The sequence below is a fragment of the Anolis sagrei genome, chromosome X (genome assembly GCF_037176765.1).
Source record: "Anolis sagrei isolate rAnoSag1 chromosome X, rAnoSag1.mat, whole genome shotgun sequence".
NCBI classification, from domain to species: Eukaryota; Metazoa; Chordata; class Lepidosauria; order Squamata; family Dactyloidae; genus Anolis; species Anolis sagrei.
In genome coordinates this window covers 55,937,098-56,081,276 of record NC_090034.1, presented here as the reverse complement: position 1 = coordinate 56,081,276, position 144,179 = coordinate 55,937,098, and the positions used below count along the sequence as shown (strand labels likewise).

The window sequence follows — 144,179 nt, the reverse complement described above, 5'->3', positions numbered from 1 at the left end:
GCATTTCATTTTATTATTTGCATTTCATTTTATTATTGATTAAAATGTGCTCTCTAGGAACCATCGGGATGTTCTTCCTAATGTTGAGGCGGAATTATTATTATTATTATTTATTAATATGTTTATTATTATGTCTATTATGTTTATTTTCTCTTTTTGGAATCCATTGCTCCTGGTTTGTTGTGTCCATTGTGTCCCTGGCGAGGTGGGACTGTGACACCTTCCAGCCAATCAGAGAGTGTTCACCGCTTCCGATGCAGATTTCTGCTCTCCAATGGCTGATGGGGGGGGGGGGGGGGGGCAAGCTGGTCCAGGAGACAAAGGTGTGCAAAGTACTTCTGGATGAATAACCTTCGTCCCACCGAGGGACAGAATAAAGAGGGGCCATCAAGTCCCATGTGTTTTATGGATTGTCTTTGGATTTCTGAGTGACCCAATCAATGTGAGTCTGGAGTCCATTGTGTTTCCAGAGGAGTATTGTCCAAAGTGATGGGATTAGCAATCCAGTTCTGATAGAGGGGAAATGTCATTGTGGATAACGGGGCATGACTTTCTCGTCATTGGGAACTGTCGTGCCAGGTGATTAGCGTATTTATGTGTCCAAGTAGCTGCACAAAGGACAGGTGGACCGAATCCTGGATTTCTGCTGTCCTCTGCACAGCTGGATTTATGGGGTCAGTAAAAATAGACGGCCCCGAGGATTATAAGTGATTGAATCCTTCATATGTAGATGGCGCCCAGGAAAACAGCAGGAGTTTCCTGGGTCATGAGGTGCTGACAAAAGGCTACTGAAAGGTCTTGATTAGTGGCATACTTCTCCAAAAGGATTTTATATTGAGATATAAAACATAACACATTAAGCATACACACATGAGTACCAAGGGGAACCCTGCGAGTGGGTTTCTAGTTGCGTGTGCACGGGCGATACACCTCCCCCCGCCAGCCCAAGAAAAACCACTCACACAAGGGTGTGTGGGATAAACAATGGCCACAACTCATTTATTGATAACAGGAACAAGGGTTGGCAGCCATGCATGGGTCCTGGATCAGGATCAGGCAGTCCACTGCTGTCCAATACTGCGAGACACACCGGGGTGCCGCCGGCACAATATCGGGCCCAACGAAACTCGGCACCCCTGAGACCACCAGGTGTTCCCCCTTATCGCTAAGGGGGGATACCAAACCAGATCCAGGGCCCATGCCCACGCCAACCAGAGTTGTGACGAAAAGAATGAACAACAGCAAGAACAGGTAACTGTGACAACTAACAAAACAAGCTAACCGTGAACAATTCCTTGAAAAGCATGCAGGGTGGGTGGGTGGGTGGATCAGCTGTTGCAGGCCCAGAGACTGGAGGTGGGCCCGGGGCAGCCTTAAGTAGGCTGCCCATGAGGGAGGAGAGGCCGGCTATCGCCTCTCCTGCCTGGAGGCGTGGCCGGTCACTGATAGGGCCACCTTCTGGAGAGCGGGAAACCTTCCTGCCAGGCGAGGGGGGCTTCTGGGAGGAAGAAGCCCCCCTCAGGCCAAATGGCGGCAGGGAACACCCCTCACCGCAACCTCCACGGCCCGGTAAGTCAGGCCATGCCATATACCCACAGGGAAAGGAATGTGGGGGTTGATAAATGTAAATAAACACAGTTTCTGAAGCAAGGTATACCCTGCAGTATAATAAAGTGTCACTCGGGCTTGTGTAACAAGTGACAGCATTGTTACTTCCATTCAAAAGATCAAACAGAGCAACAATATATAAGGCAGTCTCTCTGAATTCACACAGAGAACAGAGGGAATAAACAGTCCTTTTAAACAGTCTTTAAAATATGCTTCATGCCTTAGAAATTATCAGGCTTCAGAGTTGGGAGCCATTTCCTTCCTGGCTGTTTCCAGTCAGCGCTCTCTTCACTCTGCAAGGTGAAAGTGGCAGTTAAAACCATTTGTTTCAGTAGCAAGCCAGAGAGAGTAGCCAATCAGAACTCTGGCTCCCGGCATGCTCAGTCAATCAGCTGCCGACACATGTCTTTCCAGTCAAACCCATTACACCATGGTGCCTTTTTACAAATTGCCACAGGGAAGACACACACAAGGGATCCTTGGATACCGAGGGGAACCCTGCGGGTTGGTGTCTGGATATCCACGGGGAAGTTTGGAGTTGATATGGCGTTATTGGGGTAAAGGAGAGGTAAATACAGGGGAAAATGGGACAGAGAGCCCAACTCTGAGGGCCGGGGAGGGCTATGTGGGCCGTGAAGTCCATGTAGCACATGTGGCCACTGGGGCCGGCTACGGAAGGTGAAAGAAGGGAAAGACTCAAGAGTTAAAAGGGATACAAAGAAGCTGATAAAGAGGATAACGCACTAATGTGCATGTTTGTTTAGGGCAGTGTTTCTCAACCTTCCTCATGTCCTGACCCCTTAATACAGTTCCTCATGTTGTGGTGACCCCCAACCATAACATTATATATTTTTTGCTACTTAATAACTGTAATTTTGCTACTGTTATGAATGCTTCTTGGCAGGGGGTTGGACTGGATGGCCCATGAGGTCTCTTCCAACTCTATGATTCTATGATCTAATATGCAAGATGCATTTTCGTTCACTGGACCAAATTTGGCACAAATACCCAATGTGCCCAAACTTGAATACTGGTGGGTTTGGGGTGCATTGGTTTTGTCATTTGGGAGTTGTAGTTGCTGGGATTTATAGTTCACCTACAATCAAAGAGCATTCTGAACTCCATCAACAATGGAATTGAAACAAACTTGGCACACAGAACTCCCATGACCAACAGAAAATACTGGAAGTGTTTGGTGGGCATTGACTTTGTACTTGGGAGTTGTGGTTCACCTACATCCAGAGACCATTGTGGACTCAAACAATGATCGATCTGGACCAAACCCGACACGAACACCCAAATGTGAACACTGGTGGAGTTTGGGGAAAATAGACCCTTGACATTTTATTTATTTATCTACAGCATTTTTTATCTACAGCATTTTATTTATTTATCTACAGGGGGACACGACTCAGAGCGGCTAACAAAGGCAGCAATTCGATGCCACAAATCAGTAACACAGTAGAAAACCATAAATACATACAGAGTTAAAACAGTAGCAATTAATTATAACCAAATTATCATAACAGCCATTAAAACAATACTCAGTCCACAAACTCATTGACAGAACAATAAAACCGTATCCTCATATATATGCCAATCCATTTCCAGTCAAAGTGCTGCTTTATGTTTATTGTCCGAAAGCTTGGTCCCAAAACCAAGATTTTAATTTCTTCCTGAAAACCAGGAGGGATGGGGTTGATTGTATCTCGTTTGGAAGCGCATTCCACAGGCAGGGGGCTACAGCCGAGAAGGCCCTGTCTCTCGTCCCCGCAAGCCGCGTTTGCAATGTTGTTGGGAGTGAGAGCAGGGCCTCCTCAGATGATCTTAAGTTACAAGGTGGGACGTAGAGGCAGATGCATTCAGACAAGTAAGCTGGGCCAGAACCGTATAGAGCTTTATAGGTCAAAACCAACACTTTGAATTGTGCTCGGAAGTGGACAGTGGGAGTTGTAGTTGCTGGGATTTATATTTCACCTACAATTAAAGAGCATTCTGCATCCGACCAACGATAGAATTGGGCCAAAGTTTCCTCACAGAACCCTCATGTCTTTAAAGTACTTGCTGGCGCAAGCCTCCCTCCAGCCTTGCGTGCTCCCCCTCACTTGCACATGCACACCACACTGAGCACGCCTGCTCTCCCCTCACCCCTTGGAGTCTCAGAAACAGCTCTCCCCTTGGCTGAGAGGGCGGACAATCACAGCAGAAGAGGGCTTTTGGCGGGAGGATTCGCCATCTGTTTCCAAAAAGGAAGGACTGTGCAGGAGCTTCAACTTCATTTCTTCCTATTGAGTGTTTGCATATATTCTAAGGTTCCATGCATTTGCAAAAGGTTACTTCCCTTGGTTTGCAGTCATAGGGCTAGCCACCTGTCTATCATTGTTAAGTTTTGGTTCCGCCCCTTTTTCCAGGGCTCTGGGAGGGAAAGGGAACCATTTTTAGTTCAGTCTTATAGTGGAAAACTTAGGTACAGGACGTGGATCAGCTCCACCTGTAGCATCCGGGGGAAACAGCTCCACATCTTTCGTGGAAAAGATCCAAAAGAACTCCAGCTGGAGAATCTACAAAGCCTTGGCTGGTAGGTCTACTCGGGTGCTGTTGTTGTTCATTCATTCAGTCGTCTCCGACTCTTCGTGACCTCATGGACCAGCCCACGCCAGAGCTCCCTGTCGGCCGTCACCACCCCCAGCTCCTTCAAGGTCAGTCCAGTCACTTCAAGGATGCCATACTCGGGTAACCAGAAGCAATTGGAGTAGAGCCCAAACCAGCAAGCATAGAAAGTAGATTGCCTGGGAGGGGTTAAAAAGTGTTTTCCTTGTACCAGTTTTCCCTTAAATCTATAGAGTACTAGCTGTGCCCTGCCACGCGTTGCTGTGGCTTTTAGTAAGAGTTTTGAAGTCTGTGCCTGGCCTCTCTTCCTTCCTTCACTCTCCCTCTTTCTCTCTCTCACACTCCTTCCTTTCCCCTCTTTCTCTCTCTCTCTCTCTCTCTCTCTGGCATCCCTCCGTCCTCCCCCTTCTTTATGGTTGTGTGTAAACTTGAGTATCTTCTGTTGGTCATGGGAGTTCAGTGTGGCATGTTTGCCCCAATTCTGTCGTTGGTGGGGTTCAGGATGCTCTTTGAGTCTTGGTAAACTCTGAATCCCAGTGACTACAACTCCCAAATGTCAAGGTCTATTTCCCTCAAACTCCATCTGTGTGGATATTAGGGCGTATTGAATGCTTTGGTCCGGATCCATCATTGTTGTCTTCCAAGTCGCCCCCTCCCTTCTCCCCACCCCTTCCCTCCCTGAGTCACTCCTTCCCTCCTCCCCCCCCTCCGGAAAGACACGCCCCCTCCCTTCGCCCCACCCCTTTCCTTCCAGGAGTCAATCAGGGAGGGAAGGGGTGGGGCGAAGGGAGGGGGCGTGTCTTTCCGGAGGGGGGGGAGGAGGGAAGGAGTGACTCAGGGAGGGAAGGGGTGGGGAGAAGGGAGGGGGCAAATTTGAAGACACGCCTCCTCCCTTCGCCCCACCCCTTTCCTCCGTGACTCACTCCTTCCCTCCTCCCTCCCTCTCCGGTTAGACACGCCCCCTCCCTTCACCCCACCCCTTTGTGTGTGCCACGCGGGGGGGGGTGAGGGGCGGCGCGTGCGCGCGTGGCAGGGAGTTTGCACCGCGCACGTGTGTGTGTGCCGCGCGGGGGGAGGGGGGGAGGGGCCGTGCGTGCGCGCGTGCCGGGGAGTTTGCGCCAGTGCGCATGTTCAGTTGTTTTGCGGTGTTTTTGTCGTTGTTGTGGTGTTTTTTTTTTAATTTGGAGTACATTAGTTTGTACCGAGTGGGTTGTCCTAGGGGCATGGCAATTCTGGTTCAGTTTCGTTGGGGGGTTGTGGAGTTATACGGCTCCGTACGACGCCCCTTACAGATTTATATTATAGATGTATATTTGATTTTTTTTTTACCAGATCTGTTCCCACTCGTTGAATTTTATGGGCCCACCGATGTTTTTAGCCCATTTAATCATACATTCTTTTACAGCTTCAGTCTCTGTCGCCCATTCGAATAGTTTATTATATAAGAAAGTTATGTTCTTCTTGTCTTTTTGTAATAACTTCTCCCATAAGTCATCTTTCGTTTGGAAGACTAATACCTCATCGATTTTAAAGTATTCTTTTAACTGAAAGTATTGTAGCCAAGTGAAAGATTTAGTTTCCTTGGCTATCTCCTCTTTCGGCTTCAGGAGTATTTTACCATCTTTCTTTATTGTCATGTCTTTATATGTTGGCCATCTCGTCCACCCTAGCAATCTTCTTTGTCCCGCCTCGAACGGGGAAAACCAGAGCGGTGTTTTTTGATAAAATCTGTCTCTGTACTTCTCCCATATCTTTAGTAACGACCCTCTGATAATGTGCAGGTACAACTGCACCAGGAGCTCCAATTTTGTTTGCTTTGCATTTAATGTTTCTTATAGTCCTAAGTTTCAGGGACTCTGCATATAGGTGGCTTCTTTTGGCTGCAATCATAGGGCTAGCCACCTGTCGACTATAGTTAGGCTCCCTGGTCCCGCCCCCTTTGGGTTTTTGGAGGGAATAGGAGCCTTTTTGGGTTCAGTCCACACAGAGAAGCTTTCCATGCAGGACATAATACCAAGAGCTCCTGTAGAAAGCTTCATCTTCTACGGCTTGGCCGGGGAAATATAAAGCCTACAGCCTGACCGGGGTTGTACAGCCTTACAGCTCCTTTGCTGAAGGACTTCATTCAGCCATCACGGAAACCTGAGTTCTTTCCCCCTGGAAGTCTACAAAGCTCTGCTTGGTAAGGGTCTCTCGCGGAAGCCAGAAGCAGTTGGTACCGGGTGTAGGGGCTCCATGCCAACAGAGGCAAAGACAGACTGCCCAGATTAGAAGTTAAGGATTTCCCCATTTGTTAAAATAAAGTTGTGAAGATAGTGCCTGTTCCCTGTGGACAAGAGTGAAAGAGCCAATAGACTGTTAAGAAAGCCTTAAAGTACCTGTTTGTTTTCATTAATAAAGAACTTTGTTGAACCTTTAAGCAATCTAAAGACTCTATTTGGGGATATCCAAGGGCCTTTAATCTGAGGCAGCCCTGGCATCCCGTTGGTCACACAGAATTTGTGTCCTGCCTACAGTCTGATGCACAGGCTCAGCGTGTGACAGCACAGATAAAGTGATTATTGAAAAAATTCTCCTTCTTTGTTTGGTTACGCCACAGGTAAGCGTGCCATCCTACCCTTAGGTCGAAGCCCTCCAGGGTCAGCACATTTTCTCTCCTCAATGAAATCCAGTATTTTACCCAACTCAGCCCACACGCATCATAATATAATCTTATATCTGGTAGGCCAAAACCATCTCTCTGCCTTACATCTGTCAGGTTTCTATGATTAATTCAAGGCCTTTTCCCTTTCCAAATAAATTTCCAAATCTCTTTATCCCATTCTTTAAATAACACTGTTCAACGGAGAAAAAGTTGCGGGCCTGAAAATAGTTGTTCTTTTATGATTTTGGGGTGCTGAAAACGAAAATGACATTTAAAAATGTATATTGGCTCTAGTTTTTATGATATAAGCAATCACATGATCACGTATGGTTGAAAAAATGCATGTTGCGACTTACACTATGGAAGATTCTAGAATATTCTAGAAAGTTTGATGACGCAGTATTAGTGCCGTGTGCAAAAGCCAGAAAGCCGTATATAAGGCCAGACTTTTGAACGGTGAGGGTCAGTCAGTTGAAGACTGAGACAGTATCGTTAAACATCGTTTTACATTGTTCTTTTTACTGTAGTTATGCCTCGCACGTGTGTAAATAAAGCACTATGGAAAAAAGATATCAAGGCAAATGGACTCCGTCAATGCTGTCAGACTATTGCTGGAGCATTGTAAGAGACAATCCTTTCCCGAAACTGAGAAAAACTGAAAATTTGTAGAACAGTGTAACTTCTTGTTCCGTATTATAGAGAGACCTTGGAAGAGGAATAAGAATCTTGGTAAAATGTTCATCTTTATAGTAGCTATTCTTCCTAGCAGGGAAAGTTTTAGGTTGTTTCATGTTTTAAGATCTTTTTTTATTTCTTTCCAGGTTGTTTCGTAGTTATTCTTTAAGAGTAGTGAGTTTTTGGCAGTTAGTTGAATCCCTAGATATTTAATTCTTGTTGAGATTTGCATACCTGAAATCTCTTTTAGTCTTTCTTGGTTGTCTTTGGAGATATTTTTTGTCAGTATCTTGGTTTTTTGTTTGTTTATCTTAAAGCCTGCAAGGTTTCCATATTCTTCTATTTTTTCTATCCAGCTGGTAATATTCTCTCTCGGTTCCTGAATTATACAAATCAGGTCATCAGCGAATGCTCTGAATTTGTATATTTGCTTACCTATTTTTGGCGCAGATAGTTTTTTGTCATCTCTTATACTTTTCAGTAGGATGTGTAATTGGTTAAATGGACGAACCCAGAGGGTGCTCACCAATGCTTCCTCTTCATCCTGGAAAGAAGTGACGAGCGGAGTGCCACAAGCAGGGTTCCGTCCTGGGCCCGGTCCTGTTCAACATCTTGATTAATGACTTAGATGAAGGGCTAGAAGGCATGATCATCAAGTTTGCAGACGACACCAAATTGGGAGGGATAGCCAATACTCCAGAGGACAGGAGCAGGATTCAAAACGATCTTGACAGATTAGAGAGATGGGCCAAAACTAACAAAATGAAGTTCAACAGTAACAAATGCAAGATACTCCACTTTGGCAGGAAAAACGAAATGCAAAGATACAGAATGGGGGACGCCTGGCTCGAGAGCAGTACATGTGAAAAAGATCTTGGAGTCCTCGTGGACAACAAGTTAAACATGAGCCAACAATGTGATGTGGCGGCAAAAAAAGCCAATGGGATTTTGGCCTGCATCAATAGGAGCATAGTGTCTAGATCTAGGGAAGTAATGCTACCCCTCTATTCCGCTTTGGTTAGACCACACCTGGAATATTGTGTCCAATTCTGGGCACCGCAATTCAAGAGAGATATTGACAAGCTGGAATGTGTCCAGAGGAGAGCGACTAAAATGATAAAAGGTCTGGAGAACAAGCCCTATGAGGAGCGGCTTAAGGAGCTGGGCGTGTTTAGCCTGAGGAAGAGAAGGCTGAGAGGGGATATGATAGCCATGTATAAATATGTGAGAGGAAGCCACAGGGAGGAGGGAGCAAGCTTGTTTTCTGCTTCCTTGGAGACTAGGACGCGGAACAATGGCTTCAAACTACAAGAGAGGAGATTCCATCTGAACATGAGGAAGAACTTCCTGACTGTGAGAGCCGTTCAGCAGTGGAACTCTCTGCCCCGGAGTGTGGTGGAGACTCCTTCTTTGGAAGCTTTTAAACAGAGGCTGGATGGCCATCTGTCAGGGGTGATTTGAATGCAATATTCCTGCTTCTTGGCAGGGGGTTGGACTGGATGTCCCATGAGGTCTCTTCCAACTCTTTGATTCTATGATTCTATGATTTCCAGTGACAAGATGAATAAAAGTGGTGATAGGGGACAGCCTTGTCTTGTACCCCTTCCTATCGACAGTTGTTCTGATGATTGGCCATTTATCCATATAAACGCCTTTTGTTCACTATAACCCAGAGGGTGCTCAGCAACGGTAGTCCACGCTCTGGTTACATCCCGTTTAGACTACTGCAACGCTCTCTACGTGGGGTTGCCTTTGAAGACGGCTCGGAAGCTCCAATTAGTCCAACGGTCGGCAGCCATGATACTAACTGGAGCGGAGCGCAGGGAGCACACAACTCCTCTGCTGCACCAGCTCCACTGGCTGCCGATTTGCTACCGGGCTCAATTCAAAGTGCTGGCGTTGGCCTTTAAAGCCCTAAACGGTTCTGGCCCAACCTACCTATCCGAACGTATCTCGGCCTATCAGCCCACCAGGACCCTAAGATCTTCTGGGGAGGCCTTGCTCTCTATCCCGCCTGCTTCACAGGTGCGGCTGGCGGGGACGAGAGACAGGGCCTTTTCTGTGGTGGCCCCTCGGCTCTGGAACGCCCTTCCCATGGAGGTAAAATCAGCCTCCTCGCTGATGGTATTCCGAAGAAGACTAAAAACTTGGATGTTCAAGCAGGCATTTGGCTAATTCGGTGCAATGAATGTGTTGATTACGGATTGGTAATATGGATGATGCAATTGGACCACGATTTTAGTTAGGAGATGTATTGGATTGTGATTTCGTGTAATATTGTGTATTATGTTTTTTATGGTTTTAATTGTATACTGTGCACTGTATATTTTGTTGTAAACCGCGTTGAGTCGCCAATTAGGCTGAGAAACGGCGGTATACAAGGACAGTAAATAAATAAATAAATAAATAAATAAATAAATATAAATCGCCTCAATGGCGTTTATAAAACTGTATCCTAAGTCCAGCTCTCTGCACAATCCTTAGGCCTCTCACTCGAGACACCCCGGCTTCCCGCTGGGCACAAAGAGCACGTCCTGTTCAAAAGACAATTATTATAGGCCCAGCGCGTGACAGTACAGGGACAGGTGGAGAATTGTCAGCCTTCTCTGCCAAAGGGATTTTTAAGACCATCAGAAATATATGTTTTCTGGTGGTCTTTTGCAACCCCTCTGAAACCCTCTCACGACCCCACCAGGGGTCCCGACCGCCAGGTTGAGAAACACTGATCTAGGGGTTAGCTAACAATATAACAAATCAAATGGGGAAAGATTGGTTCAAAAAGCATCCCAGGTTCTAGTAGCTGCTGCTGGGCTCCTCCATACTCTAGGATGTCTGTTAAACCAATGAATGGAACTCCAGGCTCCCATCTGTGGAACTCTCCACTGTGGTACTGAGTTCACTTATTTAATATTTTGAACCTGGGGTCAGGTGTCGACAACACTGGCACCACTGACATAGAATGGCCATTGTACGGTCCAGGATTGCATTGGCTTTTTGGGCTACTGCACTGCACCATGGACTCATCGCCACGAGAGGGCCTCTGACGCTCAGAAACGATTTACAGAAAGAGCCTTCCTCTCCCAACTGCTTTGATCTATATCAGTGGTTCTCAACCATCCTAACACCATGACCCCTAAATATGCTTCCTCGTGTTGTGGTGACCCCCAACCATAAAATTATTTTGCTGCTCCTTTATAACTGTAATTTTGCTACTGTTACGAATCGAAATGTAAATATGTGATATGCAGGATGTGTTTTCATGGTTACAAATTCAACATAATTAAAGCATTGAGATTAATCAGAAAAAATATGTTTGGGGGAGTATGGAAAACAGATGATGGGATTTGCAGTACCTTCAACCGATTCAGCTCTGACTTCCACAGAGCACTGAGACCTCCACAGAGAACTCCCATGTCAAACAAAAATGGGAAGGGTTTGGGAGGAATTGACAGTGATTTGCGGGAGATGTAGTTCACCTACACCTGGAGAGCATTGTGAACCCAAACAACTATGGATCTGGACCAAACGTGGCACAAATACTCAATATGCCCAAATTTGAACACTGGTGGAGTTTGGGGGAAATAGACCCTGACATTTGGGAGTTGCAGTTGCTTGGATGTATAGTTCACCTGCCATCAAAGAGCATTCTGAACTTCACCAACAACTGCATTGAACTAAACTTGGCATACAGGATTCCCATGAACAACAGAAAATACTGGAGACATTTGGGGAAAATAGACCCTGACATTTGGGAGTTGCAGTTGCTTGGAAATTTAGTTCCCCTGCCATTAAAGAGCATTCTAAACTCTGACAAACATGGAATTGATCCAAACCTGGCATACAGAACTCCCATGACCAACATAAAATACTGGAGAAATTTGGGGAAAATATACATACCTTGACATTTGGGAGTTGCTGTTGCTTCGTGCATTCTGGAGTCTGGGCACAGATCTGGCAGGGAGGCTCATGCCCCCGGCAAGCCCATAAGGTGGTGAGAGCCGGGCACAGGAGGACCCCCCATGCTGCCTGGCCTTACATGGAGCCTCTTGCCTGGTTCACATCCCTGCCGGATGGCGCGAAGGGGCCCTCGCCTGCCCCGTGCCCCTGCCAGCCGGCGGGAGCACAAGGGAGGCCTTGCGCAAGGCAAGGGGGCAGGGCCAACCGAGGCGCCTTCGCAACCCCCAGAAAATGGCCCAGCGACCCCCCTGGGGGCCGCGACCCCCAGGTTGAGAACTGCTGACCTATATGGTCCTTTTGCTGGATGCAGTTTTCTACCTCCTTTACTGCTCCATTGGCTCCTTTGCCCTTTGGAATGACTGGGCCCCAGGTGTATTTCAACAGGGAGAAGTGTACTGTACGATACTTTGGCAACACAAATGAAATACAGATATAAAAGATGGTTTAGAAGTAGTCCAAATGAAAAGGATTTAGGAGTCTTTGTAGAACACAAGCGGAACATGAGCCAAGAGAGTGATGCAGCAGTGAAAAAGGCAAACACGATTCTAGGCTGCATCAATAGGAGGCCAGTGTCTAGACATATGTTTTAATATGTGTAGTATATAGAATATTTTAGATGATTATGTGTTTTTAGTGATGTTGTAATCCACCTTGAGCCATGAGGAGAAGTAAGTAAGAAATAAAATTATTATTGTTGTTGTTGTTGTTATTGTTGTTATTATTATTATTATTATTATTATTAGAACCTCAAAAGCATGGCTACCAAAGTAATACTAATAATAATGATGATCATAATAATTATTATTACTAGATTGATGGAAATCATAGTGCCACTCTCTTCTACCTGTCCGAGATTGTGTCTTCCTTGCATGGCCAAATGGGGTTGGACTGGATGTCCTTTGGGGTCCTTTTCATCTGGGGAAAGCATCCACTTAACTTCCATTAGAGGATTTATATATCCATAAGACACCTATAAGATCCCTGCTATTGATCCCCATGAGAATGTATGGCAAGTTGGAATTGAATTCTCTATTATATATATTTGGCCCTGAGCCCCTATGGGGAGAAAGGCAGGATAATAATATTTATTTATTTACTAGCTGTGCCCTGCCACGCGTTGCTGTGGCCTATAGTAAAACTTATCAAAGTTGAGGTAGATATCTGGACTATTATGAAAGAGAGGTACCTACCTATTCCTTCCCCCTTTTCCTCCCCCTTTCTCTCCTTTCTTCCTTCTCTACCTCTTTCTTTCTTTCCTTCTTTCACTACTTGGTTTCATCCTTCTCTCTTTCCTTCATTCCCTCCCCCTTTCTTCCTTTGCCTTTCTTCCCTCCCTGTTTGCTTCCTTCTTTCACTTTTTATTTCCTTTTATTTCACCACCATCATAACAATAACAATAATGCAATGCATTGCCTCTGGGACCTGACACCTCTCCCATTCCCCCTAAAAGGGTCTCATAGGAATAATAGCATCATAATAATAGAAATAACAACCTTTACCCGCCACGCGTTGCTGTGGCCAACCTTCCCTCTTTCTCTCCTTCTTTCCCTCCTTCCTTCCTTCCTTCCCTCCCATCTTTCCTTCTCCTCTTCCTTCTCTATCTCTTTCCATCCTTCCCCCCTTTTCTTTCTCTTCTGGTCTCTTTTCTTCCTTCTCTCTTTCCTTCTTTCCTTTCCTCCCTCTTTCTCTACATCTTCCCCCTTCCTTCACTCCCTCTTTCCTTCCTTCATTCCTTTTTTCCTTTCCTTCTCTCCTTCCTTCCTTCGCCCTTTTTCTTTCTCTTCTCGTCTCTTTTCTTCCTTCTCTCTTTCCTTCTTTCCTTCACTCCCTCTTTCTCTACATCTTCCCCCTTCCTTCACTCCCTCTTTCCTTCCTTCATTCCCTTTTTTCTTTCCTTCTCTCCTTCCTTCCTTCCCCCTTTTTCTTTCCCTCCCTCTGTCTCTCATTTCTTCCTTCTCTACCTCTTTCCTTCCTTCCCCCTTTTCTTTCTCTTCTGCTGTCTCTCTTTCCTTTCCTTCCATCTTTCCTTTTCTTTCCTTTTCTTCTTCCTTCTTTCTCTAACTTTCCTTCCTTCCCCTTTTTTGTTTACCTCCCTTTCTCTTTCTTCCTTCTTTCCTTCCTTCCCGTCTTTCCTGATGATGGAGCGTGGGGTTGTGTGTGTGTGTGTGATTAAGTTTCGTTGGGTTTTTTTGAGTTTTGTTGTTTTGCCGTTTTGTGAGTGTGTTGTTGTGTTGTTTTTCATTTTGAGTAGATATGTTTGTACCTTGCGGGTTGTGTTATGGGCATGGGAATTTTGGTTAAGTTTCGTTGGGGTTTTTTTGAGTTTTGTTGTTTTGCCGTTTTGTGAGTGTGTTGTTGTGTTGTTTTTCATTTTGAGTAGATATTTTTGTACCTTGTGGGTTGTGTTATGGGCATGGGAATTTTGGTTACGTTTCGCTGGGTTTTTTTTAGTTTTGTTGTTTTGCCGTTTTGTGAGTGTGTTGTTGTGTTGTTTTTCATTTTGAGTAGATATGTTTGTACCTTGTGGGTTGTGTTATGGGCATGGGAATTTTGGTTAAGTTTCGTTGGGGTTTTTTTGAGTTTTGTTGTTTTGCCGTTTTGTGAGTGTGTTGTTGTGTTGTTTTTCATTTTGAGTAGATATTTTTGTACCTTGTGGGATGTGTTATGGGCATGGGAATTTTGGTTAAGTTTCGTTGGATTTTTTTTTTGAGTTTTGTTGTTTTGCCGTTTTGTGAGTGTGTTGTTGTGTTGTTTTTCATTTTGAGTAGATATGTTTGTACCTTGTGGGTTGTGTTATGGGCATGGGAATTTTGGTTAAGTTTCGTTGGAGTTTTTTTTAGTTTTGTTGTTTTGCCATTTTGTGAGTGTGTTGTTGTGTTGTTTTTCATTTTGAGTAGATATGTTTGTACCTTGTGGGTTGTGTTATGGGCATGGCAATTTTGGTGCAGTTATGTTGGGGGGTTGTGGAGTTTTGCTGTCCCGTCGAACTCTCCTAACAAATTTATATATATAGATCGTGTCAGAAGTGAATTGAGAATACAGTTATAATGTATAGGAAAACCACAAACAAAGTTTAAAACTTGGCATTATACTAAATGTTCTTTGACCAGAAGCTGGTCACTTGGAGCTCCTCTGGTGTGGCTGTGAGAAGGTCCTCCATAGTGCATGTGTCAGGGCTCAGACTGCAATGCAGTAGATGATCTGTGGTTTGCTCTTCTCCACATTCGCATATCGCAGAGTCCACTTTGAAGCCCCATTTCTTAAGGTAGGCTCTGCATCCCGTGGTGCCGGCGCACAGTCTGTTCAGCACCTACCAAGTCGCCCAGCCTTCTGTGTGCCCAGGAGGGAGTTTCTTATCCAGTCACAGTCACTGATTGAGGCTCTGGATTTTAGCCTGCCACTTTTGGACTCTTGCTTGCTGAGGTGTTCCTGCACGTATCTCTGTAGATCTTAGGAAGCTGTTTCTTGATTCTGGCTGATATCCGAACAGAGAATGGGCCAGAGATGTCACTGCCTTGGTCCTTTCATTACAGGCTGCTACTTCCTGGCAGATTCAGGTGGTTCAATATAAGTTAAACAGTATAATTTCTCCAGAGGTGTTGGGCGTAGACATCCTGTGATAATGCTGTATGTCTCATTAAAAGTCACATCCACTGTTTTAACATGGTGAGGTGTGTTCCACACTGGGCATGCGTACTTAGTAGCAGAGTGGCAAAGTGCAAGGGCAAATGTCTTCACTGTGTCTGGTTGTGATCCCCAGGTTGCGGCAGTCAGCTTTTGTATGATATTATTTCTAGCACCCACGTTTTGCTTGAAAGTCAAGCAGTGCTTCTTGTAAGTCAGAGTTCCGGGTTCGGCCTCAGGTTGGGAGGACAATAGCTTTATAAACAAGCACCTTGGTATCCCTATGGATGTCCTGGTCCTCAAACACTCTGTGCTTCATTCGGAAAAATGCTGCAGTCGCAGAGCTCAGGCGGTGTTGTATTTCACTTTCCACTTAATCCTATCTGGATGGACAATATTTCTGCTTTAGACTCTTTGGACATTCAACACCAGAGCTGTTGCACCCATGGACTGGGGACTCACATTGCAATCATACCAACAATAAGACTCATGAGCCCTGATGGCCCCCTTTGTTTGTCCCTCTGCTGGGACCATATAATCCACGTATTGTATCTCAGCTTACTTTGGCAGATTACCACAGGCTGCCATCACTTCAGCTGACTTAATAAACTACCTTGGTGGCTTCTTCTTCAACTTTGGAACATCGGGCTTCTTTTTGCTCACCAGACACACAGACACAGGATGGCTGATCACCAGTACCGGTTGCCACTTATCGGACTCGGTATCTGCGCTTCAGGTTCCGGTATCCGCAGCTGTTTTAAATTGCTCTATCTCACAGGCTCTCCTTCTCTTTTCCAAATATTCAAGAATAAACGAAGAGATGGTTGTCAGAGGCAGAACATCCATTGCCTCCCTTCGCTTCTCCCTTTCAGTCTGAACAGATAAATAAGCATGAAACCAAGGCCTTCTGCAAAAGATGGAAGGACCAGCTTCCCGTAAGAGATGGAAGCGGCCTTCAAGCTCCATTTATCTTGATTAGCAGGAAGCTGGGGCTCCATTTTTCAAGCTGCACCGATCAATTGGAGAACAGACTAAAGGGGGGAGAACTCATCTGCAGGGCGGAATCGACCTCCAAATCCGCAAACACAAGGTTCAAAAAGACGTGCACTTCACTGGACTCCATAGGATGCCCAACCCCTCCAAAATAGACTGCTCAGTATGGTTTTAGGGGTCTTCTTCCCCTTAGGTGTCCTCATTCTTTCCCATAAGCCACAGCTCATTTACTATCCTATAAATAATAATAATAATAATAATAATAATAATAATAAGCCATTAGAACAAATGCTATCAAAGCCAGAATTGAAAAGTCGGCGACAGATCCCAAATGTAGACTGCAAGGAAGCTGACGAAAAAATAGATTACATCAGCTGCTGCAAGAAGATCGTGCAGACAGACTATAAGCAGAGGCATAACACCGTTGCTCAGAAGATTCATTGGAACTTGTGCCACAAATACCATCTGCCTGCGACAAAGAACTGGTGGGATCACAAGCTGGAAAAAGCTACAGAAAATGAACAAGTCAAACTACTCTGGGACTTCCGAATTCAGACAGACAGAGTTTTGGAGCACAAGACTCCTGAACTCATGATCGTGTCAAAAAACAAAGTATGGATTGTTGATGTTGCAATCACAGGTGACAGCAGGATTGAAGAGAAACAACTGGAAAAGCTGACACAATATGAGGATTTAAAGATCGAACTGCAAAGACTCTGGCACAAACCAGTAAAGGTGGTCCCAGTGGTGATCGGCACACTGGGTGCAGTGTCTAAAGACCTTGGCCTGCACTTAAACACAATCGGCGCTGACAAAATTACCATCTGCCAGCTGCAGAAGGCCACCTTACTGGGATCTGCACGCATTATTTGCCGATACATCTCACAGTCCTATACACTTGGGAAGTGTCCGACATGTGATCCAATACAACAGCCAGCAGAGTGATCTTGTCTGCTGTGGACTCATCTTGTTATGTTTCAGATGATGATAATAATAATAATAATAATAATAATATACTTTGTTTATATTCCACTCTATCTCCCCGAGGGGACTCAGAGAGGATTACAGAACACATATATGGCAAACATTCAATGCCGTTATGCAATTAACAACAAAGACAGACAGTACACAGACAGAGGTAAAGTCTTCCCCCTTTTCATAGTTGAACACAACACAACGCTGACTTCTAAAATGGAGTCTCAGTATGACTAGCCCCAAATCTGATCACATGGTCTGCAGTCCCTCCCACAACCCCAAACAACATAGAGTTAAGGAAAAACTGTGTACCAATATATACACATACAATATAGTAAGCACTCTGAATTATATACACAACAAATAACTAATATAGGAGGCTTGTAGAAGGTTGCTACTTACAACATGAAGTCCTTGAAGGTGGCCTCAAAATGAGCTTAGCACTATGGAATCCTCCTTGAGGTGACCTTAGAATAGATTCAGCCCCATAGAGAGCTTCTTGAGGCAACTTTGATATACATTTGGCTTCTTGGAGAGACCTCAGAATGGACTCAACAACTTGAGGAACTCCTTGGGAGTCATTCAGAATAGAGCTTCTTGGGGCAACCTCTATTTTCTATCTCTATGTCTCTGCCCGTTTCTCTACCTACCAATTATATAGGTCTATCAATCTCTGTGTCTATCCATCTATTTCAATGATAATCACAATCTCTCTCTCTATGGATCAAAACCCCTGTGCCGGCAGGACTGAAGACCGACAGGTCACAGGTTCGAATCCGGGGAGAGGCGGATGAGCTCCCTCTATCAGCTCCAGCTCCTCATGCAGGGACATGAGAGAAGCCTCCCACAAGGATGATAAAAACATCAAATCATCCAGGCGTCCCCTGGGCAATGTCCTTGCAGACGGCCAATTCTCTCACACCAGAAGCGACTTGATCCTGACACCTCGATCAATGTGTCCTCTATCTCTGGTTTTGACCTATAAAGCTCTATACGGTTCTGGTCCAGCTTACTTGTCCGAACGCATCTTCCTCTACGTCCCACCTCGTAACTTAAGATCATCCAGGGAGGCCCTGCTCTCACTCCCACCAACATTGCAAACGCAGCTGGTGGGGACGAGAGACAGGGCCTTCTTGGTGGTGGCCCTCCACTTTTGGAACGTGCTTCCAAACGAGATACAATCAACCCCATCCCTCCTGGCTTTCAGGAAGAAAGTAAAATCGCGGTTGTGGGACCAGGCTTTCGGTCAGCAGACATAAATCAGCACTTTAGTGGAAATGGACTGGAAGGGTGATTTACATGAGGATACGATTTTATTGGTAAGCCTTTTACACTGTTTAATTAATGGCTTATGTATTTGAGTGGTTTAATGGTTTTGTTCTAATGGTTATTGTATTTAATTGTTCATATGTAACGGCATCGAATTACTGCCACTGTAAGCTGTCCTGAGTCCCCCTTCGAGGGTAGAGAATTATTATTATTATTATTATTATTATTATTATTATTATTATTATCTGGGCACCACAATTCAAGAGAGATATTGACAAGCTGGAATGTGTCCAGAGGAGGGCGACTAAAATGATCAAGGGTCTGGAGAACAAGCCCTATGAGGAGCGGCTTAGGGAACTGGGCATGTTTAGCCTGAAGAAGAGAAGGCTGAGAGGAGATATGATAGCCATGTATAAATATGTGAGAGGAAGCCACAGGGAGGAGGGAGCAAGCTTGTTTTCTGCTTCCCTGGAGACTAGGACACGGAACAATGGCTTCAAACTACAAGAGAGGAGATTCCATCTGAACATTAGGAAGAACTTCCTGACTGTGAGAGCCGTTCAGCAGTGGAACTCTCTGCCCCGGAGTGTGGTGGAGGCTCCTTCTTTGGAAGCTTTTAAGCAGAGGCTGGATGGCCATTTGTCAGGGGTGATTTGAATGCAATATTCCTGCTTCTTGGCAAGGGGTTGGACTGGATGGCCCATGAGGTCTCTTCCAACTCTTTGATTCTATGATTCTATGATTCTCTTATTATTATTATTTCTATTATTATTATAATAATAAATCTCGTCTACCAATTATCTAGCTCCATCAGTCTTCTCTATCTATCTATCTATCTATCTATCTATCTCAATCAAAATAATCTCTCTCTCTGTGAATCACCTCTATCAATGTATCCTCTATCTATCTCTATCTCTGTCTTCCAGTTGTCTAGCTCCATCATAGAAGATAGAGCTAGGTAATCGGAAGACAGAGATAGAGATATATAGATAGATATAGGTCTATCTCAATCATAATCTCTCTATGAATCACCTCTATCGATATATCCTCTGTCTGTCTGTGTCTCTATCTCTTCCTACCAATTAGATCTATCCATCTCTGTTGTTTATCATCTTTCTATCTATCTAGCTAGCTCAAGCGTCATTATCATCTCTCTCTCTGAATCACCTCTATTGATGTATCATTCATCTGTCTCTGTCTCTATCTCTTCCTACCAGTTACTGTGCCGTCACACCCAAACGCCTTAAAGATGGAACTATGATGCCTTTTGTTTGAGCAGACCGCTGGAATCTTTCTTTAAAGGGCTTCAACTTTCTAAATAACCGAGTCCACTTTGAGTATTGAAGAACAAACAGAATATTTATTAACAAAGTCCTTGTAGACTTGGCTCAGCTTAATGAAGTTACAGACAGTCAATCGATGAAACCATATAGCTATTCTTTCTTTTCCTTTCTTCAAATGGTAGAAAATCCTGAGATTTTTACCCTAACCCTGAACCACTACCTATAGAAGGCGTAGGCCTTCCCTAGTCCAGCCCAGGGTTAGTTTAAAAATGAGGCAAATGGAGCTCAATAACTATCTTAAATTTTATCTATAACTCTAACTCAATTCTATCTCAAAAGTCTATGAACTCAGTTGCTTTTCTATAGCTCAATAAACCCCTCTATAGCTCAATAGCTCCCTAAGCCTGCCTATCTATCTATCTATCTATCTATCTATCTATCTATCTATAAGCCCAATTTACTTATATTTAGTTTATATATAGTTTATATATATGGCAGGGACTTAACAGAAGCTGAAGAGATCAAGAGAAGGTGGTGAGACTATCAGAAGATCTGTATAGGAAGGATAATAATATCAAGGATAGTTTTGATGGTGTGGTGAATGAATTAGAACCAGACATCCTGAGGAGTGAGGTTGAATGGGCCTTAAGAAGCATTGCTAACAACAAGGCAGCAGGAGACGATGGGATCCCAGCTGAACTGTTTAAAATCTTAAAAGATGATGCTGTCAAGGTGATGCATGCCATATACCAGCAAATATGGAGAACACAAGAATGGCCATCAGACTGGAAAAAATCAATTTATATCCCCATACCAAAAAAGGGAAATGCGAAAGACTGCTCAAACTTCCGTACAGTGGCCCTTATTTCTCATGCCAGTAAGGTAATGCTCAAGATCCTGCAAGGAAGACTCCAGCAATACATGGAGCAAGAGTTGCCAGATGTTCAGGCTGGGTTTAGAAAAGGCAGAGGAACGAGAGACCAGATTGCCAATATCCGCTGGATAATGGAGAAAGGCAGGGAGTTTCAGAAAAACATCTATTTTTGCTTCATTGACTATTCTAAAGCCTTTGACTGTGTGGATCATAATAAATTGTGGCAAGTTCTTGGGATGGGCATCCCAAGCCACCTTGTCTCTCTCCTGAGGAATCTGTACAAGGACCAAGTAGCCACAGTCAGAACTGACCACGGAACAACAGACTGGTTCAAGATTGGGAAAGGCGTACGGCAAGGCTGCATCCTCTCACCCAACCTTTTTAACTTGTATGCAGAACACATCATGCGATGTGCGGGGCTTGAGGAATGCAAAGCTGGGGTGAAAATTGCTGGAAGAAACATTAACAACCTCAGATATGCAGATGACACCACTCTGATGGCCGAAAGCGAGGAGGAACTGAGGAGCCTTCTAATCAAGGTGAAAGAAGAAAGCGCAAAAGCCGGGTTGCAGCTAAACGTCAAAAAAACCAAGATTATGGCAACAAGAATGTTTGACAACTGGAAAATAGAGGGAGAAAATGTGGAGGCCGTGACAGACTTTGTATTTCTAGGTGCAAAGATTACGGCAGATGCAGACTGTGGCCAGGAAATCAGAAGACGCTTACTTCTTGGGAGGAGAGCAATGTCCAGTCTTGATAAAATAGTAAAGAGTAGAGACATGATCCTATCCAATTCTAGTCGTCATTGTCCTTTATCTGACTGCCAGATTACCCAAAGGCCTGGACCCATATCCATGTTTTTAGTTTCCTTCTAAAAGAGAGGAGGGATGTTGATTACCTAATTTCCCTGGGAAGCGAATTCCACAGGCGAGGGGTGCCACCACCGAGAAGGCCCTGCTCCTCGTCCCCACCAATCTCACTTGTGATAGAGGTGGGGCCGAGAGCAGGGCCTCCCTAGAAGATCTTAAACTCCGAGGCGGGAGTTTAAGATCTTATATATATACATATAGTGATTATGTACAATTACTGTAATGAAATAGTAATGAAATTTCGTTATTCTCATTATAGTAATGAATTTTTCACTATCTATACTTTAAAAACAATTTAGAAATAAAATGCCAGTGCACCCCAGTTTTGGAATGATTTCTGAACCATTTTTTAAATGGATCACACATCCCTAGTAGTTTAGATGAGACACCAGAACTTGGAAACACAGAAGACCTTGTCAAACTACAGCTCGTAGGATCTCATAGCATCGGGCTGTGGCAGTTTAAGTGGTGTCAAGCTGCATTAATTCCACAGTGTAGATGCACCCGAAGGCATGACACCAAGTGTCCAGAGAAACCGAGGGAGCCACGAATTCTTTTGTGTTTCCCATCTGGGTTTTAGTTGTTCTCCTCCTCCAATCCCTCCCTTCTTCTTCTTCTTCTTCCGCAACCCCTGGAGCTAGATGTTGAGCAAGCTCCTAATGAAGTCTCCCCATTAATTACCACGATTAAGAATCCAATTAGCATTTTAGGACTGCTGGCAAGGCAAGCGGAGCCAGGAGATGGAGGTGGGAAGAGCGGAAAGCATCGGAGGGGGCTTCTGCGGGAAAAGGGTCCCCTCCATCACAACCACCATGACAGACCCGTCACTTTGCATTGCATTCATCCACCAAACACCAAATCCAGCTGACAGATTCTCAGTACGGAGGACTGGCTTGACAGGAATGTACAAAGAGAGCAAAGCGACCGTTTAATCACTGCTTGGGTGTCGAATGTCCTTTCTGTCTTTCTCTCGTTTTCCCTTTCTCATCTCTAGGCCAATTCCCCATCTCCAAAAGAACTTGCCAAGGGGCTGAGTCTAGGTCCCAAAGGAACTCCTCAAGAGGACTCTCCAAGGGGGCAGATCTATATTAAGGTTGCTCCAATAATAATAAAGGGAGGCCCCGGTGGCGCAGTGGGTTAAAGCACTGAGCTGCTAAGTTTGTTGACCAAAAGGTTGCAGGTTCGACTCCAGGGAGCGGCGTGAGCTTCCGCTGTCAGCCCTAGCTTCTGCCCACCTAGCAGTTCGAAAACATGCAAATGTGAGTAGATCAATAGGTACCGCTCCGGCGGGAAGGTAACGGCGCTCCATGCTGTCATGCTGGCCACATGACCTTGGAGGTGTCTATGGACAACGCTGGCTCTTCGGCTTAGAAATGTAGATGAGCACCACACCCCAGAGTCAGACATGACTGGACTTAATGTCAGGGGACAACCTTTACCTTTAATAATAATAATAACAACAACAACAACAACAACACTTTATTTGTACCCCGCTACCATCTCCCCAAGGGACTCGGTGCGGCTTACATGAGGCCGAGCCCAAATACAACAATACAAGCAATAAAACAACAATACAAATAATTAAAATAAAAAAAACATAGACAATAAAATATACAACATTATCAAAAGATAGCACACAATTAAAAACAGTGGGAAGGCCAGATGTAGAATTAAAATTGGAAGTGATGCTGGGACATAGACGGAAAGGAGATAGTGGTAATTGCAGAAGGGCATACGAGCAGACCTAAAGAAATGTAAAGTGCTTTGGAGGACAAAGTGCTATGGGATAAGTATTCCGGGAAGGCACACTGGAACAGCCACGTCTTCAAGCTCCTCCTGAAGTCTACCAGAGTTGGGGCCTGTCTGATGTCTTTAGGGAGTGAGTTCCAGAGTCGTGGGGCCACCACCAAAAAGGCCCTCTCTCTCATCCCCACCAATCGCGCCTGCGAGGCTGGTGGGATCGAGAGCAGGGCCTCTCCGGATGATCGAAGGGATCGTGTGGGTTCGTATATGGAGATGCGGTCCCGCAGGTAGGCAGGTCCCAAACCGTTCAGGGCTTTGTAGGTAAAAACCTGCACCTTGAATTGGGTCCGGTAAATGAATGGCAGGCAGTGGAGCTCCTTGAACAGGAGGGATGACAGCTCTCTAAGGGCCTGGATCAGGTTTGAGGCATCTCCAAGGAACCAAATAGATATTAAGATTACACCAAAGATATCTTCAAGGGGCTATTTATATATTTATCATGTCAGAAGCAAATTAAGTATACAGTTATAATGTTGAGCAAAACCACAAACAAAGTTAAAAACTTGGCCTTATACTACATTTTCTTTGATCAGAAGCTGGCCACTTGGAGTTTCTCTAGTGTCACTGTGAGAAAGTCCTCCATTGTGCATGTGACAGGGCTCAGAGTGCATTGTAGTTAGGGGTCTGTGCTTTGCTCTCCTCCACACTCGCATGGCGTGGACTCCACTTTCTGGCCCCATTTCTAAAAGTTGGCTCTGCATCTTGCGGTGCCAGAGCACAGTCTGTCCAGCACCTTCCAAGTCATCCAGACTTCTGTGTGCCGAGGAGGGATTTTCTCATCCAGTCTCAGCCACTGATTCTGGATTTTAACCTGCCACTTTTGGACTCTTACTTGGTGAGGTGTTCTTGCGAGTATCTTTTTAGGAGACAGTTTCTTGATTTAAGGTGTTGGCATGCTGCCTGATATCTGGACAGAGGATGGGCGAGAGATTTCAATGCCTTGGTCACTGCATTACAGGCCGCTACTTCCCGATGAATATCAGGTGGTGCAATATTGCCTAAACAGTATTATTTCTCCATTGGTGTAGGGTGTAGACATCCTGTGATAATGCAGCATGTCTCATTAAGAGCCACATCCACTGTTTTAATATGGTGAGATATATTCCACACTGGGCATGCGTACTCAGAAGGAGAGCAACAAAGCGCAAGGGCAGATGTCTTCACTGTGTCTGGTTGTGATCCCCAGTCTGTGTCAATCAGCTTTCTTGTGATATTATTTCTAGCACCCACTTTTTCTTGATAGTCAAGCAGTGCTTCTTGTAAGTCAGAGCATGGTCCAGAGTGACTCTCGGGTATTTGGGTGTCCTGCAATGCGCCAGTGGGATTCCTTCCCAGATCGTCCTCAAAGCTCGAGATGCTTGTTTGTTCTTAAGGTGAAAAGCACATGTCTGAATTTTGGATGGGTTAGGGATCAGCTGGTTTTCCCTGTAATAGGTAGTAAGGGCACCTAAAGCTTCAAAGAGCTTCTGCTCAACCATTTCAAACCTCCCTGCTTGAGTGATGATGACACGATCATCAGTATAGATGAAACTCTCTGGCCTTCTGGCAGTGGCTGATAATTTGTATAAACGTCAAACATTGATGGAGCAAGCGCGCTCCCTTGAGGCAGGCCATTCTTCTGTTTTCACCATCTGCTTCTCTGACCCTGAACTCAACAAAAAAGCTCCTGTTTTATAGTGGATTTCCTATGAAGCTGGGAAGGAGGTAGTCCTTTGTGATGCTATAAAGTTTTCTCAGGAGAAGGTGATGATTTCAAGTATCATAAGCTGCTGACAGGTCTATGAAGACAGCTCCAGGGAAATGTTGACAATCTGGAATGTTTGTCGGGGGTGCTTTGAATGCAAGTTTCCTGCTTCTTGACAGAATTGGGGTTCGACTGGATGGTCCACAAGGTCTCTTCCATATCTATGATTCTGTGATTCTATGAATAATGCATCATCCTCCAGCATCACCGAGATAAATTCCAACATTAGGGCTGGGCTGTTTCGTTTCGTTAATTCGTAATTCGTTAAAAATTCGTTATTTTTTTGTTAACGAAGCGATAACGAACCATTCTGGAGCAACTTAAAAACGAAACGAATATTTCAATTCGTTTCGGAAATGCTTCGTATTTCGTTATGTATTCGTTTAGTTATTGGTTTGAGGTCGTTTCGTTATTATTTCCGCATGTCTGGGGCAAGTTTTATAGTTGTTTTTTGTTTAATTAGTGAAAAAAATTTATAATATCACACCAACAGTCAACAACAGAGGGAGAGGGAAGCTTCAGAAGTTTTTTTAGCGTATTGCGCGATCGCGGCCGCCATTAACGAATCGATTCATTATTGTTTCGTTATTGTTTTGTAATTTTTTTACCATTTACGAAATTTCGTAAATATCGAACTTTTTTAAAGGAAAATTTCGGAATTCTTTTAAATATCGAAACGCAAAAACCCCCAAAAAACGAATCGATTTTAGAAACAAATTTTTCCGTTGTTACCCAGGCCTATCCAACATCTCCCAACTTGTAAGCAAATGTATGGAAAGCTTTTACTTCAAATCAAATTTCCATCAGGTCCCTATTTCCTCACTCCCAGCTCCTAGTTTTTAGACATAATGCATTAGGAGAGAAGGCGGTTGTGTATCTCAATCCTTTTTGGCCTAATTCTCTCCTTCTCCTCCCCAAATCCTGCAGTCAAGGAGAGCGAAATCCCTGCGGAGTGCAGATGAGGCCCAGGCGCCAATTAAAAAACAAACGGGCCTTGCTTTCTGACTTTGAGCTCTTATTACCGCTCCAATTCCAACCCACAAACTGGTGTTCAAAGGCAACAAAGCGTGGGTTTTGTAAATGTATTCCGATATATATATATATCTCTGGTGACAAAGTTGATTAGAGCCCATACTCCATCCATAACAGACGGAGCCCCTGGAGGGATGGAAGCTGGCTTTGTATTTCTGACAATGACAAAATTCTTTCTCCCTCCGCCTCATTTTCCCTCTCTTTCTAGATTCCCTCTGTTTCCTCTCTGCTTCATTTGTGAACAAATCAAAATGTAGAGATTTGGAAGGTGGGGTTCCTTTCATTCCCGCTCCCCTGAAAAGACGATTTTTGTTCCTTTTTCTGTTAATGAATCCCTTTGAATGGCTTTCTAGGAGCCCCTGCTGCGGCATTTCCTTGGCATCTCGTGGGACGACAAACAGATGCCGGCTGTTCCATGATTAATTCACTCCTTTGGATGAGTTAAAGTGGCTTCCGGTTGCAGGTGCAGCAACTCTGCTTTGGGTTCAATCTCTGAGGGTTTTCCCACACTTTGTAGATCGGTTTCTCAACCTTCCTAATGCCGCAACCTCATGTTGTGGTGACCCCCAACTATATTTTCATTGCTACTTCATAATTGTAACGTTGCTACTATTTTGTTTTATTTTTTACTTGAATTTTTATTTAAAATGAGAAAAAAAGCTATCAAAATATTATGTTGCTTTTATGCAAATATGGCATTGTTACTTCTAAAAACTTGTTTAGGATAGGATGACTATGATGTTCTTGCACTGCTGGTAGCTTCAATCGAGGAGAAACTTGGATGCTCCAGTTATATACAGTATTTCTTCCTTTAGAACAGTATTTCTCAACCTAGGGGTCGGGACCCCTGGAGGGGTCACGAGGCGGTGTCAGAGGGGTCACCAAAGACCACCAGAAAACACAGTATTTTCTGTTGGTCATGGGGGTTCTGTGTGGGAAGTTTGGCCCAATTCAATGGTTGGTAGGGTTCAGAATGCTCTTTGATTGTAGGTGAACAATAAATCCCAGCAACTACAACTCCCAAATGTCAAGGTCTATTTTCCCCAAACTCCACCAGTGTTTACATTTAGGCATATTGAGAATTCATGCCAAGTTTGGTCCAGATCCATCATTGTTCGAGTCCACAGTTCTCTCTTGATGTAGGTGAACTACAACTCCCAAAACGCAAGGTCAATGCCCACCAAACCCTTCTAGTGTTTTCTGTTGGTCATGGGAGTTCTGTGTGCCAAGTTTGATTCAATTCCATCGTTGGTGGACTGCAAAATGCTCTTTGATTGTAGGTGAACTATAAATCCCAGCAAATGCAACTCCCAAATTACAAAATCTATACCCTCTCCAATCCCACCAGTATTCAAATACGAGGTGGGAGGGATGCTTGTAATAGCGAGTCCCTTCAAGCCATGTGGGTTCTGTGTGGGAAGTTTAGCCCAGTTCTATCATTGGTGGGGTTGAGAATGCACTTTGATTGTAGGTGAACTATAAATCCCATCATGTCAAGGTCTGTTTTGACATGATTTCCCCAAACTCCACCAGTGTTCACATTTGGGCATATTGAGTATTCCCAAGAGGTCCGGATGCCCAACCACCGTCTCCCAAAGCAGTTGCTCTTCTCCGAACTCAAGAACGGAAAACGGAATGTTGGTGGACAGGAAAAGAGATTTAAAGATGGCCTCAAAGCCAACCTTAAAAACTCTGGCATAGACACTGAGAAGTGGGAAGCCCTGGCCCTTGAGCGCTCCAGCTGGAGGACAGCTGTGACCAGCAGTGCTGCAGAATTGGAGGAGGCATGAGTGGAGGGCGAAAAAGAGAAACGTGCCAAGAGGAAGGCGCGTCAAGCCAACCCCGACCGAGACCGCCTTCCACCTGGAAACCAATGCCCTCACTGCGGAAGAAGATGCAGAGCAAGAATAGGGCTCTACAGCCACATACGGACCCACAAGAATATTGGAAGACAATCATCCTCGGAAAGCGAGGGATCGCCTAAGTAAAGTAATATTGAGTATTCATGTCAAGTTTGATCCAGATCCATCATTGTTTGAGTCCACAGTGCTCTCTGGATGTAAGTGAACTACAACTCCAAAAATCAAGGCCTATATCCACAAAACCCTTCCAGTATGTTCTGTTGGTCGTAGGAGTTCTGTGTGCCAAGTTTCGTTCAATTTCATCGTTGGTGAAGTTCAGAATGCTCTTTGATTGTAGGTGAACTATAAATTCCAGCAACTGCAACTCCCAAATGACAAAATCAATACCCTCCCCCAATCCCACCAGTATTCAAATTTGGGTGTATTGGGTATTTGTGCCAAATTTGGTCCAGTGTATGAAAACATATCCTGCTGCATATCCGATATTTATATTACTATTCGTAACAGCAGCGAAATGACAGTTATGAAGTTGCAATGGAACTAATTTTATGGTTGGGGGTCACCATACCATGAGGAAGCGTATTAAGGGGTCGTGGCATTAGGAAGGTTGAGAACCACTGCTTTAGCAACATCTGAAGATAGTCTGTTCCCCTGCCACACATTGCTGTGGCCCAGTCTGGTGATCTGGAAAATAAAGTAATGAGAAAGTGTTGGTTTCTAATCTATGTAATGTCTTTCTGCTTGTGGGTAAACAGTATTTCTTGCTGTTTCTTTGTTAGTGTTGATGTGGAAATTGTCTGCTTTGCCTACTCTGGAACATGCAACATAGAATTGTCCTTTAGGGATCCCTTTCAAATCTATGATATTATTTCTCTATGTATGTGAATCATCTATATCTATCTATATCTATGGCTGGATGGCTCTTTGTCAGGAGGGCTTTGATTACGTTTTCTTGCCCTGATGAAGGAGTTGGATTGGATGGCCTTAAGTATTTTCTGTTGGTCATGGGGGTTCTGTGTGGGAGGTTTGCCCCAATTCTGTTGTTGGTGGGGTTCAGAATGCTCTTTGATTGTAGGTGAACTAGAAATCCCAGCAACTACAACTCCCAAATGTCAAGGTCTGTTTCCCACAAATTCCATCTGTGTTCATATTTGAGCATATGGAATATTCATACCAAATGTGGTCCAGATCCATCATTGTTTGAGTCCAGAGTGCTCTCTGGATGTAGGTGAACTACATCTCCCAAACTCAAGGTCAATGCCCAACAAACCCTTCTAGTGTTTTCTGTTGGTCATGGAAGTCCTGTTTGCCATGTTTGGTTCAGTTCCTTTGTTGGTGGCGTTCAGAATGCTCTTTGATTGTATGTTAACTATAAATCCCAGCAACTACAACTCCCAAATGCCAAAATTAATTTTTGAGTGATGGTCACTCCTTGGGTTGGTAGGTGTCTTGTGTCCAAATTTGGTGTCAATTCATCCAGTGGTTTTTGAGTTCTGTTAATCCCACAAACGAACATTACATTTTTATTTATATAGATATCATTAATAGGTAGAAAGTAAAACAACGAAAGAGTGAGAACAATTACTGGATAGGAAATAATGGAAAGGAAAGAATTTAAAAAAGAAAAAGACAGAAGAAGAAAAAAGATTATAGTGTACATAAATAGTTTGACTTCCTTCTATTCTTCGGTGGTTGTGAATTCATACGTATTGGCCCCTCTAGGGGGTAAAAAAACAAAGTTAGTCTGAGCATCCCTATGGTTTGTAATCTTCTTGTGAGTATTTGTTTAATCATGTTATTAAGTATATCTTTGATTGTTTAAGGCAGGGCTCCTCAAACGTTTTAAACAGAGGGCCAGGTCACAGTCCCTCAAACTGTTGGAGGTCCGGATTATAATGTGAAAAAAACCCATAAATGAATACCTATGCACACTGCACATATCTTATTTGTAGTGCAAAAAAACACTTTAAAACAATACAATAAATAAAGAACAATTTTAACAGATATAAGCTTATTAGTATTTCAATGGGAAGTGTGGGCCTGCTTTTGGCTGAAGAGATAGGATTGTTGTCACCTAACAACGTCTGAGGATGTTTGCCATAGATCACTGGTTCTCAATCTTCTCAAGTTAGGTGTGAATGTTTCAGCTGATCACCTTCATTAGCATTTGAAGGCCTGCCTGAGCCTGGGAAAATCTCTAAAATTAAAAAATTAAAAAACTCTAAAATTACAACAGCAAAACAACAGAGAGGAAACAACCAGGCACAGATTAACACCTCCCAGCAAAAGATTTTCCCAGGCTCAGGCAGGCCTTCAAATGCTAATGAAGGTGATCAGCTGAAACATTCACACCTAACTGCAGCAGGGAAGAGCTCCTTGCCCCACCCCAGCCATTCCACAGATATATAAACCCACTCTCCTAATTCCAACAGACCTCACTACCTCTGAGGATGCTTGCCATAGATGCAGGCGAAACGTCAGGAGAAATGCTTCTAGAACATGGCCCTATAGCCCAAAAAAACCCACAAGAACCTACTCACAAGAAGATTAGAAACGATGGGGATGTTCAGACTAACTTTGTTTTTTTACCCCCTAGAGGGGCCAATACATTATGATTTATAACAGTAGTAAAATTACGGTTGTGAAGTAGCAATGAAAGTAATGTTATGGTTGGGGGGTCACCACAACATGAGGAACTGCATTAAGAGATCGTAGCATTAGGAAGGTTGAGAAAAGCTAGCTTAAGAGGAGGGATGAATTTGCAAAGACTTGAACAGGTATGTGGATGAGAAGGTCTCTTCTTTAGAGGAAGGCTGCTCTGATGTGACTTCAAACCATACCTGGCTTTTGGACATCTTAGGCCAAGACCATCGGGGGGGGGGGGGGTTGGCAAGATTATGTTGTCACTATCGTCTTTCTCTGAGGCTGAGAAAGAAGGGAGGAGGGGGAGAGAAAGAGGGGAAAAGAGAAAAGAAAGGAAGATAGAAGGAGAGGCAGCATAAGGGAGGGAGAAAGAAGGAATGGGAGAGGGTCACAAGAGAAAAAGAAAGAGGAAGAAAGAAGGAAAGAAAAAAGAAAAGCAAAGAAAAAGATATGAGGAAGAAGGGGAAAAGAGGCACAAGAGAGAAAGAGAGGGAGAGGAAGAAAGGAGGAAAATAGTATGTAAGGAGGAAAGGGGTACAAGAACGAGAAAAAAGAGAAGGAGAGGAAGAAAGATAACATGCAAGAGAGAAGGAGAGTGGAGGGAGGGAGAAAGAGAAAAAGAAAGGGAAAGAGAGGAGAAGAAGAAAGGAGAGATATAGAAAAGGAGAAGGGAGGGGGAGAGAGAGAAAATGAGAGACGGATAGAAAAAAGAGAAAGAGAGAAGGAGAGGGGAAAGGGGAGGGTGAGAGATAGAAAGAGAAAAAGGAATGGGTAGAAAGAAAGGGAGGGAAGGAAGAGAAAAATATCAACAGAAAAGGGAGGGATAAAGAAAAGAAGAGATGGGAAGAGAGGGAGGGAGAGAAAGGGTAGAAAGAAGGGAAGAGAAAGGAGGGGTAAGGAAGACAGAAAGAAAGAAAAGAGATAGAAAAGAGAAGGAGAAAGGAAGGGAAAGAGGAGGCAAGAGAAAGAAAAAAGAAAGAGAAAAGGAAAGTGGGAGAAAGAAGCGAAGAGATAGAAAGGGAAAAAAGAAAAGAAAAGGATATAAAAAGGAGAAAGGGAGAGAGAAAAGAGGGAGAAAGAGAGAAGGAAGGGAGAAAGAAGGAGGGGGAGGGAGACAGTTAAAGGGTCTACAACAGCAGTTCTCAACCTGTGGGTCTCGACATCTTTGGGGGTCGGATGACTGTTCACAGGGGATCGTTACTCCTCCTCTTCTTCCTCCAGCAGCGCAGGGCAGAAAGGAGGCACTTGAACGCAGAACTGTGTGGCAAGAGAAGACGAGGAGGCAGGACCCCTCTCTCTCTTTCTCCCCCTTTCGTTCTCTCTCTCTTTCTCGCCCTTTCTCGCCTCTCCTTCTCTCTTGTTCCATCTCTTTTCTTTTTCTTTCTCTCTTCCCCCCTCTCCTTCTTTAACATTTACACAAACGATCAGCACTGCTAGAAGGGACAGAGAGTTTCATATATGCTGACGATCACGCCATCACCACTCAAGCCGAGTAGGATAGTCTTCCAGGATCAGTGTTCTGGTGGGTCCGTAGGTGACTGTGGAGCCCTATTCTTGATCTGCATCTTCTCCTGCAGTGAGGTCATTGGTTTCCAGGTGGAAGGCGGTCCCGGTCAGGGTTGGCTTGACACGCCTTCCTCTTGGCACGTTTCTCTCTTTCGCCCTCCATTCGTGCCTCTTCAAATTCTGCAGCACTGCTGGTCACAGCTGACCTCCAGCTGAAGCGCTCAAGGGCCAGGGCTTCCCAGTTCTCAGTGTCTATGCCAGAGTTTTAAAGGTTGGCTTTGAGCCCATCTTTAAATCTCTTTTCCTGTCCACTAACATTTTGTTTTCCGTTCTTGGGTTTGGAGTAGAGCAACTGCTTTGGGAGACGGTGGTCGGGCATCCGGACAACGTGGCTGGTCCAGTGGAGTTGATGGTGGAGGACCATCGCTTCAGTGCTGGTGGTCTTTGCTTCTTCCAGCATGCTGACGTTTGTCCACCTGTCTTCCCAAGAGATTTTCCGGATTTTCCGGAGGCAGCACTGATGGAATCGTTCGAGGAGTTGCATGTGACATCTGTAGACAGTCCACATCTTGCAGGCGTATAACAGGGTTGGGAGGACAATAGCTTTATAAGCAAGCACCTTGGCATCCCTACGGATGTCCCGGTCCTCAAACACTCTCTGCTTCATTCAGAAAAATGCTGCACTTGCAGAGCTCAGGCGGTGTTGTATTTCGGTGTCGATGTTGACTTTGGTGGAGAGGTGGCTGCCGAGGTAGCGGAAATGGTCAACATGGAGGCGAACAGGAGGAGAGAAGGAAAGGGAAGAAGGAAGGGACAAAGGACAAAAAGAAGGCAAGATAAAGGAAGGGAAAGAAAGAAAGAAAGAAAGGAAGGAAGGAAGGAAGGAAGGAAGGAAGAGAAAACAGAGGGAAGGCAGAAGAGAAAAGGAGGGAAGGAATGAGGGGAGAGAAGGAAAGAAAGAGACAGAATGGAAGAGAAAGGAAGGGAAAGACAGGACAAAGGAAGGTAGGAAAGGAAGAAAGGAAGGAAGGAAGGAAAAGAAAGGAGAGAAAGGGAGAAAAGGAAGGGAGGGAGGGAGGGAGGGAGGGAGGGAGGAAGGAAGGAAGGAAGGAAGGAAGGAAGGAAGGAAGGAAGGAAGGAAGAAAAAAAAAGGAACAAGGTACAGGGACACCAACTTGAACAATTCCCCCCAACCTATTCTCCTGTGCTTTTAACATTTGGACCAGGATTGGTTTCAATTGGAGTTAGAATCATAGAATCAAAGAGTTGGAAGAGACCTCATGGGCCATCCAGTCCAACCTCCTGCCAAGAAGCAGGAATATTGCATTCAAATCACCCCTGACAGATGGCCATCCAGCCTCTGTTTAAAAGCTTCCAAAGAAGGAGCCTCCACCACACTCTGGCGCAGAGAGTTCCACTGCTGAACGGCTCTCACAGTCAGGAAGTTCTTCCTCATGTTCAGATGGAATCCAATCAGGGACAGCTAATCACCTCTCAACAAAGGATTCCCCCAGGCAGTAAGAAGCCACACTTTGAAACTGCTAGGCCATTAAATGCTAATCAGGATGGCCAATGGAAACATTCACACCTATCTCAAACAGACAAGAGTTCTTTCTCCCATCCTGGACATTTCACAGATATATAAACCCGGTTTTCCTACTTTCCAACAGACCTCACAACAGACCTACTGAGCTTACCCTTAAGAACCATGAATGCACACAAGACAGGAATGCACACATTGCTACAATGCATTGGGTTGGGACTAAGTGCAGGATCGGTCTCTTCTGTCGCAGTTCACTGCTTCCAAGCCTTTCCAATTGCTCTTGATATCTACCTCGCGCTGTGAAAAATATCGATCGCGTGCCCAGCTTTTCAGAGACATTATTGGTTTTTCTCGTGTGTGTTTTTCGCTTTTGCCACTGTAAGAGTTTTCAGTTATCCATTTAGAACCAAGCGTACTTGCAGATAGGCCTTTCACTCTCCTTAAAAAACAAAACAACAACAAACATCCTTGCCTTTAGAGAGGAATTGATTTCTCCAAGGACTCCAGGGGGAAAAAATGTGAATCCGGCTTTACGATCCAAATTAGGACTTGACTGTATTGGAAGAAATGTACTTCTATCCCACACTCGAAGAAGCTCAGTATTCATATGTTCTTATATAGCTTTAGGCAAGTTTCGAGGTCAGAAGGTAACTTTCCGTCCGACTAACATTCCTACCTGGATGTTTATAGAAGCTGGAATTCAGTTGCAGAGTTATGCGTTTGTTAATTAGAGTTACATATCTGTAATTTGTTCATGTTTATGAGCCCGTCTGTCTATCTATTTGTCTTCTTCTATATCTATCTATATGAATACAAATGTAATGTTCGTTTGTGGGATTAACAGAACTCGAAAACCAATGGATGAATTGGCACCAAATTTGGGCACAAGACACCTAACGACCCAATGTATGTCCTTCACTCAAAATTTTGATTTTGTCATTTGGGAGTTGTAGTTGCTGGGATTTATAGTTCACCTACAATCAAAGAGCATTCTAAACTCCATCAATGATGAAATTGGGTCAAACTTAGCACAAAGGATTCCCATGACACCAGAAGGGTTTACTGACCATTGACCTTGAGTTTGGGAGTTGTAGTTCACCTACATCCAGAGAGTACTGTGGACTCAAACAATGATGGATCTGGACCAAATTGGGCACGAATATTCCATATGCCCAAATATGAACACAGATGGAGTTTGGGGGAAATAGACCATGATATTTGGGAGTTATAGTTACTGGGATTTATAGTTCACCTACAATCAAAGAGCATTCTAAACTCCACCAATGATGAAATTGGGCCAAACTTAGCACAAAGGACTCCCATGACACCAGAAGGGTTTGGTGAGCATTGACCTTGAGTTTGGGAGTTGTAGTTCACCTACATCCAGAGAGCACTGTGGACTCAAACAATGATGGATCTGGACCAAATTTGGCACGAATACTCAATATGCCCAAATATGAACACAGATGGAGTTTGGGGGAAATAGACCCTGACATTTGGGAGTTATAGTTACTGGGATTTATAGTCCACCTACAATCAAAGAGCATTCTGAACCCCACGAACAACAGAATTGGGGCAAACTTCCCACACAGAACCTTGATGACCAACAGAACATACTTAAGGCCATCCAGTCCAACTCACTTCACCAGGGCAAGAAAATGTAATCAAAGCCCTCCTGACAAAGAGCCATCCAGCCATAGATATAGATAGATATATATGATTCACATACACACAGATATAACATCATATATTTGAAAGGGACCCCTAAAGAAGGACAATAATATGTTACATATTGCAGAGTAGGCAAACCAGAAAATCTCCACATCAACACTGACAAAGAAACAACAAGAAATACTGTTTTCCCACAAGCATAAAGAAATTACAAATATTAGAAACCAACACATTCTCATTACTTTATTTTCCAGATCACCAGACTGGGCCACAGCAACGAGTGGCAGGGGACGGCTAGTACAAATAATAAAAGTGAAATATGTATATGTGTGTGTGTCTTCCACAAACACCACCACTCCCACCACTTAGGAGACACCAGAGGCTCTCCCTCTAATGACATTGCAGGTTATAGTGAGGGCCATGAACATGTCCAAGAACCCTGGCAATGTTCTCCACAAACACCATACTGCTCACCACCTAAGTGAAGGCTTTCCTACGGGGACAATGTCATCCTAGATTTTATGTTTCCCCCGCCACAGGCATCTCAGTGTTTCTTACTCTCTCCATTGGTATGGAATTTGCATGACCCCGCCCACTGCCCCTCACTTTCATATTATTTTCTATGGCACACAACAAACCGAGGAATTGATCAGAAATTGAACAAACTTGAGAGGTTTAGGGAGAATTCGCCATGATATATAGGAGTTGTAGGTCCTGGGATGTATAGTTCACCTGCAATCTAAGAACACTCTGAACTCCACTAAAGATGGACCTGGAACTCACTTGGCACACAGAACCCTCATGACCTACAAAACATGCTGGAGGTCTTTGGAGGGATTTATAGGAGTGGTAGTTCACCTTCATCCAGAGTGCACTGTGAACCCAAATAATGATCTATCTGGACCAAACTTGGCATTCATAACCAATATGCCCAGATTTGAAAACTGGTGGGTATTGAAGGGAATTGGCCTCAATATTTTAGAGTTGTAGATACTGGGATTTATAGTTCACCTGCAATATGAACTCCACCAAAGATGGAATTAGACCACACCTAGCACACAGAGCCCCCATGACCACAAAAATACTAGATGGCTTTGGGAGAAATTCACCTTGATTTGGGTGAGTTGTAGTTCACCTACATCCAGACAGAACTGTCAACCCAAGCACCAATGGATCTGGAACAAACTTAGCATACGTACCCGATATGTCAAAATTTGATTACTGGAGGGCTTTGGAGAGAACTGACCTTCCTTTCTGTGAGTTGTAGTCCACCCACAACCAGAGTAACGTTGACCTCCACCGATGATGGACCTGGACCAAACTTGGCACTCAGAACCCCCATTATTAACTCAACCTATTGGAGGGGTTTGTGGGGACTGACTCACCATAGTGGGAGTTTACCCTACATCCAGAGAGCATATTGACTTACTTACTTAGGTGATCCCTTGTTGGCCGAGTAGGATAGTCTTCCAGGATCAGTGTTCTAGTAGGCCTGTAGGTGACTGTGGAGCCCTATTCTTGATCTCCATCTTCTCCCGCAGTGAGGGCATTGGTTTCCAGGTGGAAGGTGGTCTCGGTCGGGGTTGGCTTGATGCGCCTTCCTCTTGGCATGTTTCTCTTTTTTGCCCTCCATTCGTGTCTCTTCAAATTCTGCAGCACTGCTGGTCACAGCTGACCTCCAGCTGGAGCGCTCAAGGGCCAGGGCTTCCCAATTCTCGTTGTCTATGCCAGTAGAGCATACTGAACCCCGCCAATGATGCATCTAGAGCAAACTTGTCCAACATAACAAATTTTAAGTACTGATGGCGTTTCTCCGGGTTAACCTGGCATGATGTGCGTTGTAGTTCACCCACAACCTTATGCATTTTGTAAATAAATAAATAAATCATGAGCCAACACTGTGATGAGGCAGTGAAAAAGGTCAATGCCATTCTAGTCTGTGTCAATAGGAATATAATGTCTAGATCAAGAGAAGTCATTGGCCCACTCTATTCTGCTTTGGTCAAATCTCTCCTGGAATAATACTGTGATCATCACAGTTCAAGATTCAAGGTCATGGACAAGAGAAAGGTGACGATAATGGTCAAAGTTCTGGAAACAAGGCAAAACGGCTCAGGAAGTTGTGTATATTTACCTTGGGGAAGAGTCGGTGAAAAGGAGGGATATAGGGATCATGTTGGACTATCAGAAAGGATATCACCTTGTCAACTGCTGCCATGTAGGGAATTCATGTTTCATGTCCCTCTTCTGTTAAAAATGGAGAACCGGAGCAAACAAAACAAACGAAGGTCAAGAAATTGCAAGAAGGAGGCGAGGAGGAGAAGGAACCACCACCCTGCCACACTCCTCACCTCCTGAGCCAAAGAAAGGCTAATTGTTACAGACAGAGGAGCCCGGGTGCCTATCAATAATTCAGCCAGGAGAAGTGCCGGAGCATGTCGGATTAATAATACATCAGACGGCTGGGTCCTCAGCAGCTCCGCAACTGGAGAGATGGACTAAAAAGACCTGCTGGTTGCTTCTGATGCCGTCTGTCTGCTCTTCAGGTTCAATTAGCGGAGAAAAGGGGACCTCAGCGGTGGGCAACAGACGGTGGGGACATTTTAGGACAGACAAAGGAGAGGATGGTGTGACCATAGGAGGATGAGGCAGTCAGCATTACAGTCTAGTCCAATCCCCTACCAAGGAGGAGGCAGCAAATGAAACACTCCTGAAAGGGGTTCCATGTTGGGTTACTTAATTAAGGTGATCCCTCGTAGCCAGAGGATGATAGCCCTCGAAGTGTAGTGTCTTGGTGGTGGGTCTGTAGGTGGCTGTGGAACCCTATTCTTGATGTGCATGTTCTCCAGGTGGAAGGCCAGGGTTGGCTTGACACACTTTCTTCTTGGCATGTTTCGACCTCCATTCGTGCCTCTCTGAATTCCTCAGCACTGCTGGTCACAGCTGACCTCCAGTTAGAGCAAGCACTCAATGGCCAAGGCTTCCCAGTTCTCAGTGTCTATGCCACAGCTTTTAAGATTTATTTTATTTAATTTGGAGGTTTTAGTATATCTATTGTCTGTAATTATTTATTTATTTACAGCTTTTATATTCCGCCCTTCTCAACCCGCAGGAGACTCAGGGCGGATTACAGTGTACACATATATGGCAAACATTCAATGCCAATTTTTGACATACAAACATATACAGACATACACAGAGGCTATTTAACTTTTTCTGGCCGCCGGTGGAGCTGTCGCTTTCATTGTCCATCTGCGACGCTGATGAAGCACTTCCGCATTCCCCATATGCTTCCCCGCTGGAATGCTTTGCTGGAGTCTTCTTTAGGGCCTCATAAATCAGTTAATTTAGCCTCCCCACACTTTAAGGTGGTACCTTATTTTCCTACTTGACAGATGCAACTGTCTTTCGGGTTGCAAAGGTCGACAACAGGCTACACACAATTGGTTGGAAACCCACTCCAACCCGGGCTGGCTTCGAACTCATGACCTTTTTGGTCAGAGTGATCTTAATGCAGCTGACACTCAGCCAGCTGCGCCACAATCCCAGGTTGACTTTAAGCCCCTCTTTAAATCTCTTTTCCTGTCCAACAACATTATGTTTCCTGTTCTTGAGTAGTTGGGGGTATAGTAACTGCTTTGGGAGAGGGTGATCGGGCATTTGGACAGCGTGGCATTCAGTCCAGCGGAGTTGATGGTGAAATAAGAAATTCAATATGCAGATGTGATCAATGTGGATTTAATATATGTGTGGGAATGAATAGAAGAATGGAAGGATGTATGGATGGAATTTTGGAGACACCAGTATAATATTAAGGCCTGCAATTACTAACTACCTGTTTGCTGGACTGTAATTAAAAGTTGCTAATGAGAACTGAAAAGTAAACTCTGATAAGAACTGTGACAATGGTTCTTTCAAGTTAAGGAAATGTTTGCAACATTCCTTACGTTATGGAGGAAGTCATCACAAGCCTTGTGTTTGTCAACACCAATCAAGAAGAGTCAACATCTAGCCAGGAAACTGAGATGGAACCAGAATGGAAGACGTCTATCATTCATTTACAACTTTGGGACTATATCAGCAGAACCCCAGGTCTCGGCGGTGGTCAGGGGAGCTTTTGCACAATTAAAACTTGTGCGCCAGCTGCGCCTGTACCTTGGGAAGTCTGACTTGGCCACGGTGGTACATGCTCTGGTTACATCCCATATAGACTACTCTACGTGGGGTTGTCTCTGAAGACTGCCTGGAAGCTACAACTAGTACAACGAGCGGCAGCCAGATTACTAACGGGAGCGGGGTACAGGGAGCATACTACTCCTCTATTGCGCCAGCTCCTCTGGCTGCCAATCAGCTTCCGAGCACAATTCAAAGTGCTGGTGTTGACCTATAAATCCCTAAACCGCTCTGGCCCTATTTACCTGTCTGAACGGATTCTCCCCTATGAACCATCAAGGTTGTTAAGATCTTCTGAAGGGGCCCTGCTCTCGGTCCCACCGCCTTCGCAATCGTGTTTGGTGGGGACAAGGGACAGGGCCTTCTCGGTGGTGGCCCCTCGGCTTTGGAACTCCCTCCCTATGGAGATTAGATCTGCTTCTTCCCTCCTGACGTTTAGAAAGCTGGTAAAGACATGGCTTTGGGATACTGCATTTGCAGAGTGATGACTGAGTCAATAACTGCTGACCTTTCTGGCGGATGGCGATGAATTTGTGATTCATTCTGACGAACTGATTTTTGCTGTAACTTGTCTGAATTGTATTTTAATGTATTTTATATTATAATGCTTTCTTATTGTATTGAATCTCATGTTGTTAGCCGGCCTGAGTCCCTTCTGGGAGGTCAAGAAGACCGGGTTATAAAAACTCTAAATAAATAAATATTCCTATAAAAGACTCAATCTAATAATGCTCAAATTGTGGCAAACCTGAGGAGTCTGTTCCACCCACCATGCTCTGCTCCACGGGAAGGAGAGAGATGGTGTATTTGGAGAGTGGCAGATTTTGGAAGGGTCTGGTCACTTTGGCCTTCTTTCTCAAGGGAAGAAGAAGATGTGCACTTTTGGAGTCTTGAATTTTTTTGCAGGGAGACAGGTTCTGCTGTATGGAAAACGGAGATCTGGTCCTTGGCATTGTTCTTAGGGAAAGAAGTTTTGGCATTTCAGCGTTTTGAAATTATGGAAATATGCATTGGCAGGTCTGGCCTAACAGGTGCTTCTCCAAGGAGGGAGAAAATGATATGGTAATATTTGAATGCCTGAGGATGAATGCGTGTACATGTGGTGTGAATGTTGAGTAAAAATGTAATTCCCCTTTGTTTGTTTGTTAGCCATGCAATTCTGAATCCAATGTAGTTGCATAGAATCTGTATGTCTAACGTCACTCTTTGTGTAGAAGTTCTGCAATCTGATATACCCTCTCACACTGGAAATTGCAATATAAAGAACCTATGCTTTAAAGTTATTGATAAGTCATTCATGACAATGGCGTAGGAGCATCGTTTCAATGCTTCTTCCAGCACGCTGACATTTGCACACCTGTCTTCCCAGGAGATTTGCAGGATTTTTCAGAGACAACACTGATGGAATCATTCCAGAAGTTGGGTATGACATCTGTAGACAGCTCATGTTTCACAGGCATATAACAGGGTTGAGAGGACCATAGCTTTATCAACAAGCAACTTGGTTTCCCTATGGATGTCCCGGTCCTCAAACACTCTGTGCTTCATTTGGAAAAATGCTGCACTCGCAGAGCTCAGGCGGTGTTGTATTTTCCCCCATCCACGGATACCAAGATGTGACGTTTCTCCCCCATATCCGCAAAATGATGCTTTTGTGTTCCTTTCTTGCCCTCTTTCAGAAAAATACTGCACTCACAGGGCCCGGGCGGTCTTGTATTTTGGTGTCAATGTTGATTTTGTGGAGAGGTGGCTGCCAAGGGAGCTGAAATTGTCAACATTTTCTAATGTTACACCTTTAAGCTGCATTTCTGGCATTGCAGAGCGACTGGTGAGTGATTGCTGGAAGAGCATTTTGGTTTTCTCAGTGTTCAATGAGAGGTCGAGCTTCTCATATGCTTCTGCAAAGATGTTTCGAGTGGCTTGTAGGTCTTCTCCTGAATGCGCACAGACTATGTTATCATTAGCATATTAGAGTTCTATAACAGACGTTATTGTGATCTTGGTTTTGGCTTTCAATTTGTTAAGGTTAAGTAGCTTCCCATCTATCTGATAGATGGTTTCCACTGCTGTGGGAAGCTTCTCATAACAAGATGGGAAAACAGACTTTACTTACTTGCTTACTTAGGCAATCCCTTGTTGGCCGAGTAGGATAGTCTTCCAGGATCAGTGTTCTGGTGGGTCCGTAGGTGACTGTGGAGCCCTATTCTTGATCTGCATCTTCTCCGACAGTGAGGGCATTGGTTTCCAGGTGAAAGGCAGTCTCGGTCGGGGTTGGCTTGACGCCAGGCATGTAGCCAAGGGGGGGGGGGGTTGAGGGGTTTCAGCCCCCCCCCCCCCCCCCCGAAATTCTCATGGTGGTTCGCGAAAAGGCCTTACTGGTGCATTATTTAAACTGTTATGTTTATTCATATCATGATCTGATCACCATACTCAATATATCCCATATGCATGGGGGTATTGGGGCAGTGATACAAAAGGTTTGCTAGGGTAGACCCTCTTTCACTCAGACTCAGCCCCCCCCCCCCCCCGAAACAAACTCAGCCCCCCCGAATCGAAATCCTGGCTACAGGCCTGCTTGACGCGCCTTCCTCTTGGCACGTTTCTCTCTTTCGCCCTCCATTCGTGCCTCTTCAATTTCTGCAGCACTGCTGGTCACAGCTGACCTTCAGCTGGAGCGCTCAAGGGCCAGGGCTTCCCAGTTCTCAGTGTCTATGCCAGAGTTTTTAAGGCTGGCTTTGAGCCCATCTTTAAATCTCTTTTCCTGTCCACCAACATTACATTTTTCGTTCTTGAGTTCAGAGTAGAGCAACTGCTTTGGGAGACGGTGGTCGGGCATCCGGACAACGTGGCCGGTCCAGCGGAGTTGATGGCAGAGGACCATTGCTTCAATGCTGGTGGTCTTTGCTTCTTCCAGCATGCTGACGTTTGTCCGCCTGTCTTCCCAAGAGATTTGCAGGATTTTCCGGAGGCAGCGCTGATGGTTTTCTCAATGTTCATTGAGAGTTCGAGCAGACTATGTATTTGTAGTCAAGGTCAGGTAGAAGACATTGTGCATTACTTGTTAGTCTGCCCATTGTATAGTGACTGAAGAGAAAGACACTTGAAACCCTTGCTGACACAGGTAAAGGGAACTTATTGTAGAAACAGTGGAGTTTCTGCTGAGCAACACAAATGAGTATGTAATTTGCAAAGTAGCCCTTTTTTATCTATCTGCAAAAAAGACCAGAAATACAGAGTTAGATAAAATGGCCATCAACTGCTGAGAAGACACCAAGGGTTAAGAGAAGACACGCCTACCTGCGTGACTGCATCTCCATATATGAACCCACACATTCCCTTCGATCATCTGGAGAGGCCCTGCTCACTATCCCACCTGCGTCGCAAGCGCGTTTGGTGGGGACGAGGGACAGGGCCTTCTCTGTGGTGGCCCCCGACTCTGGAACTCTCTCCCCAAGGACATCAACAAGCCCCAACATTGGCAATCTTTAGGAAGAGCCTGAAGACCTGGCTGTTCCAGTGTGCCTTTCCAGAATGGGAAACTCCTGGCATCATGTCCCAAATGCACTTTGTTAGTTTTAGGATTGTCTGCACATTGCACCTACCTCCAAAAACCTCTACATATCACCTGTCAAGTCCAGCACTTTTTACATTTTGTCCATTACATTTGGCCTGGCCTTTAGGTTTTAAATGCGTCATGGTGTCATTGTTTTTAGTGTTTTATTGTTTTGCTTGATGTTTTATTATTTGCTTATGAGTTTTATTGTTGTATTTGTATGCTGTTGTTTGTTGGTGGCCTTGGCCTTTGTAAGCCGCATCGAGTCCTTTGGGAGATTTTGCGAGGTATAAATAAAGATAATAATAATAATAATAATAATAATAATAATTGTTGCTCTTTGCCCCACCCCAGCCATTCCACAGATATATAAACCCTTTTTACTAGTTCCAACAGACCTCACTACCTCTGAGGATGCTTGCCACAAGGCTCAGGCTCTGGCAGGCCTTCAAATGCTAATGAAGGTGATCAGCTGAAACATTCACACCTAGCTCCAGCAGAGAAAGGCTCTTTGCCCCACCCCAGCCATTCCACAGATATATAAACCCTTTTTCCTAGTTCCAACAGACCTCACTACCTCTGAGGATGCTTGCCACAAGGCTCAGGCTCTGGCAGGCCTTCAAATGCTAATGAAGGTGATCAGCTGAAACATTCACACCTAGCTCCAGCAGAGAAAGGCTCTTTGCCCCACCCCAGCCATTCCACAGATATATAAACCCTTTTTCCTAGTTCCAACAGACCTCACTACCTCTGAGGATGCTTGCCACAAGGCTCAGGCTCTGGCAGGCCTTCAAATGCTAATGAAGGTGATCAGCTGAAACATTCACACCTAGCTCCAGCAGAGAAAGGCTCTTTGCCCCACCCCAGCCATTCCACAGATATATAAACCCTTTTTCCTAGTTCCAACAGACCTCACTACCTCTGAGGATGCTTGCCATCAGGCTCAGGCTCAGGCAGGCCTTCAAATGCTAATAAAGGTGATCAGCTGAAACATTCACACCTAGCTCCAGCAGAGAAAGGCTCTTTGCCCCACCCCAGCCATTCCACAGATATATAAACCCTTTTTTCTAGTTCCAACAGACCTCACTACCTCTGAGGATGCTTGCCATCAGGCTCAAGCTCAGGCAGGCCTTCAAATGCTAATAAAGGTGATCAGCTGAAACATTCACACCTAGCTCCAGCAGAGAAAGGCTCTTTGCCCCACCCCAGCCATTCCACAGATATATAAACCCTTTTTTCTAGTTCCAACAGACCTCACTACCTCTGAGGATGCTTGCCATCAGGCTCAGGCTCAGGCAGGCCTTCAAATGCTAATGAAGGTGATCAGCTGAAACATTCACACCTAGCTCCAGCAGAGAAAGGCTCTTTGCCCCACCCCAGCCATTCCACAGATATATAAACCCTTTTTCCTAGTTCCAACAGACCTCACTACCTCTGAGGATGCTTGCCATCAGGCTCAGGCAGGCCTTCAAATGCTAATGAAGGTGATCAGCTGAAACATTCACATCTAGCTCCAGCAGAGAAAGGCTCTTTGCCCCACCCCAGCCATTCCACAGATATATAAACCCTTTTTCCTAGTTCCAACAGACCTCACTACCTCTGAGGATGCTTGCCATAGATGCAGGCGAAACGTCAGGAGAAATGCCTCTAGAACATGGCTCTATAGCCCGAAAAAACCCACAAGAACCTAGTGATTCCAGCCATGAAAGCCTTCGACAATAATAATAATAATAATAATAATAATAATAATAATTATTATTATTATTATTATTATTATTAACTGGACCCTCTCCCAAAATGTACTTTAAATATTGTTAACTTGCATTGTTTTTGCAATTTGTGCGAGCATGATTATGGCTTCTGTTTAGCATCTTTGGTGCCTGTTGCTTAGTGTACTACTGTGTGCGTGTGATGCTTTTTGCCATGGCCTTGGGCCCATACAATAAATTATTTTGATGATGACCTTTTGATTTAAGGCTCCATCTTTGCTCTCCTTTCAACCCAGAGACTCCACTTTGCTGCTGCTGAAAGAAAGGGGGTGAGGAGGAGGAGAGAAGCACAAAGGAAACTGACTTTGGGCAGCGAGGGAGGGGAGAGTTGTGCAGGCAGCCTGGGGACCACCATAACTCTGCTCCTTTGCCTCTTTCACCTTGAAGTGACAGGCGGCGGGATTGGCGGGGAAGTCTGGTTTCTATGGAGACAGGTGTCCTCCAGGAGACGGATGCTGGGATGGAGCCAGGGCAAAGTGGGGCAGGAGGAGGCAAAGGGGGGAGAGATGGAAAGGCACAGAAGTCAGAGTGACAGCTGCTCTCCGCTCCCCAAAGCCTCTCTCAGTGATGCCTTGGCACCTCTTGAAGCATTTGCCACAACCTGGCGTGTTGTTTTCCTCGCTCTTTCCATTTGGGCACCCTCCTGTTCCCAAATGGCATCACGCCTCCTTTCAGACAAATATTAGAGAGAGAAAATTAGGTGAAATACCTGCCGATTCAGAGTAATAACTCGGTTTTGTTGATAGCTTTTCCAACTGCTGTTATACTGTCTGTAACATTTTCTAAAGTCCTTTCAAGGCCTTTGTGGGCACAGCAAACCTGGCTGCATTTCCTTTTATTGCTTCCTTGGCTCCATCCTCTCATTTGGAAGATCTGGAGAAGAGCAGGTGAACACGAGAGCCATGTTTCAATATTCGGAAGGTTATCCTATTGACTAAGGGATCTGTCTGTTTTCTGCCGCTCTAGAGCAGTGTTTCTCAACCTGGGGGGGGGGGGGGTTGCGAAGGGGTGTCAGAGGGGTCACCAAAGATAAACAGAAAACACAGTATTTTCTGTTGGTCGTGGGGGTTCTGTGTGGGAAGTTTGGCCCAATTCTATCATTGGTGGGGTTCAGAATGCTCCTTGATTGTAGGTGAACTATAAATCCCAGCAAGTACAACTCCCAAATGTCAAAGTCTATTTTCCCCAAACCCCATCAGTGTTCACGTTTGGGCATATCGGGTATCCGTGCCAAGTATGATCCAGATCCATCATTGTTTGAGCCCACAGTGCTCTCTGGATGTAGGCAAACTACCACTCTGCTTTACCACTCAAGGTCAATGCCCACCAAACCCTTCCAGTATTTTCTGTTGGTCATGGGAGTTCTCTGTGCCAACTTTGGTTCAATTCCATTGTTGGTGGGGTTCAGAATGCTCCTTGTTTACATGTTAACTATAAATCCCAGCAACTACAAATCCCAAATGACAAGATCAATCCCCCCGCCAACCCCACCAGTATTCAAATTTGGGCATACCGGGTATTTGTGCCAAATTTGCTCCAGTGAATGAAAATACATTCTGAAGATCATTATTTACATGGCGATTCATGTTAGTGTTATGGTTGGGGGTCACCACAACATGAGGAACTGTATTAAGGGGTCGCAGCATTAGGAAGGTTGAGAACCACTGCTCTAGAGACTACGATAGGGAGCAATGGATTGAAACTGCAGAAAAAGAAATTCCACTGAAACATTAGGAAGAGCACTTTCACCCTGAAAGAAGTGTGATGAAGTCTTCTTCTCTGGCGGTTTTGAAGCAGAGGCCAGATGGCCATCTCTCAGGAGGGCTTTGATTGTGTCCATGCCTAGCAGAAGGAAGTTGGACTGGATGGCCATCTGTTGGGAGTGCTTTGATTGTGTCTTCCCACATGACAGAAGGGGGTTGGATTGGATGACCTTTGGAGTCCTTTACCTGTATGAATCCATGGACACATCATTATGGATATGGAGCTGACTGTACTCTTCTTTTCTCCAGGTCCTTTAGCTATTTCTCAAAATAATAATCTATATATAAATTAAAAAAAATAATGTTCGTTTGTGGGATTAACAGAACTCAAAAACCACTAGACGAACCACTAGAGAGTCGTCCCAGAAGGATACCATGATCAATGGTATCGAAAGCTGCTGAAATATCCAAGAGAACCAGCAGGGTCACACTTCCCCTGTCCAGCTCCCTGTGGAGGTCATCCACCAAGGTGACCAAAGCCGTCTCGGTGCCGTGGCCAGGCCTGAAACCAGACTGTGAATGGTACAGATAGTTGATGTCATCCAGAAAGCCCTGGAGCTGAGAGGTGACCACCCGCTCCAGCACCTTGCCCAAAAAAGGAAGGTTGGAGATTGGTCTGTAGTTGCTCAGCACCGTGGAGTCAAGGGAAGTCTTTTTCAGGAGTGGTCGGACCACAGCCTGTTTTAATCGGGATGGAAAAATCCCCTGCTCCAACTATGCATTAATGATCAACACAAACCAATCAATCAACCCATCCCTGGCTGATTTAATTAGCTAAGACGGGCAAGGGTCCAGGGCCGACGTGGTTGCCCTCACAGCACCGAGGACCTCCTCCACGTCCTCAGGAAGAACAAGTCGGAAGGAATCCCACAAAATCGGACAAGCAGATGCAGATTATAACTATATTCTCTATTCACTTCTGACATGATAAATGATAAATAAATCTCCATCTTATATTCTAGGTGATACAACCGAAGACTACAATGACTTCCCTGGATGCCGACACTGTCCTCTTCTTCATCCAGCCCAGAAGGGCACGATATCACACTGGATATGATATATATTGGTGGAAAACAATCAGAAGGCCACATGGATTGAAGACTTTAATCGAAAGGCAACACCATAATGCCAAGGGATTTGGGGAGCAGGAGGGATATATTGCACCAGAAAAAACACACAGGACAGAAGAAACAGCTTCACATACAGAGGAAACATAGGACAAAGGTGGAGAGAAGAGAGACAAGCAGAGGGTTCAAACCCCAGACTGAAAACATGTATTATACTAATTGGTATCTCCAAAATGTGTTGGCCGGTGGATCCTTTCAGTTTTCCATTGGGTTTGAAGGCGATCTCCAAGAGAGTTCTTGTAAATCCTGGAACGGGTGTTCTTATTGCGAGGGGTGAGAATTGTTCGACACAGGAAGATACTCTGACCCTTTGGGATTCCTTCTTTGGGGATTTCTCGACAGATGGCCATCTGTCGGGAGGGCTTTGATTGTGTCTTTCCACTTGGCAGAAGCAGGTTGGACTGGATGGCCCTTGGGCATCCCTTACGATTCTATAACTTTATGGGTGGACTAAACCACCAGCTGCAGACAATCTTGCTGACTGAAAGGTTGGCAGTTCAAAGCCGTGGATTGGGGTGAGCTCCCACCTTCAGCACTAGCTCCTGCCTACCTAGCAGTTCAAAAACAATAATGTGAGTAGATCAATAGGCACTGCTTTGGTGGGGAGATAAAAGGCACCATGCAGACATGCCAGCAATTCGATCAGGAAGGTGTCCACAGAGAACAGGCTCCTTGGCATAGAAAATGGAACAAGAGAGCTTTCCCATGGCCGGAGTCAAACACAGCCTTCAGATGCCGGACATGAAAAGGGGGAAGCCTTTGCCTCTGTCTGTGTACTGTCTGTCTTTGTTGTTAATTGCATAATAGCATTGAATGTTTGCCATATATGTATTCCGTAAGTCCCCTCGGGGAGATAGAGTAGAATATAAATAAAGTATATTATTATTATTATTATTATTATTATTATTATTAGTTACTTTTTTCCAGGATGTATGGGAGCTATTGGGAAGCACTCTTTATCAATATTTTAGTCCCATGCTATGCTATCTGCGGCCTATTCAACCCACATTGTGTATCCCTATTGGTTGCAATTTTCCCTTAACTCTATGTTGTTTGGGGCTGTGGGAGGGACTGCAGACCATGTGATCTGGGGCTATTCAGACCGAGACTCCATTTTAGAAGTCAGTGTTGTGTTGTGTTCAGAGATGAAAAGGTGGAAGCCTTTGCCTCTGTCTGTGTACTGTCTTTTTTGTTGTTAATTGTATAACTGCATTGAGTGTTTGCCATATACAATATGTATTCTGTGATCCGCTATGATTCCCCTCAGGGAGATAGAGCAGAATATAAATAAAGTATATTATTATATTATTTCTTAGGGTTGGCCTCATTATATATCCAGCACCTTGGAGAGGTCCATTAGGGTGTCACTAAATGGGTTCAGCACCTTCGAGAGTTTCATTTGAGTGTCCCTAAATGGGTCCAGTGCCTTGGTGAGCTCCACTGATATCCCAACTTTTTTTGGAGAGCTTCCTTGTGGTATCTCTAAATTGGTTCATTGTCTTCGAGAACTTAACTGAGGTGTCCTCAAATGAGTTGGGCACCTTGGAAAGCACCCTTATGGTATACCTACCTAAATGGGTTTATCACCTTGGAGAACGCCATTGCTATCCCTCAAAGGCTTCAGGGTCTTGGAGAGCACCATTGGGATGTTCGTAAACGGCTTTGTCACCTTTGGAAGCTTCAGTGGGGTATCCTTAAATGGGTTTGTCAACTTGAAGCCCTCCATTGGGGTGTTCCTAAGTGAGTTCTTCACTTTGGAGAGCTGCACTGGGCTATCCCTAAGTGTGTTCTTCGCTTGGGAGAACAGCATTGGGGTGTCTCTAAGTGGGTTCTTCACTTTGGAGAGCTGCATTGGGGTGTCCCTAATTGTGTTCTTCACTTTGGGGAGCTCAGCTGCGCTATCCCTAAGTGGGTTATTTACTTTGGAGAACTCCACTGGGCACAGTGAGTTAAACCACCAGCTTGCAGAATATCTTGCTGACTGGAAGATTGGTAGTTCAAGCCGTGGGTGGGGTGAGCTCCCGCTGGAAGCTCTAGCTCCTGCCTAACTAGCAGGCATACTTGGGTTTTTCCTTTTGGAGAGCTGCATTGGGGTGTTCCTAATTTTGTTAATCCCTTTGAAGAGCTCCATTGGGGTATCCCTAAGCGGGTTCTTCACTTTGGGGAGCTCACCTGCGCTATCCCTAAGTGGGTTATTTACTTTGGAGAACTCCACTGGGCACAGTGGGTTAAACCACCAGCTGCAGATAATCTTGCTGACTGGAAGATTGGTAGTTCAAGCCACGGGTGGGGTGAGCTCCCGCTGGAAGCTCTAGCTCCTGCCTAACTAGCAGTTTGAAAATAATAATATGAGTAGATCAATAGGTACCGCTTTGGCGGGAAGGTAAAAGGCACCCATGCAGACATGCTTGGGGTATCCCTACGTGGGTTTTTCCCTTTGGAGAGCTGCATTGAGGTGTTCCTAATTTTGTTAATCCCTTTGAAGAGCTCCATTGGGGTATCCCTAAGCAGGTTCTTCACTTTGGGGAGCTCAGCTGCGCTATCCCTAAGTGGGTTATTTACTTTGGAGAACTCCACTGGGCACAGTGGGTTAAACCACCAGCTTGCAGAATATCTTGCTGACTGGAAGATGGTAGTTCAAGCTGCGGGTGGGGTGAGCTCCTGCTGGAAGCTCTAGCTCCTGCCTAACTAGCAGTTTGAAAATAATAATGTGAGTAGATCAATAGGTACCGCTTTGGCAGGAAGGTAAAAGGCACCCATGCAGACATACCAGCAATTTGATCAGGAAGGCGTCTATGGACAACAGGCTCCTTGGCATGGAAAATGGAAAAAGAGCACCTCCCCATGACAGGAGTTGAGCACAGCATCCAGATGCTGGCGTTGAAAAGAGGGAAGCCTTGGCCTCTGTCTGTGTACTGTCTGTTGTTGTTGTTAACAGCATTGAATGTTTGCCATATATGCATTCTGTAATCCGCTCAGATTCCCATTGGGGAGATAGAGTGGAATATAGATAAAGTATATTATTATTATTATTATTATTATTATTATTATTATTACCCTATTGCCCAATTTCTCCACAAACCTTCTAATGTCTATGAGGTTGGATGGCCATCTGTCGGGAGGGCTTTGATTGTGGCAGAAGGGGCTCTTTTGGGGGTCTTTTCCAGCTGTGTTTCCTGTGCATTCTGCAATAAGGCTCCAGTACACTTTGCAAGACCTTACTGACGATCATTCAGCAGCGAGCAAAGTTATGTCAGCCTTCCAACAAACCAGGGAAGAAAGGATAGCAATAACTTCGAAAAAGGGAATTTGGGATGATAGATGGGCTGTTTGGAAGCATGTTGACACCATTATTGCTTGGAAATCAGGGGAAATGAGGGAACAGGAAGGGATTGTCCTCGGTCTGGAGGATCATCGCGCCGAGTCTCTTTGGATCAAAAACCGTTCTCGGACTTCTGCAAAGTCTGAGGCCAAAAACAGCACCCGTCACAGAGTCTGGATGGCCACTGGATAAAGCAAGGCAAAGTGGTCCACCCCTTTGACTGGCAGCTCCTGGGATGTGTAGTAGTGGATGACTTCCGGGATACTGTCGAACGGGGCGCTGTTTTGGCCCAAGATGAACTTGTTCTCCTTGGTCCGGGTGAACTTCATGTGCATGAAGCCTTGGCTGCTCCTGTGGCGGGAGAGGAAAAAAGGCAAAGAGTCAAACACCCGCGTGGATAGCCAACATATCCAAAGGCAGGAGAAGGAATCATAGAGTCATATAGTTGGAATGGGCCTCCAAAGGTCATCCAGTCCAACCCCTTTCTGCCATGAAGGAAGACACAATCAAAGCCCTCCCAACAGATGGCTATCCAGCCTCATAGGTATTAGCAGGTCCGTGGAGAAATAAGGCTATAGAATCATAGAATCCTAAAGTGGGAAGGGATCTCCAAGGGTCATCCAGTCCAACCCCATTCGGCCGTGAAGGAAGACATAATCAAAGCCCTCCCGACAGATGGCCATACAGTCTCATTGATATTAGCTTGTCCGTGGAGAAATCACACTATAGAATCATAGAATTCTAGAGTGGGAAGGGATCTCTAACGGTCATCCAGTCCAACCCTATTCTGCCATAACGGAAGACACAATCAAAGCCCTCCTGACAGATGGCCATCCAGCTTCAGATCTTAGCAGGTCCATGGAGAAATCATACTATATAATCATAGAATGCTAGAGCAGGAAGGGATCTCCAAGGGTCATCCAGTCCAACCCCATTCTGCCATAACGGAAGACACAATCAAAGCCCTCCCAACAGATGGCTATCCAGCCTCAGATCTTAGCAGGTCCATGGAGAAATGAGGGTATAGAATAATAGAATCCTAGAGTGGGAAGGGATCTCCAAGGGTCATCCAGTCCAACCCCATTCTGCTATTAAGAAAGACTCAATCAAAGCCCTTCCGACAGATGGCCATCCAGCCTCAGATCTTAGCAGGTCCGTGGAGAAATCACCCTATAGAATCATAGAATTCTAGAGTGGGAAGGGATCTCCAAGAGTCATCTAGTCCAACCCTATTCTGCCATTAAGAAAGACTCAATCAAAGCCCTTCCGACAGATGGCCATCCAGCCTCATTGATATTAGCATGTCTGTGGAGAAATAGGGGTATAGAATCACAGAATTCGAGAATGGGACGGGATCTCCAAGGGTCATCCAGTCCAACCCCATTCTGCCATTAAGGAAGACATAAACAAAGCCCTCCTGACAGATGGCTATCCAGCCTCATTGATATTAGCATTTCCGTGGAGAAATCACGCTATAGAATCATAGAATTCTAGAGTGGGAAGGGATCTCCAAGGGTCATCCAGTCCAACCCCATTCTGTCATTAAGGAAGGCACAATCAAAGCCCTCCTGACAGATGGCCATCCAGCTTCTGTTTCAAAACTTCCAAAGATATACTCATAGAATTGTAGAATCCTAGAATTGGTAGGAATCCCCCAAAGGCCATCCCTTCCAACCCCCTTCTGCCATAAAGGAAGGCACCGTCTGATTACTCCTGACAGATGGCCATCCAGCTGCTGCTTAAAGATTTCCAAAAAATCCTAGAGTGGGTAAAGGCCCCGTGTTATTCCTCCTTTCCAATGCCGTGGAAAAAGGCCTGTCGTAGATCATCAGCTGAGTGTCGGATTGGCGCCAGAGGGAAGGGGCGACTTTTAATGTCAGGCCAAGCCCAGCTGCCAAAGGACGCGGCTCTGTGACACCAAAGCTATACACCGAAGGCTATATAGAGACGGAGAGAAATGATCATGCAGAGACCTGACCTTTCATTTCGGATAGTAACTCAGATGTCGCTTTGGTGTTCTCCGTCTTCCCTGAGAGATTCTGGCATATGCAATGGAGAATCCACTCTGCAATTGATTCTGAACTTTACTGTTCCAAGGTGGGGTGTAAATAATATATTTGGGGAATCATACATTTGGAAGGGACTCCAAGGGTCATCCAGTCCAACCCATGCAGAAATACACAAACAAATTCTCTCTCTCTCATGACTATCTATTATCAAAAATTATAGAATCATCATATTGAAAGGGGCCCCAAGGGCCATCCAGTCCAAACCCACTTCGAACTCTGAATTCCAAACAGTCAGCTCGATCTAAGGTTCACATTTCGTCAAGGTCAGTCTGTTCGTTAGTGTTATCCAGTTTGTCTTCCTGCTCATTATCAGGCTGAGAATTTTCCTCCTTTTCTGAGTCAATTTGCACTTGCACCTGGCTAGTTTCAGTATGAACAAACTCATCTCTTGCTGTGGGAAACTGAACTTCCACACCCTGTTCCTCATTGACTATAACAGGGACATTTTGAACCAGATTGTGATCCTGAATCCCATCATCCTCATCAGAGGCACTCTGTGGTTCCAGCTGAGTCACAACAAGGTGCAGAGACAATCTTACGAAATGGGGCCCCAAAGTGGAGTTTGGGTGTGGACAAGAGCAAACCATAAATCACTTACAATGCGGTCTGAGCTCTGCCACATGCACAATGGGAAGGTGATCAAAGAAGGTCAAAGGTCTGACATGGAAGGCACCAGCCTCGACTGTTGTTGTTATTGGGGGTCACCATGGAAAAGATGCTGGATGCGCTGCCTTTACTTTAAGATCCTCATCTACAAAGCCCAGAGGAAGGGCAACCATGGCCAAAAGGAGACAGGAAAGGACAAGGGCATCTTACCGAAGCGAGAGGGAGAAGTCATTGCGGCTGGTTTCACTGTTCCGGACCAAGTAACTGCCTTCTTTGCAAAGGGTCAAGAGGGACTCGGCGTCAGCGCGGCTAATGGTTCCATGAAACCACCTGTTTGCAGGGAGAGGTGAGAAATATTGGTAAACGTAATGCCGCATTGCAGTGTCACTGGCTGATGCAATCCAATGGCTGATGCGATACAATGCATTGTGGTTGTAATGTATTCAGGGGCGGCTCGTCCATTACGCGAATTAAGCGGTCGCAGAACACTTTTTTTTTGACAGGGGCACAGAGGTGCCTCTGTAAATGCCCCTCGACTGCCACTTGAGGAGCGCCCCCTCAGCTCACAACAGTTCTAGCAGTCCGGGGGGAGTCTTGGCTTTCTTGCCTCACTGCTGGGCGATCCTCTTCCCAAAGGGGCCGGGCCCTTGAACCTCGCCTAGCCCCTCTTGTTCCTGCTCCACCCGGCCACCGGGTGCGCGAGCAGAGCTGGTGCTCAATCGTTCTCCATGTTCGATCCCTTCCACATGACCAGCTCCCTTTCCCGATCCCCCGGCGCTCCACCCGCCTCTTCTCCCCAATCCGCGGGTGGGCCAAGGGGCGGAGCCGCCGTGCCTGGCCCGCTTCGGGTCCGGAGGCGTGTCTGAAGACCCCAGCATGCGCACCAAAAGTCGCCTCTTCTCCTGACTTTCTCTTCAGCCATTGGGACTGAGAGAGAGAGAGAGAGAGAGAGCCCCTCCAGCTGGAGGTATCTCCCACCTCCGCTCCCTCCTTTGTTTTTGCGCCTACCTTCAGGAAAGGTGGGCATCTCCACCTCTCTCTCTCTCTCTCTCTCTCTCTCTCTCGGTCCCAATGGCTGAGGAGAAAGTCAGGAGAAGAGGTGACTTTTGGTGCACACGCTGGGGTCTTCAGGCACGCTTCCGGACCCAAAGCGGGCCAGGCAAGGGAGCAAGTGTGGCAAGTGTAGTGACTGGGATGTATAGTTCACTTACAATCAAAGAGCATTCTGAACTCCACCAATGATGGAATTGAACCAAATATGGCACACAGAACTCCCACGACGAACAGAAAATATATATCAATGATTGGTTGGAGGGGGGGGGGGCAAAATACTGTTTGCTTACCATTGAAAATTACCTAGGGCCGCCTCTGAATGTATTAGTGAACCTGTCTCGGAGTTGGATAGATCTATTAATACATTACAAACTCCTTGCGGCTCCCTGGCCAACTGTAAATATCGGCAGGATTTGGAGGTGACTGCCCTTGGCATATGGGAGTTGTAGTTCACCCTTATCCAGAGAGCACTGAGACCAACCGAAGATGGACCTGGACCAAACTTGGCACACACACACAACATGGCCAACTGTGCATACAGGCCTGCTTTGGAGAGGATTGACCCACGATTCTGGGAACTACAGTTCACCCACATCGTTGTGTATTTTCTAATGGGAGCATTCACAAAAAATGAAATCAAGGACTGACTTTTTCCTAATAAATAGTGTTACTAATTAAGTAAATGCTATGTCCTCACCTTTTTGCCTTGTTTTTTACCCGTGTTCTATTTTGAAATGGTCATATGACTGGCCATATAAAGAAATATTATTATTATATGAACTAACAGCCCAAAACAAACTGTGCCCTTTTCAAATAACCCGAGCACCGCCGGGTATCCTTATTTTCATAATCATTATCATCATAATTATATTTATTTATATCCCACTTTTCCTCTCCCAAAGGAGAAACGTCATCTGTTTGTCCATACTATCATTGCCATTACATTATTTTCCTTTCAATAAGTATTATTATTAAAATCAAAAGAAACCACCAGAGAGAGGGGGTGAAATGGGTTATTGCCTGACAGTTTTCATGCTAAATTGTAGGCCCAATGTCATTTGACACCACTTTCCCTGCCATGGCTCAGCGTTATGGGATTGGGGAAATTGCAGCTTGACAAGGTCTTTCAGATTTATAGTTCACCTACAATCAAAGAGCATTCTAAACTTCACCAATGATGGAATTGAACCAGACTTAGCACACAGAACTCCAATGACCAACAGAAAATACTGGAAGGGTTTGGTGGGCATTGAACTTGAGTTTTGGAGTTGTAGTTCACCTACATCCAGAGAGCACTGTGGACTCTACTTTCCTATACACTTGATTGTTCCCCCTCTTTTATTGTATGGGAAAAAAAACCCTAATAAAATTTTATTTATTTATTTAACTTGTATACCGCTACTCCCAATTTGGCTCGGAGCGGTTTACAGGAACAGATTAAAACAATACAATTAGCTTTAAAATGACCATAACAATAACAATAGGCAGCGAAAACAGGCATATCCTGGATTGTTCACCTATCAAAAGCTTGCCGGAAAAGAAAGGTTTTACAGGCTTTCTAAAAAGCAAGTAGGTCTTGGATGGTTCGAGTTTCAACCAGCAAGGCATTCCATAAATAAGGGGCCACGATCGAGAAGGCTCTATGCCTAGTAGATGACAAATGATAAGTCCGGATGTTAGGGACTGCAAGCAGATTTTGGTCTTCAGACCGGAGTAATCTCTGGGGTTGGTAGGGGGATAAGCAGGCCCTTAGGTACACCGGCCCCAGATCATATAAGGCCTTAAAGGTTAGTACCAGCACCTTGAAAGTGATCCGGTACTCAATCGGAAGCCAGTGCAGCTGTTGGAGAATTGGGGTAATACGACACCTCGGCGGCACCCCGGCGAGAAGATGAGCCGCCGCATTTTGCACCAGCTTCAGTTCCCGGATCACTGACAAAGGAAGGCCAATGTAGAGGGCGTTACAGTAGTCAAGCCTCGAGATGACCGTCGCCTGGATCACCGTAGCCAGGTCGTTCCTAGATAGGTAGGGAGCCAGTCGCCTAGCCTGACGCAGATGGAAATACACAGATCTGCTCACAACAGAGACCTGGGCCTCCATTGTGAGCAGCGAGTCCAATAAGACGCCAAGACTTTTTACAGAAGATGACGGACGTAGTGTCTCGCCATCCAGGGTAGGCAGCTGGATCTCCCTTCCACCCGGACAGCCCAGCCAAAAGATCTCCGTCTTCGCTGGGTTCACCCTCAACCTGCTGGCACGCAGCCATCCAGTAACGGCCTCAAGGCACTGATGGAAATTTTCGGGTACTGAGTCCAGCCGGCCCTCCATCCTCAGATGAGCTGAGTGTCGTCAGCGTACTGGTGGCACTCAAGCCCAAAGCTTCGCACCAGTCGGGCAAGTGGTTGAATATAGATGTTAATTAAAAATAAATAAATAAATTTCCACCTTTCTAACTGCTATAATTGGAAACACAGCAGCCAATTATTATTTAAGGAAGGAGCAGATAAATACGTAAAATTGTTTTGTTCTGTGTACACATAATAATAATAATCATCATCATCATCATTGGCAGCACTATGCTGCCAATGCGCCAAACACGCCTGCTCTCCCCTCCCCACTTGTAGTCTCAGAAACAGCCCTCCCCTTGGCTGAGAGACCAGCTGAGAGGCCAGCCAATCACAGCAGGAGAAGGGCTTTTGGTGAGAGGATTCGCCATCTGTTTCCAAAAAGGTAGAGAAGGACAGGTGGAGAGATCTTCAGCCTTCTCTGCCAAAGGGGTTCCTAAGACCATCAGAAATACATGTTTTCTCTCTGTCACCCGTCACCCCCGAGGTCCCAACCTCCAGGTTGACAACCACTGGCTTAGATTGATTAACATAGAAATTTCCAAGGTTCATAAATAATATGAGGCACCAGTATTGATCAGGTCGAGCAAGGCAATGGATATCTCTTTTTCTGTTCCCTCATCCATCAGATGGTGTTTTTCAGCAGATGAAAAATTAGGATTTATTGCAGCCTCTATGTGCGCAGTTTTTTCCAATAATATTGGTCAATAGTGGCAAACCAGACAAATTACATCGAGAGGAGGCTAATTAAAACATCAACAGTTCTTCATGGGATGTGCAGTGAAATAATAAGAAGGTTAATAACTACGTTTGAACAGTTGAATAAAGCACAGAGAATAATATGTTTTGAACTGTGACTGAAGGCAATGATAACAAAATAAATAACCTTCAGTGGTTCTACATAAAAGGACTATCTGTCTGTCTATCTATCTATCTATCTATCTATCTATCTATCTATCCATCCATCCATCCATCCATCCATCCATCCATCCATCCATCCATCTATCTATCTATCTATCTATCTATCTATACACATAATAAAAGTGAAGAAAATGTGTATGTGTGTTTGTGGCGGGGTGTCCACTTACAGCTCCCCCTACTCAGGAGACACCAATTGCCCTCCCTCCAGTGACATTGCAGGTTATAGTGAGTGCCACAAATATGTCCAAAAGCCTTTGCAATGTCCTCCACAAATACTATACTGCCCACCACCCAAGTGAAGGCTTTCAAATTTCATCCTAGATTTTCTGTGTTTCCTCCACCACAGACATCCCAGTGTTTCTGACTCTCTCCATTGGTGTGGAATTTGTATGATTCCGCCCACTACCTCTCCCTTAACCCTTTCCTACCCTTCCCTATGGTGCACAGCAAACAGAGGAATTGATCAGCAATTGAACATACTGGAGAAGTTTGGGGAGAATTCACCATGATTTATAGGAGTTGTAGTTCACCTGCAGTCTAAGAGCACTCCGAACTCCACCAACAATGGACCTGGAACTAACTTGGCACATAGAACCCCCATGACTAACGAAATATATTGGAAGTCTTTGGAGGGATTTATAGGAGTTGTAGTTTACCTACATCCAGAGCGCACTATGAACCCAAACAATGATGGATCTGGACCAAACTTGAATGGCCCAGGTTGAGCACTTCTTATCTGAAATGCATGGGACTAGAAGTGTTTCGTATTCAGATATCGCTTTTGGGATTTTGGAATCTATATAAATAAAAATGTAATGTTAGTTTGTGGTATTCACAGAACTCAAAAACCACTGGATGAATTGACACCAAATTTGGACACGAGGCACCTAACAACCCAATGTATGTCCTTCACTCAAAAAAATTGATTTTGTCATTTGGGAGTTGTAGTTGCTGGGATTTATAGTTCACCTACAATCAAATAGCATTCTGAACCCCACCAACAATGGAATTGGGCCAAACTTGGCACACAGTTCTCCCATGACCAACCAAAAAAATACTGGAAGGGTTTGGTGGGCAGTGTCCTTTGGTTTTGGAGTTGTAGTTCACCTACATCCAGAGATCACTGTGGACTCAAACAATGATGGATCTGGACCAAACTATACACGAATATTCAGTATGCCCAGATGTGAACACTGGTGGAGTTTGGGGAAAATAGAATATTGACATTTGGAAGTTGTAGTTGCTGGGATTTATAGTTCCCCTACAATCACAGAGCATTCAGAACTCCACCAACGATGGAATTGAATCAAACTTGGCACACAGTTCTCCCACGACCAACAGAAAATACTGGAAGGGTTTGGTGGGCATTGACTTTGAGTTTGGGAGCTGTAGTTCACCTACACCCCAAGAGCACTGTGGACTCAAATAACGATGGATCTGGACGAAACTTTGCACGAATACTCAATATGCCCAAATGTGAACACTGGTGGAGTTTGGGGAAAATAGAATCTTGACATTTGAGAGTTGTAGTTGCTGGGATTTATAGTTCACCTACAATCACAGAGAATTCTGAACCCCAACAACGATAGAATTGGGCCAAACCTCCCACACAGAACCCCAATTTGGGCCACAGCAATGCGTGGCAGGGGACGGCTAGTACTTAAATACAAAAACTGCAGATTGCAAATCATAATTTCTATATTACAGGAAATTCTTCATTAAACGCAACGTGGGAACATTAACACGATTAATTAGTAACTGTTTATTAATGAAATATTGTTTATCAATATTTTGTGAACACAATGAAACTAAAGCTTCCAAAATAACAATTACTATATACCAGGAGATTCTTCATAAGTACATGATGTCAGAAATAGTAACTCAAATATTGTTAAATATTGCCTTATTTCCTATCGAGTGGATCCAAAGACTATAAATGCAGATAGGAACTTACAACAGAGCCAATAGCTACTAATGAGAATGTAAGTAGTCAAGTGTGTGCATCAATAACCTTTTCAAAACTATGTCAATTTGGGGATTTTAGTATATCTATTGTCTGTATGTTGCTTTATTTCTTATTTAGTGAATTCAAGCATCACAGATAAGAATAACACCCAAAGAAGATATTACAAAACAAGGGAAACAACCCGGGAGACCTTGTTGTGTTACTGTTCCTGACATTATGTTTCAATGAAGAACCTTCTATGACATAGAAATTGTTATTTTGGAAGCTGAAACCTCATTATATTGCATTTAACAATATTTGAGTTACTATTTCTGATGTCATGTACTAATGAAGAATCTCCTGGTATAGAGTAATTGTTATTTTGGAAGCTTAAGTTTCATTGTGTTGACAAAATATTGATAAACAATCTTTCATTTATAAACAGTTACTAATTAGTCGTGCTAATGTTCCCACGTTACGTTTAATGAAGATTTTCCTTTAATATAGAAATTGTGATTTGAAATCTGCAGTTTTTGTATTTGTTGTTATAGATATCTGTGCATGTTACACATTTTGGAATACTTGCCTACATGTCTTGGAGAGGGTTCCCAAGACAAAACATAAAATCCACCATTGTTTAACATATATATCTCTCCAAGACACTACCTGGCGGTCATATGGTACACAATATTTTTAATAATTCTGTGCACAAAACCTGCATGTGCGTCGAACCACCAGCGAACAACAGTCTCCCTATCTCATCCACCCATGCAGACCTATTTTGGAGCATTTCGGATTCCTGGATCAGGGACTTGTTTGAGCCTACTGTAATTTCCGATTTAGCATATTGAAGAAAGCAGCCGCACCATTGAATTTTTCTTGTTCATAAAAGAAAAATATGCACCCGGGAAACAGCAACGGGGATATATTCTCGGTCTGTGCATTAGAGAGGTTCTCCATCGAAGCGTGCCAGGAAATGGAAACCTTTGGCAAGAGGCCCAGATTTGGCTTTTAGAGTCAGAAAGAAGGCAAGAAAAGAGCAAGACAGCAAACCACCTCTCTTTTGAACTGGGACAGCCATTGCCTTTCATATTGGGATGTATTGAATACATTCACTTTTCATCCAGAGGATTAAAAACCTCCACCGTCTACTCTGTAGAATAGTATTTCTCGACCTGGGGGTTGGGACCCCGGGGGAGAGAAGTCCCGAGGAAATTTCCGAGGGGTTGCCAAAGACCATCAGAAAACATATATTTCTGATCATAGAATCATAGCATCAAAGAGTTGGAAGAGACCTCATGGGCCATCCAGTCCAACCCCCTGCCAGGAAACAGGAATATTGCATTCAAATCACCCCTGACAGATGGCCATCCAGCCCCTGTTTAAAAACTTCCAAAGTAGGAGCCTCCACCACACTCCGGGGCAGAGAGTTCCACTGCTGAACGGCTCTCACAGTCAGGAAGTTCTTCCTCATGTTCAGATGGAATCTCCTTTCTTGTAGTTTGAAGCCATTGTTCCGCGTCCTAGTCTCCAGGGAAGCAGTAAACAAGCTTGCTCCCTCCTCCCTGTGGCTTCCTCTCACATATTTATACATGGCTATCATATCTCCTCTCAGCCTTCTCTTCTTCGGGCTAAACATGCCCAGCTCCTTAAGCCACTCCTCATGGGGCTTGTTCTCCAGACCCTTGATCATTTTAGTCGCCCTCCTCTGGACACATTCCAGCTTGTCAATATCTCTCTTGAATTGTGGTGCCCAGAATTGGACACAATATTCCAGGTGTGGTCTAACCAGAGCAGAATAGAGGCGTAGCATTACTTCCCTAGATCTAGACACTATGGTCTTAGGAAGTCCTTTGCAGACAAGGCTGAAGATCTCTCTGCCTTTTCCTTTTTGGAAACAGATGGTGAATCCTCCCACCAAAAGCCCTTCTCTGCTGTGATTGGCTGGCCTCTCAGCCAAGGGGAGGGCTATTTCTGAGACTTCAGGTGGGGTGGGGGGAGAGCAGGCATGCTTCGCACATGGCAGCGTGGTGCACATGTGCGGGCAAGGGAGAGCAGGTGAGGCTGGAGAGAGGCTCGTACCAGCGAGTCCCTTAAAGGCATGGAAAGTTGGGAAGTCTGGCCCAAGTCTATCACTGGTGGGGTTCAGAATTCTCTTTGATTGTAGGTGAACTATAAATCCCAGCAACTACAACTCCCAAATGCCAAGGTCTATTTTCCTCAAGCTCCTGTTCACATTTAATCATATTGAGTATTTGTGCCAAGTTTGGTCGAGATCTATCATTGTTTGCGTCCACAGTGCTCTCTGGATGTAAGTGAACTTCAACTCCAAAACTCAAGGTCCATGCCCACCAAACCCTTCCAGTATTTTTTGTTGGTCATGCGAGTTCTGTGTGCCCAGTTTGGTTCAATTCCATCATGGTGGAGTTCAGCATGCCTTTTGATTTAGGTTAACTATAAATCCCAGCAACCACAATGTCCAAATGACAAAATCAATTCCCAACCCCACCCTGCAATCCCACCAGTATTCAATTTCGAGTGTATTTGTGCCAAATTTGGTCCAGTAAATGAACATAAACCCTACATATAGGATATTTACATTATGATTCATAACAACAGAAAAATTACAGCTATGAAGTAGCAACGAAAATAATTTTATGGTTGGGGGTCACCACAACATGAGGAACTGTATTAATAATAATAATAATAATAATAATAATAATGATAATAATAAAATTATAATAATTATAATAATTATAATAATTATAATAATTATAATAATTATATAATAATAATAATAATAATAATAATAATAATATACCCCGCCACCATCTCCCCCAATGGGGACTCGGGGCAGCTTACATGAGGCCAAGCCTGAACAACAGATTACAATAAAATAAGATACAAATTGCAATAAAATAAACAACATAGCATTAAAGTATAAAACATGTAAGCATATAAACAATATACACAAAACATAAAGAGAAGTAGAAAAAAAGCAGTAAACCAAATAAAATGATAGTGAGCGGGTCATTAAGGTGTTGCAGCATTAGGAAGGTTGAGAACAACTGCTGTAGAAGGAATGCCTTCGGACTGATATGGCTCAATGCAATGAAATCTTGGGAGTTGTGGTTTTACAAGATCCTTCACCTTCTCTCCCAGGATTCCATTGCACTGAGCCACGGCCGTTCCGAGTGGTGTCCAACTGCATTCATTCTACAGTGTCAATGCGATGTCTCTCCCACACTACAACTCACGTTTGGTTTTCCAGCGGCAATGAAGGGTCAACCCGCTCGGCCACCACAAGGCCCTGTTCAGGGCTCTGGGACCGTCCAAACTTGGAAACACCGGCTGGATGCTTTGGTGGGCGCCAACGCTCTTTGGAAGACACCGAAGAGGTCCGCTCCCATTCTGGGCTCTCAAATTGCACTGCATTTTGGATAGAAGGGGAAGCAGGTCGGGGAGAAGAAGAGAAGACAACATCAGAAGGGCAACAAAAAGTTAGTGGTTAGAGTATGGTTCCTAGCATTCCAAATGTTTTTGGACTACTGTGAGGGCTGTACTTTGTATTTTTGATCCCTTACCCAGATGGCACCTTACTCAAAATCTTGTTTTTCCCCTGAAATTGTTGACAAACGGTTTGACATTTGATCTAACAATTGACTAGGAAAAATCGCAATGCAAGATTGTGTAAATAACGGAACCTGTTGAGACAGGTAATGTAAATAGCTATGACATTTGGCCTACTAGATAGTACATATATGACTTGGATCATGGAACACCTCATCTGATTTAATGTTTAGTGATTAATATGAGTTGTAGACGACTGTACACATTTAAGGATGGCATTAGTTAGTAAAATCCCTTTGTTAGATTAGCCTTCTGCGCATGCTTGTGAAATGCTATAACTGTGCTTGTAAAATGCTAGGGAGGTGACAGTTTATTTTACTCAACGTGAGCTGATCTGTCACCCTATTTTACAAAAAGTAAAGTATTGAAATCCAATCAGCTTTCCCTCTAGGTTCTTGTAGGTTTTTTCGGGCTATAGGGCCATGTTCTAGAGGCATTTCTCCTGACGTTTCGCCTGCATCTATGGCAAGCATCCTCAGAGGATGCTTGCCATAGATGCAGGCGAAATGTCAGGAGAAATGCCTCTAGAACATGGCCCTATAGCCCGAAAAAACCTACAAGAACCTAGTGATTCCAGCCATGAAAGCCTTCGACAATACATTGAGCTTTCCCTTTCTTCCTTTGGTCACACTCAAAACAAATGTAACAGGCAGATTTCTCCAACACTACAACTCCCACCATTCTTTACCCTTGGCTAAGGGTAGCTAGTGCTGATGGGACCTGCAGTCTGTTCAGAGGAGGATACTGTATTGATTTGTATCACTGATGGGAATAGCGGAGCCTACCAGATGCTGTTGGACTGCACCTCCCAGCATTCCTTGCCCTTAGCTGTGATGGCTAAGACTTACAATCTTTCCAGAGGAGGATACTGTATTGATTCGTATGGAATAATAGTAATTTATTTATTTATTTTTGTCATGTCAGGAGCAACTTGAGAAACTGCAAGTCGCACTTGAGAAACTGCAAGTTGCTTCTGGTGTGAGAGAATTGGCCATCTGCAAGGATGTTGCCCAGGGAACGCCCGGATGTTTTGATGTTTTACCATCCTTGTGGGAGGCTTCTCTCATGTCCCTGCAACACAGAGCTGGAGCTGATAGAGGGAGCTCATCCACACTCTGTCAGTCTTCAGTCCTGCCGGCACAGGTGTTTAACCGGGATTGTGGCGCTGCTGGCTGAGTGTCAGCTGCATTAAGATCACTCTGACCAAAAGGTCATGAGTTCGAAGCCAGCCCGGGTTGGAGTGGGTTTCCAACCAATTGTGTGTAGCCTGTTGTCGACCTTTGCAACCCGAAAGACAGTTGCATTTGTGAAGTAGGAAAATTAGGTACCACCTTAAAAAGTGTGGGGAGGCTAAATTAACTGATTTATGAGGCCATAAAGAAGACTCCAGAAAAGCATTCCAGCGGGGAAGCATGCGGGCAATGCGGAAGTGCTTCATCAGCGTCGCAGATGGACGATGAAAGCGACAGCTCCCCTGGCGGCCAGAAAAAGTTAAATAGCCTCTGTGTATGTCTGTATATGTTTGTATGTCAAAAATTGGCATTGAATGTTTGCCATATATGTGTACGCTGTAATCCGCCCTGAGTCCCTTGCGGGGTGAGAAGGGCGGAATATAAAAGCTGTAAATAAATAAATACATACATACATAAACCCATTGCACCACCGGGGGCTCCTAGTAATAGTAATAATACTAATAAAAGCTGTAAATAAATAAATAAATAAACCCACTGCGCCACCGGGGGCTCCTAGTAATAGTAATAATACTAATAAATCTTTATTTATATCCCGCTTTTCTCCCTCATGGGATCCAAAGCGGCTTACAGCATATCAGTGTAATACAAACAACAGTCTGAACACATATATTCAGACCAATAAGACAATAAATAAAATATAAAATAAAATTCTAGGTACAATTCCATTTTAATAGTGATATCTTGTAGGCTTTAAATAATGTTGTGAGCCGCTTTGAATCTCATTTAAGAGAGGAGAACGGGGCATAAATCTAAAAACAACAACAACATGCCAGACTCCAACCTTGCATGCAGCCCAACAGTCATGAATGTAACAAACACAGGAGTAGAGAGAAATAGAAATGCAAGAGAAATGAATAGGTGGGCAAGGAAAGAGAGTTAGGACACAGCTTGGGAATTTAGTTTTAAAAGTAAAAGGCTGGATAGAAAAAAGGCAGTCTTCCCCATGTTGTTCAATTGCAACTCCCATCAGCCCCTGCTAATATAGTGGTAGCTGATGGTTTTCATCTCAAGGTGCCAGTGTCCCGTCCCTCCCCACCATATTTTTCATATTTTTTAAGCAGTTCAGGCTGCTGGACTTCTTTTGGGATTGTCAGTGTTTTAGATAGATGATTGCATAAGTTAGTTTAAAAACTCATGCTGCCAGCCATGAACTAGCTGGAATGTGAAGAGCATGTGAAGACTAGAAAGGACGCGAGACAACATGTTACTACCATAGGCTGGGCTTGGATTAATGAGCTGATAAGGAACAATATAAAATGTCAAGGGTCGCCATTACTCTCTCTTTCGAGGATCACCTCTGGTGAGTAAGTTTGATTCTGTTGTAAATTGTTGAAATATAAATAAAAATAAGGTCTCTCAGTTGGAGCAGAAACTTTTGCTGCCAGTTTATTTGACAAACACCAGTGCTTTGGCCGAATAATCACCATGACAATGATTATGGGCCCAGCACGCTTCCCCCATGCAACTCTGCATCCCAAAGGAGCGCTCCAAGGAGCTGAAGCCTATCTCCAGAACAGGCTCAAAATTTAGGACAACTCTTTGCAACTTCAGTAATTGGATAGTTCTTTTGTGGTGGGTTCACAAAGGAGTTCAGCACTTTGGAGAGCTCCTTTGGGATGTCACCCCTAAAGAGGTCCAGCAGCTTGAACTGCATAAAAGTAGAGTCTCTGCGTAAGGGAATTGGGAAGAAGGAGAAGAAAATGATCCAAGTGCAGAAGGGTCTCAAGCCAAAGGGATGTAGGGTTCAAAAGAAGTCATCACCTTCTGGATCTAGGGTTTCCCCACTCTCCGTGAGTTGTCCTACCGGTGGTGGCCAGGGCAAGACTTTAGTCTCCTTAATGTCTACTGCAGCAGCGGTGGAGGAAGCAGGGAAAGAGGTCGAGGAGAAGGCGTGGGATGGCAGAAGAGTGAGTGAAAGTCCACAAGAAAGGAAAGAAGTGAGTAACAGAGGAAAAGAAGGGGGAGACAAAACCAACATGGTGAGAAAAAAAGAAAAGATCTCATGGCAGACAGACAGACAGATGAAGGAAGGCAATGACATCCATATCTAACTGGTGCTCCTTACTAACTGGTGCTCCTTACAGGGAGCGGTCAACCCTCCTGTTTAAGGAGTTCCACTGGCTGCCGTTCATTTTCCGGTCCCAATTCAAGGTGCAGGTTCTTACCTACAAAGCCCTGGACAGTTTGGGACCCGCCTACCTGCGTGACCGCATCTCTGTATATGAACCCACACGATCTCTTCGATCATCTGGAGAGGCCCTGCTCACGCTCATGCCTCTTTCGCAGGCACAATTGGTGGGGACGAGGGAGAGGGCCTTCTCGGTGGTAGCCCCTCAACTCTGGAACTCACTTCCCAGAGACATCAGACATGCCCCATGGAGCCCCCGGTTGCGCAGTGGGTTAAACCCCTGTGCTGGCAGGACCGAAGACCGACAGGTCACAGGTTCGAATCCGGGGAGAGGCAGATGAGCTCCCTCTATCAGCTCCAGCTCCTCATACGGGGACATGAGAGAAGCCTCCCACAAGGATGATAAAAGCATCAAATCATCCGGGCGTCCCCTGGGCAACGTTCTTGCAGACAGCCAATTCTCTCATACCAGAAGTGACTTGCAGTTTCTCAAGTTGCTCCTGACACGATTAAAAAAAAAAAGAAGACATGCCCCAACTCTGGCAGTCTTTAAGAGGAGCTTGAAAACGTGGTTGTTCCAGTGTGCATTCCCAGAATAAGGAAAACTCTCAGCATTATGTCCTCAAAATGCACTTTACTACTGCCTTAGGATTGACTGCATTCCCTCATTCTCTCTAAAACTCCTATCCCAATTATATCCTACCTGGTTCACATCAGCACTATTTTTTTAATTTTAATTGATCACATTTGGCCCGGCCTTTGGTTTTAAATGTTTATATGTTACTGTTGATTGCTTTTGTCTATTTTGTTCATGTGATTATGATTTATATTGCATTGTTTTGTTTATTGATGTTTTATTTTATTGATGTTCTGTTTATTGATGTATTGTGGCCTTGGCCTCATGTAAGCCGCACCGAGTCCCCTGGGGAGATGGTAGCGGGGTACAAATAAAGTGTTGTTATTATTATTATTATTATTATTATTATTATTATTATTATTTCCACTCTGGGATTTCATAGAATCATAGAATCATAGAATCAAAGAGTTGGAAGAGACCTCATGCGCCATCCAGTCCAACCCCCTGCCAAGAAGCAGGAATGTTGCATTCAAATCACCCCTGACAGATGGCCATCCAGCCTCTGTTTAAAAGCTTCCAAAGAAGGAGCCTCCACCACACTCCGGGGCAGAGAGTTCCACTGCTGAACGGCTCTATTCCAGACTTTAGAGGAGTCTCCTTCTCTGGAGGTTTTGAAAAAGAGGCTGGATAGCCATCTGTCAGGAGGGCTCGAGTTGTGTCTTGAAGGGGGTGGACTGGATAGCTCATGGGGTCCCTTCTAACTTTTGGATTCTATGGATGGCCACTACTGTCAGTCCTCTGCATTCACTTGGGTTTGGTGCACAGGAGTCCATAAAAGTGAAAAATTGCCAATATTACATGAAATAATATTTCTCTTGGAGTTTCTTGCTATGTATAACAACAACAACAATAACAACAACAATTTTATTCTTATAGCCTGTCTCCATCTCCCCAAAGGGACTTGGGGCAACTTACATGGGGACCAAGCCCAGAATAAACAGAGAATTCAAAGTACAAAAATTAAAATACATAGCAAAACAATAAAAGCCATACAATTAAAACCAAGAATGTAACAGCAGTATCAAAACACAACAATCAGGTTGCCACCCTAGACCTCAATCGACTCCATGATGGACCTCTGACTTGTCTGGAGTAAGCTTCAGCATGGCATTGGTCCAGGATCCAGGAGGCTTCCTTGGAGTTAGGCGGAAAAGAGTAGTAGAGTTGAGTGTCATCTACATAGAGATGGTACCCAACTCCAACACTCTGGATGACCTCTCCCAGTGTTTTCAGGTAGATGTTGAAAAGCATGGGAGACAGAATGGAACTTTGTGGGACCTCACAGTTCAAAGGTCAGGGGTCTGAGCAGGTGTCTCCCAGCTTCACCAATTGGGTGTGACCCTCCAGGAGGGAGCGGAGCCACTGCAGTGCAATGTTCCCAACACCCGGAGAGCCACCCCAGAAGGAGACCATGGTCAATGGTATCAAAAGCCACTGAGATGTCCAGGAGAACCAACAAGGACACACTCCCCCTGTTGAGCTCTCTGTGGAGGTCATCTACCAAGGCGACCAAAGCCATTTCTGTACCGTGACCAGGCCTGTATCTTGTTGGATGCATTTTAATCGTGTTTTAGCTCTTGTTTTAACAATGTTGTATCCTGCCTCAAGCCACAGGAAATGTATTATTCCACTTCATCACATTTACTAAATTCCACTGAGTCCTACACTTCAGAAGTGGTAACCCACTGTGTTCACCACACTAGGTTGGGTTCAAGTGTAAGTTAGAGCATTCTTTCCGTGTCTAAAGCGTTTGGGAACAGATATCTTTTCATACATTTTGAGCGCTGCTTGGGAAGTGGAATTTAGGGAATGATCCATATGTAGATGGGCAAAATATCCAATTCTGTAATGTGATGGCATTCATTGTTCTCAGGTTTAAAATGATACGTTTACCCAATTTGTGGAAATGCTCCTTTGAGGAAAAGGGAGGGGAGGGGTGGCCTCCGGGTGATCCTTTAACAGGTCTCCCCCAGTCCAACCCCATTCTATCTTCTTGACCACAAATGGACCATAGATGATGGGATTTGCAGTACTTTCACTTGTTTTGAATCTGTCTTCAACAGGACCCCTACAAATGACCAACCTGGACTAAAAATGGCACAGAGAAGCCCCATGACCAATTGAACATACTGCAGGGGTTTTGGGGGAATTGACCTTGATTTTGGGGAGTTGTAGTTCAACTGCATCCAGAGATACTGGGATCCCCACTGACAGTAGACCGGGACCAAACTAGACACAGAGAACCCCCATGACCAACTGAACATACTGCAGGGGTTTGTGGGGAGTTGACATTGATTTTAGGGAGTTGTAGTTCACCTGCATCCAGAGATCCTGGGACCCCCACCGACAATAGATCAGGACCAAGCTAGGCACAGAGAACCCCATGACCAACTGAACATACTGCAGGGGTTTGTGGGGAGTTGACACTGATTTCAGGGAGTTGTAGTTCACCTGCATCCAGAGATCCTGGGACCCCCACCGACAATAGATCAGGTCCAAGCTAGACACAGAGAACCCCCATGACCAACTGAACATACTGAAAGGGTTTGGGGGGAAATTTACTTTGATTTTAGGGAGTTGTAGTTCACCCACATACAGAGAGCACTGAACCCAGCTGATGTTGGATCTGGACTAAACTTTAAGCACAAACCCAACAGGCGGGATTTAGTGATGATTGACCTTGAGATATGGAAATTGTAGTTCATCCACATCCTTATGCATTTCCTAATGGGAGCATTCATAAATAACAAAAGGACAGACCGATTTTTTTCTAATAAATCGTGTTAACAAATTACCAAAATGTTATCACTAAACATCCAAAAAATAAAATATGCCCTTTTCAAATAACCTGGGCATTGCCAGATCCCCAAGCTAGTATATAATAAAAGTGTTTACCCCAAGAAAGTGTTTCCAACACATTCCAAGGCAGCATATTCTTACTATTTTATGCACTCGACCCTTCATACCCTAAACTCTTTTAAACTCTAAAGCTGGAAAGAAGTGGGGGGAAACCTACATCTCCCTAACCTCATTGCATGCAATGCCCACCATAAGATTTCAAAGAGAGGAGGGTTTTTTCCAACAAAGAACATGAGGAAGGGACAGTGGGTGGGTGGGGCCAAATCCCTACTGTGTGGAGGCAAATCAGCTGAAGCCTACTGAGTACAACTGAGTAACACGGATAGATTTAACAGTGTGATGAAGGTAGGAACACCATCCATTTGATTTCAAAACAGAGTATGACTGAGCTCTAAGGACTTCATCATATTGAAGAAGGAAAGTGTTTGGTAGAGCAGAGCTCAGTCATATTCAGTTTCAAAATGAAATGGATGATTTCCCTACCTTCATCACATTGTTAACTCTATCCATGTTACTCAGTTGTACTCAGCATTCTTTCCGTTCATTTGCCATCACACTGTAATCGCTAGGCACCATGCACCATTCTTCCCCTCCTCTCTTTGAAATGTCAGCTGTTATATGTCTTCAATTCCAGAAGCAAGAAAGCAGGGAGGGAGGGAGGAAAAAGTCAATGCTCCCCCCTCTTTCTCTCCTGTCCCACAGAGAAGGGTGTGGACCTTGGAAAACTATAACTCCCAGGACCATAGTATGGAGCGATGGTATTTAAAGTAAGGTCCAGCTGCCTTCATTTCACACTGCAGATGCACCCAGAGAAGGGTGGATACATGGCATTTAAAGTAAGATCAAACTGCATTCATTCCACAATGTAGATGCACCCAGAAAAGGGTATGGACCTTAGGAAACTATAACTCCCAGGAGGAACCCATTGCATGGAGCCATGGCATTTAAAGTGGAATGCAAGGGCATTCATTCCATACTGTAAATGAACCAAATAAGGATATGGACCTTGGAAAACTATGACTGCCAGGACTGTACAACATGGAGACATGGCATAATAATAATAATAATAATAATAATAATAATAATAATGACATTTAAAGTAAAATCTTAGTGAGCAAAGGTAATGGCAGAACTTTTCCTAACCAGGTTATTTTGGCTCCTCCCACAATTTCCCCTCTCACAAATTGGGTAAATGTTTCATTATAAACCTGAGAGCAACAAATGCCATCACATTACAGAATTGGCCAAACATCCGGATAATTGCCAAAAATCCACTTCCTCACCACCTTCTGAAACATTTGAAAACAATGTTGGCCTCCAAACTTAAAATACCCAAAGAATATTCAAGCCTACACTTGAATGCAACCTAATCTGATGAACGCAGTGGCTTCCCACATTTTAAGTGTAGCACTCAGTGGAATTTAGGAAATGGGTTGAAGTGGTATGATAAACATACTCTACCAAACACTTCCCTGCTTCAATGTGATGAAGTGGGTTGTTGTTGTTGCTGATGTTATAGCATGATTCTATAGTCAACTTGCACATGGACTCGCATTGGAAGAGCTACAGATTCCATCTTTAAGGAATTCTGCAAATAACCAAAACCGCAAACGTGGAGGGATGACATAGATTCAGCATCTTGGAGAGCTCCTTTAAAATTCCATTCCTTTAAAATCTAGGACAACAGCCGCATGGGTCCACCCCAATCCTGACATGGACAGCATCACTGATAAGAGACCTGCGGGGAAGACACATACCTGCAAAAGCGCGAGAGATGTGGTTCTTCTTCCACTCCCACGGCTGGTCGTATTCGTCCGCTGGCCGCTCGTCGTCCTGCGGCAAGCGGCTCTCGCGGGGCTTCTCCAGGGACAAGTCATCTGGGTCGGCCTCCGCTTCCTTCTCTTCGTAAGGAGTGTCATACAGCTGCAAACCAATCCGGGATTTCTTCACCCGCCGCTCGTCCCAGTTGCTTTTGCGCTGAAAATCTGGGGGGCAATTCAAGAGGAGATTGAGCTTCTGTGCTGGGGAAAGTTACACAACCAACAATAATGGAGGAAATGTAGTGTAGTGGCTACAAAGGTGTTTACGATCAAGTCAGGGGGTGCTGTCGTTCTTAACTTTGAATACGTTTTAATGGATTTTAACTGGATTTTTAAATACTGCTTATATTTAATTCTGTTTCAATGTTTTCATATTTGTACATAGTAGAGTCTCGCTTATCCAGCATAAATGGGCCGGCAGAATGTTGGATCAACTAAAATGTTGGATAATACGGAGGGATTAAGGAACAGCCTATTAAGCGTCAAATTACGTTATAATTTAACAAATTAAACACCAACACATCATGTTTTACAACAAATTGACAGAAAAAGCAGTTCAATGCACAGTAATGTTATGTAGTAATTACAATATTTATGAATTTAGCACCAAAACATCACAGTGTATTGAAACAGCTGTGGATCCAGGCGGGAGGCAGACTGAGTTGGATAATACAGAATGTTGGATGAGCGAAGGTTGGATAAGCGAGACTCTACTGTATTTTAAATTGTATGCTAATGTTTTTATGTTAAGCCACTTTGAGTCTCCTTTAGGGAGATAAAGCGGGGTATAAATAGAACAACAGCAATGTTGAGTCATGGTTACAGTCCAGCACTGGGGCTTGACCATCTGTGGGGAGTGCTTTGATTGTGTTTTCTTACCAGGCAGAAAGGGTTTCAACTGGATGATCTACAAAAGAGTCAGAAGGCAGACCAGGGTATGGGATTACAGGCTGTGTTGGACGGGGTCACACTCCCCTTGAAGACACAGGTCCGCAGTCTGGGGGTGATCCTGGACTCATTGCTGACTCTGTACCCCAGGTGTCAGCGGTGGCCAGGAGCACCTTCGCACAATTAAAACTTGTGCACCTGCTGTGCTCGTCCTTTGAGATGCCAGATCTGGCCATGGTAGTCCACGCCTTGGTCACACCCCGTTTGGACTACTGCAATGCTCTCTAGGTGGGGCTGCCTTTGAAGACAGTTCGGAAGCTGCAACTGGTTCAGAGATCAGCAGCCAGGCTACTAAAGAGCACCGTACAGGGATCAGACGACTCCACTGGCTGCACATCTGTTTCTGGGCTAAATTGCTGGTCATTACCGGTGGCGCAGTGGGTTAAATCCCTGTGCTGGCAAGACTGAAGACCGACAGGTTGCAGGTTCGAATCCGGGGAGAGGCGGATCCATCCATCCATCTACTGATCTTTCTATCTATTTCATAGGGGGTTGCAACAGAGAGCCCTTGATGTCTCTTCCAACATTGGGATTCTATCATCTTATCCATCTGTATATATGTACATTTCTATCTATCTATCTATCTATCTATCTATCTATCTATTCATCCATCCATCCATCCATCTACTGATCTTTCTATCTATTTCATAGGGGGTTGCAACAGAGAGCCCTTGATGTCTCTTCTAACATTGGGATTCTATCATCTTATCCATCTGTATATATGTACATATCTATCTATCTATCTATCTATCTATTCATCCATCCATCCATCCATCTACTGATCTTTCTATCTATTTCATAGGGGGTTGCAACAGAGAGCCCTTGATGTCTCTTCCAACACTGGGATTCTATCATCTTATCCATCTATATGTATGTACATATCTATCTATCTATCTATCTATCTATCTATCTGTCTGTCTATCTATTCATACATCCATCTATCTATTGATCTTTCTATCTATCTCTTAGGGGGTTGCAACAGAGAGCCCTTGGGGTTTCTTTCAACATTGGGATTCTATCATCTTATCCATCTGTATCTATCTGTCTATCTATCTATCTATCTATCTATCTATCTATCTTTCCTTCCATCCATCCATCCCTCCATCCATCCATCCATCCATCCATCTATCTATCTATCCATCGATCTTTCTATCTATCTATCTCATAGGGGGTTGAAGCAGAGAACTCTTGGGATATCTTCCAACATTGGGATGCTATCACCTTATCTGTATGTATGTATGAATGTATTTATCTATATCTCTCTCTATCTATTCATCCATCCTTCCATCCATCCATCCATCTTTCTATCTGTATCTTAGGGGGTTGCAGCGGAGAGCCCTTGGGGTCTCTTCCAACTTTAGGATTCTATTGTATCTATTTATCTATCTATCTCATATCTATCTATCTATTGGGATTGAGGTTCCTTTCCACTCTAGGATTCTATGGTTCTAGTAGCAGGCTTCTGGATGATAGTGCCACCAATGCGATTTCAAGAAAAGCTTCTAACTGAGATGCCAAAATCCGAAGCCGGGTCTTTTGCCATCTCCAGCTGATAAATCTATCCCTTAAGAACCAAATAGGATTTCAGTCGCCAATGTTGTCCTTGCTGAAGTTGCAATTGGAATGCATTTTAGTTCGGCTTCGGTTGCCAGAGAGGGAAAAGGGATTTCCTTTTGTCACCTGTGTATCTCTAGTGTGTTATTTCCGGATCATCCGCTCATTTACCTGCCACCACTTTCTGGGCCTCGTACGGCTCCATGTATCCATTATTCTCAGCAGCCACCTCCTCCTCGCCATCTTCTTTGGCCTCCCGTTGCGCGTCAAATGGATCCGAGTATTCGCTCTCTCCGGGGGGCTGCGGAAAGGGGAGAGTTTGGATTTGTCAAAAGAGGGGTCTTAAAAAGTCATTGCATATAGATAGAAAGGGAGATGAACAAATAGACAGAAACAAACAGAAACAGAGAAAGAGAGAGAGACAGAAGGGAAGACAGAGAGGTTGCTTTAATCTAGGATAGCTTCTGCTTCCAATTTCATTCTCCAAGAGAGACAAAGAGACAGATAAAAATACAAAGAGACAAAACAACAGATGGATGGAGGGGAGAAAAGAGAGAGAGAGAGAGATTCTGTCTTTCTCCCAAAATGCATGTTGCATAGCTTAAAAGCAACCATGACTTTTTAAAAACCCAAACAGAATACAATAATTAAAACACAGCTATAGAATCACCACTAATTTAAGACATACTGTAAGTACTCGAGTATAAGTCGAGATTTTCAGGCCTTTTTTAGGCTGAAAAAGCTCCCCTTGGCTTATATTTGAGTCAAGGTTTATTATTATTTTACTCTGTTATTAGTAATATTTTATTATAACTATTATTTTACTCTACTTATTATTATTACATTTATTATTTTACTCTACTTATTATTATTATTACATTTATTATTTTACTCTATTTATTATTATTATTATTACATATATTATTTTCTCTGTTATTGTTATTATTACATTTATTATTTTACTCTTTATTATTTTACTCTATTTATTATTGTTATTATTACATTTCCATTATTTTACACTACTGTTATTATTATTTTTATTACATTTATTATTTTGCTCTCTCTTTATTATTATTGGAAGGATACGTAAGCACATTTACATTGACGAAGGTTAGAATAATGGTTTATTTATTTATTTATTGGAAAAACCATCACTGGACCCCACTCAATTTGTCAACTATCGGCCAGTTTCCAATGTCCCCTATTTGGGCAAAGTCCTGGAACGTGTGGTGGCCTCGCAACTCCAGGATTTCTTGGTAGACACTGATTATATGGATCCGGCGCAGTCTGGCTTTAGGCCGGGACATAGTACTGAGACAGCCTTGGTCGCCTTAGTCGATGATCTTCGCCGGGAACTGGACAGGGGGAGTGTGTCCCTGCTGGTTCTTCTGGACCTCTCTTCGGCCTTTGATACCGTCGACCATGGTATCCTCCTGGGACGCCTCACGGGAATGGGCCTTGGGGGTACTGCTTTGCAGTGGCTCCGGTCCTTCCTCGAGTGTTGCTCCCAGAAGGTGTCATTAGGGGACTCCTGCTCGACCCCGCGGCCATTGTACTGTGGGGTACCACAGGGCTCAGTACTGTCCCCTATGTTGTTCAACATATACATGAAGCCATTGGGAGGGATCATCCGGAGTTTTGGGGTGCAGTGTCATCTCGACGCAGATGATGTCCAACTCTGTTACTCCTTCCCACCTGCTACTAAGGAGGCTCAAGTCCTGTTCAAGTCCTGTTCGTCAAGTTCAAGTCCTGAACCGGTGCTTGGCCGCTGTAACGGACTGGATGAGGGCTAACAGATTGAAACTAAATCCAGACAAGACAGAGGTACTCCTGGTCAGTCGAAAGGCCGAACAGGGCATAGGGATACAGCCTGTGCTCAACGGGGTTACACTCCCCTTGAAGGCGCAGGTTCGCAGCTTGGGAGTGATCCTGGACTCATCGCTGAGCCTGGAACCCCAGGTCTCAGCGGTGGTCAGGGGAGATTTTGCACAATTAAAACTTGTGTGCCAGCTGCGCCCTTACCTTGGGAAGTCTGACTTGGCCATGGTGGTACACGCTCTGGTTACATCCCTTATAGACTACTGCAACGCTCTCTACGCTCTCATATGATAACCATGTATAAATATGTGAAAGGAAGCCACAGGGAGGAGGGAGCAAGCTTGTTTTCTGCTTCCCTGGAGACTAGGACACGGAACAATGGCTTCAAACTAGAAGAGAGGAGATTCCATCTGAACATGAGGAAGAACTTCCTGACTGTGAGAGCCGTTCAGCAGTGGAACTCTCTGCCCCGGAGTGTGGTGGAGGCTCCTTCTTTGGAAGCTTTTAAACAGAGGCTGGATGGCCATCTGTCAGGGGTGATTTGAATGCAATATTCCTGCTTCTTGGCAGGGGGTTGGACTGGATGGCCCACGAGGTCTCTTCCAACTCTTTGATTCTATGATTCTATGATTCTATGACACCCCCACGTGACCCCTCCCCCCGGTCCCAACCCCAGGTTGAGAAACACTGGTGTTGGGATAGAAAGATCCTTTCAGCCCCAGAATAAACTTTCAAGAAGACTCGGCGTTCCCCTGCCTCGGAAACTATCAGCGTCTCTGCTGTAAATATTTAAGAACATCCAGCAAAATGTTTAGCCTTTGAATGTCAAAACTATGGAAGGGGGAGGAGGAACTCTCCCCACCGGGCTGACGAACGAAAGCAACTCTTTGGCTTGATGAGACCAGACAGGGCTGCAGGAGGCATTGTGGCCTCAGGTGGCTTTCCTGCAACCAGGCCATTAGTCAATCTGGGCTCAGGCCTTTCTATCAAACCCTCCCTTCCTTTGGGACCACAACTAGCCCTCCGATCATCTTCTTTTGCTGATGCTGGAAAGAAAGGCTGAGTCGGCTCTCTCTTTCCTCCCTGGAGGACCCTCTCCTTCCCATCTCTCTCCTGAAGTGTTCTCCTTCTGCCCTAATTGCGGCTGTCCTCCCATTTCTCTCTCTGTCTCTCTCGATCTGATGGTGCATTAGATGCGCTCAAGCGCCCGCAGAGAGGGAAACATGTTTAGAGAAGCCGAAGACGTGTATGGAAATAAGCAAGCGGCCTCTTCTCCAAGCAATTACCCCTTTCTTTCCCCTTTGGCGCCTGGCAATTGAGTGGCACAGAAAGGTAGGTGCGCAATGGAGGGTCCTGAAATGAGGAGACGAAGAGGGCTCCCCCATCGCTTGCCATCATTTAAGTAGAACTTACTAAGCATTATCCACCACTGCATAAAATCTTGCTTTCGACTATAACCATGGATGACGGCATTTGAATATAAGCATAGCAGACGGCATTCTAATATAACCATAGAAGACGCCATCCGAATATTATCATAGAATCATAGAATCATAGAATCAAAGAGTTGGAAGAGACCTCATGGGCCATCCAGTCCAACCCCCTGCCAAGAAGCAGGAATATTGCATTCAAATCACCCCTGACAAATGGCCATCCAGCCTCTGCTTAAAAGCTTCCAAAGAAGGAGCCTCCACCACACTCCGGGGCAGAGAGTTCCACTGCTGAACGGCTCTCACAGTCAGGAAGTTCTTCCTCATGTTCAGATGGAATCTCCTCTCTTGTAGTTTGAAGCCATTGTTCTGCGTCCTAGTCTCCAAGGAAGCAGAAAACAAGCTTGCTCCCTCCTCCCTGTGGCTTCCTCTCACATATTTATACATGGCTATCATATCTCCTCTCAGCCTTCTCTTCTTCAGGCTAAACATGCCCAGTTCCCTAAGCCGCTCCTCATAGGGCTTGTTCTCCAGACCCTTGATCATTTTAGTCGCCCTCCTCTGGACACATTCCAGCTTGTCAATATCTCTCTTGAATTGAAGACGGCATTTGGATTTTTTATTTATCATGTCAGAAGCGAATTGTGAATACAGTTATAATATATTCAAAAACATAAACAAAGTTAAAAACTTGGCATGATACTAAATGTCCTTTGGCCAGAGGATGGCCACTTGGAGTGCCTCTTCTGTCGCTGTGAGAAGGTCCTCCATTTTGCATGTGGCAGGGCTCAGACTGCATTGTAGTAGGTGGTCTGTGGTTTGCTCTTCTCCACATTCATATGTTGTGGACTTTGCTTTGTAGCCCCATTTCTTAAGGGTGGCTCTGCATCTCGTGGTGCCAGAATGCAGTCTGTTCAGCACCTTACAAGTCACCCCGTATTCTGTGTGCCCAGGAGGGAGTTTCTCATTTGGTTTCAGCCATGGATTGAGGTTTTGCAAGATACTCCACTTTGGCAGGAAAAACGAAATGCAAAGATACAGAATGGGGGACGATGCCTGGCTAGAGAGCAGTACGTGTGAAAAAGATCTTGGAGTCCTCGTGGACAACAAGTTAAACATGAGCCAACAATGTGATATGGTGGCAAAAAAAAGCCAATGGGATTTTGGCCTGCATCAATAGGAGCATAGTGTCTAGATCTAGGGAAGTAATGCTACCCCTCTATTCTGCTCTGGTTAGACCACACCTGGAATATTGTGTCCAATTCTGGGCACCACAATTCAAGAGAGATATTGACAAGCTGGAATGTGTCCAGAGGAGAGCGACTAAAATGATAAAAGGTCTGGAGAACAAGCCCTATGAGGAGCGGCTTAAGGAGCTGGGCATGTTTAGCCTGAAGAAGAGAAGGCTGAGAGGAGGCATGATAGCCATGTATAAATATGTGAGAGGAAGCCACAGAGAGGAGGGAGCAAGCTTGTTTTCTGCTTCCCTGGAGACTAGGACGCGGAACAATGGCTTCAAACTACAAGAGAGGAGATTCCATCTGAACATGAGGAAGAACTTCCTGACTGTGAGAGCTGTTCAGCAGTGGAACTCTCTGCCCCGGAGTGTGGTGGAGGCTCCTTCTTTGGAAGCTTTTAAACAGGCTGGATGGCCATCTGTCAGGGGTGATTTGAATGCAATATTCCTGCTTCTTGGCAGGGGGTTGGACTGGATGGCCCATGAGGTCTCTTTCAACTCTTTGATTCTATGATTCTATGATTCTATGATTGGGTTTTAAACTGCCACTTTTGGACTCTCGCTTGCTGAGGTATTCCTGCAAGTGTCTCTGTAGATCTTAGAAAACTATTTCTTGATGTAAGGCATTGGCTCATCACAGATCCATTAAAAGACAATAGATTGGCATCCTTTGCAGGATGGAATTCCCAGACTCAGGATTCCCCAAGGCATGTAATCCATTAATCCATTCACCAGCCCATTGTTTCTTCTTCTTCCCGCCTCCCTTCTCCTGATTCGCTAGAGCACTGAGGTGGTAGGAGCTCTCCCATTGGTTCCTGCGCAGAGGAGGAGCTCTGTGATTGGCCCTGATGCGGGGGCGGGCGACCAAGCCTCCTCCCAGCTGTTATCGCATCAGCCAATTATCTGCAAGCCGGGCGGAGGGCGGGAATTTTGAAACTTCTAAACCTGTAAACCCTATAAAAATGTCTCTGATCTCTGTACTGGCATGCTTTGTAGGCGAATGATTGCTACATTGCATCCTTTTCAGCTGAATCGCTAATAAAAACACCTTGGTGTTGCTTCTTCAACTTTGGTGAGGTTTATTTGGATTTTTAAGGAAATAAAAGTTGCTGAAATCAGGCTTCTCTTAGCTCGCCAAAGTAGCGATCCCTCTTTGGTGGGGTCTCAGGGTCCCTTCTCCTGGGGACGACCCTCCTAAAGTTCCTATCAACTTCAGAAGGAAAGAAGGAAGGAAAAAGAGGGGATGAAAAGGGGAGCGAGGGAAGGAAAGGAAGTTGGTTTTTTTTTACCAGCTTGGGTACCCGCCATTGTCCGGGTTATTTGAAAAAGTCTTAGGGTAAACTACAACTCCCACTATGGTGAGTCAGTCCCCTCAAACCCTCCAGTAGATTGAGTTAGTCATAGAGGTTCTATGCCAAGTTGGGTCCAGGTCCAACATTGGTGGAAGTTGAGGATGAACTACAACTCCCAGAAAGGAAGGTCGGTTCCCCCCAAACCCCTCCAGTAGTCAAATTTTGGCTTATCATGTGTGTCAAGTTTGGTCCAGATCTATCAGTGTTTGGGTTCACAGTGCTCTCTGGATGTAGGTGAACTACAACTCCCCCCACCTCCCCAAATCAAGATGAATTTCACCAAAGACCTCTAGTATTTTTGCTGGTCATAGAATCATAGAATTATAGAGTTGGAAGAGACCTCATGGGCCATCCAGTCCAACCCCATGCCAAGAAGCAAGAAAATGGGGGCTCTGTGTCCCAAGTTTGGTCCAATTCAATCATAAATGAAGTTCAGAGTGCTCACTGATTGCAGGTGAACTATAAATTCCAGTACCTGCAACTCCAAAATGTCCTGGCCAATTCCCCTCAAAACCCACCAGTATTCAAATTTGGGCATATTGGTTATGCATGCCAAGTTTGATCCAGATCCATCACTGTTTGGGTTCATAGTGCACTCTGAATATAGTTGAATTACAACTCCTATAAATCCCTCCAAAGACCTCCAGTATGTTTTGTTGGTCACGGGGCTCCTGTGTGCCAAGTTACTTCCAGGTCCATTGTTGGTGGAGTTCAGAGTGCTCTAAGATTGCAGGTGAGCTATACATCCCAGGACCTACAATTCCTATAAATCATGGTGAATTCTCCCCAAACCTCTCTAGTATGTTCAGTTGCTGATCAATTCCTCTGTTTGCTGTGTGCCATATAAAAAAAAATAGGAAAGGGTTAAGGGAGAGTCAGTGGGTGGGGTCATGCAAATTTCACACCGATGGAGAGAGTAAGAAACACTAAGATATCTGTGGTGGAGGAAACACATACAATCTAGGATGGAATTGTCCCCGTATGAAAGTCTTCACTTGGGTGGTGGGCAGGATGGTGTTTGTGAAGGACATTGGCAGGGCTCTTGGACATGTTCATGGTGCTCAATATAACCTGAGGGAGGGCCTTTGGTGTCTCCTGAGTAATGGGAGCTAGAGCTATTTGTAGAGGCAAGAGCTTGTCTGTGTAAGTGTACACCCCAGCCATATACACACATATAGTAGAGTCTTGCTTATCCAACATAAATGGGCCAGCATAGCATTGGATAAGCGAAAATGTTGGATAATAAGGAGGGATTAAGAAAAAGCCTATTAAACTTCAAATTACGTTATGATTTTACAAATTAAGCACCAAAACATCATATTTTACAAGAAATCGACAGAAAAAGCAGTTCAATACACAGTAATGTCATGTAGCAATTCCTGTATTTACAAATTTAGCACCAAAACATCGCAATATTTTGATCTGGGCAGGAAGCAGACAGCGCCGGATGAGCAAAGGTTGGATAAGTGAAACTCTACTGTATATATTTTCACGTTTATTATGTGCATAGATAGATTGTAATACGTATGGTCGATTTGTATTGCTTTAAAATGTTGTGACCCGCTATGGGTCTTGTTTATTAATTATTATTAATTATTAATTATTATTTTATGTTTTATTTTTTTGTCGTGTCAGGAGTGACTTGAGAAACTGCAAGTCGCTTCTGGTGTGAGAGAATTGGCCGTCTGCAAGGACGTTGCCCAGGGGACGCCTGGGTGATTCGATGTTTTATCATCCTTGTGGGAGGCTTCTCTCATGTCCCCGCATGAGGAGCTGGAGCTGATAGAGGGAGCTCATCTGCCTCTCCCTGGATTCGAACCTGCAATCAATGAGGACTCTGAACTCCATTTATGATTGAATTGGACCAAACTTGGGACACAGAGCCCCCATTTTCTTGCTTCTTGGCACGGGGTTGGACTGGATGGCTCACGAGGTCTCTTCCAACTCTATGATTGCAGGTGAACTATAAATTCCAGTACCTGCAACTCCAAAATGTCCTGGCCAATTCCCCTCAAAACCCACCAGTATTCAAATTTGGGCATATTGGTTATGCATATTGGTTATGCATGCCAAGTTTGATCCAGATCCATTATTATAAAGGAAAGCAGGAGGAGGAAGGGGGAGATAGAAAAAGGAAGAGGAAGGAAGGAAGGGAAAGGAAATGCAAAGGGAAAGGGAAGGAAAAAGAAAGAACAGGTGGAAAAGGGGAAGATAAAGATGCACCTTCAACCCACAGCCAGCAGTACAAAGACAGGCCTGGGGTCTTCCTCCCAGAGTGTAAAATTATTTGTCAGACATCTTTCTTTTCCTACAAGGGAAAAAGAAGATACAAGGCAGAGAAAGGGAAGAAAGGAGACGGCGGAGATCCCTCCGGGGCAATTAACACCTCTGTGTGGATCAGTGCAATTCAATACTAATAAGGAAAAAAAATTAAAGGAAGGAAAGGAGAAGCAGCTAATCTGGAAGTGCTCACTTGGGAGCCACAGAGAAAACCAGAACTGGGGTTTAATTGGCAATTTGTGCCTTTTTCCAATAGAACTTCGTTGCTCCCAAGGTGTGTTTGGACTGCCCTTTGTCGGAAAATCATCAGAAAAAATATCCTCTTTTGCAAAGCCAGGGAATTGAGGTCCCAAATTGATGATAAAACCCTGATTTTTTTCTTGAGTCCACTTGGTAGAATTAATGCAGTTTGATACCACTTTAACTGCCAGGACTTGGTGCTATGAAACAAAGGGGGTTGGACTAGATCAGTGCTGGGATTTATAGTTCACCTGCAGTCAAAGAGCATTCTGAATCCCACCAATGATAGGATTGGGCCAAACTTCACACACAGAACCCCCCTGCCTTTTCCGGCCCCAATTCAAGGTGCAGGTGCTTACCTACAAAGCCCTAAACGGTTTGGGACCCGCCTACCTCCGTGACCGCATTTCAGTGTACGAACCCACACAATTATTATTATTATTATTATTATTATTATTATTACTGGTACTTTTACCCCGTCCTTCTCAACCCCCGGAGGGTGACTCAGGGCGGCTTACAAAAAAGGCAGAATTCGATGCCTATACATAATAATACATAGTATACAAAATATAAAAGAACGATATGCAAAATGTAATTAAAACGATTATCACAATAAAACATCAACAACTGGTACCTAAGACATTGTATAAACATCATATAAAAACATCATATAAAAGTCATTCTTATAATCAGCGTTTCGTTTCCAGAGTTCCACATGACCAATCCGTTAGTCATTTCCTAGCCATCAATGGAGTTCTTCTTTATTTACCCACTTGTCCAAATGCCTGGTCCCAGATCCATGTTTTTAGTTTTTTCCTGAAAGAAAGGAGCGTAGTTGCAGATCTGATTTCCCCGGGGAGAGAATTCCATAGGCGGGGGGCCACCACCGAGAAGGCCCTGCTCCCCGTCCCCGCCAATCTCACCTGTGATAGAGGCGGGGTCGAGAGTAGGACCTCCCCAGAAGATCTTAGGCTCCGGGGTGGGACGTAGAGGGAGATCCGTTCGGACAGATACACTGGGCCGGACGATCCCTTCGTTCATCTGGAGAGGCCTTACTTACGATCCCACCGGCATCACAAGCGTGATTGGTGGGGACAAGGGATAGGGCTTTCTCTGTGGTGGCCCCTCATCTCTGGAACTCTCCCCTAAGGACATCAGGCAGGCCCCGTCGCTAGCAATCTTTAGGAGGAGCTTGAAAACATGGATGTTCCAGTGTGCCTTTCCAGAATAAGGAAACTCCTAGCATCATGTCCCAACGCACTTTATCAGAGATTTAGGATATCTGCATACCCACCCTCCTCCAAACACCCCACCTGTCATGCCCAGCACTTTTAATTTTAATTATTACATTTGGCCCGGCCATTGTTTTTAATTGCGTCACTGTTTGTTGTTAATGTTATTGCTTGTTTTTGTTTTATTTTGCTGTATTATTGTTGTTGTTGTTTATTGTATTTTGGGCTCGGCCTCATGTAAGCCGCACCGAGTCCTTCGGGAGATGGTAGCGGGGTACAAATAAAGGTTTATTATGATCTAGGTCCAGGGAAGTAATGCTACCCCTCTATTCTGCCTTGGTTAGACCACACCTGGAATATTGTGTCCAATTCTGGGCACCACAATTCAAGAGAGATATTGACAAGCTGGAATGTGTCCAGAGGAGGGCGACTAAAATGATCAAGGGTCTGGAGAACAAGCCCTATGAGGAGCGGCTTAAGGAGCTGGGCATGTTTAGCCTGAAGAAGAGAAGGCTGAGAGGAGATATGATAGTCATGTATAAATATGTGAGAGGAAACCACAGGGAGGAGGGAGCAAGCTTGTTTTCTGCTTCCCTGGAGACTAGGACGCGGAACAATGGCTTCAAACTACAAGAGAGGAGATTCCACCTGAACATGAGGAAGAACTTCCTGACTGTGAGAGCCGTTCAGCAGTGGAACTCTCTGCCCTGGAGTGTGGTAGAGGCTCCTTCTTTGGAAACTTTTAAACAGAGGCTGGATGGCCATCTGTGATTTGAATGCAATATTCCTGCTTCTTGGCAGGGGGTTGGACTGGATGGCCCATGAGGTCTCTTCCAACTCTTTGATTCTATGATTCTATGATTCTATGATGATGATGATGATGATGATGATGATGATGATGATGATTATTATTATTATTATTATTATGGGACTCACTGGCACAAGCCTCCCTCCAGCCTCACACGCTCTCCCTTGCCCGCACATGCACACCACGTTGCCATGCTCGAGCACACCTGCTCTCCCCTCCCTGGAGTCTCAGCCCTTCCCTTGGCCGAGAGGCCAGCCAATCAGAAGAGAGGAGGCCTTTTAGTGGGAGGATTCGCCGTCTGTTTCCAAAAAGGAAGAGAAGAACAGGCGGAGAGATCTTCCGCCTTCTCTGCCAACTGGGTTCTCTTCCGTCTTCCAGGAGATTGGTTTGCATTGCCCCTTAGTTGCATGAAATAGCATTTATTTATTTACTATGCTTCTATACTGCCATTCTCAGCACGAGGGCGACTCATGGCGATTTACAAAATGGCACAATTTGATGCCCACAACAGTACAAACATAATTTAAACATTAAAAACATTTAACACAGGTAAAAAATTCATTGCAACTAACATCAGTAACACAATAAAAACCATAAGTCCTCCGCATTTCATTACCAGTCATTATCCAGTCATTATCCAACCCTATACGGTTCCGGCCCAGCGTATCTGTCCGAACGTATCTCCCTCTACGTCCCGCCTCGGAGTTTAAGATATTCTGGGGAGGCCCTGCTCTCAGCCCCACCTCTATCACAAGTGAGATTGGTGGGGACGAGGAGCAGGGCCTTCTCGGTGGTGGCCCCTCACCTGTGGAATTCACTCCCCAGGGAAATTAGGTCATCGACATCCCTCCTCTCATTTAGAAGGAAATTAAAAACATGGATATGGGACCAGGCTTTTGGGTAATCTGGCAGATGGACAAAGGACAATTGACGACCAGAATTGATAGGATTTGACAATGTGGAATGAATTTACGGACTCTGAGCTGGCTAACGTTGAGCATTAGATTGGTTTTATTGATTATGAAGTAGAATCATAGAATCATAGAATCAAAGAGTTGGAAGAGACCTCATGGGCCATCTAGTCCAACCCCCTGCCAAGAAGCAGGAATATTGCATTCAAATCACCCCTGACAAATGGCCATCCAGCCTCTGCTTAAAAGCTTCCAAAGAAGGAGCCTCCACCACACTCCGGGGCAGAGAGTTCCACTGCTGAACGGCTCTCACAGTCAGGAAGTTCTTCCTCATGTTCAGATGGAACCTCCTCTCTTATAGTTTGAAGCCATTGTTCCGCATCCTAGTCTCCAAGGAAGCAGAAAACAGGCTTGCTCCCTCTTCCCTGTGGCTTCCTCTCACATATTTATACATGGCTATCATATCTCCTCTCAGCCTTTTCTTCTTCAGGCTAAACATGCCCAGCTCCTTAAGCCGCTCCTCATAGGGCTTGTTCTCCAGACCCTTGACCATTTTAGTCGCCCTCCTCTGGACACATTCCAGCTTGTCAATATCTCTCTTGAATTGTGGTGCCCAGAATTGGACACAATATTCCAGATGTGGTCTAACCAAAGCAGAATAGAGGGGTAGCATGACTTCCCTAGATCTAGACACTATGCTCCTATTGATGCAGGCCAAAATCCCATTGGCTTTTTTGCTGCCACATCACATTGTTGGCTCATGTTTAACTTGTTGTGCTAGCATCGAATTGTGCCTTTTGTAAGCCGCCCTGAGTCCCCCCTTGGGGGTTGAGAAGGGCGGGGTAGAAATGCACGAAATAAATAAATAAATAAATGTTGTCCAACTGTTCCAAGATCAGAGTTTAATAGCTACACTGCGTTTGGGAAGGCCTGCTCATATAGCCAGGTTTTAACTTTTTTGAGAAACGTTAAAAGGGTGGGGGCTGATCTAATGTCCCTGGGGAGGGCATTCCACAACCAAGGGGCCACCGCTGAGAAGGCCCTATCCCTCGTCCCTGCCAATCGAACCTGTGAAGATGGCAGGGCCGAGAGCAGGGCCTCCCCAGAAGATCTTAAATTCCTAGAGGGTTTGTAAGGAGAGAAACGTTCGGACAGGTAAGCAGGGCCAGAACCGTTTAGGGCAGTGTTTCTCAACCTTCCTAATACCGCGACCCCTTAATACAATTACTCATGTTGTGGTGACCCCCAACCATAAAATTATTTTCATAACTGTAATTTTGCTACTATTATGAATCGTAATGTAAATATCTGATATGCAGGGTGTATTTTCAGTCACTGTAAATCCCAGCAACTACAACTCCCAAATGACAAAATCAATCCCTCCCACACCCACTAGTATTCAAATTTGGCAAAAATACCCAATAAGACAAAATGTGAATATTGGTGGCGTTGCGGGGGGGGGGGGGGGTGTTGATTTTGTCATTTGGGAGTTGTAGTTGCTGGAATTTATAGTTCACATACAATCAAAGAGCACTCAGAACTCCACTAACGATGGGATTGAACCAAACTTGGCACACAGAACTCCCATGGCCAACACCAAACACTGGAAGGGTTTGGTGGGCATTGATCTTGAGTTTTGAAGTTGTAGTTCACCTACATCCAGAGAGCGCTGTGGATTCAAACAATGATGGATCTGTATCAACCTTGGCATGAATACTCAATATGCCCAAATGTGAACACTGGTGGAATTTGGGGGAAATAGACCTTGTCATTTGGGAGTTCCAGTCACTGAGATTTATAGTTCACCAAAGAGCATTCTGAATCCCACCAATGACAGAATTGGGCCAAACTTCTCACACAGAACCCCTATGAACAACAGAACATACTATGTTTTCTGATGGTCTTTGGCGACCCCTCTGACACCCCCTGGCGACCCCCAGGTTGAGAAACGCTGGTTTAGGGCATCCTTTTGCATTTCCCCCAGGGTTGCTACAGTCTCAGCAGCACCCTGAAAGTTAACCCCTTAACAGGGGCTTAAAGCCAGCCTGCAAAGCCTTTTGCTGTTATTGGCTTTAAAAAGTATCTTTTGGTCTAGAGACCGCCCTTTTTCCTGGGGATGAGATCTCCATTTTGGAAAAAAAAAGCTCTCCTGCCTTCTTCAGTTTAGAAAAAGCCTCAGATGTGTTTGTGGTCAAGCTAGGCAGCTCGGACAGGCCATTGTGAGTATTTACCCTCTTGCCTTTGAAACTGGTGCTGAGCTTAGATAGGGCAAGACCCATTCTTTCTAAAAATAGCAGCTCAGCACTAGGGGAGAGAATATCCCAGGATTTCTCTGCCATTGGGAGAGGCTCTATTACTTCATCCCCAAGCTAGCTTTGAGCTTAGATAGGGAAAGACCTGCTCTTTCTTATAATAACAGCTCAGGGCTAGGGTAAAGGATCCCAGGATTTTTCTACCATTGGGGGAAGTTAACTCAGCAGCTGAAGGAAAAAGTAAGGAAAGAACAGCTCCATGATTTCACAAGTTGACTGTTTGTGTTTGTAACTTCAACAAGCTGTGCCAAGTCTGCCAAGGACTTTGAGAAATAAATATTCTGTTTGATGTTCAAATCTGGAGTGGCCTCAGTTGCTGGGAATCCTAAGTTTCTAAGTAAGGCACTTGAAGTTCAAAGAGAGAAGCACATCTTAATTTTAACTTTATAGTGTCTGGGTGTGACGGCACAGGTTCCTAAAACCATCAGAAACATGTGTTTTCTGATAGTCTTTGGTGACCCCTCTGAAACCCCCTCCCATACTCCAGAATGACAAACACTGGACTAGATGACCCTTGGAGGTCCCTTCCAGCTCTAGGGTTCCATGAGAAACCGCTTTTTTCAAAATGTCACACTGAATGATCTTAGAATTCATTTGCAATAAGGAGATGGGAAATGCCGTAACACTGAACCCGAGAAGCCTGATTATGAATGAACTCTAAGGTCATTGGCTGGGACGTTTTGTTGAAGCGGTTTCTCGCCTCTTTCCCCCATTCTGCTGCAAAAGGCACGAAAACACAGCTCCATCTTGTTAAAAGGAAACATATATGCTATGTATATATTATGTGTCTTCAAGTCGACTTACAGCATCCCTACACACTTTTCATTAAAGTTTCTTAGACAAGAAATAATAGTAACAACAACATGGTTTAACATTTACACAAATGACCAGCCATTGCCAGAAGACCCCTGCGAAGGGACGATTGTGAGATCACCGCTCAAGCAGGGAGCGTTGAAGTGGTTGAACAGAAGCTCTCCAAGGATTTAGGTCCTCTCACTGCCTATTATTATTATTATTGACACAAAAGCACAGTATGTCACAGCAAATGAGATCTATATGCTGGATATCATATCAAAAAATCACAAGTCGAACACTTCCCAAGCGTCTAGGATTGTGCGATGTATTTTCGAATGATGCGCGCAGATCCAAGTCAGGTGGCCTTTTGCAGTTGACAGATCATGATTTTGTTGATGTTTATTGTTTCCAAATGCTGGCTGAGATCTTTTGGCACAGCACCCAGTGTGCCAATGACCACTGGGACCACTTGTACTGGTTTATGCCAGAGCCTTTGCAGTTCGATTTTGAGGTCTTGATAGCAGCTGAGTTCATTTTCCAGTCCCAATTCAAGGTGCAGGTTCTTACTTACAAAGCCCTGAATGGTTTGGGACCCGCCTACCTGCGTAACCGCATTTCTGTGTATGAACCCACACGATCTCTTCGATCATCTGGAGAGGCCCTGCTCGCGCTCCCACCTCCTTTGCAGGTGCGATTGGTGGGGCCGAGGGAGAGGGCCTTCTCGGTGGTGGCCCCCCCGACTCTGGAACTCACTTTCCAAGGACATCAGACATGCCCCAACTCTTGCAGTCTTTAGGAGGAGCCTGAAAACATGGTTGTTCCAGTGTGCCTTCCCATGGATTTCTTTGCGTGGTTTTTTTTTTCTGTTTCTGCCACATTTCTGGACTTCACTCTCCTCAAGGATTCACTCTCTACCCATGAATTTTCTTCAAAGACGACTTATGAATTCATGTTGTATCATGATATCGTTTGCTTTTTATCATTGTTATTATTAATTCCTCCGAAGTCACCATCTAATCCCTCCCGACAGATGGCCATTCAGCCTCTGCTTATTTTGAGCAGCCTGGCTAGAGAAGACAATTATGCTGGGGAAAGTGGAAGGCAAAAGGAAGAGGGGCCGACCAAGGGCAAGATGGATGGATGGCATCCTTGAAGTGACTGGACTGACCTTGAGGGAGCTGGGGGTGGTAACGGCCGACAGGGAGCTCTGGCGTGGGCTGGTCCATGGGGTCACGAGGAGTCGGAGACGACTGAACGAATGAACAACAACAATTATTAATTCCTCCGAAGTCACCATCTAATCCCTCCCGACAGATGGCCATTCAGCCTCTGCTTATTTTGAGCAGCCTGGCTGGTGCTGTGCAAAATAGGGCCAACGCCACAATAGAATAAGGGACTCTTAGAAGGGACCCCCAAAGGCATCTAGTTTCTGATGACAAAGCTCAATTGGCATCTAGTTTCTAGTTTCTGATGTCAAAGTGAAAGCTCAATCTGTGGTGGCCCCTTGGCTATGGAATTCCCTCCCGAATGAAATTAGATCTGCCCCCTCCCTCCTGACCTTTAGGAAGCGAGTGAAAACCTGGCTGTGGAATGAAGCTTTTGCGGAATCATGTCTGAGACTGGCAATCGACCAGAGTTACTGACCACAGTATATGGACTGAATATACGGACTGAGTTGGACACGATTTTATCTTGGCGAACGGCTTTTTTTTGTAATTTATCCTATACTAGCTTGGGGACCCGGCGCTGCCCGGGTTATTAGAGAAAGTGGGTAACGGCGGTTCTGTATGCCAAGTTTGGTCTTTATTGGTCATTGGATAACGGCTGCATTGTTTTCAGGAAGTGAGTGAAGGAACTTGAAGTCCCATCATCCATGGTCCACCCTCCTCCAAACAGCAGCAGGATATAGAGTGGGTCATGGGGGCTCTGTGTGCCAAATTTGGTCTTTATCAGTCATTGGATGAGGGTGGCAGTGGTTTCAGTAAGTGAGTGAAGGTACTGCAAGTCCCATCATCCACCTCCAAATTTTTCCAAACGACACCAGGACGTAAAGTGGGTCATGAGAGGTCTATGTGCCAAGTTTGGTCTTGATCAGTCATTGCATGAGGTTCGCAGAGGTCTCAGAATGTGAGTGAAGGTACTGAAAGTCCCATCATCCATGATCAACCCTCCTCCAAAACTGCAGCAATATGTAGAGTGGGTCATGGGGGCTCTGTGTGCCAAGTTTGGTCTTGATTGGTCATTAGATGTGGGTTGCAGCAGTCTTGAGGAGTGGAGGTACTTGAAGTCCCATCATCCATGGTCTGTCCTCCTCGAAAGTGCACCAGGATGTAGAGTGGGTTATGGGGGCTTTGTGTGCCAATTTGGCCTTGATTGGTCATTGGATGAGGGTCGCAGTGGTTTCAGTAATTGAGTAAAGATACTGCAAGTCCCATCATCCATGGTCCATCCCCCTTAGAACTGCATCAGGATGTAGAGTGGGCCATGAGCACTCTGTGTGCCAAATATGGGCCTGGTCTGTGATTTGTAGGGGCTACAATGTTCTGTGGAAAGTGAATAGGGTGAAGGTACTGCAAATCCCATCATTAGTGGCCCATCTTGCCCTCAACTGCACTGGAAGTCCCATCATCCATCATCCGTCCTTCTCCAAACAGCATCGGGATGTAGAGTGGGTCAAGGGAGCTCTGTGTGCTAAGTTTGGTCTTGATCGGACATTTGATGAGGGTTGCAGCAGTCTTGAGAAGGGAGTGGAGGTACTTGAAGTCCCATCATCCATGGTCTGTCCTCCTCGAAAGTGCACCAGGATGTAGAGTGGGTCATGGGGACTCTATGTGCCAAGTTTGGTCTTGATCAGTCATTGGCAAGGGTCTCAGTGGTCTCAGGAAGTGAGTGAAGTGACTGCAAGTCCCATCATCCATTGTCAAATTCTTCCAATCCGCACCAGGATGTAGAGTGGGTCATGCGGGCTCTCTGTGTAAATTGTGGTCCTGAGCCATCATTGTTGGTAGTTGTAATGGTCTTAGAAGGATCGTCCATGGTGCATCCTCCTCCAAACTGCACCAGGATGTAGAGTGTGTCATGGAGACTCAGTGTGCCAAGTTTGGTCTTTATCAGGAATTGGATGAGGGTTGCAGTGGTTTCAAGAATTGAGCAAAGGTACTGCAAGTCCCATAATCCATGGTCCATCCCCAGCCAAACCACACCAGGCGTAAAGTGGGTCATGAGAGGTCTATGTGCCAAGTTTGGTCCTGATCAGTCATTGGATGAGGTTAACAGCGGTCTCAGAATGTGAGTGATGGTACTGCAAGTCCCATCATCCATGGTTCATACTCCTCCAAACTGCAGAAGGATGTCAAGTGGGTGATGGGGGCTCTGTGTGCCAAATTTGGTCTATATTGATAATTTTCTGACTGAGCCCCTGGCCTTTTCCTTTCCTCTCTTTCTCATCTCGGAATCTTGGAATTGGGGCTGGCCAATCAGAGACGATATGCAAATTTCCTTCTCATGTCCCCGTTTCTGCCATGAACTCTTTTCTCCACCAGGGGCTCCTATTGAAGCTGGCCAATCAGAGACCATATGCAAATAGCACCACAGCGGTAGCCAATCAGAACGCTGGCACATACTCCTCCCGCCACACTTTTGTCCTCCGCATACAAGTTTTGACTTTTATTATATACATAGATAGATGTATTTGTTAATTTAATGTTGATGTATGATGTTTTAGATTTTTAGTGTTAGCATTGAATCTTTGCTGTCAGCCGGTCAGAGGTAGAAAAGATCGGGATATAAAAGTTTTAAATAAATATAAATAAATAAATAGTGCAAAATCCACAGACTCCGTTTTCAGGATATGTATTTCCTGTGGATAAAAAGACGCATCTAAGATGTCAACCCAAATGGTTCAGCACTAACCTGAAAAGTCATCTCATGGGAGGGGAGGGGAGCCCACAAATTTCCACCATTCCTGATTTTTTTTATTTATTTATTTTTTGCCCCAAGGTAGTCCATTCCACTGTATGGAAATCTCCATAACATTTTGGAAAATGGCATCCACAACATTTTAGGAAAACCAGGAATCTTTTCAAAAGGCAAGACTGAAGTCGAGCATGCCCCGTCCCCCCCAACAAGGGATGGTAACTTATAGTTCTGCAAAGGGCAAGGGTACCAGACTGCACAAAGTCTTGGTCAATTTGCCAAGACACTAACAACAAGGACCCCATGAGGCCTTCAGGGAAGAGCCTGGCCTTGGAGTCCCAGTCCTTGGTGGGAGTTATCGTTTCCCAAGGACCAAAGACTAGCTCAATCTTGGTGCTGCAGGAATCCATCCCTTGGCTCAATGGAAATCACCAAGCTCCCTTTATGACTGTTGGCTCTAATGAACTCATTTTCACATATGAACTTCCCCAGTATGAACCATGGATACATGTTTTATTAAAATTATTATTTTAATCAATTTCTCTGGCGGGTGGAGGGAGGGAGAGGGTGCTTGCTATGAATTTCTTGTGATTCCTATATTTTCCCATGTATTCTTTTCCTATAAAAATGTCTATGATCTTTGTAACCACATGCTCTGTAGGCGAATGATTGCTACATTGCATCCTTTTCAGCTGAATCGCTAATAAAACACCTCAGTGCCGCTTCTTCAACTTTGGTGAGATTTATTTGGAATGTTTAAAGAAATAAAAGTTGCTGAAATCAGGCTTCTCCTAGCTCGCCAAAGTAGCGATCCCTCTTTGGTGGGGTCTCAGGGTCCCTCCTCCTGGGGAAGACCTTCCTAAAGTTCCTATCGACTCCAAGACCTTGTGAGAAATCATAACATTTTGTAAATTATGATCTTCCCAAGAAGAGTCAAAAACTCTTTTCATTAGTGGTAAATATCCACTAGCATTCATGCAAGACAATTAGGTTACTCAGTTGTTAAACTGATATGCCTAGATATAATTTTGAACTGTTAGGGACAAAGATATGCCAATGCACAAAAAAAAATCTATATCTGTCTATACACATAATAAAAGTGAAAATATGTATGTGTATGTGAATGGGATGTCCCCTTACACAGACAAGCTCCTGCCTCCACAATCAGCTATAGCCCCCACTGCTCAGGAAACACCAAATAACAGCACCAAAATAACAACAGCATTGATTTTGTCATTTGTGAGTTGTAGTTGCTGGGATTTATAGTTCACCTACAAAAAAGAGCATTCTGAACTCCACCAATGATGAAATTGAACCAAACTTGGGAAACAGACCTCCCATGACCAACACAAAATACTGGAAGGGTTTGGTGGGCATTGACCTCAAGTTTGGGAGTTGTAGTTCACCTGCATCCAGAGAGCACTGTGAACTCAAACAATGATGGATCTGGACCAAACTTGGCATGAATACTCAATATGCCCTAATGTGAACACTTGTGGAGTTTGGGAAAAATAGACCTTGACATTTGGGAATTGTAGTTGCTAGGATTTATAGTCCCCTACATTCAAAGAGCATTCTGAACCCTACCAACAATAGAATTGGGCCAAATTTCCCACACAGAACCCCCACGCCTTGAATGGACTCACTGGCGAGAGCCTCCCTCCAACCTCTCACGCTCTTCCTCATCCGCACATGCGCACCATGCTGCCATGCACCAAGCAGGCTTGTTCCCCTCCCTGCTTGGAGTCTCAGAAACAGCTCTCGCCTTGGCTGAGAGGCCGGCCAATCACAGTGGAGGAGGGCTTTTGGTGGGAGGATTCATTATTTGATTCCAAAAGGAAAAGAAGGACAGGCAGAGAGATTTTCAGCCTTCTCTGTCAAACTGGTTCTTAAGATCATCAGAAATACATGTTTCCTGATGGTCTTTGGTGGCCCCTCTGAAACCCCCTTGTGGCACCCCCAGGGGTCCTGACCCCCAGGTTGAGAAACGCTGGTTTAAAGCATCTCTCCATTCTGAAAGTCTAACAGAGTCTCTGTCTAGTGTGAAAGTCCAATGGAGTCTAATGGCTTCTGCCTTTACTGGCATTTGAAAGCATACTGTTTCAAAAATGGAGTCTGAGTCCTGAATAGTCCCAGATCTGATCACACAGTCTGCAGCCCCTCCCATAACATAGTTAAGGAAAACTGCATACCAGTACACGCATATGCAATACAGTAAGCAATCTGAATTATATACATAACAGATAATTAGTATAGGAGGCTTGTAGAAGGTGGCTATTTCCAACACAAGCGGCTCTTAGAGCCTAATATCTGCATTCGCTTTGAACCGTGGTGGCCTACCTGGTCTGGCTGGTTTGTCACCTCCTCGTCCAGCAGCGCCTTACTCTTGTTGAGGTCTGCGGCATCCACTTTGATGAGCCGGTGTTTGGGCGAGCCATACTTCCCCTCCGAAGGGACGCTGGGGGGTGGCTTGTTGGGGGAGCCCCCAGGGTCAGCCTCAGGTTTCCCCTCGCCATCTTCATAGGGGTCTTCGAAGTCCAAGCTCTTCTGGGCCCGGTAGGCTTTGAGGATCTCGCTCTCGCTGTAGTCCGGCTTGGGGGGCTGTGGGGGAGGCCGCCGGCCCCCAAAGCTCAGGTAGTCCTTCAGCCACTTGGCCATTGATGCCCTGGATCCGAGGGTCAAGAGAGGCCGGAGGGAAAGGGGCGTCTCAGGCCGGGAGAGCAGTCCCAATGGGCTTTGTATTCCAAGTTAAGAGGAGCCTGCCTTCTCCTCCGCGAACCCTGCCATAAAGAGAAAAGGGTTGTATGCTGTATGTGTTAAATGTGTTTGTTAAAGATTTTGATACGACCAATGGGCTAATCGATAAACATATGTATGTATGTATATGGTTGAAATGATTATATATCCCATAATAGATTCCACTTGAGGGGGAATAATCCAACTGTCCGATGGCAGAATCATTGAATTGGAAGAGACCTCATGGGCCATCCAGTCCAACCCCCTGCCAAGAAGCAGGAAAATCACATTCAAAACACCCCTGACAGATGACCATTCAGCCTCTGTTTCAAAGCCGCCAAAGGAGGCAGAATGTGAAAGGAATGATTAGGATGAGGACAAGGTTAGATGTCATGATGGTGATAATTCAAGCCCTGGCAGATCGTGCACAAAGAGTCTGCGAAGCCAACTTCCTCCAAGGTGAACTGAACCACCTCTCTGGACCAATGGAGACTCCACCACAGACATCAGAAGAGCTGCAAGGCCAAGAGCAAGACATGAGAGTCAAGACAAAGATCCACTCAGAGGAAAAGGTTCTTGCCATACATCCAGGGGCGGCTCAAAGCAGTATGCAAGGTAAGCATTTGCTTACCACTCCAATCCCTGGGGGGCGCTCTTGGGGCAGCCTTCCTGCTCCTCTGAGGAAGAGAGAGAGGAAGAGCGCAAGGAGAGAGAGAGAGACTGCCCAGAGGGAGGGGGCAGAGCGAAGGTCATTTGCAGCTCCAGGTCAATCGACCCCTGGAAACAAGTCCTTTCGAAAGTAAAGGGAGTTGCTTTCAAGAAAAGAAGGCAGGGATTGTGGGATTTTAGTCAGCTGAGTCGAAGGAGCCCCAAAGCCCCCTCCCCTAAACTGTACATTCTAGAGTTCCATATTATGGAACCATGAGAGTAAAAAGTGGAATCATCACTCTGTAATTGAGTGGTGTGTCTTGTTACCTTCCCTACTCTTCCACACAACCGTATAACCCAGAATATCAAGACAGATAATCCACAATATCTGCTTTGAACAGGGCTATCTGAGTCCACACTGCCATCAATTCAATGTGGATTTTATACAACTGTACCATATAATCCCAATTGTCAAAGCAGATAATCCACAATATCTGCTTTGAACTGGATCATATGAGGGCCCTCCAGATAGGTCCTATATTCCAGGATCTGATCCCAGGCATTCTGCTTATCTCAGATTATCTGGAAGGGGCCAGAGTCTACAATGACATATAATCCAGTTCAAAGCATATAACCTGGACTTTATATGGCAGTCTAGAAGGGGGGCTAGTTTCTTAGGCTGGATCTACACTGCCCTATGTCCCAGGACCTGATCCCAGATGCTTTGAACTGAATTATATGAATCTCCATTGCCATATAGTCTGGGATAAGAAGGTAATCTGGAATCACATTCTGGGATATAGGACCCTGTAGAAGCAGAAGCAGCATTCGTCTGGATCTACACAACCATATAATTCAGATTATCCAAGCACATAATCCCATGATCTGCTTTGAACTGTATCATATGAGACCACACTGCCAAATAATCTAGTTCAAAGCAGATAATCTGGATGTTATATGGCTGTGTAGTAGAGGCCTCAGGCCACTTCCACACAGCTGTATAAAATCCACATCGAACTGGGTTACCTGGCAGTGTGGGCTCAGATATTCCACTTCAAAGCAGATACTGTGGGTTATATGCCTTGATATTCTGGGTCATATGGCTGTGTAGAAGGGCCCTCAGATAGGGTTGCCTGGTTTTCTATGGGTGAGCAGAGGACAAGTGTTAGGGCCCTATCACACAGTCATATAACCCAGAATATCAAGGCAGAAAATCCCTCCATACCTGCTTTGAACTGGGTTATCTGAGTCCACACTGTCATATATTCCAGTTCAAAGCAGATAATGTGGGATTTTATTCAGCTGGGTGGAAGGGGCCTTGGATGGCATTATGTTCACTATATTACAGGAGACAGGCTGCTTGCCTTTCTGCAATTGTACAGATATTGAGAAAATATTCCAGGGACTGCTGTTTTCTCTAATGGAGAATAATTTATGGGTGAAGACAAGAGGAGCCATGGTTTGGTTTAGGGAGCTGGACTTCTACATTGCCATATAACCCAGATTATCAAATCAGATAATCCACCCTATCTGCTTTGAACTGGATTACATGACTCCCAGCTGCCATATAATCCAGTTCAAAGCAGATAATCTGGATTTTATATGGCAGTGTAGAAGGGGCCGGAGTTGGTTGGATAAACTAGTATCACAGGGCCCTTGCACACAGGCATATAACCCAGAATATCAAGGCAGAAAATCCCACAATATCAGCTTTGAACTAGGATATATGGGGGCCTTCCATACAGCCATATAACCAAGAATATCAAGATAGATCATAGAATCATAGAGTTGGAAGAGACCTCATGGGCCATCCAGTCCAACCACCTGCCAAGAAGCAGGAATATTGCATTCAAAGCACCCCCGACAGATGACCATCCAGCCTCTGTTTAAAAGCTTCCATAGAAGGAGCCTCCACCACACTCCAAGGCAGAGAGTTCCATTGCTGAACAGCTCTCACAGTCAGGAAGTTCTTCCTAATGTTCAGATGGAATCTCCTTTCTTGTAGTTTGAAGCCATTGTTCCGCGTCCTAGTCTCCAGGGAAGCGGAAAACAAGCTTGCTCTCTCCTCCCTATGACTTCCTCTCATGTATTTTTACAAGGCTATCATGTCTCCTCTCAGCCTTCCCTTCTTAAGGCTAAACATGCCCAGCTCTTTAAGCCACACCTCATAGGGCTTGTTCTCCAGACCCTTGATCATTTTAGTCGCCCTCCTCTGGACACATTCCAGCTTGTCAACATCTCCCATCACTTGTGGTGCCCAGAATTGGACACAGTATTCCAGTATTCCAGGTGTAGTCTACCCAAGGCAGAATAGAGCTATAGCATGACTTCCCTGGACCTTGACACTACACCCCTATTGATGCAGGCCAAAATCCCATTGGCTTTTTTTGCCGCCGCATCACATTGTTTAACTTGTTGTCCACGAGGACCCTAACATCTTTTTCACATGTATTGCTCTTGAGCCAGGCGTCCCCCATTCTGAATCTTTGCATTTCGTTTTTTTTCTGCCTAAGTGGAGTATCTTGCATTTGTCACTGTTGAACCTCATTTTGTTAGTTTTGGCCAATCATCTCTCTAATCTGTCAAGATCGTTTTGAATCCTGCTCCTGTCCTCTGGAGTATTGGCTATCCCTCCCAATTTGGTGTCATCTGCAAACTTGATGATCCTGCCTTCTAACCCTTCATCTAAGTCATTAATAAAGATGTTGAACAGGACCGGGCCCAGGACGAACCCTGCGGCACTCCACTCATCACTTCTTTCCAGGATGAAGAGGAAGCATTGGGGAGAATCACCCTCTGGGTTCGTCCATTTAACCAATTACAGATCCACCTCACCGTAGTTTTGCCTAGCCCACATTGGACTACTTTCCTTGGCAGAAGGTCATGGGGGACCTTGTCAAAGGCCTTACTGAAATCCAGATACACTTCATCCACGGCATTCCCTGCATCTACCCAGCTTGAAACTCTATCAAAAAAAGAGATCAGATTAGTCTGGCATGACTTGTTTTTGATAAATCCGTGTTGACTATTAGCGATGACCTCATTTGTTTCTAAGTGTTTGCAGACCACTTTCTTAACAATCTTTTCCAGAATCTTGCCTGGTATCGACATGAGGCTGACTGGATTGTAATTGTTTGGGTCATCCTTTTTTCCCTTCTTGAAGATTGGGACCACATTTGCCCTCCTCCAATCTGCTGGGACTTCTCCCGTTCTCCAAGAACTCTCAAAGTTGATTGCCAATGGTTCCGAAATGACTTCTGCTAGTTCCTTCAATACTCTTGGGTGTAGTTGATCTGGCCCTGAGAACCTGAACTCATTTAGACGGCCAGGTATTCCTGGACGACTTGTTTCCCAATTTGGGGTTGGATGTCCTCTAATCCCTCATTCACTCCATCTTGCTGAGGTTGAAGATGACTTTCTTTTTGTAAAAAGACCGAGGCAAAGAAGGCATTAAGTAGTTCTGCCTTTTCCCTACCCCCTGTCAGCATTGTCCCATCTTCTCCTTGAAGAGGCCCTATCTCCTCCTTGTTCTTCCTTTTTCTACTGACATAAGAAAAGAAGCCCTTTTATTGTTTTTAATGTCGCTGGCAAGCCTGAGCTCATTTTGTGCATTAGCCTTGCGGACCTTTTCCCTACAGGAATTGGCTATTTGTTTGAATTCTTCTTTGGTGATTTCTCCCTTTTTCCACTTCTTATGCACGTCTCTTTTGTGTCTCAGCACATTTAGAAGTTCTTTGGACATCCATTCTGGCTTCTTTGCACTTGTCCTATTTTTTCTCTTTTTTGGCACTGTTTGCAATTGCACCTTGAGTATTTCACTCTTGAAAAACTCCCATCCATCAGTAACTCCCTTGTCTTTTAGTATCTGTGTCCATGGAATGCTGCTCATTATTTCCTTCATTTTTCGGAAGTCAGCTCTCCTAAAATCCAAAATGCGGGTTTGACTTGTCTTGGTTTCAGCCTTCCTTTGTACCTCAAACTACAGGAGAACATGTTCACTTGCCCCTAAGGATCTGACAACTTCAACTGCATTGATCAGGTCCTCCTCATTTGTTAGGATGAGATCGAGAGTAGCCGGCCCCCTTGTTGCCTCTTCTACCTTCTGAACCATGAATTTGTCTGCAAGGCAAGCGAAGAATTTATTGGACTTGGCCGAGTTTGTTTTCCAGCAAATATCGGGATAGTTGAAATCACCCATAACTACTATATCTCTTCTTTGTGCCTGTTTGGTCAACTGTTGGCAGAATACTTTGTCAAGTTCTTCATCCTGGCTTGGAGGTCTGTATTACACGCTTACAACGAGATCTTTTTGAGTCGCAGTTCCCTTTCAAGCTGGTTTCCCGGATTGCAGTCTTGCATCTCTTCTGCAGCGTAACAGTTTTTGACATATAAGGCTACTCCGCCTCCTCTACCCTTTTTTTGGTTTCTGTGGTTATAGGCCTCGATGTCTACAATCCAGTGATAGGAGTCATCCCACCAGGTTTCAGTGATGCCTATGACATCATATTTGTAGTGTTGTGCTAAAAGTTGAAGTTTGTCTTGTTTATTTCCCATGCTCTGTGCATTAGTGTAAAGACATGTGAGCCCCTGAGATCTTTCCCTGAGCTGTTTATTTGGGATTATTGTGCTTTCGGTACTTGGTTGTCATTGTGTTTGTGCAGCCCTCCGTTTAGCGTTCTGGCGATTCCCTGACATTGTGGGTAAATTACTGTTCGCAAGGCTGATGTCCCCCTCCCCCGGTGGACCTAGTTTAAAGTGAGCCTAATGAGGTTTGCGAGTCTGTGAGCAAAAAGGTGCTTTGAAGTGGGTTATCTGAGGGCCCTTCCACACAGCCCTATATCCCAGAATATCAAGGCAGAAAATCCCACAATATCTGCTTTGAACTGGGTCCACACTCAGATAATGTGGGATTTTCTGCCTTGATAGTCTGAGATATAGTGCTGTGTGGAAGGGCCCTGGGTTCACACTGCCATATATCCCAGTTCAAAGCAGAAAATGTGGGATTTTATTCAGCTGTGTCACCTTCTACCTTTTATTTTTCAGTGATTGGTTTGGGGGGGGGGGGTGTCCCAAAATACTGTTTGCTTACACTTGAAAATTACCTAGGGCCGGCCCTGCATATATCAAGGGAACCACCGACCATAGAGGGAAGCTGAGGAAGACACACAACCTACAAACTATCTACAGACCCACTATGGATAATGTGAGGTCTTCTGCCTTGATATACTGGGATATAGGGCTGTGTGGAAGGGCCCTAAGAAAATCCAACAATGCTCTGTTCAGCAAAGGACAAGAAAGATCTCCTCACCTCTGCAGGAGTCTACCATATACAATGCAGCTGTGGAAAGTCTACATTGTTTTATTGGTTCAGTCGCTTCCGACTCTTCGTGACCTCATGGACCAGCCCATGCCAGAGCTCCCTGTCGGCCGTCGCCACCCCCAATTCCTTCAGAGTCAAGCCAGTCACTTCAAGGATACCATCCACCCATCTTGTCCTGTGAAAGCCATCCACTACATGGCTACCAGCCTCCACCCAGTAGACTCAAATCAAGGAAAAGCTTTATGAGAACTACCACTCCTCTTGGTGTCCCCTCAACAACAGCAAGGGTATCCCTCTGGGCAGCTCAACCAGGAAATCCCAACTGGATGCCCCCCCGCGAGGGTCTTCTTCCAGGGGCAAACCAAGAATGGGCAACTTGAAAGTCCCTGAACAGACTCAGAAGTGGAGTGGGCAGATCAAAAGACAACCTGGCAAAATGGCACTACCTAAAATAATCTCACGCCTTGTGTGACTGTGGAGCAGAATAGACAACTCTGCATCTGTATGCTCGTCCATCGTGCCCTGCCTCATGTTCAAAGGAAGAATTGTTGGAGGCTACAGACAATGCCATTGCTGTTGCCCGTTTTTGGTCAAAAGATATTAAGCCGCCTGTGCTCCTTCTATTTTTATCAGTTTTATACTAATTTATGCAATGCTTTTGATACGAAATAAATAAATAAATCTTGCCCTTGGTCGGCCCCTCTTCCTTTTTCCGTCCATTTTCCCAAGCTGGCCACATGACCTTGGAGGTGTCTACGGACAACACCGGCTCTTCGGCTTAGAAATGGAGATGAGCTCCAGCCCCCAGAGTTGGACATGACTAGACTTAATGTCAAGGCAAAACCTTTACCTTTTTATTTAATCCTGGAAGGCTTACTTTTGAGTAAACACACCTAGGTTCACATAGAATATTATTGTTATTGTTATTATTATTATTGATAATAAATAAATAAATGTAATATAATGATGGTGATGGTGATAATAAATAAGGGTAGTAAATAAATGTAATAATAATAATGTCCCATTCAACACTGGAAGGCTTACTTTTGAGTAAGCACCCCTAGGTTCAGAAGCTAATAATAATAATAATAATAATAATAATAATAATAAATCAATAATAATAAAATAATAAAAATAATAATAATAATTGGTGTTTCTGGGAATCAAGAGTTATTTCTCTAACTCTGGACATTATTCCAGATATATAAAGCCCACTTGCCTAGTTTCCAACAGGCCTCACAACTTCGGAGGATGCCTGCCATAGATGTGGGTGAAAGGTCAGGAGAGAATGCTTCTGGAACATGGCCATACAGCCCAGAAAACTCACAGCAACCCAGTGATTCCGGCCATGAAAGCCTTCTACAACACAATAATAATATTATTATCAATAATAATAATATCCCATTCAACCCTGGAAGGCTTACTTTTGAATAATAATAAGTAAATAAATCAAATGATGATGATGATGCATTCAACCTCAGAAGGTTTACTTTAGACTGAATAAATAATACTAGGTTCTGACAGCCAATAGTAGTAGTAATAATAATAATAATAATACTATTAATAATAAGGTCACATTCAACCCTGGAAGTGCATGGCCCTAAGGTACAGACAGCTAGCAATAATAATAATAATAATTATAATAATAAAGAAATAACAATAATATAGAATAATAATAATAAGAAGAATATCCCATTCAATCTTGGAAGGCTAACTTTTGAGCCTTAGTGTCAGACATATAATAATATAATATTAATAATAAATTGTAATAATAAATGATAAAAAATAAATGATAATATTAATCATAATGTAACATTTATTTATTATCATTATTTATTATTGTTATAATTATATTACACTTATTTATTATCATTATCTATTATTACATTACATTTATATGATTTATTATTATTACATTATTATTATAGTACATTTGTTTATTTATTAGCAATAATAATAATAACTCTTGATAATAATAATAATAATAATAATAATAATAAATGCCAACCCTGGAAGGTTTACTTTAGAATAAACATCCTGAACTTCAGACAAGAAATAATGGTAATAGTCATAGTAGTAATAATAATACTAATAATGTCCAAAGGTTTACTTTTGAGTAAACTCTCCTAGCTTCTGACAACAAATAGAAAAATTACTGTTTCCACACATTCTGGGCTTATTTGTTTATACTTTCAATGCTCAATAAATAAACTTCCTTGTAAGGTTCGAGATAAATATATATATAGAGAGGGAGGGAGGGAGTAATACATTTATATATTTGTGTGTATATATATCTATATATATTTCAAAAGCAACTAGAGCAGCTCTTGCTGCAGCCCAGAATCAATACCTTGTGCCTTTCAGCTCCATCTGTCTCTTACAGTCTCCATTTGTTTTCCTCCTGCTTTTGGAAACAAAGTTCCAGCTGTTTGGCCTTTCAGAGGGAGATCCCCCCCAAAAAAGCCATCAGCATCCCTCCAGGAATGGAATTGTTGCGCCTTTGTTTGCCTTGGAAGCAAAAGGAAGAAAAAGCCAATTTATTTCCAGCGTTGATGCGAATCTTGCTGGTTTTCTCCCCTTTGAATGGGAGAGGGATGCCTTTCCCTGAGCCTGGAAAGAGAGAGAGAGAGAAAGAGAGAAAGTCCTGGGTCCAGCAGGAAGGAAGGAAGGCGCCATCCCATAATAGGGCCACTCTCAGGCTGGCTGCTCCATTGATCTGCTGGGAAGACGTCCCCAAGCAGAGCAGATAAGGAAAGGAGGGAGAGAGGGAGGGGGAGAGAGGAGGAAAGGAAAGGATGAAGAGAGAGAGAGAGGGACAGAAGGAGAGACAGAGGGGAAGGGGAAGGGGTGAAACGAGGGAGGGAGGAAAGGAAGGGAAGGATAAGAGAGAGAGAGAAGGAAAGGAAGTATGCAAAGAGAGAGGGAGATAAGGAAAGGATAAAAAGGGAGAGAAGGAAGGAAAGGATGAAAAGAGAAAGTAGAGAGCGACTGAAGGAGAGAGGGGAAGGGGAAGGAAGGATGAAAAGTGAGAGGGAGGGAAAGAAAGGAAGGATGAAAAGAGATGAAAATAGAGAAGGGCAGAAGGAGAGAGAGAGAAAAGTGAAGAGAAAGGAAGGATGAAAGAGAAGGAGGGAAGGAAAGGAAGGGAAGGATGAAGAGAGAGAGAGAGAGAGAAGTAGAGAGAGAGGAGAAAGGGGAAGGGATGAAAAGAGGGGGGAAAGGAAGGAAAGGATAAAAGAGAGAGAGAAGAAAAGGAAGGGAAGTATGCCAAGAGAGAGGGAGAGAAGGAAGGGAAAGTTGAAGAGAGAGAGAGAAGTAGAGAGAGAGGGATAGAAGGAGAGACAGAAAGGAAAGGGAAGGGATGAAATGAGGAAGGAAGGAAAGGAAAGGAAGGGAAGGATAAAAGAGAGAGAGAGAAGGAAAGGAAGTATCCAAAGAGAGAGGGAGAGAAGGAAAGGATAAAAAGGGAAAGAAGGAAGAAAAGGATGAAAAGAGAGAGGAAGTAGAGAGCGACTGAAGGAGAGAGGGGAAGGGGAAGGAAGGATTAAAAGTGAGAGGGAGGGAAAGAAAGGAAGGATGAAAAGAGATGAAAATAGAGAAGGGCAGAAGGAGAGAGAGAGAAAAGTGAAGAGAAAGGAAGGATGAAAGAGAGGAAAGGAAGGAAAGAAAGGGAAGGATGAAGAGAGAGAAGTAGAGAGAGAGGGACAGAAGGAGAGACAGAGAGAAAGGAGAAGGGAAAGAGATGAAAAGAGGGAGGAAAGGAAGGGAAGGATAAAAGAGAGAGAGAAGAAAAGGAAGGGAAGTATGCCAAGAGAGAGGGAGAGAAAGAAAGGAAGGGAAGGATGAAGAGAGAGAGGGGGGGGGGAGAGAAGTAGAGAGAGGGACAGAAGGAGAGACAGAGAGAAAGGGGAAGGGATGAAAAGACGGAGGAAAGAAAAGGAAGGGAAGGATAAAAGAGAGAGAAGAAAAGGAAGGGAAGTATGCCAAGAGAGAGGGAGAGAAGGAAAGGAAGGGAAGGATGAAGAGAGAGAGAGAAGTATAGAGAGAGGGACAGAAGGAGAGACAGAGAGAAAGGGGAAGGGGAAGGGATAAAAAGAGGGAGGAAAGGAAGGGAAGGGAAGGATAAGAGAGAGAGAGAAGGAAAGGAAGTATGCAAAGAGAGAGGGAGAGAAGGAAAGGATAAAAAGGGAGAGAAGGAAGAAAAGGATGAAAAGAGAGAGAAAGTAAAGAGTGACTGAAGGAGAGAGGGAAAGGTGAAGGGAAAGGAAGGATGAAAAGAGAGAGGGAGGGAAAGAATGAAAGGATTAAAAGAGATAAAAATAGAGAAGGACAGAAGGAGAGAGAGAGAAAGGTGAAGAGAAAGGAAGGATGAAAGTGAGGGAGGGAAGGAAAGGAAGGGAAGGATGAAGAGAGAGAGAGAAGTAGAGGGAGAGGGACAGAAGGAGAGACAGAGAGAAAGGAAAAAGGATGAAAAGAGGGAGGAAAGGGAAGGAAGGGAAGGATAAAAGAGAGAGAGAAGAAAAGGAATGGAAGTATGCCAAGAGAAAGGCAGAGAAGGAAAGGAAGGGAAGGATGAAGAGAGAGAGGGACAGAAAGAGAGACAGAGAGAAAGGGGAAGGGATGAAATGAGGGAAGAAGGAAAGGAAGGGAAGGATAAAATAGAGAGAGAAGGAAAGGAAGGGAAGTAAGCAAAGAGAGAGGGAGAGAAGGAAAGGATAAAAAGGGAGAGAAGGAAGAAAAGGATGAAAAGAGAGAGGAAGTAGAGAGCGACTGAAGGAGAGAGGGGAAGGGGAAGAAAGGATGAAAAGTGAGAGGGAGGGAAAGAAAGGAAGGATGAAAAGAGATGAAAATAGAGAAGGACAGAAGGAGAGAGAGAAAAGTGAAGAGAAAGGAAGGATGAAGAGAGAGAGGGAAGTAGAGAGAGAGGGACAGAAGGAGAGACAGAGAGGAAGGGGAAGGGGAAGGGATGAAATGAGGGAGGAAGGAAAGGACGGGAAGGGAAGGATAAAAGAGAGAGAAGGAAAGGAAGGGAAGTATGCAAAGAGAGAGGGAAAGAAGGAAAGGATAAAAAGGTAGAGAAGGAAGAAAAGGATGAAAAGAGAGAGAAAGTAGAGAGTGACTGAAAGAGAGAGGGGAAGGGGAAGGAAGGATGAAAAGAGGGAGGGAGGGAAAGGAAGGAAGGATGAAAAGAGAGGACAGAAGGAGGGAGACAGAGAGAGAGAAAGGTGAAGAGAAAGGAAGGATGAAAGAGAGGGAGGGAAGGAAGGGAAGGATGAAGAGAGAGAGAAGTAGAGAGAGAGGGACAGATGGAGAGACAGAGAGAAAGGGGAAGAGAAAGGGATGAAAACAGGGAGGAAAGGAAAGGAAGGGAAGGATAAAAGAGAGAGAGAAGAAAAGGAAGGGAAGTATGCCAAGAGAGAGGGAGAGAAGGAAAGGAAGGGAAGGATGAAGAGAGAGAGAGAGAGAGGGAGAGAGAGAAGTAGAGAGAGGGACCGAAGGAGTGACAGAGAGAAAGGGGAAGGGATGAAAAGATGGAGGAAAGAAAAGGAAGGGAAGGATGAAAAGGGAGAAGGAGAGAAGGAAGAAATGGATGAAGAGAGGAAGAAGTAGAGAGCGACTGAAGGAGAGAGAGAAAGATGAAGGGAAATGAATGATGAAAAGAGAGAGGGAGAAAGAAAGGCAGGATGAACAGAGATGAAAATAGAGGGTAGAGGGGGGGGGAGAGAAAGGTGAAGAGAAACGGATGAAAGAGAGGGAGGGAAGGGAAGGAAAGGAAGGATGAAAAGAGAGAGAAGAAGAAAACGAAAGGATGAAAAGTAGAGAGGGAGAGCAGGAAGGGGAGGGAAAGGAAGAGAAAGGGATGAAAAGAAGGGAAGAGAGGATAAAAAGAGAGAGGGAGAGAAGAAAAGGATGAAAAGAGGGAGGGAAGTAGACAGAAAGAGAGAAAGGGGAAGGGAAAAGAAGAATGAAAAGAGAGAGGGAGGGAAGGGAAGGATGAAAAGAGTCAGAGAAGGAAAGGAAGGAAAGGATGAAAAGAGAGAGGGGGAATGAAAAGAGAGAGGAAGGGAAGGATGAAAAGAGTCAGAGAAAGAAAGGAAGGAAAGGATGAAAAGAGAGGGAGAGAAGAAAAGGATGAAAAGAGAGAGGGAAGTAGAGAGGGACAGAAGGAGAGAAAGTGGAAAGGAAAAGAAGGACGAAAAGAAAGAGGGATGGAGGGGAAGGATGAAAAGAGACAGAGGAGGAAAGGAAGGGAATGATGAAAAAAGAGGGAGAGAAGAAAAGGATGAAAAGAGAGAGGGAAGTAGAGAGGGACAGAAGGAGAGAAAGAGAAAGGGGAAGGGAAAAGGAGGACGAAAAGAGAGGGAAGGAAGGGATTAAAAGAGACAGAGAAGGAAAGGAAGGGACTGATGAAAAGAGAGAGGGAGAGAAGAAAAGGATGAAGAGAGAGAGGGAAGTAGAGAGGGACAGAAGGAGAGAGAGAGAGGAAGGGGAAGGGAAAAGAAGGATAAAAAAGAGGGAGGGAAGGGAAGGAAGGATGAAAAGAGAAAAGGAGAGAGAAGGGGAAGAGAACGAGAAGGAAAGGATGAAAAGAGAGGGAGAGAAGGAAAAGATGGAAAGGGAGAGGGAGAGAAAGAAGAAAGGGATGAAAAGAGAGAGAAAGAAGTAGAAAGGGACAGAAGGAGAGACAGAGAAAAGGGGATAAAAGGGAGAGGGAGGGAAAGAGTGAGCGAAAAGAAGGATGAAGAGAGGAGGAGAAAGGAGGGATTAAAAGAGAGAGTGGGAGAAGAAGAGAGAGAGAGAGAGAGAAGAAAAGGAACTGAAAGGAAGAAAATAGAAAAAGAGAGAATGAAGGAGAGAAAAAGCAAAAGACAGAGAATGAAAAGGAAGGGAGAGAGCCAAAGGAAGAAAGAGAGCACCAGAGAAAGAGGGGGAGAGGAAAGAAGAGAAAAAGAGAGGGATCGAGGGGGGGGGGCTGAGAAAGGGAGAAGGGGAGAAAAGAGAGAGAATATGGAAGAGAAGGGGAAATGGAAAGAGGGATTGAAGGGAGGCAGAGTGAGACAGAAAAGAGAGGGAAGGGGAAAGAAAAAAAGGAGAAAAGGGAGGGAGAAAGGGGATAAAATAGAATGGAATGGAGAGGAAAGGAAAAGAAAGGAAAAAATGAGAGAGTGGTGAAGACAGAGAAAAAAGGGGGAGGGAGGGAGAAAGACAGAAAGAAAGAAACAAAGAAAGAAAGAGAAAGGGTATTCCAGGAATATAGAAATCTAGATATATGAAGGATTTCGAATCTAGGGATCAGTGCTTTATCATCAAACTATATGACACCTTCCATGTAGGGTCATCTATCTATCTATCTATCTATCTATCTATCTATCTATCTATCTCTATTTGATATTTATCTATTATCTATCTGATCAATATCTCTGTTATCTCTCTGATATCTATCAAATAGAAAATTGTATATAACTATCTATGTGATACCTATCTGTCTGTCAACCTATCTGAGATCTCTCTATGTATCTGATATCTATTTACCTGGTATCTGTCTGTCTATCTATCTATCTATCTATCTATCTGACATCACATGTATCTGATATCAAATAGATATCGATATACCTGATATCTATATGATACCTGTCTATCTGATATCTATCTATCTATCTATCTATCTATCTACCTAAACACTCCCTATCTATATCTATCTATCTATCTATCTATCTATCTATCTATCTATCTGACATCTATTTATGGAGCTGACATTATCTATCTATCTATCTATCTATCTATCTATCTGACATCTTCATATGTATCTCTCTGATATCTATGATAGATAGATAGACCTCACAGCACTCTACTTGATATCTGATATTGATCTATCTATCTGACATCATACTATATGTAGCTCTCTGATATATCTACCAAATAGATATCTATATACCTGGTATCAATCTACATGACATCTATCTATCTATCTATCTATCTATCTATCTATCTAGTTCTCTTATCTATCTATCTATCTATCTATCTATCTATCTATCCATCTATCTATCTACCTATCCACCTATCCAGGATCTGTCTCTCTATCTGATAGCTATCATTCATCTATTAACAAAGACAGACAGTACATAAACAGAGGTAAAGGCTTCCCATCTTTTTCCATCTCCATCACCTGAAGCCTGTGCTCAACTCTGGCCACGAGGGGGTGCTGTCTCTCTTGTTGCTCCATCTTCCATGCTGAGGAGTTTGTTGTCCTTTGATGTTCTCCCAATCATTTCCAAATAAGTGCCTTTTATTACCTCCCCGACAAAGCAGTACGTATTTATCCACTCACATTGCTGTTTTAGAACTGCTAGGTGAGCAGAAGCTGGGCCAACAGCGGGAGCTCACCCCAACCAGGGCTTGAACCGTTGACCTTTCGATCGGCAAGATTTTCTGCAGCTGGCGGTTTAATCTGCTGTGCTAAAGCCCGGCCCTTGTGGCCTTGGAAGCAAAGCAGGGCCAGCCTTGGTGAGTCCTTGGATGAGAGACCACCAAATGCATCCCAGGTGCTTTAGGCTCTATTTCGGAGGAAGGAACCAAGTCTTCCTTGCGAAGAAAACCCCAAAGAAATGTATGGGGTCACTGTAAAGCAAAACTCTCTCTTTCTTTTATTTTCCAAGCAGCCGTTTGACCCATTCTCTTCTGGCGAAATTGATTGGAAAGCCGTTATTGATTGGCCTGGAGAGAAGGCAAGGTGAGGGAATGCCATTCCTCCCTTTCAGACAAAACCCTGGAGAATATCTCTCGCTTTTCTAGTCTCCTTTCTTCCTTTAACTGCACACACAGGGATTCATAGTTTCCAGGGCTCTGACTATTTTGATTGCCCTTCTCTGGACATCTTCCATCCTATTCATATCCTTCTTGAACTTGCTTTGAACCAGGATTATTTCAGGCTAAAGCAGAATAGAATGGAACTATGACTTTCCCTAGACCTGGACACTAGATTCCTATTGATGCAGCCTAGATCGAATTGGCCTTTTTCACTGCCGTATCACACTGTTGACTCATATTCAGTTTGTGGCTTATTTCGACTCCTAGTTCCCTTTCACATGGATTATGACTTCCCTCTAGATACTAGATTCGTATGGATGTAGCCAAGAATCACACTGGCCTTTTTCGCCTCCGCTTCACACCATTGGCTCATGTTCCATTTGTGGTCCACTAAGACTCCTAGATCCCTTTCAAATGTACCATTTTCAAGCTATCCTATATCTCCACATTTCATTTTGTTCTACCCATTCAGCATGAACAGCCTCCAGTGGTCATCTCCAATGCACAGCAGGCGCGTGCCCTGTGTGCATTGGAATAGTCTTGCCTAGATGCACATCTTTTATTTCATTTCTTTATTTCTTTCATCTTTTATTTCATTTCTGCAGCATAGATACTGATTCGTAATGTTACGAAGTGTAGATACCGATTTATAATGTTCCAAAGTGCAGATACCGATTTGTAATGTTATAAAGTGCAGATACCGATTTGTAATGTTACAAAGTGTAGATACCGATTCATAATGTTCCGAAGTGCAGATACCGTTTTGTAATGTTATGAAGTGCAGATACCAATTCGTAACATTATGAAGTGCAGATATCGATTCATAATGTTCCGAAGTGCAGATACCATTTTGTAATGTTATGAAGTGCAGATACCGATTCGTAACGTATTGAAGTGCAGATATCGATTCATAATGTTTCGAAGTGCAGATACCAATTTGTAACGTTATGAAGTGCAGATACCGATTTGTAACGTTATGAAGTGCAGATATCGATTCATAATGTTCCAAAGTGCAGATACTGTTTTGTAATGTTATGAAGTGCAGATACGAATTCGTAATGTTACAAAGTGTAGATACCAATTCATAATGTTCCGAAATGCAGATACCAATTGGTAATGTTACGAAGTGCAGATACCGATTTGTAATGTTACGAAGCGCAGATACCGATTTGTAATATTATGAAGTGCAGATACCGATTCATAATGTTACGAAGTGTAGATACCGATTAATAATATTCCAAAGTGCAGATACCGATTCGTAACGTTACGAAGTGCAGATATCAATTCATAATGTTCCGAAGTGCAGATACCGATTTGTAATGTTACGAAATGCAGTTGTAACTTTATGAAGTGAAGCTACTGATTCGAAACGTTACAAAGTGCAGATACCAATTTGTAACATTACGAAGTGCAGATATCGATTTGGAATGTTACAAAGTGTAGATACCGATTTGCAACATTACGAAGTGCAGATACCGATTCGTAACATTACAAAGTTTTGATACTAATTCTTAACGTTATGAAGTTTAGATACTGATTCATAATGTTGTGAAAAATAGACCATTTCTTTTGACATAGGGGGAGATGAGGATGATGATGGTGGTGATGATGATTGTTGTTGTTGTGCCAATAGAAATCAAAGAGTTCTCTGGATGATATCCATGTTGACATGTGGATCAGAAATGCCCAAAGTCTCCAGTGTCGATCAGGAACATAAGCTGCCTATCAGTTTATGGGAACAGGATTCATATTTGGAGGAGAAATGCCTCCATTTGCCTTACTAGCATTTTACCTCTCTTAAAGGCTAGGATGGCGAGAGAATGGGTTTCAATCACTGCAGAATTTGTGCGAAATAATATCCAAAGTGGAAGGTTTGACTTGACCTCTAATGTCCCCTTTCAACTCTCCAGCTGGGATTTCCACAGGGCAATGCGCTCTGTTTCAGGATTATCCCCTGAGAGGTTACAAATGACCTTTCTTTCCAATAGAAAAATAGAAACAAATCCCCCCCCCCCCCAAAAGAAGACATGCCGTACTCACGCTCTCCAAAGTGTGTCATCTCTTGCCGACGATGCAGAGAACGATGATGTCGACCAGCGGAAGGGAAATGGCAAGCGATGATTTATGGAGAGACATTGGGGAGAGAGAGAAAGAGAGAGAGCCAGCCAAGCGCAAAGGGAGAACAGGGAAGGGGACACAGTTAGCGGTGCCACCTTCGGTGCCAGATCTCCATCTTCTCTGTGGGAGGACAGGCAAAATAATAAGAACCCATCTGGCCATGCATCAGCGAAGCCGCTGGGCTATATTTCCAGCTTATGGTTTTTCAAAATCCAGCACCACTGCGGAGTGAATGCAGTCTGACTCTGCTACAGAATGCTGGGAGTTGTAGATTGGTGATGGGTGCATCTACACTACAGAATGAATGCAGTTTGGTTCTGCATTGGCTCAATAGAATCCTGGGAGTTGTAGTTTGGCGATAGGTGCATCTACGTTGCGGAATGAACGCAGTTTGACTCCGCATTGCCTCAATGGAATCCTGGGCATTGTAGTTTGGTGATGGGAATCCTGGGAGTTATAATATCACACTATGACTCCCAGGACCCCATGGCAACTAAAGCTCTGTCAAACTGTGTTCATTCTACAGTGTTGATGCCACCGAGATCTGTAAAGCAGGACTAGAAAATTGAAGCAAAGCCATGAAAGATGGTATGGGGAAGGAATGGATCCTGTCCAAAGGACAGCTGGGATCCGACATGGTTTGGCCCGGGGCCGGCTTAGTCTTGCCAAATCTCTCGCTGGTTTCCATTTGCTTTCAAAAAACGGAACAACTTCTCTGGCGTCATTTGTTCCACGGCAGTTGGCAAGATGGGCATTTATTTGGCAAGTTGAGGCAGAATAGATATTTGATATCTAGAGAGGCAGAATCTGGGGTAGTTGCAAAAAAATGAGGTCTGGGATTTTCAAATGTAGACTTTGAAAAATGAAAAATGTCCCTTTTGTTCTTTTGAGACCAAATGATAGCTAGCTAGATGGATGCAGATAGATGGATGGATAGATAGATAGATAGATAGATGCAGATGGATGGATGGATAGATGATAGATGTAATTAAATGGTTGGATGATGATAATGATGATAATACTTTATTTGTAGCCCACCCTATCTCCCCAAGGGGATTCAGGGTGGCTTCCAACATTATAAAGGCAAACATTCAATGCTAGATAGATTAGATAGACAGACAGAAAGAGAGATGCAATTGGATGGATGGATAGATGCAGTTAGGTAGATGCAGATATAGATAGATAGATAGATAGATAGATAGATAGATAGATAGATACAGTTGGATGGATATGTAGATAGATAGATAGATAGATAGATAGATAGATAGATGTACAATTAGAGTTAGATAAAGAAATAGCTGCAATTGGATGGATGGATAGAGATAGATAGATAGATAGATAGATAGATAGATAGATAGATAGATGCAGAGATAGATAGATACCATTTGATGAAAAAAATAAATGCCATTAGATGGATGGATGGATGGATGGATGGATGGGTAGATAGATAGCTAGATAGATAGATAGATAGACAGACAGACAGAGATAGGTAGATAGATAGATAGATGGATGGATGGATGGATGGATGGATGGATGGATAGATAGATAGATAGATAGATAGATAGATAGATGCAGAGATAGATAGATACCATTTGATGAAAAAATAGATGCCATTAGATGGATGGATAGATAGATAGATAGATAGATAGATAGATAGATAGATAGATGGATAGATGCAGAGATAGATAGATAGATAGATAGATAGATAGATAGATAGATAGGCAATTAGAGATAGATGGATCCAGGGAGCATATCACCCCCTGCTATGTCAGATCCACTGGCTGCCGGGCCATTTCCGAGCAAAATTCAAATCGCTGGTCTTGACCTATAAAGCCCTATGTGGTTCCAGCCCAGTTTACTTGTCTGAATGTATCTCCTTCTATGATCCACCTCGGAGTTTATGATCATCAGGGGAGGCCCTGCTCTCGATCCTGCCACCCTCACAAGCACAATTGGCGGGAATGAGAGACAGGGCCTTCTTGGTGGTGGCCCTCATCTATGGAACTCACTCCCCAGTAAAATCAGGGCAACTCCCTCTCTCCTCTCCTTTAGAAAAAAGCTTAAATCTTGGCTTTGGAACCAAGCATTCGGGCAGCTGATTGAGCAGCAACTGCAATGACTTATGAGAACTGTCAATGAATAGACCTTGGGCTGGAACTCTGGATTACGATTTGGATTTGGGGACTTAGCCTCGGTTGTGTTTTAATACTTAATGGTCAATATTTTAATGTGTTTTTATAATCTTGTTGATTTACGTAATGTTAATTGTTTGTACTGTGATTGTTTGTTTGTTGGCATCTAATGATTGCCGGTTGTAAGTCACTTTGAGTCCCCCCCTCTGGGGTTGAGAAGGACGGGATATAAATGTTCAAAATAAAGTAAATAAAATAAAATAGATGGATGCAATGAGATAGATGCAGATAGATAGATGATAGATAGATGATAGATAGATAGATAGATAGATAGATAGATATGCAATTGGATGGATGCATGCATGCATGCAATGAGATAGATGCGGATAGATAGATAGATAGATAGATAGATAGATAGATAGATAGACAGATAGATAGAGGGGATAGATATACAGACAGATGCAATTGGATGGATGCAATGAGATAGATGCAGATAGATAGGTAGATAGGTAGAAATAATGTAGGATAGATAGATGGGAGGATAGATACCTTTTGATGAAAAAATAGATGCCATTAGATGGATGGATAGATAGATAGATAGATAGATAGATAGATAGATGGATAGAGAGGGGGGATAGAGATACAGACAGATGCAATTGGATGGATGGATGGATGCAATGAGATAGATGCAGATAGATAGGTAGATAGGTAGAGATAATGTAGGATAGATAGATGGGAGGATAGATGGATAGATAGATGGATAGATGGATAGATAGATAGATAGATAGATAGATAGATAGATAGATAAGATAGGCAGATAGATAGGTAGATGCAATTGGATGGATGAATAGATTGAATAAATTCAATGAGACAGATGCAGATAGATAGATAGATAGATAGATAGATAGATAGATAGACAGACAGATAGATAGATAGAGAGGGGGGATAGAGAGATAGACAGATGCAATTGGATGGATGGATGGATGGATGCAATGAGATAGATGCAGATAGATAGGTAGATAGGTAGAGATAATGTAAGATAGATAGATAGGAGGATAGATATCTTTTGATGAAAAAATAGATGCCATTAGATGGATGGATAGATAGATAGATAGATAGGTAGATAGACAGAGATAGATAGATAGATAGATAGATAGAGATAGATAGATAGATAAGATAGGCAGATAGGTAGGTAGATGCAATTGGATGGATGAATAGATTGAATAAATTCAATGAGACAGATGCAGATAGATAGATAGATAGATAGATAGATAGATAGACAGATCGTAAGATGGATGAATAGATAGATATAATGTAAGAGGTAGGTAGGTAGGTAGGTAGATATAATGTAAGATAGATACTGTGGTGTTGGAGGAAAATTCTTGGACTGCAAGAAAATCAAAGCATACTGCAGGAATTAATGCCTGGTTGCTCACTGGAGGGAAGGGTATTAGAGGCAGAGATGAAGTACTTTGGCCATATCATGGGGAGACAAGAACGCTTGTAGAAGAGAATGATGCTGGGGAAAATGGAAGGAAAAAGGAAGAGGGGCCGACCAAGGACAAGATGGATGGATGGTATCCTTGAAGTGACTGCCTTGACCTTGAAGGAGCTGGGGGTGGCCACATCCAATGATCGAATAAACAACAACAACAGATAGATAGATAGATAGATAGATAGATAGATAGATAGATAGATAGATAATGTAAGATAGATAGCTAGATAGATAAATGGATGTGATTGGATGGCTAGGTGAATAGATGCAATTAGACAGATACAGATAGATAATGTTAGATAGATAGGTAGCTATAGATGCAATCAGATGGGTAGATGGATGAATTGATAGATTAGCACACCTTTCTGCAAAACAGTATTATGTGTTATTTTTTCATCTGCGATCCTTTTCTTTCAAAAGATTCCACTCCTCCTCGGCCTCAAACCTATTGCTTCTTTGGAGATTTTAATCTAATCTCAGACATCTATCTCTTTCTAACTGTATTTTTCCCCATTCTTTTTCTCCGGATATATTTTTTTGGCAGTTCCTTTGAATTCACGACCCATTCGTGCTTTTCTTTTCTTTTCTTTTTTTTGTCTTTCGCATCCATAAAAAAGACCGCTGCTGCCTATCATGCACGCTTTACCCCCAAGGATAATAATATATTCCTTTATTTCCCCCTTCTTTCTTCCTTCCAAACAAAGATCCCCCTCTATCGCTCGCCAATGCGGCCTGTAAGCGGCTTTCTATGGGGAATAACCGTAAAAGGTAGCTAATTGTTCTATTTTATGTCCGCAGCTGGAAACGAGATGGAACAGAGAGGAAAAGAAAAGGAAGAAGGAAAAAGACAGAAGCGGGGGGGGGGGGGGGGGAATATGCCGGTCTCCCTGTTGACAGATCTCATCAAATATAAATGCCAAGCCGCTGTATAAATACCCCAACTTCGATGGCATTAATATTTGAAGAGGACTGTAATTATAATTTGCACGCCAGGAATGCTAATCGCTTCGCTAACGGGGAAAATCGAGATGTCGGGTCCAACTTCTCCTTTTATCTGTCGATAAAGCGTGCGAGTTCCGCACATCTTCCAACGGCAGATTTCCCCGAGCGAACGGATCCTTCTGTTCTTCTAAAGGGGTCGGCCAGCCGGGCCTGTTTTTGAATGCAAAGGTTAATTAGTTTGGGGGTTGTGGGTTTTCTTCCCTCTTTTTTTTTTCCTAGGAGGAAGAAAAAAAAGCTCGTTAAATTAGAAATGTTGCGCCGTGCTTTGGGATACGGAAATCTTGATGTGCCACTTCGATCGGTTGGCATCAATCTTACACTCGGACCTGGCCTGATCTATCGAACAGCGGGTGTGAGGCCATTGTTACAGCACACGAGCTTGGGTCCCCGGCGTTGTTTGAAAAAGTCATTTTTAATTGTGAAAAATGCATAAGGTTGTGGGTGAACGACAACTCCCATCATGCCAGGTTACCCCCTGAAATTCCATCAGTACTTAAAGTTTGTCATGTTAGGCAAGTTTACTCTAGAGGCATCATTCTTGGGGTTCAGTGTGCTCTCTTTCTGTAGGGTAAACTACAAGTCCCACTATAGTGAGTCAGTCCCCTTAAACCTCTCCAATAGGTTGAGTTAGTCATGGGGGTTCTGTGTGCCAAGTGTGATCCAAGTCCATCCAGGAGGCCACAGTTTCTCTGGTTGTGAGTGAACTGCAACTCCCAGAAAGGAAGTTCAGTTCCCCACAAACCCAGTCATAAAAATTTGGCATATCAAGTATGTGTGTCAAGTTTGATCCAGATCCATCGGTGTTATGGTTCACAGTGCTTTCTGGAGGCAGGTGAACTACAACTCCCCCAAATCAAGATGAATTTTCCCCAAAGACCTCCAGTAGAATCATAGAATCATAGAGTTAGAAGAGACCTCATGGGCCATCCAGTCCAACTCCCTGCCAAGAAGCAGGAATATTGTTTTCAAAGCACCCCTGACGGATGGCCATCCAGCCTCTGTTTAAAAGCTTCCAAAAAAAAGGAGCCTCCACCACACTCCGAGGTAGAGAGTTCCACTGCTTAACGGCTCTCACAGTCAGGAAGTTCTTCCTAATGTTCAGATGGAATCTCCTCCTTCTAACCTCAGCTAGGAAAATCCTTGCAAGAATCCTTGCAAACCGCCTTCTGCCCCTCTCAGAAGACACCCTCCCAGAATCCCAGAACGGCTTCCGCCCCTCCAGAGGAACTGTGGACATGATCTTCACTGCACGACAGCTCCAAGAAAAATGCAGGGAACAAAACCAACCTCTGTACATGGCATTCATCGACCTTGCAAAGGCATTCGACACAGTGAATCGCAGCACTCTCTGGACCATTCTTCAAAAAATCGGGTGCCCAAACAAATTTGTGAACATCCTGCGGCTCCTCCATGATGACATGATGGCAACAGTTTTGGACAGCAATGGCTCCCAAAGTGATCCATTTAAGGTGGAATCAGGTGTCAAACAGGGATGTGTTATTGCCCCAACTTTATTCTCCATCTTCATCGCTATGATACTTCATCTTGTTGACGGGAAGCTTCCCAGCAGAGTGGAAATCATCTATCGGACAGATGGCAAGCTATTCAACCTCAGCAGACTGAAAGCCAAAACCAAGGTTACAACAACATCTGTTATAGAACTCCAGTATGCGGATGACAACGTCATCTGTGTGCATTCAGAAGAAGATTCAGAAGAAGCCACTCTAAACACCTTTGCAGAAGCATACGAGAAGCTCGGCTTGTCATTGAACATTGAAAAAACCAAAGTGCTGTTCCAGCAGACACCAGCCAACCTCTCTCCAATGCCAGAGATACAGCTTAATGGTGTAACATTAGAAAATGTTGATCATTTCCGCTACCTTAGCAGCCACCTCTCCACCAAAGTCAACATTGACACCGAAATACAACACCGCCTGAGCTCTGCGAACGCAGCATTTTTCCGAATGAAGCAGAGAGTGTTTGAGGACCGGGACATCCGTAGGGATACCAAGGTGCTTGTTTATAGAGCTATTGTCCTCCAAACCCTGCTATATGCCTGTGAGACGTGGACTGTCTACAGACGTCACATGCAACTCCTGGAACGATTCCATCAGTGCTGCCTCCGGAAAATCCTGCAAATCTCTTGGGAAGATAGGCGGACTAACGTCAGCGTGCTGGAAGAAGCAAAGACCACCAGCATTGAAGCAATAGTCCTCCACCATCAACTCCACTGGACCGGCCATGTTGTCCGGATGCCCAACCACTGTCTCCCAAAGTAGTTGCTCTACTCCGAACTCAAGAACGGAAAACTGAATGTTGGTGGACAGGGAAAGAGATTTAAAGATGGGCTCAAAGCCAACCTTAAAAACTGTGGCATAGACACTGAGAACTGGGAAGCCCTGGCCCTTGAGCGCTCCAGCTGGAAGTCAGCTGTGACCAGCAGTGCTGCAGAATTTGAAGAGGCATGAATGGAGGGTGAAAGGGAGAAGCGTGCCAAGAGGAAGGTGCATCAAGCCAACCCTGACCGAGACCGCCTTCCACCTGGTTCAATTCCATCGTTGGTGGAGTTCAGAATGCTCTTTGATTGTAGGCGAACTATATATCCCAGCAACTACAACTCCCAAATGACAAAATCATTCCCCTCTCCAACCCCACCAGTATTCAGATTTGGGCATATCGGGTATTTGTGCCAAATTTGGTCTACTGTTTGAAATAAATAGTGAATGAAATATTCTGCATATCAGATATTTACATGATATTCATAAGAGTTTATTTCTTTATTTCAAGCATTTGTACCCTGTCTTCTCACCCTCGAGAGGGGACTCGGGGTGGCTTTACAATAGGCAACCATTAGATGCCAAATATCAAATTAAACAATCATAATTCTGAAGTAGCAAGAAAAATAATGTTATGGTTGGGGGTCACCACAACATGAGGAACTGTATTAAGGGGTCGCGGCACTAGGAAGGTTGAGAACCACTGTGGTAGAGGAAAGGCAGCGCAGCATAGGTACAAAGGCAGCACAATAATATTTGGCTACTCCGAATATATTCAAGGCTGTCTTTTTTAGGAAACTTGGAAGCAAACCTGAAGTGGATTCACTGCTCCACTGACATCGGTCTTCACCTGGAAAGTCATTGCAGTCTTTTAGAAACATTGTAAGAATGATTTGAAGAGCAGAAATAAGAAGCCATATAAAAATTCTGCACTCCGCTGGAGAAAAATGTACGTAAAAAGCCATGGAATTCCAGCTCAGCTAATAAGGGCTTTATCTTAATTGCATCCTGTTTGGAAGAATGCCGTATTGTCCTCCCCGCCCAGCGCCCCTGCTGTTTTAATTTCCCCATTACAATTGAGTACAAAACACTAATAAAGAATATTAAAAATGCTTTCCCACCAGGGAAATCCTGGAGAGGTGAGGATATTGTCGGCATTCACAATGAAAAACAAAGTAGGAGGGCAACAATGCGTTTCAGAGTGCTTACACTCTGCGGAGCTTTTGATGAAAATACAAACTGAATCATAGGATCGTAGAGTTGGAAGACATTCCAAGGGCCATCCAATTCATCCAGGTAAGAAGACACAATCCAAGCCCTCCCAACAGATGGCCATCCAGCCTCTGCTGAAAAACCTCCAGAGAAAGAGACTCTGAAGTTGCAGTGTTACTTTCTTACTTAGGCAATCCCTCGTTGGCCGAGTAGGATAGTCTTCCAGGATCAGTGTTCTGGTGGGTCCGTAGGTGACTATATATATTCTTGATCTGCATCTTCTCCCGCAGTGAGGGCATTGGTGTCCCGGTGGAAGGCGGTCTCGGTCGGGGTTGGCTTGACATGCCTTTCTCTTGGCACATTTCTCTTTTTCACTCTCCATTCGTGCCTCTTCAAATTCTGCAGCATTGCTGGTCACAGCTGACCTCCAGCTGGAGCGCTCAAGGGCCAGGGCTTCCCAGTTCTCAGTGTCTATGCCACAGTTTTTAAGGTTGGCTTTGAGCCCATCTTTAAATCTCTTTTCCTGTCCACCAACATTCAGTTTTCTGTTCTTGAGTTCGGAGTAGAGCAACTGCTTTGGGAGACAGTGGTCGGGCATCCGGACAAGATGGCCGGTCCAGTGGAGTTGATGGTGGAGGACTATCGCTTCAATGCTGGTGGTCTTTGCTTCTTCCAGCATGCTGATGTTTGTCCGCCTGTCTTCCCAAGAGATTTGCAGGATTTTCCAGAGGCAGAGCTGATGGAATCATTCCAGGAGTTCATGTGACGTCTGTAGACAGTCCACGTTTCGCAGGCATATAGCAGGGTTGGGAGGACAATAGCTTTATAAACAAGGACCTTGGTATCCCTATGGATGTCCTGGTCCTCAAACACTCTCTGCTTCATTGGGAAAAATGCTGCACTTGCAGAGCTCAGGCGGTGTTGTATTTTGGTGTCGATGTTGACTTTGTTGGAGAGATGGCTGCCAAGGTAGCAGAAATGGTCAACATTTTCTAAAGTTACACCATTAAGCTGTATCTCTGGCATTGGAGAGGGATTGGCTGGTGACTGCTGTAACAGCACTTTGGTTGGTCGCTATGATACTTCATCTTGTTGATGGGAAGCTTCCCACCGGAGTGGAAATCATCTATCAAACAGATGGCAAGCTCTTTAACCTCAGCAGACTGAAAGCCAAAACCAAGGTTATAGAACTCCAGTATGCTGATGACGTCGTCTGTGCGCACTCAGAAGAAGATCTACAAGCCACTCTAAACACCTTTGCAGAAGCATACGAGAAGCTCAGCCTGTCACTTGCAGTGTATTATTTTATCAAATGACTTGCTATCAAGAAGTTCTTCCTCGTGTTTTAGTAGGAATTTCTTTTTCTACCATTAGGATCAATTGCTCATGTTGTGTCCTGGTGTAAAGTTTCTCGGTTCTAACTTGTGTATCTTTGAAAGAGTCTTCTATGAAGGATCACGCAGGGAAGCACAAGAGGTGGAGATACCATATGTCTTTATTGTTCAAAATACAAGAGTCTCGCACAACTGGCCTTCTATATAGACCTATCTATAATATCATAAATCACTCAAGAATCCTGGTGCCTGGAGGTTGCCCCTTTCCACATTCCAGAGCCCAATTCTCCTCCCACCTTTGGACAATTGAGTTTTATGGCTGGTTCATATGTCCTGTCCTCCCATTTGGCCCATGCCCATGTGCTGTGTGTCATAGTGGCTGACACTTGGGTGGCATGAGCTAGAGATTATGACACCTGGTGTACTGAGGAAAGTTGGAAACAAACCAGTTACCACGAATAAGAATTCAGGTTATGCAGAAATGGGAAATCCTCCAAAAACCAAACTTTTTTTAGACCGGCCATGGAAATGGGACAGCCGTGATACAGCGGCAAAAAAAGGCAATGGGATTTTGGCCTGCATCAATAGGAGTCTAGTGTCTAGATCCAGGGAAGTCATGCTACCCCTCTATTCTGCCTTGAGTAGACCACACCTGGAATATTATGTCCAATTCTGGGCACAATTCAAGAGAGATATTGACAAGCTGGAATGTGTCCAGAGGAGGGCGACTAAAATGATCAAGGGTCTGGAGAACAAGCCCTATGAGGAGCGGCTTAAAGAGCTGGGCATGTTTAGCCTGAAGAAGAGAAGGCTGAGAGGAGACATGATAGCCATGTATAAATATGTGATAGGAAGTCATAGGGAGGAGGGAGCAAGCTTATTTTCTGCTGCCCCGGAGACTAGGACAATGGCTTCGAACTACAAGAAAGGAGATTCCATCTGTACATTAGGAAGAACTTCCTGTGAGAGCTGTTCAGCAGTGGAACTCTCTGCCCCGGATTGTAGTGGAGGCTCCTTCTTTGGAGGCTTTTAAGCAGAGTCTGGATGGTCATCTGTCAAGGGTGCTTTGAATGCGATTTTCCTGCTTCTTGGCAGGGGGTTGGATTGGATGGGCCATGAGGTCTCTTCCAACTCTATGATTCTAGTCTCCTTAGTCACTTAGTGACAGCATATGACAAAATAGGTATGGAATATATTGAGAGACCATGAAGAAACTTTGCAGAGCCATCCAAAACAAACGTGGTGGAATGCTGATGGCGGGAGTCTGTCTCCTTCGTGACAAGACACGTCCGCACACTGCTCATGCAACACAAGTGTTGTTGACTTCCTTTGGTTGGGATATTTTCAGCCATCCCTCTCGCAGCCCCAATCTCACACCCAGTGATTATCATCTGTTCACTAAATTGAAGGAACACCTGGGCAGAAAACACTTTTCCGATGACAACAAGTTGAAAATCAAAGTGATTAACTGGCTGAAAAAGGCGGAGGGAAACTTCTATGACACTGGCATCAAAATTCGTCCCACGGATGACAAAATGTATTGAAGTGAATGGTGATTATATGGAAAAATAATGTAATGCCTATGCTACAATCCATGTCAGTTGCATTAAAATATATTCATTTTTGTATTTTAAAAAAAATCTTGTCACTTTACTTTCCGAATAACCCTCGTAATTGTGCCTTTCTTGAACCCAAGAAAAGTCAAATGCCTTTAGCTAATATTAGGGGGGAACGACAGAGAGACTTAATTTCCGAGGATGAATATTGAAAGCGACAAAGCGACGTGTCAGCTTCTCAAATTGCTCTCCCCGTGTACTTCTTCTCTCATTTTTATGAAAAAGAGATGGCTAAATCAAACAGCATCTGCGATCGGGAAAGGCGAGTGAAATCTTTAATGAGCAGAACCCATAAAAATGGGATTTTTTTCCCCCCAATCTTTCCTTCCAAAATCTCAGAAAAAAGATGGTTGGTCTCGTTGCCACCGGAGAGAAAAAAAATACCGCTCAAGGTAATGAAAGGAGATGAAGAAGCAAACGGAGCTGACACATTCAATCTATTACCCAGCCAGTGGCTGGTTTTAACAGGGAATAATGCAATTCCACCAGCTGCCTCAATATAATAATAAGGGGAAAAAACACAGAAAGAGACGGCAAATAACAAATAAACCATCACAACATACAGGTTTATTACAGCAGGCTGCTAAGTTGCGGGAAGCGAAGTCCCAGAGGGAATAAAGGATGGAGAGACGAAAAGAATCAGAGACCTCCGAAGGTGACGAAAGGATGGAGGGAAAGAAAAAGAGAAACAGAGAGGGGTGGAGGGCAAAAAATGAAAAGATAGAGAACCTTTGAAGTATTCTTCATTTCTCCTCATGCAAACTGTTTACATTTTGAGCAAAGCACAAGACTCCCAATGCAATTGGCTCCATATTAGCAAAAAGGATTACCACCTTACCTGTTCCATAGGAAATCTGTGTCACAAATATTAAAAACTAGCTTGGGGACCCGGCGCTGCCTGGGTTATTAGAGAAAGTGGGTAATGGGGGTTCTTTATGCCAAGTTTGGTCTTTATTGGTGATTGGATGGTGGTTAGATTGTTTTCAGGAAGTGAGTGAAGGTACTTGAAGTCCCATCATCCATGGTCCATCCTCCTCCAAACTGGAGAAGAATGTAGAGTGGGTCATGGGGGCTCTGTTTGCCAAGTTTGGTCTTGATCAGTCATGGGATGAAGGTCGCAGTGGTTTCAGTAAGTGAGTCAAAGTACTTCAAATCCCATCATCCATGGTCCACCCTCCTCCAAACTGCAGCAAGATGTAGAGTGGGCCATGAGGGCTCTGTGCGCCAATTTGGTCTTGATCGGTCATTGGATGAGGGTCGCAGTGGTTTCATTAAGTGAGTAAAGGTACTGCAAGTACCATCATCTATGGTCCATTCCCCCTAGAACTGCATCAGGATGTAGAGTGGGTCATGAGTACTCTGTTTGCCTAGTTTGGGCCTGGTCTGTGATTTGTAGGGGCTACAATGTTCTGTGGAAAGTGAATCGGGTGAAGGTACTGCAAATCCCATCATTCATGGCCCATCCTGCCCTGAACCCACCAGGTTTAAAGTGGGCCACTGGGCCTCTGTGTGCCAAATTTGGTCCTGATCCGTCATTGGTGTGGGCAACAGTGCTCTAAGGAAGTGAGTTAAACTACTTGAAGTCCCATCTTCCATGGTCCATTCTCGCTCAAACTGCACCAGAATGTAGAGTGGGTCTTTTGGGGGCGGGGGGTGTCTGTGTGCCAGGTTTGGTCTTGTTCTGTCATTGTTGGGGGCCACAAGGTGTTTTGGACTTCAACTCCAACCATTCCTGACAGCTTCAGGCCCCTTTCCTATTCCCTCTGCTATCTCGGAATGTTGAGGTTGGCCAATCAGAGACCATATGCAAATTGTACCTCTGAACGTTGAGGTTGGCCAATCAGAGACCATATGCAGATTGTACCACAGTGGCAGCCAATCAAAATCTTAGAATGTTGAGGCTGGCCAATCAGAGACCTTATGCAAATTGTGCCACAGTGGCAGCCAATCAGAAAGCTGCCACATACACTTCCCTACCTACGTCCACCCTCCACAAACATACAAACATTGATTTTTATTATAGATTAGCTTGGCGTCCTGGCACTGCCGGGGTTATTTGAGAAAGGCATTGTGTGGCAAAGGTGTTCTTTATCAGTTATCAGTTAGTGAAGGTACTGCGAATCCCATCGTGCATGGTCCATCCTTCTCCAAACAGCCCATAGATGTAGAGTGGGTTATGATGGCTTTGAGTGCCAAGTTCGATCTTGCTCTGTCATTGGTGAGGGTCACAGTGATCTCATGAAGTGTGTGAAGGTACTGCAGGTCTCATCATCCATGGTGAATCCTCCTTCAAACCACAACAGGATGTAGAGTGTATCATGGTGGCTCTGTGTGCCAAGTTCGGTCTAGATCAGTTGTTGGTGAGGGTTGCAGTGGTCTCAGCAAGTGTGTTTAGGTACTGCAAGTCCCATCATCCAGGGTCCAACCTCCTTGAAACGGCACCAGGATGTAGAGTGGGTCATGGGGGCTCTGTGTGCCAAGTTTGGTCTTGATCAGTCATGGGATGAGGGTCGCAGTGTTTCCAGTAAGTGAGTCAAAGTACTTCAAATCCCATCATCCATGGTCCACCCTCCTCCAAACTGCAGCAAGATGTAGAGTGGGCCATGAGGGCTCTGTGCGCCAATTTGGTCTTGATCGGTCATTGGATGAGGGTCGCAGTGGTTTCATTAAGTGAGTAAAGGTACTGCAAGTACCATCATCTATGGTCCATTCCCCCTAGAACTGCATCAGGATGTAGAGTGGGTCATGAGTGCTCTGTGTGCCAAGTTTGTTCCTGGTCTGTGATTTGTAGGGACCACAGTGGTCTTTGGGAAGTGAATAGGTGAAGGTATTGCAAATCTCATCATCCGTGGCCCATCCTGGCCTAAACTGCACCCAGTTGTAAAGTGGGCCATTGGGCCTCTGTCAAGTTTGGTCCTGATCCGTCATTGGTGTGGGTCACAGTGCTGGTAGGAAGTGAGTGAAAGTACTGCAAGTCCCATCATCCACGGCGAATCCTTATTCAAACCTCAACAGGATGTGGAGTGGGTCATTGTGGCTCTGTGTGTCAAATTTGGCTTTTATCGGTGAGTGATTGTACTGCGAGTCCCATCATCCATGGTCCATCCTCCTTCAAACTGCAGTAGGATGTAGAATGGGTCATGTGGGTTCTGTGTGCCAAGTTTGGTCTTATTTGGTAATTGGATGAGGGTTGCACTGGTCTCAGGAATTGAGCAAAGGTACTGCAAGTCCCATAATCCATGGTCCATCCCCGGCTAAACAGCACCGGAATGTAGAGTGGGTCATGAGGGCTCTGTGTGCAAAGTTTGTTCTTGAGCGGTCATTAGATGAGGGTTGCAGCAGTCTTGGAAAGGGAGTGGAGGTGCTTGAAGTCGCATCATCCATGGTCTGTCCTCCTCAAAGTGCACCAGGATGTAGAGTGGGTCATGGGGGATCTGTGTGCCAAATTTGGTCTTGATTAGTCATTGGCGAGGGTCTCAGTGGTCTCAGGAAGTGAGTGAAGTTACTACAAGTCCCATCATCCATCTCCAAATTTTTCCAAACCGCACCAGGATGTAGAGTGGGTTATGCAGGCTCTCTGTGTGAATTGTGATCATGATCCATTATTGTTGGCCGTTGTAATGGTCTCAGGAAAGGAGTGCAAGTCCCATCGTCCATGGTGCATCCTCCTCCAAACCACAGCAGGATGTAGAGTGTGTCATGGAGACTCAGTATGCCAAGTTTGGTCTTTATCGGTAATTGGATGAGGGTTGCAGTGATCTCAGGAATTGAGCGAAGGTACTGCAAGTTCCATAATCCATGGTCCATCCCTGGCCAAACCACACCAGGCCGTAAAGTGGGTCATGAGAGGTCTATGTGCCAGATTTGGTCTAGATCAGTCAGTGGATGAAGGTCACAGCGATCGCAGAAAGTGAGTGATGGTGCTGCAAGTCCCATCATCCATGGTCCATCCTCCTCCAAACTGCATAGGATGTAGAGTGAGTGAAGGTACTATAAATCCTTCAAGCCCTTTCCTTTCTCTTCTCATCCACTTGAGAATGTTGGAATCTTTTTGTTTGTTTGTTTTTTGTTTGTTTTTTTGTCGTGTCAGGAGCGACTTGAGAAACTGCAAGTCGTTTCTGGTGTGAGAGAATTGGCCGCCTGCAAGGATGTGGCCCAGGGGACGCCAGGATGTTTTGATCTTTTACCATCCTTGTGGGAGGCTTCTCTCATGTCCCCGCATGAGGAACTGGCACTCTCCCAGGATTCGAACCTGCGACCTGTGGGTCTTCAGTTCTGCTGGCACAGGGGTTTAACCCTCTGTGCCACCAGGGGCTCCTGTTGAGGCTGGCCAATCAGAAACCATATGCAAATTTCTTTTCCCCTCTCAGCAACTTGAGAATGCTGGAGTGTTGCGGCTGGCCAATCAGAGGAAAATGGGGAGGAAGGGGGAGAAAGAAAAGAGGGAGGAAGGAAACTGGAAGAAAGGGGAAGAAAGAAAGGAGAAAGGAAAAGGGAATGAAAGGGAAGAAAGGAAGAAGGGAGGAAGGAAATGGGAAGGAAGGGGAAGAAAGACAGGAGGGAGGAAACTGGAAGAAAAGGGAAGAAAGAAAGGAGAAAGGAAAGGGGAGTGAAAGGGAAGGAAGGAAATGGGAAGGAAGGGGAAGAAAGAAGGGAGGGAGGAAGGAAATGCGAAGAAAAGAGAAGAAAAGGGAAGGAAGGAAGGAAATGGGAAGAAATGGAAGAAAAGAGGAAGGGAAAGGGAAAGAAGGGGAAGAAAGGAAGGAGAAAGTAAATGAGAAAGAAGGGGAAGAAAGGAAGGAAATGGGAAGAAAAGGGAGAAAGGGGAGCAAAGGGGAGAAGAAGAGGGGGAAGAAAAATAGATCCCAATGACTTTTCTCTTTCTCCATCTTGGAACAAAAGGCAAAGAGAGAGAGAGAGAGAGGAAGAGAAGAGAAGAGAAGAGAAGAGAAGAGAAGAGAAGAGAAGAGAAGAGAAGAGAAGAGAAGAGAAACAGGGCCAGAAGAACCGTGATTCAAAGGCAAGCAGACAGGCAAAAAGCCTCCTCCTCTTTTGACCGCAGGTTGAACCCAGTCACTTCATCATCCCCCATTCCCTGCCATATAAATCTCTGGCTCCCGACAGGCGCCCTGGCGTTTCTCCCAACGGAGCCACAAAAGCCACTCTCTCTTGAAACGGCTTTGAGTGTTCGAATCCTTGCTCGGCTGAGGAAAGTCACTCTCTCTCAACTTGAGACCGAAGGGCTTGCTCGCTGTTTCAAATCCCCATGCAAACCAAGGAATCCAATGTAATTAAATATAGCAGAGGAGAGATCTCAGCGGCAGAGACAAGTGACAAGGCCCTTTGAGAGGTGATAAGAATCGAGGAAGACAACCGATGATGGATGAAGCAACCAAGAAGTCAACCAGGCAGAGTGGAGCCAAAATCGAATCCTGCCAGATGGGGAATATGATACAAGAGGGTCAGGAGACCTTTATGGGTGAGATAGTCAAGAAACCGGGCCTTTGCTTTCTTTATCTAGACCCCTGGATGCAGAAATCACATTGCTGTTGAGTTGAAAACAAGTCTTTTGGGTAGATAAGAAAACCGTTAGGTTGGGACTGTCTGCATTGTTTAATAATCCATAGCTATTTGGCAGAGATGCAGAGGATTGCAACAACGTATTGTCGAAGGACCTCACTACTTCTGAGGATGCTTGCCATAGATGCAGGCGAAAGGTCAAGAGAGAATGCCTCTAGACCATGGCCATATAGCCTGAAAAAACCTACAACAACCCAGATTGCAACAACGCTTTGCTATGAGGTGCTGCTGTGCATCATCCAAATAAGTCATGCATTAAAGTGCCATAAAGGTATATAAAAGTTTCCTGAAACAGTGAAATGAATGTGGTAAGGTAAATCTATATGACCTTTGGAGGGTCTCTTCCCATTTGGATCATTTGGAGATCTGTTTCAAAGAGGCCACCTTCTCTACAGTAGAGTGTGGAGGTCCCCCTCCCTCAGATCCTTTCCCATTCAGATCAATGGAACCAATTGAGATCAAGAGACCATTAACATAATACGAGGGGTATTTTTTAAGTAAGGTCCGTTTTGTTGTAGACACTAGTAGTTCGCGCGCATACCGCAACAAGTGCATGCGTCGTGTACCAGCATGCCTCGGGAAGAACTGTGCTCAGTTTCTGCTCTGTAGCTAACCTGTACGGTTCTGTTCTGTGCTTTAAAAATGTTTAAGACTATCAACTCACCTGCCGCATGTGAGGTTCGCTCAGTGATACGGTTTTTGTCAGCAAGGAACCTGCCTGCTGCAGAAATTCATCGACAGATTTGTGAAGTGTACGGTGATACTGTTATGACTGAAAGCAAAGTGCGTAAGTGGGTACGACAATTCAAAGATGGCTGTGACAACGTCCATGACGTCCGCTCTGGTCGCCCTTCTTTGATTACAGACGATTTTGTGGCTTCAGTTGAAGCAATTCGTGAGAACAGGCGCTTCACAATTGGTTCAGAGGTATGATAAGTGTTTGAACAAAGTTGGCAACTATGTTGAAAAATAGAGTGAAGTATGTACTTTCTGAAAATAAATTTACTTTTTTGAAATAAACTTTCGTTGTGTACTTATGTTCCAACGGACCTTACTTAAAAAAATACCCCTCATATATACCCTTTTGAGTTAATTTTCTGGATTCCATTCTTTTTCTGACAAGCCAGGCCTCCAAATTGAATCCTGACAAGACAGAGGTACTCCTGGTCAGTCAAAAGGCCGGACAGGGTATAGGGTTACAGCTGTTGTAGTTCAGCCTGTGATTGTGTCTGATGTCAATGGGGATGAGGGTTCTTCTGGACCTCTGTCTGCTGTTAATGAGGATGAGGGTTTTGCTAGGCCTGAGTAAAGCCCAGGAGAGAGGCCTGAGGTGTCTGATGAACGGAGAGATTCTCCTGCAGATGAACATGGTCAAATTTCTGGGAACAGGCTACAGCAGTCTTTCTCTGAGGATGATTGATCAGATGTAGAATTTAATGAGGATGAAGTAGAGTTTGGTAAATGAAGACATAGTTCTCAAGCTTTACAAAGGTCAATTAGTCTGCAGGAGAATCATAGAATCATAGAGTTGGAAGAGACCTCATGGGCCATCCAGTCCAACCCCCTGCCAAGAAGCAGGAATATTGCATTCAAAGCACCCCTGACAGATGGCCATCCAGCCTCTGTTTAAAAGCCTCCAAAGAAGGAGTCTCCACCACACTCCGGGGCAGAGAGTTCCACAGCTGAACGGCTCTCACAGTCAGGAAGTTCTTCCTAATGTTCAGATGGAATCCTTATCAGGTTGTAAGGGCAAGCGAAATGCTTTCCTTTCATTTCAGGGGCCAGGAAAGGCTTTATATTGATACCAGGGAAAGTTTCACTTTAGTCTTGTCAACGTTGATACTTCATGACAGTCTTGTTTCTCCAAGTGGATTTCTAGTTTCATGTTTCAAGTTTTGCCAAGTTCCTGTTCTGTTCTATGGATTCTGTACCTTGGATCTTGTGTTTGTACCTTGTTACCTGGAAGTTTATGGACTGACTTTTATCTTAGAACAACACTGCATTGAACTATACCGTTTTTACCATTTTTTATTCCTTTGCTTACATATATCCTTCAATAAACTGCTTGCTGATTTTACTACACTGTTGTGGTGTTTAAAGATAGAGGTTTTCCTGCACTGGCATACAGCAGCCTGTGTTGGATGGGATTACACTCCTCCTGAAGATGCAGGTTCACAGCTTGGGAGTTCTCCTGGACTCATCATTGAGCCTGGAACCCCAGGTCTCCGTGGTGGCCAGGGAAGCTTTTGCACAATTAAAACTTACATGCCAGTTGCGCCCATACCTTGGGAAGTCTGACTTGGTCACGGTAATCCATGCTCTTGTTACATCAAGGATAGACTACTGCAACGTGCTCTACATGAGGTTGCCTTTGAAGACAGTTCAGAAGTTTCAAGTGGTCCAATGGGCAGCAGCCAGATTTTTTAACTGGAGCAGCGTACAGGGAGCATACAACTCCCTTGTTACACTAGCTCCACTGGCTGCCAGTCTGCTACCGAGCACAATTTAAAGTGCTGGCTTTAGCCTATAAAGCCCGAAATTGTTCCGGCCCAACTTACCTGTCCGAAAGTATCTCCTTCTATGATCCACCTCAGAGATTAAGATCTTCTGGGGAGGCCCTGCTCTCGATCCCACCTTCCTCACAAGTGCGACTGGTGGGGACAACCTGACATTCAGGAAGAAAGGAAGGTGGCAAGTTCGAAGTCTGAGTCGGATTGAGCACCTGACTGTTAAGCCTAGCTTACTGTCCACCTAATCAGTTGGAAAACAGTTGAGCTGTGAGTAGAGAAATTTAGCACCGCTTAAAGTGGGGAGGTATATTCCGACACCATAAAAGTGCCAGTGATCAAAGAAAGAAGAAATACTACGATCTAAAGGGCTCAGCATCATAGTGGATGAAGCGATAGCACCCCCCTGTGGCCAGAATTGAGCATAACCTCCAGGCACCAAAGTTGGAAAATAGCCAAACTACCTCTATTTGTCTGTCTGTCTGTCTTATATAAGTGATTAAAGTCCCACTGCACTTTAATAACTTATACCATCTAGCACTTTAATACCTGCCGGCACTTTGTGAATTCTAGTGATATTGTATTAACATCTACCATCCATACTGCTCCCCATTCCCTGGTATCTATTATTTATTTATTTATTTATTTACTTTGCTTATATACCGCTGTTCTCAGCCCAGGGATGACTCACAGCGGTGTACAACATAGGAACAACAAAATTCAAGACATAATATAAAAACAATTCTGGCCCCAGAGTGGCCGTTGGTGCTGGGGGAGGGGCGCTGATGTCACAGGGGACAAGATGGCAACGTCCTCCTGGCTCCCCTTCTTTATTCTGGACCCAGAGTGGCCGTTGTATTGTATTGTTAATCGACTGGGAAAGGGATAAGGGGTGGAGTGGATTGGATTGGATGAATCTGGAAATAATAGAGCTGGGATGGGAAAGGAATGGAGGGGAGGATTATGGCAAGTAGAAATACCAACAAACCAAATAACTAGGAATGAACCATGGGTTGAAGTTATGAAAGTTGAGTGCGACATGGAGGAGGGGGGGGGTGTCCCATCAGCCGAGGGGCCCCCATAGAAACCATAATGGGGAGGGGGAGATGCAGGAAAGGGAGACCATTAATTCGGCCTAGGGATTGTGGAAATTTAGTAACTCTAAATCATTCTCCTGACGTGGTAAGTTGGTGTACCCAGGATGGCGGTCCTCTGGATTGAAGGTGGTGCTGTTGAATGCCAGATCTGTCAATGGAAAAACAGCATTCATCCAAGACTTAATCCTGGATGAGCGGGCAGATTTGGCGTGCATGACAGAGACCTGGTTGGATGAAGCAGCACCAGCCAAGATCTGGAGGGCGGGGAGGCGGGGTTGCGGTGGTCTATAGAAATACCATCCCTCTGACCAGGGGCCCCATCCCGCAGTCAACCAATTTTGAATGTGTCCATCTGAGGGTGGGTGACCGGGACAGAATAGGGATTCTGTTAGTGTACCGCCCGCCTCGATGCACTACGGTCTCCCTACCTGAGCTAGCGGGGGTGGTCTCGAGCCTGGCATTGGAGTCCCAACGGCTACTTGTGCTGGGGGACTTCAATGTACACGCCGAGGCTACCCTAGTAGGAGTGGCTCAGGACTTCATGTCTTCCATGGCAACCATGGGGCTGTCCCAACGGGTATCTGGCCCCACTCACAGTGCTGGACACACGTTGGATTTGTTTTTCTGCCAGGGATGGGAGGATAGTGGCGGTGTTGAGGAGTTGACCATCTCTCCGTTGCCATGGACCGATCACTACCTGGTCAGATTTAGACTCACTGCACCCCCTAACCTCTGCAGGGGTGGGGGATTCATTAAGTTGGTCCGCCCCAGGAGGCTTATGGATCCAGATGGATTCCTGATGGCTCTTGGGGAGTTTCCCGCCACCTCGGTAGGTGATCCTGTTGATGTCCTGGTCACTCTCTGGAATGGGGAGATGACTAGGGCAATAGACACAATTGCTCCAGAACATCCCCTCTCAAGTAGCCAAGCTAAACCAGCTCCTTGGTTCAACAAGAAGTTGGCAGCAATGAAGCGAAGGAAGAAGGAACTAGAGAGGGTGTGGCGTTCGGATCCGAGCGAGCCAAATCGAACACGGTTGGTGTCCTTTCTAAGGGCATATGCCGCGGCAATAAAGGCCGCAAAGAAATCCTTCTTTGCGGCCACTATTGCGTCTGCAAAGAACCGTCCGTCTGAGCTGTTTCGAGTTGTCAGAGGCCTTTTAAATTCCACCACTCAGGATGGGAGCCCTGACAACTCGGCAGCTCGCTGTGAAGCTTTTGCTCAGTTCTTCGCAGGCAAAGTTGCTTTGATCCGTTCTGGTCTGGATACCATGTTAACGGCAGTCTCTGAGGAGGTAACTGGAACATCTGCCAACCCTGACCAGAACCTGGAAACTGATGTCCTCTGTGGAAGAACATGTGGATCAAGAATAGGGCTCTACAGCCACGTACAGACCCACTGCCAAGACACTACACTTGGAAGGCCATCATACTTTGACAATGAGAGATCACCTAAGTAAGAACTCATGGGACCCGAGGGCCCCTCTTTTTCCGTCCTGGAGTTGGGGCACTGTTATTAATTCAGAAAACTATGTTTCTTTGCCAGCCATTGGAGAGTGGGCATCTGCACTGGAAGCAGGGAACACTCTCCTATTGGCCGGTGGGCACCGCAGTCCTGCTTCTGCAGGGAATTCTCCCTCAGCTGTTCTGATGTCATCGGAGCCCATCCAATCATGGTGAAGCCAGTTTCAGCTGGGGCAGAAGCGGGAATTTCAAAGGATTGCACTGTATAAAAATGTCGGTTTTGCAATGTTATGGTATGTCAGCTTACTTTGGTGGATTACCGCAGGATGACATCACTTAGCTGACTTGAATAAAATACCTTGGTGGCCTCTTCTTCAACTTGGTGAGATTTATTTGGGAATATTGGGCTTCTTAATCTTGCCAGGCGCACGGACCTACAGGGTGGCCTGTCGCCAGTACCAGTAATCCAAACTTTTTGGGACTCGGTATCCACACTTCAGGTTTCCCTATCTAAGGCTCGGATCTCACTATCTGCGGCTGTTTTAAATGGCTCAATTTCAAGATCTCTTCCAATTCAGATGAATGGAACCAATTGGGGATCAAGAGACCATCACAGTAACATTTTGTGACCTCTTTCAAATAGACCCTTTTGAGTTGGATGACTTCGTGGTCCCCATCTTGTGTCAAAGAAGCCAGCCCTCCAACATTGGTGTATTTGGGCCAGTTTATGCAACCTTTGGAGATCCCTTCCAATCAATATCCTTGTGTATTTCAAAGAGGTCATCCCAGCAACGATGTGACCTTCAGATGGCCCTGTGTGGTTTGGATTATTTTGAGATTTTCGAAACAGAATGGAGTCTGTCTAGGTGACCTCCAGGGGTCCTTTGTGAGTCACATGCTTTGCTATTTCAAAGACTGTCGCTGCCTTTTTGCAAGCACCCTTTGGGGAAATAACATTTTACAACAGAGAGGAAGATAAGAAGCAAGGAAATTTCCCCTTACACTTCATTAATGGACTGATGGGGAGAAAACGGCAAGTGATGGATGGGCGGCCTCCAGCTGAAGAAGACAAAACCAGGGTTGGGCCACCCTCTGCTTCTCCATTTGTGTCAAGAGACCGGCGGCTAATGGAGATTCATCTCCTGGCTTTACGCTTTGCAGGCTCTCCCTATAACTCACCCCTTTCTCTTGGCAGATCCATAAAGAGAGAAAACCGATAAGGACAGGGATCCATGCTGGCTTCCAAACCCCAAGTCCTTTGTTTCTCCCCTCTGGTTTTTAAAGGCCTAGAGCAAAACATAATAAAAGATTATTATGATTACTATTATTATTGCTATTAATATACTGCTTTTATCGTTGGGAGCTGTGGTCATTCTCTACCTTCAAGTCATTTCCAGTGTAGGGAAAATCTGTCCTAGGGCTTTCTGCGGCCAGATTTCTTCAGAGAGCTGTTTGCCATTACCTTCCTTTGAGGCCAAGAGAGTGTGACTACCCAATGGGTTTCTGACTGAGCATGATTTGAACCAGAATTGCCATAGTTTGAATCCATCTCTCCAAGCTACAGCTGATTCCTAATAAGGTTGTGGGTGAACTACAACTCACATCATGCCAGGTGAACCCCCAAAAAATCCATCAGTACTTAAAATGTGTTATGTTGGGCAAGTTTGCACTACATGCGTCATGAGTGGCATTCATTGTGCTCTCTGGCTGTAGGGTAAACTACAACTAATAATAATAATAATAATAATAATAATAATAATAATAACAACACTTTATTTGTACCCCGCTACCATCTCCCCAAGGGACTCGGTGCGGCTTACATGAGGCCGAGCCCAAATACAACAATAAAGCAATAATAACAACAATACAAGCAATTAAAATAAAAAACATAGACACTAAAATATGCAACAATTAACAATAAGACAACACACAATTAAAAACAGTGGGAAGGCTACATGTAAAGTTAAAATTGGAAATGATGCCGGGACATGGGCAAAAAGGTGAAAGTGGCGTTTGTGGAAAACGTACAAGCAGACCTAATATGTAAAGTGCTTTGAAGGACAAAGTGCTATGGGATCATTATTCTGAGAAGGCACACTGGAACAGCCATGTCTTCAAACTCCTCCTAAAGACTGCCAGAGTTGGGGCCTGCCTTATGTCCTTAGGGAGTGAGTTCCAGAGTCGAGGGGCCACTACCGAAAAGGCCCTCTCTCTCGTCCCCACCAATCGCACCTGCAATGCAGGTGGGATCGAGAGCAGGGCCTCTCCAGATGATCGAAGAGATCATGTGGGTTCATATACAGAGATGCGGTCACGCAGGTAGGCGGGTCCCAAACCATTCAGGGCTTTGTAGGTAAGAACCTGCACCTTGAATTGGGTCCGGAAAATGAATGGCAACCAGTGGAGCTCCTTGAACAGGAGGGTTGACCGCTCCCTGTAAGGAGCCCCAGTTAACAACCTGGCTGCTGCCCGTTGGACCATCTGGAGTTTCCGAGCTGTTTTCAAGGGCAGCCCCACGTAGAGTGCATTGCAGTAATCCAGTCTAGAGGTGACTAAAGCATGGACCACCAACTCCCACTATGGTGAGTCAGTCCCCTCAAACCCCTGCAGTAGGTTGAGTTAGTCATCATGGGGGTTCTGTGTGGCAAGTCTGGTCCAGTTCCATTATTGGTGGAGGTCACAGTTTCCCTGGTTGTGGGTGAACTACAACTCCCAGAAAGGAAAGCCCCAAACCCCTCCAGTAATCAAATTTCGGCACATCAGGTATGTATGCCAAGTTTGGTTCAGATCCATCGGTTTTTGAGTTCACAGTGCTCACTGGATGTAAGTGAACTACAACTCCCCCAAACAAAGGTTAATTTTCCCCAAATACCTCCAGTATTTTTTGCTGGTCATGGGGACCCTGTGTGCCAAGTTTGTTTCAATTCCATCTTTGGTGGAATACTGACAACTCATTGATTGCAGATGAACTATAAATCCTAGTACCTACAATTTCAAAATGTCAAGGCCAATTCCCCTCAAAACCCACCAATATTCAAATTTGGGCATATTGGGTATGCATGCCAAGTTTGGTCCATATCCATCATTGTTTGGGTTCATAGTGCGCTCTAGATGTAGGTGAACTACAACTCCAATAAATCCCTCCAAAGACCTCCAGTATTTTGTTGGCCACTTGGGTTCTGTGTGCCAAGTTAGTTCCAGGTCCATCGTGAATGGAGTCTTAGATTGCAGGTGAACTATACATCCCAGTACCTACAACTCCTGTAAATCATGGTGAATCCTTCCCAAACCTCTCTAGTATGTTCAGTTGCTGATCAATTCCTCTGTTTGCTGTGTTCCATAGAAAAGAATAAGAAAGGGTTAAGGGAGAGGCAATGAGCGGAGTCAAGCAAATTCCACACCAATGGAGAGTCAGAAACATTGGGATGTCTGTGGTGGAGGAAAAACAGAAAATCTAGGATGAAATTGTCCCTGTTTGAAAGCCTTCACTTTGGTGGTGGGCAGGATGGTGTTTGTGGAGGACATTGGGAGGGCTCTTGGAGCTGATCCCTAACCCATCTAAAACACAGACATGTGCCTTTCATCTTAAGAACAGACAAGCATCCCGAGCTCTGAGGATTACCAGGGAAGGAATCCCACTGGAGCATTGCAGCACACCCAAATACCTGGGAGTCACTCTGGACCGTGCTCTGACCTACAAGAAGCACTGCCTGAACATTAAGCAAAAAGTGGGTGCTAGAAACAATATCATAGGAAAGCTGACTGGCACAACCTGAGGATCACAGCCAGATACAGTGAAGCCATCTGCCCTTGCGCTATGCTACTCTGCTGCTGAGTACGCATGCCCAGTGCGGAACACATCTCACCACACTAAAACAGTGGATGTGGCTCTTAATGAGACATGCCGCATTATCATGGGGTGTCTGCGCCCTACACCAATGGAGAAATTACACTGCTTAGCCGGTATTGCACCACCTGACATCCGCCGGGAAGTAGCAGCCAATAGTGAAAGGACCATTCAGAGACATCTCCAGCTCACCCCGTTTGGGTATCAGCCAGCACGTCAACGACTTAAATCTAGAAATAGTTTTCTAAGATCTACAGAGACACTCGCTGGAACACCTCAGCAAGCAAGAGTTCAAAAGTGGCAGGCTCAAACCCAGCACCTCAACCAATGGCTGATACCAAATGAAAGACTCCCCCCCTGGGCACACAGAAAACTGGGCAACTTGGAAGGCGCTGAACAGACTGTGCTCTGGCACCACAAGATGCAGAGCCAACCTCAAGATATGGGGCTACAAAGTGGAATCCACAACATGCGAGTGTGGAGAAGAGCAAACCACTGACCACCTGCTGCAATGCAACCTGAGCCCTGCCACATGCACAATGGAGGACCTTCTTGCAGCAACACCAGAAGCACTCCAAGTGGCCAGATACTGGTCAAAGGACATTTAATCAACTACCAAACTCACAAATTTTGTATTTTGCCTGTTTGTTTGCTTTGTTCTGTTAGAAATGTAATATAATTGACTGGTTGCCCTGACATGACAGAAGATTGGAGGGAGGGCCTTTGGTGTCTCCTGTGTAGTTAATATTTATTTGATCAGTCATATGACCATTTCAAAATAGAACATGAGTAAAAAACAAGGCAACAAGGTGAAGACAGCAGCCGACTTTCTATTTATAGTCAGAATCTTATTTTCCTGGTTCTTCTTTCAGGAAATCTGCTCTTTTCTTAATAGCTTTCAGAATAAAAAGGCTTACTCTTATTATGTCGGATCTTTCCTGACCTTGCAAGAGGGATGTCAGAATATCATTTCTGTTGGGGGACCTGCAGTTGGATAATACTGGGTGTAAATATCTGTCTCGCAGTTCAGTATATGCTGGACAGTCAATTAAGAAATGTTCAATGTCTTCCACTGTTTGTTCTCCCCAGACGCAGAATCTCTCACTTCTTGGGATGTTACAGTAGCGCCTGGTTTGCACCATAGAACCGAGTTGTTCAAATCTAGCCCTAGTATATATTCTTCTTAAGGGTAGAGGAAGTGGAATAGTTAGGTAGTGCTCTAAATGAATATTCCTTTTGTGGGAAGCTAAAAACCTAGTGGCTGAAGACCTACCTATGCTCTCTAGGTCCAGCTGTGCATAGACATCTCTAATGCGCCGCTTGAGCACTTGCCCTGCCCCCGGACTCAAAACACCCAGAAATTGCAAAGGCAGACCGAATCCAGCCAGCTCATTATTCAGAGCCGCCAAACACGATGACTTTTGGTCATGCTGGACTTGATCCTCTAGACCAGTGGTTCTCAACCTGTGGGTCCCCAGGTGTTTTGGCCTACAACCAGGGGCGGCTCGTCCATTACGCGAAGTAAGCAGTCGCAGAACACTTTTTTTTGCCAGGGGCACAGAGGCGCCTCTGTAAATGCCCCTTGACCGCCACTTGAGGAGCGCCCCCTCAGCTCACAACAGCCCTAGCAGTCCGGGGGGGGGGGGGCTCGGCTTTCTTGCCTCGCTGCCGGGCGATCCTCTTCCCAAAGAGGCCGGGCCCTTGAGCCTCGCCTCGCCCCTTTCGTTGCTGCTCTACCTGGCCACTAGGTGCGCGACCAGAGCCGGCGCTCAATCGTTCAATCCCTTCCCCATGACCGGCTTCCTTTCCCGATCCTCTGGCGCTCCACCCGCCTCCTCTCCTCTCCCCAATCTGCAGGTGGGCCAAGGGGCGGAGCCGCCGCACCTGGCCTGCTTCGGGTCCGGAGGCGTGTCTGAACACCCCAGCGTGTGCACCAAAAGTCACCTCTTCTCCTGACTTTCTCTTCAGCCATTGGAACCAAGAGAGAGAGAGAGAGAGAGAGAGAGAGAGAGAGCCCCTCCGGCTGGAGGTATCTCCCACCCCCGCTCCCTCCTTTGTTTTTGAGCCTTCTTTCAGGAAAGGTGGGCATCTCCACCTCTGTCTCTCTCTCTTTTGGTCCTAATAGCTGAGGAGAAAGTCAGGAGAAGAGGTGACTTTTGGTGCACACGCCGGGGTCTTCAGGCACGCCTCCGGACCCAAAGCGGACCAGGCAAGGGAGCAAGTGTGGCAAGTGTAGTTACTGGGATGTATAGTTTACCTACAATCAAAGAGCATTCTTAACTCCACCAATGATGGAATTGAACCAAATATGGGACACAGAACTCCCACGACAAACAGAAAATATATATTTATTTTATTTATTTATTTCTTGCATTTATTGACCGCCCCTCTCAGCCCGAGGGCGACTCGGGGCGGTGAACAGCAACAAAAAGACAGTGTACAATAAATCACGACAATACAAACCAGACAAATACAACATAACATATATATATCAATGATTGGTTGGGGGGGGGGGTGCCAAAATACTGTTTGCTTACCGTTGAAAATTACCTAGGGCCGCCTCTGCCTACAACTCCCAGAAATCCCAGCCAGTTTATCAGCTGTTAGGTTTTCTGGGAGTTGAAGGCCAAAACATCTGGGGACCCACAGGTTGAGAACCACTGCTCTAGACATAGGCGAGGAAGTCTACTGGGATCCATAGTTTACTTTTGACCAGTAATTAAACTGTCTCATGTGTCTCCTGTGTAGTAGGAGCTGTAGCTGTTAGTGGGGGCAGAAATTTGTCTGTGTAAGTGGACACTTCAGCCACACACACACAAATATTTTCTCTTTTATTGTGTGTGTGTATGTATGTATGTATATATAGATATGTATATGTATGTATATACACACACATACACATATACACACACAGATATGCAGATGACACCACTCTGATGGCCGAAAGCGAGGAGGAGATGAGGAGCCTTCTAATCAAGGTGAAAGAAGAAAGCGCAAAAGCAGGGTTGCAGCTAAACATAAAAAAAACCAAGATTATGGCAACAAGAATGATTGACAACTGGAAAATAGAGAGAGAAAATGTGGAGGCCGTGACAGACTTTGTATTTCTAGGCGCAAAGATTACTGCAGATGCAGACTGTGGCCAGGAAATCAGAAGACGCTTACTTCTTGGGAGGAGAGCAATGTCCAGTCTCGATAAAATAGTAAAGAGTAGAGACATCAGACTGGCAACAAAGATCCGCCTAGTCAAAGCCATGGTATTCCCTGTAGTCACCTACGGATGTGAGATCTGGACCTTAGGGAAGGCTGAGCGAAGGAAGATGGATGCTTTTGAGCTGTGGTGTTGGAGGAAAGTTCTGAGAGTGCCTTGGACTGCGAGAAGATCCAACCAGTCCATCCTCCAGGAAATAAAGCCCGACTGCTCATTGGAGGGAAGGATACTAGAGACAAAGTTGAAGTACTTTGGCCACATCATGAGGAGACAGCAAAGCCTAGAGAAGACAATGATGCTGGGGAAAGTGGAAGGCAAAAGGAAGAGGGGCCGACCAAGGGCAAGATGGATGGATGGCATCCTTGAAGTGACTGGAGTGACCTTGAAGGAGCTGGGGGTGGTGACGGCCGACAGGGAGCTCTGGCGTGGGCTGTTCCGTGAGGTCACGAAGAGTCGGAGACGACTGAACGAATGAACAACAACAACACACACATACATATACATACACACACATATACACACACTCATCCTGTTCACCGGCTCCTAATACTTTTATATATGCTACTAATCTATATAAATAAAAATGTAATGTTCGTTTGTGCTATCATCAGAACTCAAAAACCACTGGGGGAATTGACACCAAATTTGTACACGATACACTTTGTACACGAACCCAATTTATGTTCTCCACTCAAAAAAAAAAATTAACTAGAAAGAACTTACCCTCCACAAGGCTAAATGCCTATATAGATCCTGTGTTAAAAGAACCCTCTCCCTCGCCCCTCCACGAGGGAAAAAAACCAACCACTGAGAGAGAGAGAGAGGAAGGGAGAGGGAGAGAGAGAGAGAGAGAGAGAGAGAGAGAGAGTTTCTTTTCTTCTTGCCTCTCTGCCTCCCCTGGGCTGCTGGGAACTCCCAGGGATTCTGTGTGTGTGTGTGTGTCCAGAATGGGAAGGCATTCTGGGAAATGAAGTCCAGTATTCAAAGAAGGGACAAAAAAGCACGCTCTGTGAGTTTGCAAAGGCTGTCCAGGAAGGCAGAATCAAAACACTCCCAAAAGATGGCCATCTATTTTTACTTTATAGCAACCCTGGGCTATAATATATCTACAATAATAATAATATCTATATATCTATCATAATAGGAGCCCCCGGTGGCACAGTGGGTTAAAGAACTGAGCTACTGAGCTTGTTGATCGAAAGGTCGCAGGTTCAATTCCGGGGAGCGGCGTGAGCTTCCGCTGTCAGCCCTAGCTTCTGCCAACCTAGCAGTTCGAAAACATGCAAATGTGAGTAGATCAATAGGTACCGCTCCGGTGGGAAGGTAACGGCGCTCCATGCAGTCATGCCGGCCACATGACCTTGGAGGTGTCTACGGACAACGCTGGCTCTTCGGCTTAGAAATGGAGATGAGCACCACACCCCAGAGTCAGACATGACTGGACTTAATGTCAGGGGACTACCTTTACCTTTACCTTTAATCTATCATAATAATACCTATCAATCTATTAATAATATATATGTCTATGATATCTATATGTCTTTAACAATAATATCTACATTTCTATCATAACGTCTATATGCCTGTAATAATGTCTATATGCCCATAATAATATCTACAGGTCTATAATAATATCCATATGTCTGTAATTATATCTGTCAAAAATATCTGTACATTTATAACAATAATGCCTATAATATCTATGTCTATAATAATAATATCTATATAAAGTATAATAATACGTATACATCTATAATAATAATAGCTATATAATATCTATAAAAATAACAATAAAAATAATAACATCTATATGTCTAATAATATCTATAGGTCTGTAATAATATCCATACATCTGTTGCCTGTTTTTGCTCAAAAGATATTGAGCCCTCTGCTCCATCTATTTTTAATCAGTTTTATACTAATTTATACAATGCTTTTGATATGAAATTCATAAATAAATAACATCTATAATACGAATACCTATATAGCTTTAATAATAATATTTGTATCTATAATAATATCAAAATGCCTATAATATATATGTCTATAATGACAACAATACCTATATAATAACTTGGAACTGGGTTATATGGCAGTGTGGACTCAGGTAACCCAGGGCCCTTCCACACATCCATAGAACCCTTTGGCCTCGAGGAGACTGAAAAGGGCTTGTATTAGGTTGACACTTTGCCACTTATGTTGTGTACTGATAACTTAGAAACCAGCTCTTCCTCTTTTCTTTCTTTCCCATTTCTCCACAATGGGCCACAGCAACACGTGGCAGGGTACAGCTAGTCTATATAAATAAAAATGTAATGTTCGTTTGAGGGATTAACATACCTCAAAAACGACTGGAGGAATTGACACCAAATTTGGACACAAGACACCTAACAACCCAATGTATGTCCTTCACTCAAAAAATTGATTTTGTCATTTGGGAGTTGTAATTGCTGGGATTTATAGTTCACCTCCAATCAAAGTGCATTCTGAACCCCACCAATGACAAAATTGGGCCAAACTTCGCACACAGAACCCCCATGACCAACAAAAAATACTGTGTTTTCTGATGGTCTTTGCAGACCCCCCTGACACCCCCTCACAACCCCCCCAGGGATCCCGACCCCCAGGTTGAGAAACAATGTCATAGGGGTTCTGTGTGCCAAGTTTGGTCCAGATCCATCATCAGTGGACGTCACAGTGTCTCTGGATGTAAGTGAACTACAAATTCCAGAAATGAAGGTCCTCTGGTATTTTTGGTTGGTCATGGTGGTTCTGTGTGCCAAGTG

The 144,179-nt window shown here is 44.6% G+C and overlaps 1 protein-coding gene across 5 annotated transcripts; it reads right to left on the bottom strand.

Annotated features, from left to right (window-relative positions):
* Nucleotides 1–47,533: 47,533 nt before the first annotated feature.
* SHD (Src homology 2 domain containing transforming protein D) lies at nt 47,534–112,974 on the bottom strand. 5 transcript variants are annotated; one of them, XM_060784952.2, is made up of 9 exons: nt 112,544–112,974; nt 104,046–104,305; nt 95,332–95,771; nt 74,833–74,962; nt 72,097–72,324; nt 66,477–66,560; nt 63,090–63,261; nt 53,778–53,897; nt 47,534–51,243 (listed from the first exon to the last, which is right to left on the bottom strand). In XM_060784952.2, the coding sequence occupies exons 3-9, from the start codon at nt 95,647–95,649 to the stop codon at nt 51,057–51,059; spliced, it is 1,239 nt and encodes a 412-aa protein (XP_060640935.2). In that variant the 5' UTR covers nt 95,650–95,771; nt 104,046–104,305; nt 112,544–112,974; the 3' UTR covers nt 47,534–51,056. The 5 variants fall into 5 exon arrangements, with proteins under 5 accessions (XP_060640935.2, XP_060640934.2, XP_060640936.2 ...); XM_060784951.2 differs by having other exon boundaries at nt 104,046–104,203; XM_060784953.2 differs by lacking the exon at nt 104,046–104,305.
* Between the last annotated feature and the right edge of the window lie 31,205 nt (nt 112,975–144,179).

Bases quoted from the DNA above. Each gene is read 5' to 3' on its own strand.
- SHD (XM_060784952.2), bottom strand. From the start codon at position 95,649: ATGGCCAAGTGGCTGAAGGACTACCTGAGCTTTGGGGGCCGGCGGCCT. The intron at 74,963-95,331 runs GTAGGCCACCAC...CCCTTTCCGCAG, and splicing joins TGACAAACCAGCCAGACCAG to CCCCCCGGAGAGAGCGAATA. The intron at 51,244-53,777 runs GTAAGATGCCCT...CTCCCGCCACAG, and splicing joins GACTTCTCCCTCTCGCTTCG to GAGCAGCCAAGGCTTCATGC.